Raw genomic sequence first — 143,103 nt, forward strand, 5'->3', positions numbered from 1 at the left:
AACTCCTACTGTGTGTGATGTATCCACCCCTGAACCAGTAGAAATCCTTGATCTAGTCAAGCACAGGAGGCCAAGCAGAAGGTCGGAGGAAATAGAAGTTTGAAGGCTAAATATCTACCGAGCAGATGCAGACGTTGGCCACTAGCTGCTCATAAAGCAATCGTAAGGGTGGCGTGGGACAGCATCTGTGCGAGGCTCCGAGCAAGGCCAGCCGCTGCTGGTTGAGGCACTTTTGCCCTGGAAGGGCAAGGGTTGGGGATGGGTGAGGGCTCTGGGAAACCACGAAGTCCTGTTCTGCAGCTTCACACCATGAGGTAAGTGCCAGCTCCGGGGCAGCAGAAACAGCTCCAGAAGAGCCTTCCCTGCCTAAGGCCACTGCCCACACCATGGCATCAGGTGACGGGTGACGCAGGCAACCCCAAACCTCTGTGGAAGGCTCTAGCACTGTGCTGTCGACCTGATGGAGACGGCTGGGATGGCTTCTCTTTCTCCCCTGAGGTTTTCTGATTCTCCTAGGAAGTGACTGGCTGTCTTTCTGGGATCCCTGTGTTTACTGAGATAAATTAATCCTTGCATGATCTGCTTAAGAGGAGGTAACTCCAGAGTGTGTGCAAAGCCTCTGAGAAGAAAAGCAGAGCGTTTCAAAGCAGCCGCAGGGAGACTGAAGTGTAAATGTGGTGGCCCTTCGCCTGCTGGAAGGTTAAGCCCTGTGGTGTTTTATAGGCAGAGTCATAAATAGTCATAATCCCTCTTTTGGGTCGACTTAAAAGCCTCAGGGACAGACAAAACTCAGAATGAAACACGGAATTGGAGCTTCAAACATGTCTAGGGAAATCCTCCTCGGATGGCACAATACCTACGGATCACCCTGCATCCTCAACCTCAAATTCTCCTTTTCTATAATGTAAATGCAACAAATCCACAGACGTTGCATGTCAGTTATTTCCATAACCTGATCCACAGTCACAGAGCTTTTTTGATCTGGGTCTAGTCTAGCTGCTTCACTGAATAACTCTAGATGACAAATATGTTCCCTGGTCTTTGCCCTTGTAAAGTGATTTGTTGTTGTAAAAGGTATCTTACTGTGGATCCTTAGTTGTGGGGGCAGGAACTGGGGCACATCCTTGAAGCCGTGGGCCCCGCTCTAAACCCCAGTTTCTCATCTGTGAAATACTTGACTTTGGATGTCTGGCCCCCGGGAACTGTGAGAGAATATTTTCTTTTGTTTTAAACCACCAAGTTGGCGGGAATTTGTCTCAGCAGCCCCAGGATACGAATCCAGCCCTGACGTGGGGGAGATGTGGGTTTGCTCAAAGAACCGAGGGAGGACCTGTGAGCAAGGGTAGCCTAAGATGAGTGTGGGAGTCGGGGTCCAGGCCACAGGAGGTCTCAGAGACCCTAGGGGGACGTTTGGGTTGTTTAAGTACAATGAGAAGCCACGGAAACATTGGAAGCAGGAATGATAGTGACGTACATTTTAAAAAGAGACCATTTCAGGGAGGAGAGGGAAGAGACGAAGGGAAGCTGATGCCAAAGCAGGAGTGAGAGGTATTAGCAGCCTGGACGAGGCTGGTGGAGGCGATGAGGGGAAGCCCATTAGATCAAGATGCATGGGGGGGGAGAGAAAGTTGACAGGGCTTGCTGACGGATTGGATACAGTGGTAGAAAAAAGGAAGAAACCAAGGGTGATTCCTAGGTGTCTGGTTCAAGTTGAAGGAGTGAATTGTGATGAAGCCTAGAGGGAAAACAGGTTTGGAGCCAGGGATGGGATCAAGAGTTCTTGACATACATACACTATTGATACTATGTATGGAATGGATAACTAATGAGAACCTACTGTGTAGCTCAGGGAACTCTACTTGGTGCTCTGTGGTGACCTAAATGGGAAGGAAATCCAAAAAGGAGGGGGTATGTGTATATGTATGGCTGACTCACTTTGCTGTACGGTAGAAACTAATACAATATTATAAAGCAATTATACTCCAATATAAATTTAAAAAAAATTTCAGCTTGGAACATGTGAAGTCTGAGATGGCTGTGGATTGTCCAGAGAGAAACGTCAGACAAGTGTCCGAATATACAAAGCCGCAGCTCAGGAAAGACAAAGGCTAGAGACATAGTAATTAAGGAATCACTCTAGCGTATATAAAGCTTGGGTCCCCAAGGGGGACACAGAGAAGACAGCTCAGAACTGAACCTTGAGAAATACCAAGAATTAGAGATTGGGAAGAAGATGATCCAATAAAGGAGACAGAGGAAGGCCAGTGAGATGGAGGGAAAACTCGGAAAGGATGCTGTCCCAGAGGCCAAGAGAGGGACGTGTTCACAGTAGGAGGTATGCTCAACTTCTACACATGCTGCTGAGAAGTTACATAAAACAAGGCCACAGAACTGTCTTTTTGATTCAGCAACACAGAGGTCCCTAGAGACCTTGCCCAAAGCAATATCAGGTGAGTGGTGAGGGTGGACACCAGATTGGAGGGTGGAAGAATGCATGACTCACAATAAATTCCAGATGAAATGAAAGGGAAAACATAATAACAAAACTATGAAAATATTGTAAGCCAATATAGGAGAATTTTTTTTATAATCTTGGGGTAGGAAGGCTTTGAAAGAAACAAAATCAAAACACATAAAAATGAATACATTTGACTGCACCATCAATAATTAAAAACTTCTATATGATAAAAAAATACACAAATTTTAGGGGAAAAATGAGCTATGGATTTTGATATGCAAATATTGTATATTTACAACATATAACTGAAATGGGATTTGTATTCAGAATTAATAAAGAATTTCTATGAGTCTATAAAAAATGATAAATAATCCAATAGCAAAATTGGCAAAAGAAACAAAAAGGCATTTCACAGAAGAGGAAAACCAAGTGGGAAATAAACATATGAAAAGATGTTCCAATTTGTTAGTGATCAATCAGTAAAGTGATTGCAGCTCACTTTATTAGTCCCCATATTCATATTGTACTGGGGACTGGGCATTCTCAAACATGGCTGGTCATGGTGGGAGTGTAAATTGGTACAGCCATGGAGGGCGATTTGGCAACATCCATTTACAAAATCCGCTTTGTCTAATGTGCCCTCAGAAACGCTTACATGTGTTTAGAAGGTGGTTTACTGCTCTCCTTGTAATAGACAGATGCAGCCAGGGAGTCAGCTCTCCATTCTGGAGCTCTGGGCCCTCTTGCAAACTCACACAGAATTCAATTCCTTGCGGTTGTAGGACTGAGGCCCCTGTTTTTTGCTGGCTGTCAGCTGGGGGCTGCTGTCAGTCCTGGAAGCTGCCCACAGTCCCTGGCCACATGGCCCCCTGTCAACATGGCAGCTCACCTCTTCAAGGTCAGCAGGAGACTCCCTCTCTTCAGGAGCCCTTGGAGTCTTAAATGACATGGTGTATTCAAGGGAGTGACCCTCCCATCAGGCAAGAGTGGACCCCCTTCAAGGAAATTATTAATAAAATCATGGAACTTATTCTGGTCTGGTGTGAAGTAAATAAGCACCTTTGATGATTTTGGTTGTTCATTTTATTTCGTAAGAGATCAGAAGATACTCAGTTGTGTGGTATCAGTACTCAGTGTCTTTTATCTTCAACTTCTAAAAAAGATCAACTTATAGATCCCAATGCTGTACCTTTTTATCAGACCAAGGGGCAATCAAAATGAACTATACTGAGCTACGAGAAAACACAATCCCCGAAACACGAAGCTTTCTGCTAGCTCGCTGCCCTGCGGCCGCTTGTACAAACATTTCCGAAGCTTCCTATCTCCCGCAGAGCCCAGGGAAATGCTGTCAAAAGCAAGTTGTGCAGGGGTTTGCAACCGGGGTTTTGTTTTTCTTCTTTTCCGATGTGGATAAGCTCATGGATGATGTAGGCCTTGATTAGGACTGAATAGGACCAGCAGTAGAAATGTATATATATAGGCCCGGGATTTCCTGCAGAGTTTGTCCTCTTTGGAACTTTCACAGTGGAAAATAAAGGTATCCCTCTTCCCGCTGTTCCCTGTGGTTACAATAACACAAAGCTGTGTTCTTTGGACACTTTTTGCTTCCCCAGCAGTCCATAAGAGATTTCCGCTTTGTCATTAAGCCACCATCACCAGCAAATTGTTTTGTCAGTTGGCCAGAACCTCTAGATATGCCAGCATCACGTTAGCAGGAAACTCCAGCTGTGCGTGTGGAGGTGGGGTGGCCGTGCCTTAAGGAAAGTTTCATTTTTGTTTCAAGTTCTCGTCATCTTATATTGTGTCCAACAACATCAGATGAAAACATATCCAAGGGTGTTTCTACATCTGGAACTTAGTCATCCTGCTGAGGATAGTCAAGGTGACTCCAGGGAATAACCATGGAAAAGGAAATCTTTCTGAGAGCCAGAGAAGGAACTCTTCATTGGACCAAGATGCTCAAAGGCTCCTGTGCCAACCCCACGCCTGCCCTGGGAATAATCAGACTCCATGGTGGGCCCAGTACTCTTCACCTTTTCCAGCTGTAGTTCATGCACTGTTCCTTTCTGTAGACCTGGGCCCTGCCCGGCATCTGCTCTGGCAGGAAGTGTATATGAAGTCTAACCAAGACCTGCTGATCTGCTGTACTCAGGTCATTGGTGCCTGCCTGTGGTTTAACTTGCTTAACTCTCTGGACCCCGCTGTGTTCTTGGCCAATGCTCTCCTCCTACTCTTTGATTTTCCTTCAACTGTCGAAACTCTGGCTCAACTACACTCAAGATCAGCTATTCTCTGACACTCTGGATCTTGGTTCAATCACCTCTACTCTAGCTTGGTTTTTTTGTTTGTATGTTTTTTAATTTAAGCTTAGGGTCTGAGTTATGCACTGCTTATGATTGTCTATGGTACTGAGATTGTGATTTCTTTTTTTTAATTTGTATTTTATTAAAAAGTTTTTTTTATACAGCAGATTCTTATTAGTCATCAATTTTACGCACATCAGTGTATACATGTCAATCCCAATCGCCCAATTCATCACACCACCACCTCACCCCCTGCCACTTTCCCCCCTTGGTGTCCATACGTTTGTTCTCTACCTCTGTGTCTCAATTTCTGCCCTGCAAACCTGTTCATCTGTACCATTTTTCTAGGTTCTACATATATGTGTTAATATACAATATTTGTTTTTCTGTTTCTGACTTACTTCACTCTCTATGACAGTCTCTAGATCCAGCTACGTCTCAACAAATGACCCAGTTTCGTTCCTTTTTATGGCTGAGTAATATTCCATTGTATATATGTACCACAACTTCTTTATCCTTTCATCTGTTGATGGGCACTTAGGTTGCTTCCATGACCTGGCTATTGTAAATAGTGCTGCAATGAACATTAGGGTGCAAGTGTCTTTTTGAATTATGGTTTTCTCTGGGTATATGCCCAGTAGTGGGATTGCTGGATCATATGGTAATTCTATTTTTAGTTTTTTAAGGAACCTCCATACTGTTCTCCACAGTGGCTGTATCAATTTACATTCCCACCAACAGTGCAAGAGGGTTCCCTTTTCTCCACACCCTCTCCAGCATTTATTGTTTGTAGATTTTTTGATGATGGCCATTCTGACCGGTGTGAGATGATATCTCATTTGTAGTTTTTTTTTTTATTGGAGTACAATTGCTTTACAATGGTGTGTTAGTTTCTGCTTTATAACAAAGTGAATCAGTTATACATATACAAATGTTCCCATATCTCTTCCCTCTTGCATCTCCCTCCCTCCTACCCTCCCTATCCCACTCCTCTAGGCGGTCACAAAGCACCGAGCTGATCTCCCTGTGCTATGTGGCTGCTTCCCACTAGCTGTCTATTTTACATTTGGTAGTGTATATATCTCATTGTAGTTTTGATTTGCATTTCTCTAATGATTAATGATGTTGAGCATTCTTTCATGTGTTTGTTGGCTGTCTGTATATCTTCTTTGGAGAAATGTCTATTTAGGTCTTCTGCCCATTTTTGGATTGGGTTGTTAGTTTGTGTTTTTTTTTTGATATTGAGCTGCATGAGCTGCTTATAAATTTTGGAGATTAATCCTTTGTCAGTTGCTTAATATTGTCCCAGAAGTCTCTTAGGCTGTCTTCATTTCTTTTCATTCTTTTTTCTTTCTTCTGTTCCATGGCAGTGAATTCCACCATTCTGTCTTCCAGGTCACTTATCCATTCTTCTGCCTCAGTTATTCTGCTATTGATTCCTTCTAGTGTATTTTTCATTTCATTTATTGTATTGTTCATCTCTGTTTGTTTGTTCTTTAATTCTTCCAGGTCTTTGTTAAACATTTCTTGCATATTCTTGATCTTTGCCTCCATTCATTTTCTGAGGTCCTGGATCATCTTCGCTATCATTATTCTGAATTCTTTTTCTGGAAGGTTGCCTATCTCCACTTCATTCAGTTGTTTTTCTGGGGTTTTATCTTGTTCCTTCATCTGATACATAGCCCTCTGCCTTTTCATCTTGTCTCTCTTTCTGTGAATGTGTACTCCAGCTTGTTTTTTGACCTTTGGTTGTCACACTCTTCCTCACCCTAAACTTTCCCTTTTAGAGCCAGACTGTGGTCCTCTCCCAGTCCCAGTGCCCACTGACACACAAAGCCCACCTGCTCGTTGCTGTCAGCTTTTCAAATCAAGACACCCTTACCCCATCCTTGACTGTCACCCCACCTTCACCTAGGTGAAACACAAGCTCAGGGAGGGAGTGGAGTGAAGGATATGGTTAGACTCCAGAAAGGGATGAAAAATAGGATGGAGATGCAAGAAGGTGAGTGTCCATTAGCTACATTTCCTAGTAATGTACAAACCTGGATGTTTAATGGTGTGATGAGAGCTATGAAATAAGTATGGATGTCAAAATACACGCATCAAAAAGAGAGAGTCAAAACAAACTTGTGGTTACCAAAGGGGAAAGCTTGGGGGGAGGGATACAGTAGGAGTTTGGGCTTAACATATACACACTACTATATATAAAATAGATAACCAACAAGGACCTACTGTATTGCACAGGGAACTATACTCAATACTCCGTAATGACCTATGTGGGAAAAGAATCTGAAAAAGAATAAATATATGTATATGTATAACTGATTCACTTTGCTGTACACCTGAAACTAACACAACATTTTAAATCAACTATACTGCAATATAAAATAAAAATTAAACTAAATTTTAAAAAAGACAGAGTCAAGATAGCACCATAAAAACATGTAGTCCTGTTGGCCACATCTTGTGTGACCATAACTGTTACAATAACTGTTATTTTGCGCATTTCTGAGTCTAAAGAGCACCTTTAAAAGTTTTTTTTAAACAGTAATCAGAATTAATTAATTAATTAATTTGTTTGTTTATTTTTTGGCTACACGGCTTGTGGGATCTTAGTTACCTGACCAGGGATTGAACCTGTGCCCCTGCAGTAGAAGTGGGAATCCTAATTACTGGACCACCAGGGAATTCCCCCTAAAGAGCATCTTCACATCTCATATTTAATTAATTCCAAAATGGTAAGATATGTTTTTAACGTATATTGTAACACTTCTGAAATCTCTGTGCATCTTGCAGTCAGTATTTTGCAGTCACTATGGGCTAGGTGTCAGTTGTTACCTGTTGTCATTGCTTCAGCTTTGAAAATGCCACATCAAAGTCGACAGCATTGGCGGCAGCAGCCTGGAACAGTCCCAGGGATAGTTCTCTCGTAGTCCCTGGGGGCCAAATTCCTTGGTAAGGGTGGAGGGGTTGGAAAGATGATGCATCAAATGGGTTTGCCAATTCTTAAAAGAGAATTCAGAAGAAGGCAAGCTCTAAATAACTGTGGAGCCACCTTAGGAAGTCAGTACCACTGGCTTTCAGGTCTTTGATGGATTCTTTTAAGCTGCACTGTAACATTAAACTCTTCATGGCACAGAGGAGAGTTTATGTAGTGAAACACAGTTTTTAGCGACTCTGAGTTAAAAAGCCATTTGGAAGAGTATGAATGTGAAGATGTTTCTAATTTATTTCTCTTGGGATTTCCTTTTTATAGTTGCATGTGTATTATAAAACCAGTATCTAAATAAGACTAAAACAGCTCTTTTAAGACATATAAAATAAAAATTCTACATGAAGGGCTTCCCTGGTTGCACAGTGGTTAAGAATCCACTTGCCAATGCAGGGGACAGAGGTTTGATCCCTAGTCCGGGAAGATTCCACATGCCACGGAGCAACTAAGCCCATGCACCGAAACTGCTGAGCCTGCGCTCTGGAGCCCATGAGCCACAACTACTGAGCCCACGTACCACAACTACTAAAGCCCACATGCCTAGAGCTGGTGCTCCACAACAGGAGAGGCCACTGCAATGAGAAGCCTGCGCACCGCAACGAAGAGTAGACCCCGCTCACCGCAACTAGAGAAAGCCCGCATGCAACAAAGAAGACCCAACACAGCCAAAAATAAATAAATTAATTAATTTTAAAAAATCTTTAACTCCTGCTCTAAAATTGGCAGGAGAAATTAGGGCAAAGTGCAAGGTTCACTTGCCCAGTTATGAATATTTCTATTAGTTATATATAAGCTAAAGAGAGGTTAAAGATGAATACTTCCAAAAAGAGGGAAAAAAAACATAGAAGAACTGGGACTTCATGGAAAGCATCATAGATAAAGAGCAAGGCTAAGGTAGTCAGTCTCCAGGCAGCACTTGGAAGTTTCACATCAAAGGATTTCTTTTGAAATCCCACCCGCTGAGCTGGGTTCGGCCACTCCCAACTGAGAGAGAGATCAAAGGGCAGCTTCTGAGTCCCACTCTTTCGACTCCAAGGTGACAGCCACTTCAGCACCACATCCTACATGATCCTATACCCTTGTCTTCCCCTGACGTGGAGGCTTGGACCCCTCATCTTGACTCCTCGCCCTACAGACCTCCGACTTGCCTTGGAGTAGAAGTTTTTCTATGAAGCATCCCCAGGTCTGACTTGGCTTTTCTGGCTTCTATACTCTTTTCTCACCCCTCTCCCCACATAAGCCTAGTCCCTGCTCTTCGACTTGAATTGAGACGCAGTGCTTCCTTGGTTTTGGCTGGACCAAACTTGTTTCGGTTAGGGTAGAATACATCCAACAACAAGCCTCCGGGGTCAAAGGGATCCCTCTGGAGCCTCCAGTTAGCCAGAGAGCAAGTTTGTGGTGCACGTGTGGCCATGATGCTTAATGCATTGCAGTGCGGGATGACAAGAGATGCTTTTAAAAAATCTCTTCTCCGAGAGTGTCTTGGCACTGTTGATACGTAGAACAAAGGAAAGTTGGGACATCCAGGGGCCCATCAACTCCACCCCAATCCAACCAGAAATGGCCGTGGGGATTCTTTCTGAGGATTAAATTCAGAGTTTGATCCTTTGGGCAGGGACTGAAGTGAGCGGAAGTCAATAGCCAAGGGAAGCTTTTGTAGAAACATCAAAATTATCATGACAGAAGCACAGACCCCCCTGTGACTTGTGAAGGAACCCCGGGGATCCCCGAATGTAGCTCCACGGTGGAAGAGGCATTGTTTGTCCACCCTTTCGTCTTTGGAGCCCATCCAAATGTCTAGCACGTAGTAAGTGCTCCATAAAGATCTGATGATTGAAAGAATGAATTCATGGATCACCTGCACGAGAGCAAGGGGACCTTGGACATGAGGGAGAGCGAACTTCTGTCTTTCCAGATCTTTCTCCCATGAGTTTGGATTTTGAGGTCCCTAAACACCATCCATGATGTTTCCAAGCAATGAAGATGGCCCTTTGGGGACAGGTGGGGAGCAGCTCAAAGAAGCAGGCATCCTGGGGAGGAGAAGATGATGGTATTTTGATGCTAGATGGTCTGGTTGTATGTTAGTTTCTTTGTTTATTTCTCTTTTGTTGTCCATAAACCTTTAGTTTAACATTCCAGCACTCTCAGCCATGTTGTATGGAGTAAATGGAGAGAGTTTATATCCACGTTCGGGTCAGAGCTTTAAAGAACAGCAGGTCCTTGTGGGCTGGCCTAAAACAGCCCTACAAGGAAGTTGATTTCCAGGGAAAGAGGTGTCAGGATTACAGGGGCCCAGCTGTCCTTCCTTGGAGATTCTTACTTCATTGATTTAATTTTTAAGGAAATCAGAGTCTGGTCTCACCATGATGTCTTTGGCCCACGCTGCCCTGTTACTTTCTGCAGCTGAATGTGAACTGAGGGCCTGTGTGAAGCAGGGTCTAGAAAACACGCACATGGCATTCGCCTGAGACTACATCTGGCCTCTGATTGTCAGAGCTGTCCCCAGCAGGTCACCAGCCTCCAGATGATGGAGGAGATGGAGGCGCGAGGTGACAGAGCAGATGTGACCACGGCCGCCTTGGAACCACGTCACAGGAGTGTGTCCGGTGGGCGTCAGATCGTGGGGTGACCACACCCCAGCACAGAGAATCTAGTAAGGGCAAGATATTTTCATGGGCAGCTTTCTGATACCCATGGGTTTAAGTTGTTAAGACTTAAGGGCCTTCCCTAATGGTCCAGTGGTGGAAACTCTGTGCTTCCACTGCTGGGGCATGGTTTCGATCCCTGATTGGGGAACGAAGATCCCCCATGCCATGCGGTGTGGCCAAAATTTAAAATTAAAAAAAAAAAAAAGACTTAAAAACCATGCAGTTGACCTTCCAACAAGAGGCTATGTTTTAGACACGTGGCCTCCACTAGGGGAAGGAGAGCCCTCCCTGCTCCCTGAGTGAAGGAGCAGTGAGGACCCCAGGGTGAGTTCAGCTCTGTACTTGGGTTTTCACATTTACATACAAAGGCAGCTTGCTGCTATAAAGCTCTGAGAAATTGGTGATGGTGCCTGGCATTTGGAAACATTTTTTTGTTTTGCAACTCAATATACGGATTACCTATTTTTTTTTTTTTTTTTGCGGTATGCGGGCCTCTCACTGTTGTGGCCTCCCCCGTTGCGGAGCACAGGCTCCGGATGCGCAGGCCCAGCGGCCATGGCTCACGGGCCCAGCCGCTCCGCGGCATATGGGATCCTCCCAGACCGGGGCACGAACCCGTATCCCCTGCATTGGCAGGCGGACTCTCAACCACTGCGCCACCAGGGAGGCCCGGATTACCTATTTTAAACGTTAGTATCAGATTGAATTGCAAACAAATTTTATACCACGTGCATCGCCCAGACCTCACCCCTTAGACCCCACTGGTCCATACTGTCCGGGATCTTTTTCTCAAGGGCAATTACGTCTCCCAACACCATAGCAATGTGGTTCAGGGGCGGAGCGCTTGGGCTCTGGAGTCAGACACACCTGTCCGAGCCCTGCTTTTGCTGCCTGTGGACCTCCGAGGCACCCCGCGCCTCCTTCCTCTGTCACCAAAGTGACGATGGCGGAGCCCACTCACCAAGGGGTCAGAGGATGAGGGGCATCTCTGCACCACACCCGCCAGGGGCCTGGCCCACGTCGGGGTCCACAGATAACAAAGATGACATTTGAAATAAATATTCGCCCTATGTGTCCTCCGTCCCCTAGGGCCCTCAACGTCACGTGCTCTGTTCCCGTATCAGCCCAGGTGACAGACGTGTGCGCAGGGCGCCTGGTCACTGCCCGCTGTCCCCGCCCGCCCCCGTCCCTTCACACGGCTCCGTTCTGGGCCCTGGGGGACCTCCTGTGAAACTGCACCCTCTGCAGGGCCCGTGTGGCTGGTCCCCGGGGCAGGCCCTGCAGGGAGCCAGCCAGGACCGGGGTCTGGCTGTGTGCGTGTCCGTGTGTAGTGTGTGTGTGTGTCTGTGCACGTTGTGTGTGTGTGTGTGATATATGTGTGCCTGTGGTAGAGTGTGTGTGGTGTGGGTGTGTGCAGTGCGTGTACACATGTGTGTGCGCTGTGTCCTCGCGTTTACCGAGCAGGGGCACTTCCTCAGTCCCTCAGCTCCCCCGCCCCGTTGGCGTCCCGCCGGCCTTGCTGGAGGGCTCCAGCCCCGGCACCTGTGCCTCCCGGGTCCCAGACCCGCGTCTTGGACAGCAGTCAGCCTCTGCCCCGAGAAGGGAAGGCGCCGGCTGCTTTCCTGGCTTCAAAGAGGAGCGGCCTTTCCTGAGCTCCACGAGGAGGCCCCCCCTTTTCCTGGCCCGAGGGCGTCCAGGGGCCTCGGCGGAGCCTCTTTGCAGCAGCCTGGTGTGGAGTGGCATCCAGCTCCGTGGCCCCCAGACGATGGGAGGGTCTGCTGTCCGACTGAGGCGGGGTCTGAGGAGGAGCTTGGCCCTGTTCCTCTTGTCCCCAGATTCATCCCCCCAGGTCTGCTTAGGGTCAGCTGAGCCTTTGGTAGATGGTTTACCCACAGAATGGCATTCGCACACCAACCTCTGGGCTAGTCAGTCACCTTTCCTCAAGTTCCCTCTTGGGACCCGCTGTGACAATACTGCAGAGTGACTTCGTCAGCACGGGGACAGGGGTCTGTGGTTAGACTCGGGCAGCACTGAGCGGCCTCTTTTCTCCCTCCCTGGCTGGCTTTGTCCCACGGTTATTTTCAAGGCCAGACAATAGATTGCACAGAGCAGCTTTAGAACCAAGGCTCCAGAACGAAATGTGTGTTTCTGCTGAATGACTCCCCCACTCCTCCATGAAGTGTGAGCCGTCTGCCACCTGCGTCTCCCGAGGGACCTGCATGTGCCGCCAGCTGTAAGCACCTGCCCGAGCCCAGATACTGGCACCAGCCAGGGCTCAGCCTCATCCTATTGCCGCGGGCAGCACGGAGGAACGATCTTGCTCCCTAGAAGACAGATGAGTTTGGTCCAGCCTGGAACTGGCTCATAGGGATGGGTAGTCCAAGGGCGTCACTGCCGAATGTGCACCTAGAAAACAAGAAACACAAAGCCGTAACTACCCCTACGCTTAGGAAGTGAACAGTCTACACCCAAAGCGCCAGGTGTGAAGGATGCTCTGTCTTTCTTCCTTCTTGGTCCCTCCACACCCCAACCTACACCTCTCTCCTCCATCTTCTCCCCCCATCACTGCCCTCAGCACCCTGACATGCGACTGTCTGACAAACAGAGAGGATGGGAGACACGTGGCTGGTTTTTTTTTTAATTAATTTATTTTATTTTATTTATTTTTGGCTGCATTGGGTCTTCGTTGCTGCACGCGGGCTTTCTCTAGTTGCGGCGAGCGGGGGCTACTCTTCGTTGCGGTGCGCAGGCTTCTCATTGCGGTGGCTTCTCTTGTTGTGGAGCACGGGCTCTAGGCGCATGGTCTTCAGCAGTCGTGGCTCACGGGCTCAGTAGTTGTGGCTTGCAGGCTCCAGAGCGCAGACTCAGTAGTTGTGGCACACGGGCTTAGTTGCTCCGCAGCATGTGGGATCTTCCCGGACCAGGGCTCGAACACGTGTCCCCTGCATTGGCAGGCGGATTCTTAACCACTGCGCCACCAGGGAAGCCCCACGTGGCTGGTTTTGACGGATGCTGTCAAGGACATATTTTTTAATGGAATGCAATGGCCTGTGCCTGAGGAAAAGGCCTTCATGGCTTAATCTGGGTGACTGAGGTTTCATGGTGGTCCCTCTGGAGCTGCGGCAGTGCATTGTGGGACTCGGGATGCGGCCACCAAGTGCTGGGAGGAACCTCTCTTTCTCATCTGCTCTCCGGCAAACTGCAGCAAGGTTCTCGGGTATTTCTACGTGTTGGTGTATACTATTGGTCAGACAGCTGAGTTTCGTGTTATTTGCATAACCTTTCACTTCCCTAAAGCTGCCCCAGAGTTTAAGGTTCCCTTGCACACCCCATCTCAGGCTCACCTTCTCTGCCACTTCACAGGACAGCAGCGCTGGGAACCTGGGATGGATGGATAGACGCCTGCCCCAGAGTCAGCCCTGTGCCTCCTGTCACCTCTGGGGGCCGCCACAGACAGTGTCTCTTCCTCCCAAGCCCTGACCATGTGTGGATGGCATGACTTTTGACAGGGACTGCACCTGGCTAATATATTCTGGGCACTTAGTGTGCTAAGCACTGTACCAAGCGGGTGTGTGTGTGTGTGCACGTGCACTTTCTTATTTAAACTTCAGATGATCCCACACGGGAGACACTGCTGTAATCCCCATTTTTCAGATGAGGAGACTGAGGCTCAGAGAGGTTAAGTCTCTTGGGTAAAGTCACACAGCTAATTAACTGCAAGCTGGAACCCAAGATAGGTCTGTTCACCAGAACCAGAGTATTCTATTCCCCCCAGGACGGCAAGACTTAAAAGCAACAAGCATCTGGGGAAGGAGGCTGACAGGGCAGCCCCAGCCCTTTGCCTGCCTTCATGGGAACAGTGTGTCTGGCCATACAGGGTAAAGGCAGGGATTCTTCGTGGGGCTTTTGTCCACGTCCAAAGCTGGGCTTCAGGGCACCCGTGAAAACCCCTTGAAACTGTATGCAAGGTGTTGTGGGTATGCGTGGTGTGGTTTTTTTTTTTTTTTTGAAGAAAGGATGCAAAATTTCACTGATTCTCAAAACGCTGGTGTTCCCCAAACTGTTAAGAACACTGTGACAGAGGGTCACATCAGTTTACCACACCATGTGCCCCTCTTCTCGGCTTTCTCTTGCCTCCCACTATTTCTGTGGTCCACCCCCTTTTGTTCAATTATTAGGAGTTGATCCCGGGGCTTATGATGGTGACACAAGGTGAAAGGCAGTGACGGTCACCGTCCCCGCAGACCTGCCCAGCTGCCACCTTCCTCTGACGTGACGCCCAGAGTCAGTGGATTCTGGACCGTCTCCGAGCGGGGAGCTGGGGAGGGCCCTTGCTGGCCCGCTGTGAGGTGATTTACAAGAGGGTGTGAGGGGCTGGATTTACTGGTGTGAAGTGTAGGTGGGCCCGCGTGTCAGCTGAGCCAAGGGGCCTTGCCCCCCTGTGCTGGAGGCTTCATTTGGAATCACAGGTGCTCTTGCTCACCTTTTAGACAGGGTCTTGAACTTGAGGGGCCTCCAGTGACAAGACTAATACTGCCCTGCTGAGCAGAGATGGGGGAGCTGGGCCCTGGTCTTTCTCACTCATTTTGCTGAAGTAAGAGCTGAACGTTGAATTCCCACAAGGAACAAACCTAATCAGGGTGAAGGTAGAGAGATAAAAACCCCAAACACCAAATGTTTCCAAGTGGCTAACAATTTTCTCCAGAATAGAGGTTGCGTAAGAAATAAAAGCCTCTGAACTGTGGACAGTCCAGCACACTGCCCCCAGATTATTGTGGTCCAAGGTAAGAGGAGGCTTGACAAAAATCTGGACACTCACATCTCAAGATCTCTCTTTCCAGAACTATCCAGAAAGCCATGGAACCTACCGTCAACTTTTCCACTTTGCTTTGGTGGAAGAAAATTGGCCTTGATAGTTGGGGGACAAAGTTCTTTTTCATCATTTCTTCCTTCTTTCCCATCCTGTCTCCAACCTGAAAATAGCCTCCCTTTGGTGGTTAAGGGCCAACCCTCACACCTCTGAAATAATACCAAAATGAAGGTATTTTGTTCTTTTGCTTAACTTGTCTGGTTATACCTGAAACTGGATGAGGGCTGGGTTCTCCACAGCATCTGGTTCACAATGGGTGAATAGACTCAGAAATCCTTTGGTGGCCTGGAGCGGCAGGGGTACTGGTTTGCTTGAGTCTAAGAACTGATTTTAACCTTGAGCTTCCATAAATAATTTTTGGAATAAGGCACGTGGAGGTAAATTAATAAAGGATTTGGACCCTGGTTCATAACCGGAAGTGGATTCTGAGCTGAGCCAGGAGGTGACCCAGCCAAGAGTCCTGGGGCTGCCTGTTTACTACGTGCAGAGAAGACGGAGATCCTGGGAGAAGGCAGGTCTTAGAAGACTTCCTTCTCTCAACCACAAGCTTTAAACTTTACAAAGGCTAGACTATAGTTCAAATAGAGCTCTTCTTCTTCTTGCCTTCTAGAAGGACAGTGAGTCAGGGATGGGAAAGGGATGGATCAGAACCACAAGGGAGATGCAGGTCCTCAGGGTGGAGAAGAGTGAGACGTTCAGAACCCAGGTCCTTACCAATGTGTCACCTTGAACCAGGAACTGAACCTGTGTGTGCCTCGCTTTCCTTACCTGTAATATGCAGATACAGACGGTCCCAGACTCACCATGGTTCGACTTAGGATCTGCTGACCTTACAATGGTGTGGAAGCCAACAGGCAGGCAGTGGGAACCACACTTGTAATTGTGAATTCTGCTCTTCTCCCAGGCGAGCGACATGCAGTAGGACAAGCCTTCAGGATCGGAGCTCCCAGTCAGCCACGTGACCAGAAGGCAAACCACCCCTACACTTAGAGCCATTCTGCTTTTCACCCTCAGTACAGCAGTCAGTAAGTTACGCGCGACATTCAACACTTTACTGTAAAGCAGGCTTTGTGTTAGATGATTTTCCCCAACTTGGCAGGCTCATGTAAGGGTTCTGAGCACATTTAAGGTAGGTTAGGTGTATTAAATGCATGTTCAACTTACAATATCTTCAACTTAAGATGGGTTTATTCAGACGTAAGCTCATCTTAAGTTGAGGAAGATCTGTAGTCACTTGCCCCACTTGTCGTGAGGATTAGAGTTAATATATATCATGGCTAGGGTTGAAATTGGCTCATGGCAAGGACGAGGGAGGTGAAGGCTATAGCTATGATTACTGCTGCTGTTATCTTAAAAACCACCTTCTTTGTTCTGTAGGATGCCAGAGCCCGAACTGCTGGAAATTTACGAGTGCCCTCCACCCACCTCTTCTTTCCCCTGCCAGAATTCTGTATTCCAGACACAAGTCTGTTTCTCCTCATCTTAAAGAAAGGAGAGCCCACCAGTTCTTCCGTTATCTGATCTGTAACAGTCCTTTACGCCAGAAACTTTTCCTTGTAAGTTCACTAACCTCTCTTCTTGAAATTAAAGCCATTTCCTCTCACCGAAGCCCCTTTAAGATAGAGAAGTGCTTTTCTCCTTAAAATAACTCTCTAGTGTTTAAACGCTCTATTAAATCCCTTTTCTGGCTTTGCTTTTCTTGCAGAGAATTAGAATCATTTAACTTTTCTCTAGGGCTCCTTTCAATTACCTACTGGAACTGTTCTTTCTCTTGCCTTCTTGTTCTCTGCACATCACTCTTAGAAACCAAAGCCACCATGAAATGGGCAAGTGACGACAATTCTTGCTGATGCCACAGGTGAGGGAGAGGTTAATTCCGAGCTCCTGTCCATTCTCTGCCTATTCCGTCTTGGTGCCATACTTATCCTCGTGGCCACAGTCAAAGATACTCATGGATGACCCCTACCTGTCAACGGAGGGGACCCTTCTGAAACTCTTCAGTGTCTCATCCTTTTCTTCTATCTGTCATTCACCTTTCTGGGCTCTTACGGTCTTTTTGAGCCTGTCCAAGGTGCTATACTCACATCCAAATTTGGACTCATCCTTCAATCTAATGGGCAAGGTGAGCTCCTTGAGGTAAGACATTGAACTCTACCTCCTGGTGCTCAGCATGATGCCTGGTTCACAGGAGATCTTCTGTGATACACTGGTAGATACATTTCCTGGCAACATGGGGTGTTAGGTCCTGTTAGGACAAAGGTAGGCCCTGAGGTGACATTTCCTGAAAGGTTTCCTCTCTCATATTCCCACCTGGACATGGCTGTGAAGTGTGTAGGGATGTGACTTCTCTCAAGCACTGCATGCCCAAGTGGAAATGTGCTTCTTAGATTTTTTTTACCCAAGTGTTATTTTATCTTCGAGTTGGAAATTCTCAAGAATCATTTGCAAAGCCTCCCAAAGGGAAAACTTGATGTGCTTAGGGCCCGGAGGCCATTCTGATGAACTCTTTGGAGAGATAGGGAGGGGAAAGTGGGACTTTGTGAAATCAGGCAGATAATTACAATGTCCTCTGACTGTGTCGGGAATTATTGGTTCAAGTCACGGTCTCCACTGGGTCACTGTTTCTGAGTGCCGTTCTTCAGAGAGAGTTGCATAACCCCTTGTTAAACATCCACACGTCAGAGTTATTTCCATCACCTCCAGTGTGTGTCTCGTCCACCCCAGGCAGCTGGTCCCACCCCCTGTCCCTGGTGAGTCTTATTTCTGTGGCTTTGCTAACACTGTTTTCTTGCCAGGGGCGCCCTGCCTTCTCCAGTCTCGGGCCGCCTTATACAGCGCTTACATGAGCCCCGAGCCTTCCTTCCTCACTGTCATTATTCTCTGCTTGTTCATACCTGCAAGTTTTGTCTTCCCAATAACTCATCATTGAGCAGCACACAGGGGCAACCAGGAGCTACACGTCTTTTCCAGCCCTCGTTCCCAGCCAGCAGAGCACAGTGCAGAAGAAAGAGATCTAGACCAGTGGACCAAAACATGGCCAGTTTCCAGAATTACCTGGAAAGTTTTGCTAAAGACCTGCTGAATCAAAATCTATGGAGATGAGGCCCAAGAATCTGCTTTAAAAAAAAAAAGGTTCAGGATGTGAATCTGATGATCGATCAAGTCTGAGAATTGCCAAGATGTGAGAGGAAGTTATGTCAGGTTCTTGGTGCTTAGAGGATAGAGCTGCTGAGACTTGGGGTTGGTCCCACGAAACCGAAACAGCCTCCTAGGAGGCAGCGGTCTGTGCGTCTTGCGTTGGGGTCCAGGGAGCACTGGGCTGCTGTGACACTACACACATTGACATACTGGCTTTCCATTCCCTGGAGAGATTTATGAAATTAGTTATTTTTATATCCTGCATCACATTCACCTTCAAACTAAATACCATGGCTCTTACAAGTTAACCGATTCTGCATTGAGATAAACAAGGCTTGGCTGGGTAACTATTGTTTTCCGTCCATTCTGCTTTGCAAGATGGCTCTTCTTTGGCCAACGTACAGGATCGATTCTATTCAGCTTAGTGCTTAGTAATGATTTTGTTCACGACGTGCTTGTCCATTCTCAGGAGGGACACCGCAGCCCCTCCCATGGCCGTGTTCGTCATACTTTTTGAGGCAATGCCCGTTGAGCTGTGGTGTCGGGCTGGGTGACCACTTGCCCATTCAGGCAGGGCCGAGGTGGCAGGCTCTAGCATTCAGGCTCACACAGCCAGCTTGGCTCAGGTGTTTGCCGGCATCCTTGCTAGTCTGTGGCTTGGACTGTCCCATAAGCCTCTAGTCTTAAACCTTGGATATGCTTTCATATGTTCACAACAGAAAGTTTTCTGAGCTTGGAGGCATTAAATTTCACTTTCCATGTAATATCCACTTATGTTGAATTACCAGGATGACATAATATCAATATTAATAAAACCATTTATTGAGAACCTAATACATGTAGGGCAATGTACGGGGTAGATACTGAGGCTTCAAAGATTAATAGTATAAGGTCCTTGCTCTAGAGAGGATCATAGTCTGATGGGAGATACAGAATGCCATTCATAAGAAAGCAATTTACAAGGCCAGACAGCAGATACCAAATACCAAATGAATGGCTCAGGCACTAATCACCCTCAGGCTTTGGAGGAAGCCTTGACCATGAAAAAATGGAGAATCGGAGAACTTAATTTAACACAGGGCCTGGCATGTAGCAAGTACTCAATAAAACCTGTCAAATGGATAAATGAATAACTGGGTGATGGTAGGGTTTGAGCTATGCCTTGGCATGTAGGTACAGCATGCTCGAGAGAGAAAACACACACACACACATACACACACACAAGGCTTATCATCAATGAAATTATGAACCTATTTTATCAGGAAGTTACATGAGTGAGAAATTTAGGAGAGCATGCCTTCTTGCTAAGGTTAATCTGTGTATTATTTGTGGCCATCATTTATTAAGCAGTAACTAAATGAATGGCACACACTAAATATTGTTTATTTGCAGTAAATAGATGAAACATTTGCTGTGTAAATTCATTGATTCACAGTATAACAAGGAAACAAGAGAGATGCCTATTCGATCAGCTAAGCTACATACAGTAAATACCTGGCTTATTTTGTAATCAACTAATTTATATCCAGCACAGATTTGATACCAAACAATGTATAAGACCCAAGATAGGAACAAGATATAAAGAGGGTGAGGAATGGGGCAGAAAAAAACTAAAAGAAGCTGGACTAAAAGAAGTGAGATTTCTTGCAGTTTGGGCTAAAAAGAAAGCACATGAGTTCCCTAGAACTAGGAATTAAGTAAATTTGTGGGAGAAGAAAGAAGAAACCTTTCTTCTTGCTCCTAATTCCTGAAGGAAGTTTTTTCGTGGGGCTCTTTCTAACCCCAAGCCCTTAGTTAATTGCTGCTACTCCGAGTTTTACTACTAGGGGGACCATGACCACCAGCTAGCCAGCTTCTTACATGCCTGGCACTGCACTAAATCCCATACACACATTAAAAAAATGTAATTCTCCAACTGCCCTGTGAGCAGGTCCTATAATCCACCCCTTCCTGAAAGCAGCAGGTCTTCTCCAGCCCGGAATCGACATACAGAGCGTTAGATGCAGTCAACGGGAAGCCTGCGCAAGGGGAGATAAGAAGACCCCACTTCAGAGACAGCTTTGATCTAGAGGGCGGGGCAGAGGCACACGGGGCTGTGAGCCGCCAGAGCAGCCCCAGGGGACTCAGGACCAGGTCTCAGGAATGGACAAGGAAGAACCATCTGTGGTCACTGCGGACCCTGGTTTGTTTGTTTGCTTGTGTTTACAATACATCGTTTTTTTCGGATGAACAGGTTAGGTCATATGATAATTGGTATTAACTTCAAAGTCATCAGGTAGAAGACAAAGTGAGTATATAGATGAAATAAAATGGAATCAGAGTTAAACGTTGTTGAAAGGACCCTGGTTTTGATCAGCCACATGTTAATTGTTTAGAAGCAACCATGGGGCAGAGATCAACGTGCCGGACTCGGAATCAAAGAAGACGTCTCCAGCCGTGTGAATCTGAGTAAGTCCCTTCTCACCTCTCCGCTCCAGCTTCCGCGTCTTTTAATGGTGGCAGGGAGGGAGCTTCCCCAGCCCCTTTGCCGATGCCATGGGACTGAGCGTGAAAGTGAAAGCTGCAGGCCATTACTCAAGCCCAGTCAAATCCTATGTGTGCCTGTTTCTACATAGGTCCTAAAGAGCACCAAAATTCAATATTCCTCAGTACAGAGTATTTTATTCCTTTTAATATTCTTCACTACTTCTAGGCCCCTTCAGTGTGTCCCAAGTCCTGCTAGTGGCTGCCTCTCGGCCCTGCCTGTCCTCTTCCTGTTGTCACTTAGCATCGCATGAGCTTAGATAGGAAGGGAAAGAATATTCATCGTTGTACAAACATCCTATTTTTGTTTATTTTTTATTTTATTTATTTATTTATTGGCTGAAATTTTTAAAAATTTATTTATGATTTAATTTATTTGTTTATTGAATTGTTAAATCGAAGTATAGTTGATTTACAATGATTCAGGTGTACAACAAAGTGATTCAGTTATACATACACACACACACACACACGTGCACACATATATCTATTCTTTTTCAGATTCTTTTCCATTATAGGTTAACACAAGACATTGAATATAGTTCCCTGTGCTCTACAGTAGGACCTTGCTGTCCAACATCCTTATTTTTTAAGAATGGCAATTTTATAAAGAATAATCCACTTATCATGGTATCACCTTAGCACACTGACTCCCACACTTCTAGTTTGTCTCTATGCATTTATGATTTTCACATGGCTGTGATCACAGAGTAGGTACATTATCTGCTTCTGTTAATTCTACTTATTTAACAGCACTCTAAACATTTCCCGAGTTGCTACATCACCTTCATAATTGTTTTGGCTACTGGTTGAAAACTATTCCATGTGGTAAAATGCCTCATGACGAAACATAATTTTATTACTGTTGGACATTTAGATTGATTTTAATAAATAATGCCAGAATGAATACCTTGGGTTTATAGCCATTTTCTCCCTTATGAATTGGAAGGAAAAGCCTTTATACTTTCTTTTTTTCTAAATCCCCTGTGTAGTTATCAGCCTTCGCTGACCCATCTCTGCCTCATCTTGTTTTATCCTCCTGGGATGTTCTGGTCTGTGGGGCGAGGATTTAGCTGCTGCTTCTGATCATGATTTTTTTCCATCAACAAGTCTCTCCGGAGGCTGTTTCTTGTTCTCTGAAAGGCCAGAAGTGTTAGGTATGTGGCCTGACAACACTTGCCTCGTGGTCGTCCACTTTGGAGAAGTGACTTCTTCCAACGCAAGAGGAAAAGTTCTACCCCACAGGGCGGAGGTGCCTCCCGGAGAGTTCCACTCCAGCCCACGGGGGTGGTGGCTCTTTGACCGGAAGTGGAAGTGGCATGGGTAGCTGTATCCATCAGGCTCTGCCCAGGAACATGAGACCCGCTCTCAGCATTAAAACGGAGGACGTGGGCTTCCCTGGTGGCGCAGTGGTTGAGAGTCCGCCTGCCGATGCAGGGAATACGGGTTCGTGCCCCTGTCCGGGAAGATCCCACATGTCACGGAGCGGCTGGGCCCGTAAGCCATGGCCGCTGAGCCTGTGCGTCCGGAGCCTGTGCTCCACAACGGGAGAGGCCACAGCAGTGAGAGGCCTGAGTACCGCAAAAAAAAAAACCAAAAAACAAAAACAACAAACAACGGAGGACGTGTAAATGCAGTGAGGTGGTGATACGGCCAATGGAAAAGTCGAGAAGCCCAACAGGGAAGTGAGGCTATCAGAAGTAGCAGGAGGTCACAGCTTCCCGGGGCTGAAGCCCAGAGCCAGAGTCACCTGACGGGAGCTGGGCCTGGGGCCCGGTCCCCGCAGAGCTGAAGTCCGAGGGAGAAACGCAGCCCTGCTGGAGAGGCTACCCAAGGCGGAGAGATGGGGAGAGGCACCCCGGCTGCTCCCTCTCTCGGGCTGCCCAGTCCCCCGCCGGTACCTCTCCTGGGTTGAACCCAGGTGTCACAAGAGCCTGCAACACACAACTTGCAGGGCTGAACCGCCACCCCCCACCACCACACACCGCCTATGATACAAAGTGAAGTAGGAAAAGGATGAGGAATGAGCCTAAAGCAAACAAGCCAAGAATCGGTACAACGTCACATTCCAAAGACTCACTCTAAAGAGCACTGGGGCAAGAGAAAAAAATCCTCTGGAGAAGCCAGCCAAGAAAGCAAGCAAAAGGAACTAAGCGGTTTAAAAAATTTAAGCACCCACATCAGTCACACACATCTGTGTTCTTTGTTGCACCTGGTACCTCTAGCTAGCTTGAGCCAAAAGATGATTTACTGAAAATTATCAGTAGGTCACAGCATCTACAGGAGACCAGGGTCAGACATAGACGCTGCACCGCCAGGAGCACAAGTTATGTGGGTGGGGAGCTGGCTGTCCCTGCAGAGGCGGGGCTGGGACCCTGGACTCACCCAGCAGAAAATCTGTACCAGACACATGACCGGCCCTCCCCAGGGCTGCCTCTGAGAGCCGATGTCTCCCTGCCAAGTGGCACTGACCTCCTGTAAAGTGGATTCAACCCCATTCCTGGTTTTTACTGAGTTGAAGGCATCTGACTGCCCAGCCTGTGATAAATGCCTGCACCCCAGCTGCAGAGAAGGCTGGAGGAGAGAGTTAGGCTTCCACTTTGGGGAAGAGCCACTGCTACAAACTGAGTTGTGTTCCCCCCACCAGGTTCATATGTTGAAGCCCTAATGCCCGATATGACTGTATTTGAACAAGGGCGTTTAGGGGGTAATTACGGTTAAGTGAGGTCATAAGGGTGGGGTCTGAATCTGATAGGATCGGTGCCCTTGTAGGGGAGGAAGAGAGAGAGCGATCTGTCCTCACACAAGCAGCAAGGAAAGGCCCGGCGAGGACAAAGCGAGAGGTGACCAGGCAGCCTGCAAGCCAGGAAGAGCACTGTCACCAGAGCCTGGCCACGCTGGCACCCTGACCTCAGACTTGTGGCCACCAGAACCGTGAGAAAATACACTTCTGTTGCTTAAGTCCCCCAGTCTGTGGTGTTTTGTTATGCAGCCCGAGCACTGAGACAAGAACTCAGTGTGGAGTCCACGATAATCCCAGGACTTCTGCTCACAAGATGTGGGGTGGCCACGCATTTAATAAACGTCCTGTACACCCAGGTCACCACCTTTTGTTCACCACAAAATGTTACCAGGTCTTGCCACACTTGTGGCCATTCAGCAGGATACAGATGAGTTCAGTGGTGGCCCGGCTTGCACCACTGGTACAGCGCCAATGCCACTTGTCACATGAGAGGGCTGGTTCCCGTCAGCTCCAGGCCTGACGGGGCACGTCTGCATCCCTTGGCCACGTGACAGATGGGGCCACACCGCAGAAGCTGAGCTATCCCCTTAGCGTGAGGAGGGACACTTCCCACCCCGTGCTGAACCCGACCAATCCTTCTGACAGCCCTGGTTGTCACAAAGGCCATCTTTTTGTACCTCCTGCTGGTATCTATTCCTGCAAGGCGGATCTTCCCACACAGATTCCAGATGAGATGGTCTACTAACAAAGAACGTGGGAAGGTCAGCCCCACTGAGGCACCAGGGTTAGAAGGACGAGGCCAAGGTCATCCCTGAGGAAGACGGTGTTAAGAAAGCCGGGTCCTCGGAGGGTATCCGACACCCTTGCGTTCACTTCCTTTAAGATTCTGCTCCGGTGGGGTAAGACCGATTGAGCCCTTTCTGTAATAAGAACACCCATTACTAGGGTGTCCCCTTGTGTGTCTCTTGTTGTGTTGGATCCTGGGGATAAAACGCTGAATAAGATATTGCTCTCGCTCTCGGGAAGCCCGTAGTCCAGAGATCATTAGATATACTTGTATATATAATGCCTTATGAAGAGTATTAGTCTTTATTCTGTAGGTCATCTGGAGCCATTGAGTACGAATGGGCATGTGATAGTCATTTACAGTTTTTATTGATCATTGGGATATAATGACAAGAACTACCAGACAGAAGAATGAACAAAATATGATGAGAGCCTGGAGGAGGGAGTCACCAGAAAGGGTCGCAAAGACAAGGACGTGGAGGGCCCTCCCAGAGCTTCTATTTGAGAGAGCGCCTGGCTGCAGCCACGGTCATTTCTTGGGGATGAAGCTGGTGAGCTGGGGCATGGGGCTGAGCAGGCAGGGAGGGGACATGGGTGAAGAGTTTCTCTGATGAAGGGTTACTAAGAGGGGAGGCTCAGGGCCCGAGTATAGGGTGGGTGATATGAGTCAGTGTTTCCTCTGCTGGGGAGCCTGAGGGAGAACTGCGAGAGCCTCCTCGCTCCTTTCTTCTACTTTCAAAAACTTAAACAAGGCAAAACGAAACAATAGTCGACATACAGTCTCTGCCACCTTCGCGCCACCCCTCTGTCGCGGAACAAGAGGCAGCCCCTGCGTGCACGAGCGTGGCTATGACCAATACAGCTTAATTAAAGACAACAGGCAGCGGTCTGGGTTTGCCAACCCCTGGTCTACATGATCCAGTTGGAAGACGCAGTCACCGTTTTCCTCCTAGTTGATGATTTCGAGGTCCCTTAGGAGGTCGTGTGTGTAGGTAGGAAGGGAAAAAGACACGGGGGGAGTCAAGAAGGAACGCGCACAGAGGAGGGGCTCCTTCTAGCTCCAGGAGGAAAGGGCAGCATTAGCACCACAGGTCCCTCTTGTTCTTTCTTTTTGTTTTTTGCGGTACGCGGGCCTCTCACCGTTGTGGCCTCTCCCGTTGCGGAGCACAGGCTCCGGACGCGCAGGCTCAGCGGCCATGGCTCACGGGCCCAGCCGCTCCGCAGCATGTGGGATCTTCCCGGACCGGGGCACGAACCCGTGTCCCCTGCATCGGCAGGCGGACTCTCAACCACTGCGCCACCAGGGAAGCCCCCTCTTGTTCTTTCTTACAGGCCCTCCTGGCCCCATCCCGCTGTCCACCTGCGGTTCCAAACTGACTGGCCGTGTCCTGGCCCGTGGCTGCTGGGCCATTTTTTTTGTCCCCGAGATGACTGTGCCCAGGATAACTTATATTTTGGTGTAAACACACCTCAAGCTCCTTTGAGATGAAAGACTATATAAACATGAGTTACGGCCCTGCTGCAGGGAAGCACTGCTGAGTTTTTCCAAAAGCGGAGTTAACCCCCTTTGGCCTCTGCGAAGGGCTGGCAGTAAAGGACCGCTGGCCGCTCCAGGGGCCCTGGTTTTAGCTGTTGATTCTGTGATGCGATAAATCCTCCTCCTCCTCCAAGTGCAAAGGTGGCGTTTGCCTTTTGCCAAGATGCTGAGGACGAGGGGGAGCTCTAACCGAGGTCCAAGCTGAGGCGGGATCTTTGCTTTTGAAGTTGTTTGGGAAGAGAGGGACACGCACACACTCACACACTCACACGTTCATCTCCCCTAATGACATAAAATCCAGAAGAGCTCCTCCCTTACCCTATAACTGCCTGTGGGTTCTCAGGATGCTGGTTTTGCTTCTACACGGAAGGTCGCATGTGGTCCCGCTCCTCGGTCCCTCTGTCCCTGAGCCCCCAGAAGGCTCCCTGCTGCGTGGAGCGCAGCTGTCTGCAGGCGTGACTTGCTCCTGTCCAGGCCCAGGGCTCCCCGGGCCAGCTCCGAGCGGGTCTTCCCTGCACACGGTATCAGACAGGGCGGACCAATGTGTCTTTTTTTAGAAAAGACCGTAAGTGTCTTATCTTACTCCTCTGGAATGTTCCGCAGTTACTTCACCTCTCGTTTAGGAAGCGTTGGTTTGAGGGTTCTTCGAACGTCCCCGAGCTGTTCCATCAGCTCTGCGGGCTCGTTTCACTTGAGGTGGCCGTGCCTCTGCTTCTGCCAAGCTCATTTCCATCTCTCCTCCTCCCGGCTAGAAAACCTTGTGGTTAAAATAACACACAGCCTCTATTCAGAGCTCAAACTCAGAGCTGCTCTCAGAGGCAGATTTGGGATTTAAACCACTCTGGGAAGAGGCATCGGGCTGCTTTGTAATGATTCCATTTTAGACGTTCACGAGGAAAGCGAGAACCTCAGGTAAATATTTTCTTTCCTTTGTCATTGATTTGCTGAAAAGATGATTGGGACAACTGTGCCAGTGGGCGCTGGGAGAAGCCAGCTGCCTCCTAGCTTTTGACTGTTGCACAGGGCTTGTGTCTGTTTCTCTGGAAGAGGATAAAGTGGGGAAACAGGATCTTAGGGAGAGAAAATTGCAGGGGCGACTCTCTCTGTGCAGAAAGGGCTGGAGGTTTGAGGAATACTTGTGCCTTGGTGGAGCCACCCAAATGCCTTTGGGTGCGTGCGGGTCAGAAAGGTGGGAAACTAGGGTCCGTTGGTCTTATTCGTCCTCTGGTGCAGCTGCTTGGTCATGTGACCACCTCACACAGGCACGGGTGCAAGCCCTCTCTTGACATCTTCTCATCAAATGAAACTGAACCGGTTCTCTTTCCCTAACTGCTTCCTCCTCAAGCAGGTGGGTACCATTACATCCATTGATCTATGGAATATCTATCTATGTGTCTATCTATGATCTATCTATCTTTCTATCTATCTATCTATCTCTCCATCCATCTATATCCTACTTCTAAATTGTTGTGAAATGTTAGCCTACTATCTCATGTTTTCATATTTTCTAATTTATACCTTTCTCTGGTGATAGGACATTAAAGATTTGCCTTCCATCTCTTTGTAAAACATGTTAACAATTTCTTTGAACACCGATAACTACAGTCTCTGGAGACAAAAGACGAATTTATGTGCAGAAGCCAGTTTTGGGCAAAACTTACCACCACTCCTCCAGATCTTTCTTTGCACAACTTGTTTTATTTTTTATTTTTGCAAAAATTTTTGCCTATGAAGTCTTTCAATATAGCTCCCCTTGGCAGGACCAGGTGTTTATTTGCCAATTCTCCACCTCTCTCTCTCTCTCTCTCTCTCTCTCCCCTCCCTCCCTCCACCTCTCTCTGTTTCTCTCTTTCTCTCTCTCTCTCTGTTCCCCCTCCTCCCAGAGGTCATTGTTTCCTCTAAAGTTTTAGTTTGAAGAAAATTCCACTCCGATTTGATGATGGAGCCAAAGCAATCAATCAATAGCCAATCAATCATTGGTCAGTCGAACACTGACTCAAGTGCATTCTCTATGCTTTGTATCGGAAGAGCCACCAGGCTTGGGGGAAGGTTATCCCAATACATATAAATACCCTCATGGGTGTTGATCATGTATTTTGACTCCTACCTATATTCATTAAATAATTACCAAACATTATCAGATAGTGCAAAATGAAGTGCTCAGTTTCAAGCTTCAGATTGCAGGTGAGGTTGAAGACATAACACGACCCCTATTCCTGAGAGCTCACCACCTGCCAGGTACTAAGTTAAGCACCTGGCAAGCATCTTCTCTTACTGTCTAGGCAGCACTCAGTTCACACGTGAGGGAGGGCTAAGTGCCCATCTCCCTCAGCTGATGTGCGAGTGCAGCGCTCAGAGTATGGCAGGCGTCAGGACATGCATCCATCACGTCCTGTTGCTTTGCGGCCTCCAGCCCAGAAGGCTTTCTGCCCTTGTCACTATACACCCTCCAGCTTCAGGTATTGGCCTAAATCACCCCTCAGCTGAGAGGCTTCCTTGACCCTTTTATTCAAGGAGCAACCCTGGACCACCCCATTCACTTGTTTTTATTGTGGTAAAATTCACCTTTTTAACCATTTTAAAAGTGTACAGGGCTTCCCTGGTGGCGCAGTGGTTGAGAGTCTGCCTGCCGATGCAGGGGACATGGGTTCGTGCCCCGGTCCGGGAAGATCCCACATGCCGCAGAGCGGCTGGGCCCGTGAGCCATGGCCGCTGAGGCTGTGCGTCCGGAGCCTGTGCTCCACGATGGGAGAGGCCACAACAGTGAGAGGCCCGCATACCGCAAAAAAAAAAAAAAAAAAAAGTGTACAATTACGCGGTATTTAGTACGTTCACAAAGCTGTGCAACCATCACGACCGTCTAGTCCCTGAACATTCCCATCATCCCCAAAGGAAATCCCTTGCCCACCAAGCAGTCCTTCCCCATGTCCCCCAGGCCCCTAGCCTCTGACGACCACTGATCTGCTCTCTGTCTCGATGGATTTGCCTGCTCTGGATGTTTCCTATAAATGGAATCATGCAATATGTGGCCTTTGTGTCTGGCTTCTTTCACTGCGCATGATGTTGTTAAGGGTCTGCCATGACGTCCATCCTTTTTGCGGCTGAGTGAGATTCCACTGAATGCATAGAACCCATTCTGTCTATCCGTTCATCACTTGATGGCCATTGGAGTCGTCCCCACCCTTTGACTATTGTGAATAGTGCAGCTGTGAACAGTCATGTACAAGTTTTTGTTTGAACACGTGTTTTCAATTCTCTTGGGTGACTCTGTAGAAGTGAAATCGCTGGGTCATGTGGTGACTCGACGGTTAACTTTCTGAGGAGCTGCCAGACTCCTCTCCACAGCAGCTGCCCATTTTACACTCCCATCAGCAAGGGATGAAATCCTCAATTTCTTCACCTCCTGGCCAGCATTTGCTACTTTCTATGTTTGTTATTATAGCCATCTTAGGGGGTGTGATGTGGTTGGTCATTATGGCTTTGATTACCATTTCCCCCATAACATTGAGTAGCTTTTAATGTTTATTGGTCGTTTGGTCCCATTCACTTTTTTTTTTTTTTTTTTTTTTGCGGTACGCGGGCCTCTCACTGCTGTGGCCTCTCCCGTTGCGGAGCACAGGCTCTGGACACGCAGGCTCAGCAGCCATGGCTCACGGGCCCAGCCGCTCCGCGGCATGTGGGATCTTCCCGGACCGGGGCATGAGCCCGTGTCCCCTGCATCGGCAGGCGGTCTCCCAACCACTGTGCCACCAGGGAAGCCCCCATTCACTTTTTACTCCCTTTATTTGGCTCTGATTTCTTTATACGTAAGTCCTACGACTTATCATTCCCTATCACGTTCCCTCTTTATTTACTATCTATCTCCTCCTGTGACTAAGTAAAGCTCCACGAGGACAGGAACTCTGTTTTGTTCGCTATTGTATCTCTGTGCCTAAGACAGGATCCAGTATTGTGGGGACTCAATATATATCTGCAGAATAACTGAAGATGAAATTATGGTTATTCCCCCAGCCCTGCACCTAGAGCCTCCCTTTCCTGCAGGTGGCTCAGCAGTGGGGCAGCACAAAAGCTGGTCTGCACACCAGTCCCTGACATCATTCCCCACCCTCCTTACCCCTGGCTGACGTTGCTAAGGCCAAAGCATTGTTTTTTTGTTTTTTAAAAAGAACAGTGCTTTGGCCTTAGCAATAGAGTGCCCTCTGCATTCCACGCCCCCCCGCCTTGGCTTGTGGGGCGAGAGGTCAGAGCAGCAGGTGCTCAGAGAGATAATCAAGGTTTGCGGTGAAGAGACCCTGAGCCCAGGCAGTGGCGAGGAGGGCAGAGTGGGAGGAGGAGATGTGAGGTGGAAATTTCAGGAAAAATCGGCAAGACTCTGTGACTGGCTGGGGTGTCAATCAAGGTCACTTCAGATTTTGAACTGGGAAGGTTGAGAAAGTGGTGGCACCATGAACTATAAAAGGAAGTTGGGGGAAAGTCTATTTGGGAGCAGGGGAAAGGGGAGGCTTATTTTATATTGACTTTGAGACAAGAACTGGAGATCTGAGTGTACAAAGCCGGGGTGCAGTGGCAGGTACAGCCCTGGAGCTTCATGGGAAAGCACAGGGCGTGAGGGGCGAGGGTGGAGAGCCTGCCTGGGAAGGCCAGAGTGAAGCAGCAAAGGAATCAGTGAAATTCAGAGAACGGGCAAAGTGTCTGAGAGAGAGAGAGATGCCAAACACAGAAACATTTCTCTGGTGAGGGGGTGGGCAGAAGAAGACTGAGTACAGTCGAGAGGGGGAGGGGACCAGGACATGGGGGGAAACCCATAACAGGGAGGGGATGGAGCAGAGGAAGGATGGAGGTGAAGTAGGACACAGATGAGAGAGAAGTAAGAAGGAAAGAGGAGAGGGGCTGGTACCCCAGGACACGTCCCACCCGCCCAGAGGAGAGAAAGACAGGAGGGAAGGAGGGTGGGCGGGAGGGAGGGGCGTGCGGGCTGCAGTGTGAGGTTATGAATAAGGTGCTTGGTACCCAGCCTGGAAAACTTGGACCTGAGCAAGAGTGTCCGGTGGCGGAAATCTCCCCCAGTCATAATGCTGGAAGCTTACACTCCTCCAGCTCTGAGCCTGAATAAAGAGAACAGCTCTGGGCCAAGTTCACTGTGCTGGCTCCACAGCAGCTCCCCGGCCCTCTCCCCCGATACGGTCACTCTTATCTCGAGACAGGGCTCTCGACATATTTCTGGAACAGAAAGTACTGGCTACGGTGTCCTACGCGGCTGCAGGGCGCACCAGGATGGGGTGGGTATTGTCTTAAGTGCTACGGCCAAACACAAACACAAAAAAGCTGTCAGGAAATTGTCCCTTAAGCAATTAAAAAGCAGATAAGAGTTTCGTCTTCATTCTGAAACGATGGGGATTCAGGACTGACTTCCTTGGATGAAGTGTTTTCTGATTTCATTCGATCACTGATTAAATTATATACATATTCTTCTAACACATCTTCACGTAAACTCGCTGTAAGCCCATTGACAGTCCCACTGGGAGGGACACACGAGACCTGTCCCCATTCTCCAGTCTTAATAAAGGGTCAGGTCTGACTTCTGAGGGCTACAGGCCTCCGTGTTCAACCGAATGAACCTAGCATACTCCTGCAGCGTTCACAGTGACAAAATCCTACTGAGTGTGCATTTGCTTTTTCCAGATGCACCTTTTCCTGTTGTAAAACATCCCTTTAAAATGATAGAGGATGTTTAAAGCATCATCTGTAATCATGGTCCTATTGTTCTGGAATTGGGGTGAAACACAAATAAAGAATTGGAGTTTTAGTGCCATAAGATGTTTTGTCCTGAAGGGAGTGGTGTGTTTTTTCCTACATGTTGCCACCAGGAAATAAACGATTAGAAAGTTTAGCATAAGGTTAACGCTGGGGCTGAACCAATGCAGGACACAGGAATGATATAAAATCACCGTTCTGATTTGTGCACGTAAATTGTAAAATCGCCCTTTGATCTTTTACATTTATGTAGAGCAGTCTTGGCTATGAATGTCAAGGCTAATTTATAAGAGCAGGTGACACAAATAAAACCACGACCCTACTGGCATTAGGCTTTGAAAAATATTACGTGGGATTATTTTATAATAGCCTTGCTTTCCTGATTCTTAATTTTCTTAAATTAATATGAAAATTATGCTGAGGATTTCAGTGCAGACAAACAGAAGGTAAGGAATGGGGCCAGGAAATTGGCAGGCGGAGACCCTCAGGGGTTACATGTCCCCCGCAGTGCAGGTCCACTGTTGTCCCCTAACCATCTTTCTCGACACCAGCCAGAGTAGGGGTGCCTGACAGTTCTTTCCACCTCTCCCCTCTGTACCCCCTTCACAAAATCATCGCCAACTGCAGTTGGCATTGCAGGGCAACATAGCATCGCAGTTGAGAGAGTGGATTTAGGAATGGAATGGACCTGGTTGGGTCCCCAATCTGCCTCTTTCTAGCATGTAACTTCTCAAAGCCTCAGCTTCCCCCATCCTAAAATCAAAATAATAAAAGCTCCCAGCCCAGAGGAGTGTTCTGACAATTAAGTGAGCTAATGTATGCAAAGCTCTCCACACACTCAGTCAACATGAACTATTATTTTTTTTAATATCTTTATTGGAGTATAACTGCTTTACAATGGTGTGTCAGTTTCTGCTGTGTAACAAAGTGAATCAACTATATGTATACATATATCCCCATATCCCCTCCCTCTTGCATCTCCTTCCCACCCCTCTAGGTGGTCACAAATCACAGAACTGATCTCCCTGTGCTATGCGGCTGCTTCCCACTAGCTATCTATTTTACGTTTGGTACTGTATATATGTCCATGCCACTCTCTCACTTCGTCCCAGCTTACCCCTCCCCCTCCCCATGTCCTTAAGTCCACTCTCTAACATCTGCGTGGTTACTCCTGTCCTGCCCCTAGGTTCATCAGTACCATTTTTCTTTTAGATTCCATATATATGTATTAGCATATGGTATTTGTTTTTCTCTTTCTGGCTTACATCAATCACTCTGTAGGACAGACTCTAGGTCCATCCACCTCACTACAGATAACTCAATTTCGGTGCTTTTTATGGCTGAGTAATATTCCATTGTATATATGTGCCACATCTTCTTTATCCATTCATCTGTTGATGGACACTGAGGTTGCTTCCATGTCCTGGCTATTGTAAATAGTGCTGCAATGAACATTCAAAGTGAACTATCATTATCATGGGGAACATGTGAATCACAGAATCGAGCTACCATTTTCCAGACAAACGAATGCCAACCTGCCTCTCCTGTCTCCTGGAAGTTGCATCCTAAGGCACGGTTGTGATGAAGTTACTCCTCCACTCAAAACCTTGACTGAATCAAGTTCAAACTCCCTTTGTGTGGCCTGGGAAGCCCCTCGTGAAGGCACTTCACTCTCTCTTCCACCTACCACTCTCTCCAGCCTTGTGAACCCTGCACCCCAGGACCACCTCTGGGAACCAGCTTCTGACCCCTCATTCCTCATGTGGGCTAGTTCCCTGCAGGACGATTTAAGCTGGAGTTTATCTCCTTTGGTGCATGTCCATGCTACTTGTTCTGTGTTGTTACGTATCACTTACCAGTGTGAATGATATCTCCCGTGTTATGGAGCAAACTCCTTGAACATGGAAACAAGCCCTTGTTCATTTTTACATCTCCTATTGTGCTTTGCAAGTAATTCTACACGTAACCAAACAGAAAAGGTTGGTTGAAGTGAATTGAAAAGTTGACTCTCGGAATGTTTTTGCCCAGAAGGTCATTACAAACTTATGGTTACCAAAGGGGAAAGGTTGGGGGGGTGGATAAATTAGAAGGTTGGGATTAGCATATGCATAGTACTTTATATAAAATAGATAATTAACAAGGACCTGCTGTAGAGCACAGGGAACTCTACTAAGTATATTGTAATAACCTATAATGGAAAAGGATCTAAAAGAATATATATATATATATATATCTGAATCACTTTGCTGTACCCCTGAAACTAACACAACATTGTAAATCAACTATGCCCCAATATAAAATAAAAATTTAAAAAAAAGAAGGTCATTAAAGTAACAGTAGAGAAAGGGATTGTTTAGGATCAAAACAACGGATATGTATGTGTATATATATGTGTTTATGTGTGTGTATATGTTTTTACATATATTTTCTCATCTGTGAAATAGACAAATGGCACATGAAGTTGCTTCCAACTCTCAGCCCGTCAACCTGACTTATTGGCCTTGCCGTCCTTACAAAGCACCTTTCAACACTACAGCAAAAGAACAGCCAGGGCTCTGCCACCGCGAGCCATGGGGAGTGGGCTGGGTGGGAGGTGAGTCTCCCAGCGTAGTCTGAGGGTAATGCATCAGCTCACCCTCTGCCCCCAGTGGCCTTCCTCGGGCAAAGGCCACCGTGAGTCTGCTTGTTATTTCAGTGCTGCTTTCAAAGGCAGAATGTCACAGATTTTCTCTTCTTCGTGGCAACACTTGGCATGTATGTTAGTACCTCAGACACAGAAGACACCCCATAAAAATCTCTTGAGTGAATAATCTTCCCTTTCATTAAAAAAATAATGACAAGATTTTTAATACATTTGTGGCAGGACTCTGTGCTTAAAAAGCAGTCACGACTTCCATCAAGAATAATGAAGTCTCTCCTTACTTGCTGCAGGTGACAAATCCTTTCTTCTCTGAAAAAAAAAAAAAGAATAATGAACCTTCCTCTATACATTACGTATACATTAGCTCACATGTGATTAGCTCACAACAGTCCTGTAGGCTAGGAGTTATGAATTCAGATTCTTTTGTTATAGATGGCATTTATTATATAGCATTATTTGTAGAGTTTACCGCTATCAAAAATTATATATGTCATTATGCTTATTATAACTCTCCCCGTAAAATGTAATCTCCACAAGGATAAGGATTTTTCTTTCATCATATACATTACTGTTTCCTTAGGACAGTGCCTGGTACATAATAGTGGATCAAAATACTTGCTAAAGGGCTTCCCTGGTGGCTCAGTGGTTGAGAGTCCGCCTGCCGATTCAGGGGACACGGGTTCGTGCCCCGGTCTGGGAGGATCCCACATGCCGCGGAGCGGCTGGGCCCGTGAGCCATGGCCGCTGGGCCTGCGCGTCCGGAGGCTGTGCTCCGCAACACGAGAGGCCACAACAGTGAGAGGTCCGTGTACGGCAAAAAAAAAAAAAAAAAAAAAAAAAAAATACTTGCTAAAGAGAATTGAAATTTATATCAAGAATATGGCACTAAATAAGGTCTACTAGAAAGGGAAAATCATTTAAGCAAAGAAGAAAGCGCATTCTACAAAAGAGAATGAAGCCTGAGGCATAACTGAGGTTTAGGGAGGGGGGCATAGGGTTAATGGGAGATTTTTACTCCTGATTTGTTTAGAAAAAACATGGAATCAGACAGAAAATGAGAAGGTGGGAAACTCTAAAGGTTTTAGAAATTTTGTAATGTTTTATGTTTCAGAGGTAAGAAGAGTTGGGAATAAGTGTAGGTTTCATTTCCCCCACTTTTGAATACTTTTCTTTAAAAGGGAAAGCATAAGGAATAGAAAGCTGGCAAATTTAGAGGAAGTCCATAGAAGAGATGATAGAAAAAGATTTCATGGAGCATAAATTTAAAATCTCAAAAGACAATGCAGCTATCCTGCCGGAGAGAAGGTAAGCTAGGAGTTCAAAGGCTATCAGGGAAATCAAGTGAAAGAAACAGTGAAAAAACAAAATCAAGAAAATTGCGTTGCTGACGAAAGAGCCGCGGATGGCAAGAACCGCCCAGCTTTGCCAACAGGAGAATGAATGGCTTAAAGGAAACAGGAAGCTTGGGGGTGATTGTAGTCAGTGGAGCAAATAAGGGTGAAGTGGGTGGAATTTTAAGGCTGAAGATTTCATGACAAAAAGTTATGGGATGGTAAGAACTTTGAAATGGCTCTTACAGAGGAGATGAGTCATCCCAGAGACTAAGAGACTTTATAAAAAGATGTGAAAGTGTTAGGAATTGGAGGACACTTGGCATCCTGAAAATTGTCTTAGAAACACACCAGAACTCATTCATTCCCTCATTTAGCATTTCTCGAATATCAAGCAGGCACTGAAGACACAAAGGCGAAAGAATCAGGCCAAACACAAACCCTGCTTTCTTGGAGTTTACAGATGAATAAAGCAGATAATCTCACTGAGGAATATATATATAGATGTATATTCAAGTAGGTGTTGGCCCAAGGAGTTCATGTGGAAGAGTGAATAACAAAGGAACCAGGTCCAGATGGGGTGAGAAGGAGTGGACGGGTAAACAGGCTTTCCACGCAGGGGCATTTGAGCTGGGATCCGAAGGGGGAGGGGGGAGGCCGGGTGGAAGGATCCTTCTAGAGAGGGGGACAGCACACAAAGTCCTCTGGAGGAAGGATCATGGCTCCTTCTAGAAACACAAGGAAGATCAGCACCGCTGGAGAGCAGAGACTCAGGAGAAACGGGGTCAACTGAGGCTGGGGTGGTGGCAAAAGCTCCATCAGGCAGGCCAGGGGGTCATGGTAGTTATTTGGTTTCAGCCCAAGAGCAGTAGGACATCACAGGACATCTCTTGCTTGTCGGAGGGACGGGATGTGACCAAGAGCTGGACTCTCCAGATAACCAGTACTGTACTCACCAACTTATGTGCCAAAACCGTTCATATTTTCACCACCTTTGATGGACAAAGGTCTGGATGAGGGTTGCTCTTATTCTCTCTTGTCCTTTCTTATGTGCCTGAACTCTTAACATTTTCTCGATGGTCCAAGGCACCAAATACCATACTCTTGAGGTATAAAGCCTGCTTGTCCTATGTTCAGTCATCGTAGACTATTTTTCTCTTTTCTCTTTTGAAAAGGATTTCAACTTTTCCTTTCCATCATGTCTGCCTCTCTGTTTCACTGGATGCTTCCAATCTGTTGTGGGATAAGAAACCAGAGAACCCAATCGAGAGGCTTCAGCTGAGCTGAAGTTCATGGGCTTTGTGGCTCCGCGGGTGCCCTGTGGGTTTCCTCCTCTGCCCCAGTGGTGCTCCAAATGGCAGGGCGGCTACAGGGAGCTCCAACTGGTGCCTTCGAGCTGCACTATCCAATATGGTGGTCACTGGTCATGAGTGCTATTTAAATCTCAATTCGTTTAAATGAAATAAAGTTAAAAAATCAAGCCTTAGGGCTTCCCTGGTGGCGCAGTGGTTGAGAGTCCGCCTGCCGATGCAGGGGACACGGGTTCGTGCCCCGGTCCGGGAAGATCCCACATGCCGCGGAGCGGCTGGGCCCGTGAGCCATGGCCGCTGAGCCTGCGTGTCCGGAGCCTGTGCTCCGCAACGGGAGTGGCCACAACAGTGAGAGGTCCGCGTACCGCAAAAAAAAAAAAAAAAAAAAAAATCAGGCCTTAGTCACACTGACCACATTTCAAGGGCCTGATGGCCGTGTGTGGCCAGTGGCCACTATATGAGACAGCACAGATCTGAACGCTGGTATTATCCCAGGAAGTTCAACTGCACAGCGCCGTCCCAGAGTGCTGGTGGAGACCACGAGCCAGATGGTGTACACTATTGTCATTCATATTTTTTAAACGTCTCTCTGACAGTAACTCCAGGCATGTACCAGCCTTTCTCGTTCCTCTAAGCATACAAAAATACATTGTGTAAATTATTCCTTTCGGAATTGTTATAATTACCAGAAGGCTATTGGAAAAGTACTCAGGGATCTGCTATTTCCAGCAGAGAAATGGACTCAAAGCTAAGTAAAATTCAACAGTTGCTTCCTGGAAAATCTGAGCTTGATTCACCTTCCCACGGTGACTCCAAATAGATACCTGTCGCATACATGTCATGCAGCCTTAATAATCTAGTTGAGAAATTCCAAGACACCACCTGAGCCTTCCTCAGTCCATACCTCAACCTCAGAAAACCAAGTATTTCAGGAACCTGAGACCTTGGTACAAACAGATGTTCATTTTCTGAGAAAAAAAAAAATCAGCTTATTGAACTGGTGAGCTAGTTATCCTGTGTTCTGGGCTCAGAACCACAAATGAAACAAGAAACAGATCGAAGATATTCTGGCTGAATGTTATATGAAAATCATGTCAAGGTGTGATGAATAATGCATGAGCGATTCGTTGATTTTCATGATGTGCCAGCTTGAGAATGTCATCTGAGCCTAGAGGCTTCCATAATCGTCACAATAATAATAGCACTTAGACATCACTCATCCTTGTAACGACTCTGTAAGGTGGGTGGCATCTCCCACATCTTACAGATGAAGAAACTGAGGCTCAGGAGGTGGAGCACAGCAGGAGTACAGCTCTATGTCCTGTGACGTTGCATCCCCCAGGTCCGGCCCCAGCCCTCTGCTCTCAGATGCACAGACCTCTGTCTCCTGGCACTTCTGGAGGTAAGGAAGCCTGGCGAGATGGGTCAGGAAGACACAACAAAGCAGAGTGATGGGGAGAGGAGGCTTTAACGGTCCAAGATGATTGCGTCTTTCTGGAAGCTTCTATGCCCTCTCATTCCTCTGGTGATGGTATGGTTTGTGTGCTTTGAACCTTGGCTTTTACTGACAATGAAAAAAAAAGTGGAATGCAGCAAATTCTTTTCTGCCTGTTGTGGTCAGCTGACTCAACGTGACCTGAGTTTCAGAGAGAATCCACTCTGTTTAAAAAGGAACAAATAAGCAAATAGAAACAGACAAATAGAACTACAGAAAGTCTCTGGGGTGAATGGGAACAGCCTGTCTCTTGCTAATTCAGTCATTTGTTCTTTTTAAAAATTCTTTCCCATTATGGTTTATCACAGGATACTGAATATAGTTCCCTGTGCTACACAGTAGGACCTTATTGTTTATCCATCCTATATATGATAGTTTGCATCTGTTAATCCCAAACTCCACCTGCACCGACCCTCCTCTCTCTTGGCCACCACAAGTCTGTTCTCTATGTCTGTAAGTCTGTTTTTATTTCATAGATACATTCATCTGTGTATATTAGATTCCACATATAAGTGATATTATATGGTATTTGTCTTTTTCTTTCTGACTTATTTCACTTAGTATGATAATCTCTAGGTCCATCCATATTGCAGCAAATGGCATTATTTCCTTCTTTTTTATGGCTGAGTAATATTCCATTGTATATATACATGACATCTTCTTTATCTGTCAATGGACATTTAGGTTGTTTCCATGTCTTGGCTCTTGTGAATAGTGCTGCTATGAATATAGGGGTCATATGTATCTTTTTGAATTATATTTTTGTCCAGATACATGCCCAGGTGTGGGATTACCAAATCATATGGCAACTCTACTTTTAGTTTTTTAGGAACCTCCATACTGTTTTCCATAGTGGCTGCACCAATTTACATTCCCACCAATAGTGTAGGAGGGTTCCCTTTTCTGCACACCCTCTCCAGCATTTGTTATCAGTCATTTTTTCTTACCACTGCTTCCAGGATAAAGTGCTGTCTGCAGTGAGGCTGAGGTTGGAGGATTCTGTAAGGTCTCTCCCCTTGAGAACCTCAGCTGCTAACCCCAATGGTTTGTAAGTATTTTCTGAGCACCTGTCTTGTCATCCAAAGATGAGTGAGATGCAGTTCTTGCCCAAGAGGAGCTTGTAGTCTGGCCTAGGAGACCAACGGGTAAGCAAATACAGGCATACTTTGTTGTATTGTCCTTCACAGATATTGCATGTTTTACAAATTGAAGGTCTGTGGCAACCCTGCACTGAGCAAGTCTATCGGCGCCATTTTTCTAACAACATTTGCTCACTTCATGTCTCTGTGTCACATTTTGATAATTGTCACAGTATTTGAAACCCTCCACCAGCAAAAAGATGGCAACTCGCTGAAGGCTCAGATGATGGTTAGCATTTTTTAGCACTATTTTTAAATTAAGGTATGTACGTTGTTTTTTTAAAGACATAATGTTATTGCACACTTAATAGACTGCAGTGTAGTGTAAACATAACTTTTACATGCACTGGGAAACCAAAAAATTCCTGAGACTTGCTTTAGAATGATATTCACTTTATTGTGGTGGTCTGGAACCGAAACCACAATATCTCTGAGGTCTGCCTGTACTTAAAACACAGCAGGATAAATGCTATGAAATCAGGACAGGTGAAGTGTAAATGTGTGGAGAACTACATGCACACACTTCCAAGCAAAAATTCTAAGTTACGGTGGGTGAAACGAGGATGTAAGCTTAGAAATGGGGTAAAATGGGGGGGCAGGCTATAGGCTCTGGTTAGAGGTGAGGCAATGCAGACAAGGCACCCAGGACACTGGCACCCATTATTGAGGTCACGGGGCCACTGGTAAGGCTGGGCCAGGACTTAATTTAGAGCAATAGTCATGATTCACCTAGGAATAGGATCAGCTTTAATCATTGACCAGTAAGTATCTATCAGCAATACTAGAAGTAAAGAAATTAGTCAGGCATCAGAAACTAACTTCAAGAGATGAGAGCCATGGATTATCCCTCAGGGGCAAAATTGGGAACTGCAAGTTCAAGGCAGGGGAGAAAAAATGGGAGTGTGTACCACGGCGAGAGCTGGAGCTGCAGGGCGCGGAGGATGGACATATGTTTGGCCCTGGGCCACAGGCAATACTAGGGAAAAGGATAAAGGGGGGGGAAAGGACTCAGCCAGACCAGTCTGAGCCCACCCCAGACTGAGATCTGCATCCCTGGGTCAAACATCCTGCTCAGATCATTTGAATGTAACTGGTTAATTTCTGGTGAGAACAGGATGTTCTTTTTTGCTCTCCCGAAGGAGGGTACTCAGTATGCTTGTTGCAGAGAGAGTGTGGGAGGAGGAAAAGATGGGAAACAATGCCACGCCTCAGGGAGATCGGGGCGGGGAGAGAAAGCCAGGCAGGAGATGGGGGTGATGAGGATGACAGAGAACCAGCGGGCTGAGTCCGTGGGGTGCGTGGGCAAGAAGAAAAACGGTGGCAGTGGGTGGTCGCCCTTTACAAAGGCAGGTACGGTGCTTGTTAATTCTGAGAAGTAGGAGAAGAGATTTCTTTCCATAAGAGCACCATCCACCTCCCCGAGGGCTACACAGGGGAGCGCAGGCAGTGGTAAAGGTCCTCTGCCTTCGATGCGAAGGTGACTATTCTACATGGCCCCTCACACAGTGACAGTGACCCCACGGCCGTATTTCACAGTAGTCCCCAGGACACAGTTCCTGAAACTTCATCTTGACTTCAGTACAAGAAATGACAAAGCAGGGAGGCGAGTTCCCTACGACTTCCTAGAGCATTCCCGAAAGAAATATCACACTCCTTCCTTTCGTGTGGCGGAAGCCATCACACACTCAGCAAGTCCTCAGGGGTCTAGCAAAGTGCTGGGCAAGAAAGACAGAACCCTGTGGAGTCCCCAGCTCTTTCTAACAAGATGCCCAAGCTCTCAGGTGAGGGCTTCATTACAGCAAGAGATATCAAATAAACCAATATTCTACAAAACCAAAGAGTTTAGAGTTTACTTTGGAGATGCTTACTAATGAAACGACCTCCAGAAACCTGCTGAATCTCTAAGCTACACTCTGTCCCTGGGGTTCCCTTGACTTCGGTGCTGCCAACTAGAGTTAGGGTGCTGTCCGGATAATACAAGGGTCTGGAGTTCAGGACACATTTGCAGTGGCTCAGGGACACAAGCACCAAGCCATCCTATCAGCAGGTCCTCGTGGTTGGCTCAGGAAACCCTCAGTCTCTCTCTGTCTGTTCTGCTGTCCCGAAGGGGGCCAGCTCGGGGCCTCCGCCTCACCCAGCTCTCCAAGGCAGCTTGAATGCACCGCCGATGTCACTGACATGCCAGTTCCAAAGTGTCCAAACTGACGTGGGTGCCCAGATGTGGGAAACAATGAGCTTGTAAACGACTCTCAGTACGTGGACACCAGAAACGTGTCACAGAAAGAGTATATGCCATTGGGATCCACATGGGAAAACTAGAAGATGGGGTTTTATCAAAATTTAAACCACGCCCAGCTTGAGTGATACTTAGTTTTGGCTGGACCCTGGCGCATCTGTAGATTTTGAATTCCGTCTATAGTATATCCTTTCTGCTATTTTCTAATTTATCCAAAATTTCTATTTTCTGGCTAAAACCCGTGGCTTATTTGGAGGCTTTGGCATCCTTTTCTCTTTCAAAATCCACGTATGTAGTTATCTCTCTTATGAACACTTGCCCACAACAGAACATTTTCTGTTTCTAGCAACTCACAGAGGTGCTGAGCAGAGAAACGGCAAAACCTGCATTGAGATGTAGACGCTAAGCCATAAGCTGAGCTCACTTCACCAGCCACGTGGCTCCTTCTCGCCCCAAACCCGGCTCTCAGGCTAATTCCACTCTGCGCCTTAGCGGGAGAACAAGTGATCACGGGTCACAGGCTTTGGGGGTTGTTCACAAATGGTCGAACCAGGAGCCTTCAAGCATCAAATGCCTGGCAGCCAACACCCTGGCTCAGGTGCCACTGTTAATGCTGCCCAAGGAAGGGAAGTTCTTTCTCGAAGCTTCTAAGCCGCTTCGGGGACCGTGTGGCATACGGCGCTGGGCTGCGTGCTCGGAGGGGCGGCTTCTGCCTGGGATGCTGTCCGTGAGCGCAGGCGTCCCTGCGAGCCCTCGGGGGCTTCCTGCCCCAGGTGTGGTAAGCTGGGACCTTTCAGCCTGCTGGCTCTCGTTTGGGTGGATGGGAGAGGGTCCGGTGGCTGGGATGACTTTGACAGCTGTGGAAGGCCCCAGCCGCCCTGCTTGGCCTGCCGCTGTGTGCCAGGAGCTGCAGCTGGGCCCTGCCACGTAAATGCTTGGCCCCCCCACTGCCCCGGGCCTACTTAGATCCCCACAGACAACAACCCAGGGCACACCTCCTCCCCTCACCGCCCCCCCATTCCCATGCTCCACTCTTTCTTTTTCTAGGCGATCCCTATGTGTCGGAGAAAACATAGGGTTTAGCCCTAAAGTAGACTGACGTTAAAGAACTTGAAGAGCGTTTAAAATATAGTAACGGCCACCCCGAGGAAATTCAATAGCTGCTAAAGTCATCTTTTCACGACTTTCCCCTCCCTAAATCCTACGCCCCCCCCCCCGAGAAGTTCTGACGTCAGTCACCACGTGTGCGTGCTGCCAGCTTTAACCGTCCTCGAAGGCCGGCTCTGACAGGAGCTCCCTTTAAAGATAAATTTAAACAGAAAGCCCATTATGCCATTAGAATCTCATCCAGAATCACATCTATTTTTGAGACGTTTTTTCTTAGCTTTGTTTAGTGATCCTTTAATTATGCCAGACAACTGTCGGAAATCATATTGCAGACAGAGCTTCTCACAAATGGACCAGTCAGTTGCCTTTAAGTTACCCTACTGTTCATCCTCCAGGGCTTTAAGGGGTTTGTTTAGCCGTGAGGATGGAGAGATGCCTCTGCCCCTGTGGTCCAGGGAAGTCAGACCCCGAAGGAGATTAGTGAGCGGGGCCCAGCCTGGCTGTGAGGCCAGGGCTCCGGTTTTCTGAGGCTGGGTCTGCATCAGGCCATTTCTAATCCTGCCGTGAGCTTGTATACCGTTCCCTGCCTCGACCTCGATAAATCAATAGCATGAGAATTAGAGCAGACCATACTCCGCCCTGGGAGGACAGCCCTGCCTGGAGGCCTGGATGCACCACCTTCCCTGCAATGCCTCGACCTTGACTTTCAGTTTCTGGCTTCCTGCTGCTCATGGTTTGATGGGACCTTTGGCTGAGTATGGAAAGGCGTTTAGGAGTGGGTAAGGGAAAAATCTAGAAGGTTCACATCTTTCTTCTCTTAACCACCTCTTTTTATCCACCCCCCACCCCCCCACCCCCTGTGGCTGTCTGCCACCTGGGCAAATATTTCTCCTAAAAGTGACTCAAGCTATCAGCAAGGAAGTAGGTGGTGTCCACGATGAGCTTGGGACCTTGAAGTACTCGGAGTATTTTTAGTTAAATTATTGGCACACAAAGGAATATACAGAACTCCTTTATCCCGTGGCTGGGCTCTCCAGCTTTTTGGGTGATACCCCCTCAATGAAGGATGATAAACACTTAGTTAGATAAGCACCCATCAGGGTGAGAAGGTGAGAGTAACCAGGTATAGAGCATTGATGTTTGCTAGTGCGACACAGATATTCTTTGGACCATTTTCATAAACATAATTGGCACAAAACGCATTTTGAATTTATTCTGACACAATCACATTTTTATGAATTGTGAATAGCTTTTATACAGCAGAGTTGATAAGATGTGTGTGAGTGTGTGTGTATACTTTAAAAGCCTCAAAATACAGAAGAGCCTTGCTGTTCGCTAGACAGCTGACATCTGCCGTTCTCTTCCGTGTGACGAAATCACCTACAGTGACTCTTCACCCCCTTGGATAAATCAAACGGCATCACTGGCTACAAAAATGGCGGTGGCCATCCTGTATCCTAGGAAACAACCGTCCAGTGAACGCTGGATAGTTTTATGTATTTCTGAAGGGACTGCCAAAAAGATCCCCCAACGTTTCTGTCCCTGGACAGCCATTAGCAGCAACTAAACTAATATGGAAGGAGCATCCACATTTCACAGCCCTCATCCCTGATATTTCACGAAGGTTCCCCAGCCAGATGAGGCAGGAGCAGAGAGGTGCCTACCATTCAAGGTTCTAGGAGACAGATGCTCGTCTCTGAGACCCGCTCTCTCTCAGGTAGCCATGCTCTGACCAACACCTCCGCAGTTCGGTTCCATGGCCAGGTAGAGGTCTACCCTTACCATCAATGGCTTCTCAAAATTTTCCCCAAAGAGCAAAAACACAAGTCTCCATTTTGGTTAATGAGCCATATTTTTTGTACATCGCCTTCCTTCTTGGGATAGAGATTAATGGTCTGTGCCGTGTCTTTTCTTCCTACATCAAGGCCTGGAAACCAGATGGACTTCATCCAGCCCCTGCTTTGGGGTCACTGTGTTTCTGAACCTTATTATTTTTAAAAGAGAAAGAAACTGAAATGGAATCAGGCCCTTTATCTTGCTATCTCCCAAACTCTTTGATTTAAAACCTGAACACCGAGCTGGCAGACCTCTCCATTTGTTCTAAGTCAACAAATGCACCGGGGATGGGGGTAGGGGTGGAGGCTGCTTTGAGGATTCCTCCAGCATTGGCTGAGACCCATGGACTCAGACCAGCGGTGTGTTCTGGAACTCCTAAGGATGAACATTCTCTCCTGAACTTCCCACAGGGAGAAAGACTGCTGTTTTCTATTCGAATGTTAATGATCTATCCTGGGGAGTTGGAAGCCACATCAACTGCTTCCATCGCCTATTTATAATCTTCACACTCAACCTACTTGGCTTTTTTCTACTAGATCCACTCTCTCTACTTTCATTACTTTTAAGCAAAAATTGACTAAAGTCCAGTGAGGTTCCAGGGACCATGCTAGGTCTTTTTGAATAAGGATAGAGAAATAACCTCCTCCCCTTTTTCCCATCCCACACAGGGAACCAGTTAAGTCCGGCAATTGTATTACTGGTAAAGTAATGTTGGAGAATGCTCCTCCCTAACTTGACAATCGGATACTACTTGGCCTCCCACCTGGGGTAGAGAGTATGCAGGAGTGGAGAGGCGGGTTGTGGCGACATCACCGGTGGGGAACAGCACCGTCTCCATCATGCAGGTGCCCCTAACTCAGAAGAGCCGGGATTCCCACCCAAGGCTCCAGTCCCCAAGTCGGGGGTTCATCCTCCCATACCTATCCTGCTGACCTGACAGGTAACAGCAGGAGTTCTTTAGCAAGAAATAAAAATCTACCAAAACTAAGAAATGTATTCCATACTTTCAAAACAGAGAGAAATCTATCAGTATGCCTTTTAGAAAACTATTTCTGACTTATCAGGAAGCTCTAGTTTCTTTGTTTATAAGAAGTAGGTGAACATTTTCAAATCATATGCCTCAGATTGCAAAGAGTTCAGATCTACTGGTTGGAAAAAGCTAGGTGGACATCTCCACATCTCTTGATCTGTGGGAAAGACCAGGGTGACAAAAGTGAGGATGGCTTGTGTCAGTTGGAACAAAGCACTGAATGACTTTTCTTTTCTAATAGTGGGATTGCATTTCCACCCAACCTAGGTAGTAATTAATGATCTGGATTTGTGACGTGGCCCTCAGCACGCAGAATTCACTGTTGAAAGTCCAAAGCTAAGGCAACTGGTGAGGTCCAAACACAGACAGAACGTCTGACACCATCCTGCAGGCAAACAAAAAGAAGTGAGCTCTCCATCGGGTGGTAGAATGCGGCTCATTTCAAATTCGGTGGTAGACTCTATTTTCTGCCCTGTCAGTAAAATGCACAACTGACTTGTCTGCCAAAGGGACAAACCAGTTCTTTGTGGAGAGAAGAAGTTCAATATCCAAGAAGAGGCAGACAATAAGTAAGTTTTGTTTTGAATTGTTTTTCTGGGCAGTTAATCTTTAGTGTGCTTTGTACATGTTCATTTTTCCTTGAGAAAAATCCCTTTTTATAAAATTCAATGTACAGTTTTAATTTTGGTGACAGTTTAATGCTTAAAAGATTCTAAATTGCCCATTTTCAAAAGAGTTAGTAGAGATACAGAGTTTTGCAAATTTTGTCTATAAAATCCTATCCAATTTGTCATGTAATTTCAATTTTGAATGTTTTAAATGAGTTCATTTAAATAAATAGACTTTCCAGAAGGAGCACTGGATTGGTGTTAGAATTTGACTAAACAAAATTCTATTTGATGCCACAGATTCTCGCTGTGCCAATGAGAACTTAGAACCTCATGGATTGGACATCACCTTAAGTCCATGGGCACTCTTAGATAGAACAGGTAAACCGAGTCATGGGTGATGCTGGAGATTAGGGCTCTTGGCCTAGCTGCAAAGTGACCAAAGAGCATCTTCAGGGTCAGTGCATCGTTCCTCACTCACACACACACTTTCCAACACACATCTTTGGTTCTTGAAACTAGTTCTCACAACTTTGGCTTGTAACTCGTATTGTCCATTACTTGGAAGCCCTTCCTTCTTCCCATCCTGTAAGGGCATCTCATCCCCTTCAAGTACCCTTTTGTGATTGCACAGCTCTGACTGTCCTCTGTTTTCTCAGATTTTTGCAAAAGCTGTGTCCCATATTGCAATCCAGCACATCTTTGCTCTAACTTGACAGTAAATTTATTGAAAGCAAGAACTATGACTGTGATTTATTACAGAAATCTTGAGCTAGAGGGAATCTTATGGTAAAGACTAAAGGACAAAGGTTGAGATACTATTGAAATGTAAAGACCAATACAAGGTCACATAAAAAGAATGGCAAATAAGCACCATTTACAATAGCCAAGACATAGAAACAACCTAAATGTCCATCAACAGATGAATGGATAAAGAAGATGTGGTATCTATGTACAATGGAATATTACTCAGCCATTTAAAAGAAAGAAATAATGTCATTCACAGCAACATGGATGGACCCAGAGATTATCATACTAAGCAAAGTTAAATCAGAAAGAGAAAGACAAATACCATATGATATCACTTATATGTGGAATCTAATATAGACAGGTGAATGTATCTATGAAACAAAAATAGACTTACAGACATAGAGAACAGACTTGTGGTTGTCAAGGGTAGGGGGTGGGGGAGGGATGGACTGGGAGTTTGGGTTTAGCAGATGCAAACCATCATATATAGGATGGATAAACAATAAGGTCCTACTGTATAGCACAGGGAACTATATTCAATATCCTGTGATAAACCATAATGGAAAAGAATATGAAAAAGAATATAACTTTGCTGTTCAGCAGAAATTAAACACAATATTATAAATTTTCTTTAAAAGGGGTCACAAATAAAGCAGATGGTTCACATCGAACAGGGCCTCAAAATGTGTTTGTGGCGGATCATTTTAGTTCAGCCTTGCTTTTCTCCTCAATTTTACAATTTGAGGGACTCCCTCTTTAACACCAAGTATGTAAGCCATACCAAAAAGACATTACTCCTCTGAAAGAGTAAACACATAAAAACTGAACTTGAGTTCATAAAGAAACCAAAAGATTAAAAAGAAACAAATTATGTAACGGGAAGAAAAGACACCAGTGATAGCAGAATACCTGCTAGTATTTTAGGATCAGGATTCTAGTTCCTCTAGGTCTAATATCAGGATTGTTATTTTATTTTGTGGGAAGGATATGAGGACAGACTAATCTGAAAACTGTATAAAAGTAGAGAACAGAACAAACATGGATTGGGTAACTGTGATGAGTTCCAGAGTGCAAATAATTGCGATTTTTATTAAATTAATTTAACTTACTCTCCCACCTCATGAATAATAAACGTTTTCAGATTCTTTAAATCTGCTTTGCTCATTCGCATGTTTTCTTTTTCTTATGATTTCGATGCCTGTATTTCTGTTCTGATTCTTGACTGACCTGTATTAGGGCTAATAGACAGTTTAATTCATCCTCATGTAAAATCATGGATTCAGTTATTTAAACGCAGATTTGATGGCTTAGTAAATAGGCATTTAAGCTTTAGCTATTAAATTAAACCTCTTCCAGTTATCTGTATACCCCATATTCTGGACTGTACAAAGAACCCTGCTATATCTATCGAGTACAGCAGGACACCCATAAATATATTTATCTTGAAAACTGTTTGTGGTCATGTAAAATGTTCTCCAAAAATCTTTTATCGAATCATTTAGTAGATCCACATGAATATACATATAAGAAAATCTGATATGAGTGACTATTCATAGAAACAGTCCTTTAGGAAGTAACTTCTTAGCAGTGAAGGGAGGTAGTGGAAAGATGCTGGAGAAGGCGCTTGTTTTCTGGTGCCTGCTCTGACTCTGAACTGCTGTCTGACCTCAGACAAGTCATTTGCTTCATCTGTAATGACTTCTAAGGTTTCTTCAGTTCTAGAAAACTCTGCTATTTTTTAGTGGTATTTTTCTTTTCTTTTTTTAATTGAAGTATAGTTGATGCACAATATTATATAAGTTACAAGTGTATAATACAATGATTTGCAATTTTTAAAGATTATACTCCATTTATAGTTATTGTAAAATATTGGCTATATTCGTGTGTTGTACAATATATCCTCGTAGCTTATTTTATACCTAATAGTTTGTACCTCTTAATCACCTTCCCTATCTCCACTGGTAACCACTAGTTTGTTCTCTGTATCTGTGAAGAAAACTCCTCTTTTTAAAATAGGAGATTAGCTCTTCCTCCTTCTTATGGTTAACAAGAAGATAAAGAGATAAAATGTTTCTGCAAATGGGGACAGGAAAATAATGCATATTTGGAAAACCTTAGAAATTTGCACCATTTGGTCTGGAATCAGTGACATCAGTTTGAATTAGGTTTTATATCATTTGATAAGGGAAGCCTTTTTTTTCTTCCAGTTTGTGACTTTCAATAACAGTGAGCTGTCATAGTTCCTCCCATGGCAAAATTTTTACAAAAGAATTCATATCTTAAGGTATTAGAATAAGTGGGAGCTTTTCTTAGCACTATCTGAGAACTGACTCTGTTTTTGATCCTACGGGTAGCTGGATTTGACAGCTAATTGGTCTGTTTTGTTCTAAAACTACCATCTGTTCCAAGGCACTTTTAAAGGTTTTCATCATCACCATTATGTGTGAGATGTAAAACATATATTCATAATTGTTCATTTCTAAGAAAAAGGTAAAAAATAATTACACTTGGGCTTCAAAGATATAACATTTATACAAATGCAGCTGTTTAAATTGCAGCAAAGAAAGAAATTTGATATACCCATAGACCTTCTAGTTATGTACACATTTGACTGACATCTCTAAAAACTAAAGGAACATATTTTTGCACCAGAATTGTAGTCAATGCTGGAGGTGATAGTACTACATACAACTTCTACATGGGTGTCTCCTAATTCCCGGAGCTGCTCTGCAGCAGCTGTGTGCTGTCCTCATGGGTGTGTCTCAGTGACACTGACTTCTCTTCTCGTCAGAGCCCTGCTAGGACCATGGTTCTACCTGCTGCCATTTGGATTCCAGGTTCTGATTCAACTCCATGCCTTTACTTACCCAATTTGTTTGTTCAACCCTTTCTTCAATTCCGTGATCCAATTAAAGCTCCCTCTATGACCAAGCTAGTTCTAACTGGGTTTTTGTCATTTTACACCACCCCCACCTAAAAAAAAAAACACCAAGAATAAAAGAAAACCCTGACTGATATTTCAAATATCAAACTATAGTGGCCCTTTGTTTTAGTCTTTTCTTCCTTATTCTCTAGCTAATCTGGTTAACTAGTCCATGGTGTGAGTTCACTATGTGCCTATATCTTATCCCTCCCAGGTAACATAGATGCCTCTTAAACTTGACCTCTGGGGGAATTTGCCTTCATCTGGGGCATGACAGATGGTCAGCAGGAAGGAACTTTGGGCCAGAGTAAGGATGTGTCCCATTCTTCAGTGAATTTACAATACAAACATCACCTGGTATAACTCTACAATAGAGCTGCCCTGGTGAAAAGAGAATCGGCTTTCCTCTTTCTGGAAGCCAAGAGCAAGTCTTGGTAGACTCCCACGTGGGAGAGGAGCTTAATGGAACCAACAGGACAGCAGGCATCATGGACAAGAAGACACAGATTGAGCTGTAAGGAGGACAGTTAAATGAAGGCATGGGTGTATCGGGTCTGTGGTACAAGCTGGGGGCTTGCTGTTGGGCTTGGGATTGCATGGGGCCCTGGGGGTGATGATGCAGGGGAGCATTCCAGAGAGGCGATGGCCTGTAGAAAGGATGAGAAGGGGAGTGTTCAGAGGTGGGGCCATCCTACAGAATGGGGGTGGAATTGAGATAGTCTGGGACCTGGGACCCTTTGCTGTAATGCTGGCACCTGGACAAACATCTCCTTGAGCAACAAATACAAAGGAACTATAAGGGACTAAAAATAACTGCATGCATGCACAGTTGGGGCAAATTATGGACAAGAAGACACAAAAAGACCAAAAAGACCAACTGCCATTTCTGAAGAGCCGGGAGCAGAAGCAGGGTGTTGGGAGCAAAAGCAGGGCACTGTGCACACCCCCTGCACACAGCACCACCAAAGGGGTGGGCAAACCACCTAAGCCACCCCTTCGGCCTGACCCCTGGACCCACCCCTACCCTTACCCCATATAAGGAAGCAGCTTGCCCCACTCGGGGAGCGAGCAGGCAAGGGAACCTCTTACTTGATCTTGCTCTCCTCAGCTGTAGCAGGGGCCCCAATAAAGCCCTGCCTGAATTTCTTGTCTGGCCTCTGATCAAATTCTGTTGATCAAGGAGGCCAAGAACTCTGGTCGGTAACAGGTTGACAATCCATGAAGCACGTGATTAGGAACTTTAATGTAGAAAGTGTGCAAAGTAGCATTTGAATTTGACAGAGGCTGTACCATAGGTTTGCAAAGAGGGGGGTGGGCTGATCCCAGTGAGCTTTAAGCTTTGTGTAGGAGGTCTGAGGGAGTGGAGGAGGGCCACAGGCAGAGCCTCAGACAGGACACTTGCCAAATTGGCAGGAATGTATTGGAAGGGATAGGTTGAAGGATATGAAGACAGGACTCACTGAGGACTTCTGTTGGGGGAAGAGAGGAGAGAAGGGAAGGACTAAGCTGACTCAAAGCTGGGAGCCCCAGGAACCAAGAGGAGAGTGCCATGAACGTAGCTATTTGAAGGTGGGGAGGAGAGAACAGGGGCAAAGGAAAAACAACCGAACCTTGAAGAAGGAAGATGCAAGTGAGGCTTCAAAACTGGGTGGTTCTTCCAAGATGAGAATTCCAAAAGGAGAGAAGAAGTTTTGCTTTCACTCAATCACTGTTAAATCAAACTACTGGACAGTAGGAGAATTAATTCCATCTGGACTTACTCTGGGAAACATCTAAACTACTCAACTCAGACAACTCATTCAGGAAACCCTCTTACAGATTTTTTTTCTGCCAAGAGATTTATATGAAAATTCATTTTTATTCCTGTTCTCTCTTTGGGAGGGAGGGGTTGTTTGAAAAATTAAATAAGTGATGAATAATGATAGGAATAATTGTGCAAGTAAGACTTGAGCTGTATATTTTTTATAACTTATTCTCATAATCTGCAGAAACTGTTCTGTGAAAACCTAGTATCTGGTTTCTGTAAGTGCAGACTTAGGTGTGAATGTATTAGACCCACCAACCATGGATGCATTTCAAGATCCCCAACTCGTGAAACTCTCTTGCCCACTGCCTTTCAGTATCTGAATGGGAGCAGCCATGTGGTGTGTCATGTGACCCAGGCCCCCAGACACAGCTGATTGGAGCCTGGTCAAGAAACTGACACAAGGTCAGCCAATCCATGGCCAGAAATCCTAGCAGAGGTTTTGTGGGGAGAGAAAAAAAAAAAAAAAGCTTTGCTCAGAGATAATGGTGATTAAATGCACTAATCAATTTCTGCCTCTTGGAAATTTTGCTCCTTAAAAACTCAAAAAGCCCATCTAGAGTAGTAATAGCTCCATCACTAAGAAGTTCAGTTGTACCCTTCTGCACTCTGCTGCCATAGGCCAGAAGCTCCTATAATCACTACTCTTCTTAGCCTACAAGCAAACAAAGTCACATCCCTGGAACAGCAACAGTAGTGGAGGTGAGTTTCATTGGCGTTGACTGGAATAGCCTCACCAGTGTCTGACAACTGGAGCCCAGAACCAGATTTGTGGAGCCCTTCCCTCTATTCCCACAACATCAAATAAACTTTCCAGCTTCAAGGGCACACAAAAGAGGATGACTATGACCTCTGACCATCCATTACCAAGGTGTGTTTAAGAATACTGACTGCACCGCTTCCCTCCTGAATGCCGCCAGCATCCCTATTCCAGCGCACCATCCTCCTAAGTGTCACCAAGGAGGAATGCCTGGGGCAGCTCTGATACCTCTAATTCTGAAGAGCAATGCATTATTGTCCTGTGGACTTTCCAAGTAGTAGTATAAAAGGGCCTGCTGCCGTCAGCCAATCACTAGAGAAGAGATTTCTCTGATTGATTCTTCCAGATCCAGCTCTTTCCAATCATCACAGGTATAATTTATGGACCTTGCTGTTGCATTAGAGTAATCGGCTCTTCCCTCCAAAAGAGTAAGCCTTGCACTGCTCACCGCTGTCTAGCCTGTCAGCCATTAGAGCAGCTAGTTCAACCATCTTCACAGGCTTGATGGGTGGAGTGCCTGGTTTGCACTAAATGGCAGATCTCTGATGCTGCTACATTAAAAGGAAAAGGGAGGAAAGAAGGAAGGAAGGAAGGAAGGAAGGGAGGGAGGGAGGGAGAAAGAAAAAGAAAGAGAAAGACCGCCATCTGGCCCAGGAGCACAGAGTGCCTTTCCTGATCCAGTCTGCCTTCCTACAATTGCCATCAGCTCTGTGTGCTATGCAGTTGTGAGGGTTACAAGGTGAAACCCCTCCAAAGCAGCTGTGAGACTTGTCAGGAAATAGGCTTCATACACACCCTGTTTGGTTGACCAGGGTGAGCTACTGGAATTTCAAAGGATAAGCCATATCTGTCCTTAGTGACTAAATTATTAAGAACATGGAATGCAAATCAAAACTACAATGAGATACCACATCACACCCCCGTTAGGATGGTTATTTTTAAAAAAGAAAATAAAAAGTTACATGGGCTTTCCAGTGGTCAAGAATCCACCTGTCAATGCAGGGGACACGGGTTCAAGCCCTGGTCTGGGAAAAACCCACATGCCGCAGAGCAACTAAGCCCGTGCGCCAGAGCTACTGATCTTGCACTCTAGAGCCCACGAGCCACAACTACTGAGGCTGTGTGCCACAACTACTGAAGCCCGCAGACCTAGAGCCCATGCTCTGCAACAAGAGAGGCCGTGGCGATGAGAAGCCCGCGCACCGCAACGAAGAGTAGCCCCGCTCGCCTCAACTAAAGAAAGCCCGCGCGCAGCAACGAAGACCCAGCATAGCCATAAATAAATAAATAAATAAATAAATAAAATTTATTTTTAAAAAAGACCAATAATAAAAAAAAATAACAAGTGTTGGCAAGGATGTGTAGAAATTGGAACCATCATCTATTGCTAGTGGGACGTAAAATGGAGCAGCCAGTGTAAAAAATAGTTTGGCAGTTCCTCAAAAAGTTAAACATAGAGTTACTGTCTGATCTTTAATTCCACTCCTAGGCACATACTCAAAAGAATTGAAAGCAGGGTCTCAAACAGATATTTCTTCACCAATGTTCACAGCAGCATTATTCACAATTGCCAAAAGGTGGAAACAACACAAGCATCCATTGATCAACAGACAAATGGATAAACAAGATGTGATATACACGTACAATGGAATATTATTCACCCATAGAAAGGAAGGATATTGTGACTCATGCTGCAACATGGATGAACCTTGAGGACATTATGCTACGTGAAATAAGCCAGACACAAAATGAGAAATAGTATATGATTCCACTTCTATGAGGTACGCAGAATAGGGAAATTTATAGACAGAAAATCGAAGAGTGGTTACCAGGGGCTGAAGGGAGGAGGAAGGAGGACTGACTGTTTAATAGGTAGAATTTCTATTAGCTTTGATGAAAAAGTTCTGGAAATGGATAGTGGTGATGGTTGTACAACATGGTGAATGTACTGATACTTAGTGCCACTGAATTGTATATTTAAAAATGGTAAAAAAAAAAAAAAGTATGGAAAAGTACATTTCTTTGTTCAATTCCTTGCCAAGGGTGTAGACACCTCAGTTCCAGGTACCCCCTTCCGCCCACACCTGTGTGTCACCTTGCCGCAGACAACACCGGGAGCTCTCACTCTGAAGGCAGGTGGTGCTGGACCAGTCCAGGTGCCTTGCAGCAGTGTGGTTAATATTCTGCAGTTCCAAATGTCTTCTTCCATTTTCCCAAATTCAGTCACATACATGTCCATTTTTCTGCCTGCCTTTCTGGGCAAGTGAATTCTGCTGGGGAATGTCCCTTCTCTCCCCGAGAAACCCTTCTCAAATGAATAATACATGGGCCCGAGCAATTCAGCCTTCGCAGCTGGTCTCGCCAGCTTATAGTGCATCTTTTGTTTCCTTCCATCCTCGACAAGCATGATGGCTTTGCTCTCAGGCTGACTTTGATTCCTGGGAAGTTGAGGCTGGCAGGCGCCTGTAGGTCCCATCACACCCGAGTTCAATCTAGACTAATGATTAGCAAGGCCACGCTCCCCAGGGTTACACGTGTGTCCTTCTGTTGTCCTAACCCCCCAGAGATGGCCCTTCACAGTCCCACTGCATAATTAGAGAAGGGATGACCGGGCAGTGCTGGGATGCTGTCCCTTGCTGAAACCGGCAGCCCTGCTTCTCTGTCTGGCGGAGTGAGCTCCACAGTCTTGGAGGACCTGACTTTGAAACTCGGCCCCAGCTGTGGTTTCTGCCATCAAGGACCGCCTGGGCAGTGTAGCTATTCTGATAAAACGCAAACACAGGCGTGCGAACTCTAGAAAGAAATCACTCTGTCAGATTTCGGGGTGGGTACCAAATGCTCAAAAAGTGCCTGCGTGAACCATATTGCTAAATTAGAAGTGAAAACACGTTTGCCCCAGGAAGCATAAGGCTAACTCCAATTGTCATCTCAGTGGAGAAGATTCAGAACAAATGACAGCTCTGGGAAGTGCGTGTTCTCATGAAATGAGGATGCAGGATTGGCAGGCTGGGCAAACGGAGGCATGACAGCTCTTTGCTTTTTCCTCTAATTCTTCCAAGGGATGTCTTCCCCCTTTAGCAGATACTAGAGAAACAAAGACAAACTGCCCTCATTTCGAGTGCACTTTTCCCTTCCCACTCACTCTGGCTTTTTCCACTGTGCCGCTCCATAATCTGATGGCATGGTTCTGGCAGGTTGGCATCTGCCAGTGTTTGGTGTTTCTGATGTGACATTGGCTTCATTGGATGCAAGAATTTTTCTCTGGAATAAATGTAAGTTTCTAGAGTGGGTTAAGGGGACAGCTTTGCTTCGAAATCCACCAAAGTCAGAGCCAACCCTGGGCACCTTCCCTCCTTAGTCACTTATTATATAACAATTGCCCAGTGTCACTGCTGCTGACAGGAAGATTAGATCAATGAGGCCATTCCCTGGAGCTGGGATAAAACTGTGTGAAATGTCACCAGGCTAATGGGTTTAATGAGGAGAGGACATTATTCCCAAGGAATCCTCCTAAAAGCAGATTGAAAGCAGCATGTAACAGTCTGTTTTGTGGGCTTTTTCTTGGTATCGGTGGGAACTATAATTGCACTGGATCCTCCATCCCCAAAGCCCATTTATTTCCTTCAGAGAGGAGGGCCACGTTGACCCGGTCCAGTCTGGATTCCAGGGCCTTTTGCCCCATGGAAGAAGATGGCTCCTAGAAGTCTATAGAGATTTCCTGCTTGTGAAATCCAGATTTAAATAAAAGAAGTAAAGCCTTTAAAAATTAGTTGGATGTGGGAAATGGAAGAAAGGGAGTCAGCCTCCTAAGACTCAGCAGGTATTGAAAGCATGGTGTGTTGGGATGGGATGGATACAGGACAGGGACCGGGGGGGTCGGCAGAGCTAACAGTTGCCCTGTCACCTTCCACCACAACCCTGTTCTGAGGATTGCAAGGATTGTCATGGCTTCTGCCCTTCCTGGATTCCTGTCCCCTGTGGGGATCATGGCAGCTGCAGATCTCCGGAAATCACTGCCGTTGTGTGTCCGAGTGGATGCGGAGCTGTGCCCATCAGTGCTACCCCTGCTATGACACACTCACATGTGAGGTGAGACACGATCCACCTGGGAACGTTTAAAAGCCAGGCCACATAGCCAGGCTGGCTCTTCTGAATGTCCAGGCCAGAGAATCTGGCTCAAGACACACAAAGAGGACTTGAACTTGAAATTGCCGAAACTTTCAGTGAGTTTTTTCTTTTCCTTGTTTTTGGCCGCGCTGAGCGGCTTCTGGGACCTTAGTTCCCCGACCAGGGATTGAACCCGGGCCCTCGGCAGTGACAGAGTGGAGTCCTAACCACTGGACAGCCAGGGAATTCCCTCAGTGAGTTTATAATATGGTCACATTAGGTTCATCTTGGCCAGTTGCCTGCTTGGTGCCCTCCCACTGAATTTGGAAGAAAAGGGTGAAAGGTCAGTGCAGTAATGTCCTAGCCACAGGTACACTATGTGGTAATGTCCAAAAGAAAAGTCATGCAGATTGACCCCCATCAGGGATGCTTCAGAGTACACTTGATTTAGACTCAGATAGCTATTTTGTCCACAGTACTTTTGTCAAGATTTCTAACACGTTTCTCCATTCTGTCGTCATTGGGTTAAAACTACTTTTCTAAATCCTGAAAGCTAGTTCTTTTACTGCCCTCTTCTCTCCCTCTCTCTCTTTCTCTGTCTCTCTGTCTCTCTCTCTCACACACACACACACACACGGAGCCACATGCTCAGATTAAGCTCTGAGCCTTCCTTTACATTTTACAGTAGGTAAGAGTCCTCTCATTAAAGTGTTCTCTTGGGATCTTGTGGTATCTGGGACCCCTGGCAGAATCAAGGTAGCTCTAAGTATCCTGCCTTGCACAGTCTTTTAACTAAATTCATTATGATATTTCAGTAGCTTTAGTTAAAACCTTTGTTTTAACTTAAAAGTGCAATGCTCTTTGAGATACCATTCTCTTCTCTGCAGAGCAGGAAGGAAGGAAGGAAATCACAGTCTTGCCTTTCAATTAAGAGGCTAAGTGGAACAGTCCCTACAATCTGCTAATCACCTAATATCTCTGTAACGTTTTTCCTACCACAAGCAAATGAATCCCGGCAGGCCTCAGAGATCTTGTAGGTTCAGTTCCAGACCACCTCAGTAAACTGAAGATAGAAACAAAACAAGTCACACAAATTGTTTTGTTTCCCAACGCATATATAAGTCATGTTTACACGTCTCTTAAGAGTGCAATAGCATTACGTGTAAAAAAAGTACATACATTAATTAAACATTTTATTATTAAAAATACTAACCATCATCTGAGCCTCCAGTGAGTTGTAATAACAAAGATCACTGATCACAGATCGCCATCACAAATATAATAATGAAAAATTTAGAAATATTGTGAGAATTATCAAAATGTGACACAGAGACACGAAGTCAGCAAATGCTGTTGGGAAAATGGCACCGATAGACTTGCTCAATGCAGGGTTGCCACAAACCTTCCATTTGTAAAAAACACAATATTTGGGAAACACATTAAAGCAAAATGCACTAAAATGACGGCTGCCTGAAGAGAAAGAAGTTTCTCCCTTGGTTCTCAACAAATGAGGGGCTGTGCTCAGCAGTTACATTTAGTCCCCAGAACTTGAAGACACTGGGAGCTCTTGTTGAGACTGTGTAATGGCCAGGAGTTTCCATCTCTCTCACTCACCCTCACGGGAGCCCCAGGAAAGGCGCAGCCTTCAACATTTATAACAGCTAACATTTACGGAACGTTGACTCTGTCCTGAATGCTTTCATAAAAGATCTCATTTGGTCCGTGTAACCACAGTGTGGTTTGTTATCCTGTAAGGAAACTGAGGCTCAGAGAACAAAGTGATTTCCCTAAAGACACCCAATCAATAACTGGCAGTCTGAAGACCCAACCCAAACCCTCAGGTTATGTCACTGCCTGACAAGCAGGGGAATTGGGACGCGTGTCACTGTGGACGCATCCGCTCCCCACACCGGGCAGCCAGTGGCTTTGTAAGTAAAGAGATCTACAGGGCAAGTGAAGAAGCATTACTAAGAGGACCTGTCAGTAGCAAGTTAATTCCAGGATATGTTGCAAACCGTGGCTCTTAAACTTTGCTGCTCATTTGAACCAAGGAACTTATGTAAAACGCAGATTTCTGAGCCCCAACTCTGGATTCCTAGCCAATGACAGCTACTCACTTCTTTTTTTTCAAACGGCCCATTACTTTAATAAAATCAGATGGTGACATTTTCAGCCTTAATGGTTTCTGTTGTGAATGGTAGTTGTCATCAGGTATCTTGTCATTTAGAAGCTTACAATCTGGTGTGATGAAGGAGGCCTTTGTGTGTGTAGGTTCTGCAGGAAGCATGTGCTTATTTTGAGATATTAGTAAAAATAGTGTCTCTACTATAGCGTGGAATACAAAGTGTAGCACACAACCTAGAAAATGGGAATGCTCAATAAATATACTTTACTAAGTAGCAGTGGGAGTTAACTGTGCACTAAAGATGTTTCATGGCCTTTAATTTAAATGTCATGTAAGTTTTTATGATACTAACCTCTGGTCAGCCAACTCTATTAGAAAGAAGAGAGCATTTTATTTTCCCAAAGCACTGAGGTACTGGCATCTGTGGGGCTCCTTCTTATTTTCTTTATATTAAAGTTTCAAACCTACATCTAAGAAAACCTATCTGTCTTTTAACTTTTTTTTTTTGCGGTATGTGGGTCTCTCACTGCTGTGGCTTCTCCCGTTGCGGAGCACAGGCTCCGGACATGCAGGCTCAGCGGCCATGGCTCACGGGCCCAGCCGCTCCGCGGCACGTGGGATCTTCCCAGACCGGGGCACGAACCCGTGTCCCCCGCATCGGCAGGCGGACTCTCAACCACTGCGCCACCAGGGAAGCCCTGTCTTTTAACTTTTAAATATATTCCCTTAAACATAGGTATTAAGACCTTAAAATCTAGAGATGATCATAGTAAGTGAAGTTAGCCAGACAAAGGCAAATATCATATGATGACGCCTATATGTGGACTCTTACAAAAAACAAAAGCAACACAAATGAACTTACTTACAAAACAGAAATAGACCCATGGACATAGAAAACAAACTTACAGTTATCAAAGGGTAAAGCGGGGGGATAAATTAAGAGTTTTGGATTAACATATACACACTACTATATATAAAATAGATAAACAACAAGGACCTAGTATACAGCACAGGGAACTATATTCAATATCTTATAATAACCTATAATGGAAAAGAATCTGAAAAAGAATATATATATATACACATATATGTATATGTATTACATAACTGAATAACTGTGCCGTATACCTGAAACTAACACAACATTGTAAATCAACTCGACTTCAATTTAAAAACACCTTAAAATTGTACATCAAATGGCTGAAAGTCAGATTCGCCCTCCAGCAGTTGCTTCAACATTAGACTATTTAGTCCTCATATTCCTCACTCTGTTACCATCTCTGTTTCCATGTGCTGGTGCCCTGTTCATGCTACAGTTCATTAGGAAAGCTGGGGAAAGTAAAAGTAAAAGTAAATTAATAATTATAATGGAACAACTTATTGTGAGTTCGCAGCAGAGAATCAGTAACTAGGAAATGTTCTACATTTTAAATTAACCCTTCCACATATAAAATCCATCATAACCTCATATGTAGATTTGCCCACTGATAAGCAGGTGGGCCCTGACCACAAATCAGGCAGTGTTCTCTGGAAAAGATATTAGTTTTGCTTATGAATAGCATCTGTTCCAAGAATGTATAATATTATGGCTCCAGCGTATGCTGTGTAGAGAGGAGAAAAAATAGGGGTGGATTTAATACTACATCTGTGACTAGTTAGTTATGGTAACCTTCAGGTATTTGGTGGTTTCAGCAAAAGTTCTAATACACATTCCAGGCATCAAGAACTATAGCGAAGACTGTAAAAATATTGAGACAAAGAATTAATGCATTCACTAGTTTGAGAAAACTAGAAAGTACATACAGCTCCCTGTTGACTTGAAGATTTCACTCAATTCATCCTCTCCAAGGGAGGTTTGCTGTGGGCTCCCACGCGGGGACAGAGGCTGTGGCCCAGGCAGATGCTGAGATTAGGGGCGACTTCTCAGTGGTGACCTCGAGCAATGGACTAAGTTTCCATTTATCCAGGGGACAGTGGGTGACAAAGGAAATATTGCAAGAGTTAAGGTGTTTCCCAGGAGCTCACTAACTATCGTCCCAGCCAAATGAGACACTGGGTTTGGACTCTTATTGTTATTTTTAAACCACTGCTGATGAAAAGCTGACTTTCACTAATGATTGATTTTCTTTTCTCAGACTTATGCTTCATGTCTATTAGATGCTTTCTACAAACCACTAATTATTCTCCTTGACTCTCTTATTTGCATGTTTTACATTATTTGCTTTTAGAAAATTTAATTTTTGTGGGATGACACCAAATGGCACGCAATGTGATATATCTATATCTATATTTATTGATATAGTGGATCAATCAATCACCTGGGTACTTAAGAGACTAATAAACAAAGGAGCAGTAGGCTGGGTTTAAGACAGAACACGGAAATAGCAGAAGTAAAACTCAAAACAAACTGAAAACCAATAGACCAAAAATTTGAGAAAACCTAGGCACTTTCTGAAAGTGTTGGTCATTTTTCCTTCAGTGACGCTCAGCCCTCTGCTCATTGATTTTACCCTGTTCATATGGTGAGGAATTATAACTCAGGATTTGCACAATGTGAGTTTAGGTGGCCATTTTCAGAGATATTCAGAGATATTCAACAATTCAGTTCAACCCTATGGAGCTGGGTGTGGTAAACAGAGGGATTGATTTGGGTCTTAATTTATAAAGGTGAGTGAGTGACAACTCAGAGAGGTCAGTGCCTTTGACAGAAAAGTTTAATGTCCCTCACAGATCACCTAGAAAGGAGAGGCATGCCACGGCATGCAGGGCCATGGGGGGAAGCACCAGTGTCCACCGGGGTCCAGAAAGGAGTGATGGGAAAGCAGAGGCCACAGCTTTTACTGGGGTCTCTGTGGGTAAGGCAAGACAGGGCTGGGAGACAGCTTGGGATTGGCTGGTTTGAATGACTCTGGTGGGCTCTGGGACATCAGGGCTGTCCCTTGTTGTCTGGGTTGATTTAGGGCATGGAAAGCATTGGCTTGGCGTGTGAGGGTTAGATAAGGAGGCTGTTTACAGCCTGGACTCCAGATCACGGAAGAGTTATAAACAACGGAGGCCAGTGCTTTGGCCCTGTGATTAATGGATGACAAACAGATAAATATGGGACCTAAGAAAACACAGTTAGGACAGGGTTGAGCCTATCCCTTCCATCAGGAACTCAGAATCCAGTAGCTGAACTAAATATGTAGGCTACACAGCAAATCCAGGTATATCATGATAAATGCTATCCTAGCAGCTTATGCCAAATGCTGTGGGAGTTTTATGAAGGCAAACAAGCAAAGATGTGGAAAGATTTCTTATACGGGGGATTTATAGTCTCTTCAGCACTCGACTTGAATCACTCCTTCAGAATCATCCAACCCTGGTAATGAATCCACGGAAGAGCTTAAGTCAAGGCCTAGCCAAGTGCCTGGCACACAACGAACACGAAACGAAAGGAAGGTCTTACCTCTCCCACTTTGGTGTCCTTTTTGCATGCTAGCCATCACCTACTCAATAAAAGCCTGATATCTTATTCTCTCCCCTGATGGGAGCTTTTTTTTTTTTTTTTTTTTGCAATTAGTGTTGATAATCAACTTGTTTCATAGTTGTTCACGTATCTCCCTTTTTTTTTTTTTAAACTTTATTTTATTATTTTGGCCATGCCACCCGGCTTACGGGATAGTAGTTCCCTGACCAGGGATCAAACCCGTGCCCCCTGCAGTGGAAGCACAGAGTCTTAACCACTGTTCTGCCAGGGAAGTCCCTCCCATTTTTTAACTTAAAAGTCACACAGGGTTAAAGAAAATACTTAGTTTTGGTTGCTTCTCAATCAGCTGGTGTGAGATGTCGGCAGAAGAGGCCAGAGTGCCTGTGCCTGTGTCTGGACACTGCGGTGCTGGCCTACGTCACTGTCCTCCTAAAGCCACATCTGTATCTCCCGTGTCCCAGGTGCTCCCAGCCAGCCACTGTCATTCCCCGGAGGACAGGAAAATTGCGTTTTCCTTATGAATCTGGCAAAGACTTGTAGACCGCAGTCCGGGGGATGCTTGGAGTGAACTGCATCTCTGCTCCAGGGGCAGGTGGCAGGGCTCGGGAGGGAGGCCGAGAGGCTTTCCCACAAGTGCGTGGCCTGATGGAGGAGAAAGTGGACAAAGAGAAAACAATGAAAAATAATTTTTCTCGTGCAATAACCATGCAGATTCAATCTCCTTAGAGTGAAGGTTTAGGACTGAAATACATTGGTCATCCTTTTTCTTAATCCCCAGGGTTGTCAAATTTCTGTGGGGGGTGGTGCCCAGTCTTCTAAGTCTGCCGTTAACAGACACCCAATGCACTTTATTCCCCCAGGGCATCCGCCAGCATCATGTAATGATGACGATGGCTGCTGTTCTGTGAATGTTTGTTATGTGCCAATCAGTCCGTTCGGCCCTCGACACACGAGTGCTGTTTCTTGTGCTCTCTCCCTGCTTCTCAAACCTTCTGGTGTATGCGAAGTATCTGGGCATTCACCGAAGGTACAGGTTCCAGGCTTTCAACTGCAGCAACCGGAAATTCGGATTGTGTCCAATGAGGCCCAGGAATCTGGCTTTCAGGCAAACCCCCCAGTTGATCTGGAAGTAAGTGGTCCAGGGAGTACACTTGGGAAAACAGATTTCTAGTTCTTGGTTAAAACTAATAATGCAGCATAGCATCTGAATTAATAGAAACTATGTTGAGGTCTAAAAACAAGTTTTCTTAGCACCTGTCGCCATAAAACCCTTTCTAGTTTTTGTATAACTATTATTGTCTGACTTTCTAGAACAAGCCAACAAGAGGGACTTCAAGATCTTATCGAGAACATTAATCTTTTTAGAAAACGAGAACTGGTAGTGTTTTTACAGACTGAGAAAAACATCAAAAAATAGTAAGTTAAAAGAAACCTTGTGGTAGGTCATCACCGAGGCCCTAAAGCAAGGACGGGGTGGGGTGGGTTTCTAGGTCCTTATAAAAGCAGCAAGTCAAAGGAACAAGGGTTTTGTCCTCTTTTATTATTTTTTTCCTTAAGAAGGCCGTTAAGCATTCTCTCTCTGGTCATCGCACATCTGCCCTGATGACTCAATAATCCAGTTCCTTCCTGAGTCTGTGAAATCTCTTCTCCAGGACTCGGAGAGAGGCGGAGACGCGCGGGCATCCGGGGCTGGATCCTGGCACAGGGTCCCCCTCAAGGTTGCTTTAAACCACATTTTTTGTTTTCTCACAATTGCATAAGCAGTAGACAGATTTTTCCCCCCGTGTTTAAATCTCCCAAAATCAAGTAGATGAGAGAGAGAGGGAGTTAAGTTACACCAAACTGAGAGTGGGAGGTGATGGGGGGAGGGAAAGGGGTTCTCTCTGTGGTCAAAATAAAACCTATGCAGGTGCTTTCTGAGTTACAGAGACCTGCCTTTTTTTCTAAAAACAATAACAAACATACGTATACACGTATACGTGCGTGCGTATATAAAAGGCAGAAGACCACATATACGCACATGGTTACACAGCTGGTTCGCACATCTGTCCACCACCCCTGGTCTATGTACTGGTGACCAGTGTGGGAAATGGGCGCAATGGAATTTCCTCCCCAGCTTTTACCTTCATCTGGGGAAACACCATGCTCCCGCTCACCTCTGTTTTCTTCCGTTTATAATTCAGACACCCGCCCCTCGTACTCATGTGCCTTTTCTATCTTGCCCTCCTCCCTCTTCACAGCGGTGTCCCCACATCTGCAGAAAAGTCTCCCACCTTCTTCCTTGCTTCCCACTGCCCCATCCTCCTTTTTTCATTCTGCTTGTTCTTCTGAAACGGCCTGAGTCATGGCCGTGATTAGAGCAGGGCCAGTGATGTGTCTGTGCTGAAGAAAGAGGGAAAGCAAACATTCTGAATGAGGCTGTCGTGATAAAGAGGCAGTGTCAGGAAACCACAGGCATCTTGGAAATCGTGACGTCATCTTCTCCGGCATCTCCAATATCGCGGTCTCGGTACCTCCCTCTAATGAAAGCTGCCTTTACCCTACCTTTCTGCTCCAACCGTTTCTTTCTGAAGAAGCTTTATGTGGGTTGGTTGAGTTTGTTTCTCCCATTGCTTCAGTGTTGTCTTCTGCTGCAACCTCACAGCATTTCAGCTACATTAGGAAGTTTCCGTGGGGCTGACCCAGAAACCCGACAATATAACGTTGTTCTATGGGGAACCGTGTCCTGATCTCAATGTGCTGGTTGATAAATGATCTTGCGGGAACATTTGGCTTCGTGTGTGTGCATATGTGTACTGCTGGGCACATGTAGATGTTTCCACACCCCAAAAAAGTTATTTCATTGTGTTGACAAATTGGGGACAAATGGGAGTGGTGTGTCATTGAAGCCGTCTATCCCTGAGAGATGCTTTTATAACAAGAAGTAATGTCACTGCTGTATATAACTGCGATTTCCCAGAAAAGCCTCTACATTTTATTTTCTTTGCTTTCTTCTCATCTTATTTTCCCAGCCCGGAGATGATCGCCTTCCTCTTTGCCTAAGTGCAACCTAGCAGGCCTTCAGGGTGCTTCCCGCAAAGCCTTCCCACAGAGCACTATTAAGACAGGTGTTAGTGGTAGGAGCTAACATTTCTGCATTCTTACCATGTGCCAGCTCAGTGCTAAAAAGGCATTATCTCACTTAACTCTCATGGCTTCCCTATGAGGTGAGCACTGTCGTTGTCCCTATCTCAACAGACAAGAAATGGAGGCTCACGGAAGTGAAGTGACACATCTAGAAAGTGGCAGAAGCACCCAAGATCAGGACCCAAGCCGTCTGCCCCTTGAGCCCCTGGTCATGCAGTGTGCTCCCATCTCCCGGTCCTGGTTTCCTCGGATGCACTATGGATAATGCACGATACAGCCCTTGATCATATTCTCTTTCTTTCCCGGCACTGGTGTGCTTGGCGTTTTTTTTTTTTTTTCTCTCGTAGACTGCACACTCCTTGTGATTAGGGTTCAGAATGAGAGTCTTGGGCCAGAGTCTGAGATTTGCTAACTGTGGTGCCTCCCTGAGACCCACCATCTCAGAGGACGATGGTGAGGATTAAAAGCAAATAATGCATTTGAAGGGCTCAGACTGGGGCCGCCCGTGGTGAGAGTACAAACGACTTTAGATATTATTGGTATGATGGCAACGAGCAGAGCCCGAAATCCATAGTGGGGCTGAACGTTTACCTAAAAATTCGTTCTGCAGGGGTCCCAGGCTGCTCCGCCCACCCATCTTTGCCTCAGTGAAATTGACTTAGCCAATACCCTCTCCCTCTCTGTGACTCATCAGCAAAGTTGAACACTTTGTCTTTTCTCTGCCCTCCAAAGTACAAGGACTTTTGCCGCCGCAGAACTGGCAGCAGCCTGATCACTGCTTCAAGAGAGGTGGAGGGGGCTGGAAGCAGGTAAATGCTCATCCCGCTGAGCTCCACCTCCTCCTGGCTTCAGTTTCCTCATCCGTCAGAGACAGGAGACAGGACGGAGCCGCTGACCTGTAAGGGCTCTGGCAGCCTCCAGCGAAGACTCTCAGGGGTCTGCTTTTAAAGAAGCAGATCCCAACACTAAGCTGTGGTCAACTGCTCTTCACGCCTTTCCTGCGTGCCTGTTTTTGTGAAAGTGTGTGTGTATGAGTGTGTTTGTGTGCACTTGTGTGTGGCTGTATGTGTGTGTGTGCATCTGTGTGTGAATATATGTGTGTGCATCTCTGTGTGGCTCTGTGTGTGAGTGGATACGTATTTGTGTGTGTGTGTGAGTGGACATTCGCACAGGGTTGAAGCAGCCCAAACCAAAGGGACAGGAAAGAGAGGGGAGGGTGGCCCGCTCACCTGTGCCTTCGGCGGAGCAGGAGGAGGCCTGAGCCCTCGGCTCTGCGTCCACCGCTCGGGTGCCGCCCTCCGGCCGGAGACCAGAGCCCGGAGGCCGCCAGGCGGGCGGGGCGGGGCGGGGCGGGGCGGGGGGCGGAGCGCGGGGTGGGCGGGGGCGATGGGCGGGGCGGCCGGCGGCTCCGGGCATGCTCGGCCGCGGCGGCAGCGAGCGGGGCGGGTCGCGCTGGTCCCCGGCGGGCCGGAGCGGCGGCGGCGGCGGCGGCGGCGGCGGCGGCGGCGGCGGCGCGGGGCAGCATGAGGGAGCCGCTCGGTAAGTCCCAGTGTCCCTCGCCCCTCCTGACTCCCACCGCCCATCCGGTCTGGTCCCACGGCGCCTCGCCCCCAGCTTCCCGCGCTCGCCCCCCAACTTCTCCAGCCCGGACGCGGCTCGGGTCGGCGCCCTCCCCAGCCCGCCGCGCGGCCTCGGGTGGGGGGCGCCGCTCTGCTGGGAGCGCGAGTCCCCGCCCTCAGGTGCCCAGCCCCGGGCGCGCGCTGCCCGGCCGGCGCCGAGGGCCGCGGCTGGCGTCGGCGCGCGTGTCGCCCCTCGGCGCGGGGGGGCCCGGAGGGCGGGGGTCGCTGCCGGGTCCGGCGCCTTCGCGGGCGTGTCCACCCTCTGAGCTGACAGCCGCTGCGCGGGGTCCCCGAGGTCCCGGTTCCCACGGCCCCCCGGCGCCGCGCCTTATCCGCCCGGCCGCGCGCGCCCGCCGCCGGGGGATCAGGGCCGCCGGTGTTAGGGAGCAGATCGCCGCCAGTGCCCGCGGCGGCTCGGCCCCCGGCTGCCGGCGGTGAAGCGGAGGAGGGAAAGGGAAACCGGGCGGGGGAGAAGGGCAGGGCCCCGCCCGAGAGCGCCGTGCGCCTGGCTGACCAGCTCCCTGTGCGGTCTGCAGCGCGCCCGCCCGCCGGGCCCGGGTCTCCGCGCGCACCCTCCGCGCCCCGCACCCGCGGTCGCCAGCGGCTCGCCCCCGAGGGCCAGGGGTTTCCTGCACGCCCGACCTACGGCTCAGGGCGCCGCTCTCGCCCCCGAAACGGGCCAGAGCAGCCGAGCGCCTGGGATTCTCCTAGGGGTTTGGAAAAGCAGCTGTGATTTCACTACCGAAGGAAAAAATGGAAACGGGAACTTGACGCCCGCGCAACCTGGCCGCGCCCCAGCCCTCGCTCGTACGCGCTCTCCGGGGGCAGAAGGCTTCGGGGATCTAGCTTAGGCGGGTTCCTACCCCCGCCCGTCCCCTGCCGCCCCTGGCCACCCCGTGCTGCGTCTCCCGCCCCGGCTCTAGACGCCTGGCCTGCTGGGGAGAGAGCGGAGCCCTGCGGACCACACAACTCGGAGGTCTTCCTTTCGTCTTTTCAGTTTCGCTAGTGTGTATCCCGGGGATCTGAGATGCGGGTTGGACGATGGGAGGGGATTCGTGGGAGGGGGGGTGGGACAGGGATTCAGGCGGCCAGAAACGCTTGGGCGAAAATCTCAGACGCAGTCGTCTGAGTGGGCAAAACTTTAGGGAAACGTTGCCGTATGTCAGGTAGTTTTAGAATTTAAGATGAATGGATTAAGACCGTCCAGCAGGGCAGGCGAGTGTAAGTTTGTTTGGAAGTTCCACGCAGATTCTATTCGAGGAACTCGTGTTGGTTTTCGTGTGAAGTGGGGAGTTTGGTACCTTCGTTCGGTTTTCCGTAATGCTCTGTGGGTTTGGACTTTATATTTACCTTGATAGTACGTGTCTAATTCTTGGCCACCAGCTGAACAAGCTTCCTGAAGGGCTCCAAGTGTTACTCAGGGCAGGCAGCGTGCAGCAAACGGTTTCCCTCCCGCTAGAGGGGTGAGCAAATATTTGTTGAACAGAGGCCTTCATCTGCTGGGCCTCCCTCCCTCCAGACTTCACCCGCCGTTGCAGAGATGGGAAGGTCAGGCCTTTGGCAGGCCCAAGAGATTTAGGGGGATTGGGTGGGTGGAGGAATCCCGTGCCAGAAAGGAAAAAAAAAAGAATTTTTGTCTTTCCACCTCCTTGGAACATAACTTAAAATGCCCGAGTGTCCACACGCTCTGGAGGGTTTGACAGGCTAATCAGAGTTATCCAGTAACGCATCTGAGTAAGTCACAGATTCCAGAGACATTGGGCCGTAAAATTTTAGCTATAAAAGGTAACTGACGACTGGAGGTACACAAGGAGAATAAATAAGGACCAATTTTTCAGTTAAAAAAAAAAAAACCTTTGAAAAGATCCTTGGACTCTAATCTTTAAAATGCAGTTTAAAACTAAATCTTAGAAATGGTATGAGTAAAGAAAGCCCGGCAGTCTGCAGCCCCTTGCTGGAGAGCCCTCGAGTTTGGGAGGACAGCAAACACTGGCCGGGCTGTTCAGAGTCCAGCGTTTCTCTGTTAATGAGCTTGGCGGGTCTTCTCGCTAATGAATCTAAAGAGAGTTTAGAACGCAGAGCGTTGGATTGAAACAATTGTTCTGTTGTGGGTTTTATTTTGAGAAGCAAGGGCTACGTCTCTGAAATCCTCTAGGCCGGTGGCTGAACCCATTACTGCAGTTTATTTGGTTTTTCAGCAGATGTTGTTGTTCACCTTTTGGATGGGAAGTGTTATCTCAGTCGTTGAAACCTTGCTATTGTGCTTTGTTTCGAGGGCGGGCTGACTTAAGGAATGCAGCCCTCACTAAAGGGGCACTCACTTGCTAAAGCCAGCAGCCCAGAGGGGCTAGAACAGTCTCCAATACTTTGATATAGTCTTTAAACCTTACATGTTATTGAAAAATACCGGAACCGTCCGGATGCTAAAACCTCAATTATCTTGTTTTGAATTTGTGATATTTTGTTTAGTTTGGCTTATTACCTTAACTTTCTTTAACTAAATATATTTTCCAGAAACTTTCTAAAGGTAATATATTGATAGCTGGGAACAGCCTGGCCCAACTGACAGAGCCTTATTCTCAGACCACTAAATATCCTTGTAGTTTGCTGCTTTTTGGTTATCTCTCTAGAGCTTTCTCATTCAGCTTGTTTCTTCTGCATGTAAGTCTAAGAATTTAGATACTATTATAAAGACACACCAAGATACATATGTCAAGGAGGGAAAGAAAAGGGAGAGAGAGAAAGCAACTGTGTATAGGAAGACTAATTGGAGAAACAGAAACCAGATGGTTTTATCTCTTGACACAGTGGGGTTTGGGGGAACTTTTACTTCTTACTTAAATGCTGAATTTTTCAGCGTTTATTTCTAGAATAGCATTATATGACTTTAGTAATTAGAAAATAAATAATGTAAGAATTATATGAAATAATTTAAACTTTAACATTTTTAAATATTAAAATGTTGGCTCTTTTATTCAAAACAAAACGAGTGTGTTATACGTTTAATAGACTACTTTAGGAATCTTTGTATGTGGAGTTTGATGTCTGTGATGATAGTGGAATTTAATTCTAACGTATTATAAGTTTTAACAGTTGTTTTTGCAAATAGCCAACAATTCCAGAAGATTTAGAAAATCTTATCCAATTTCAGTCCTTTTCTTAATGACTGCTAATCTTTTGGAAATATTAATGAGGTACTTAGGGTCTCTTACAAATGGGTGAGGTCTCCAAAGCAATAATTGTGTGACAGAATTTAGAGGTGAAAGAGAAGATGTGTGTGTGTGTGTGTGTGTGTGAATGTGTATGTATGTGTGTTCATACAAGTTGTGGGTGAAGAGACACAGAAGTTAGAAGAGATAATATTTATGAAAAAAATAAAGTCTGTAATATTTGGTACTTTATTTTCTTCTCTTTTTGAATCAGTGCCTTAATACCAACCCAACCCAGCAAGATTAGTGTTCCAGGAACCTTCTGATCTCAGACCCAAGTTTTCCATCTCGTTGTTGTTGTTGTTTGTCACCTTGAAGAAACTTAACTCCGTGATGGTTGCCCTACTAAAAACTGTGACTTCCCAGATTCAATGCGCTTTTTATGTCTAAGGAGATTTTCACCACTTGAGGGTCCTGGCAGAGCTGGTCATCCCTCTGTGGTGTGGTGACGACAGTGTGTGAGAACTTACTGTCCCAGAACTTAAACTGTTGAGCTCTTTATTTAATTATTAAGACTGGAAAGGGAAATGGCAATCCTCTTGCTCATAATAAAATACATGGCTCTACCATCAAAAAAAAAACACCAAAAAAAAAAAAAAAGCTGTAGAGAGCAATAAAAATCCATGCATCAGCTAGCAACATGCCTCAATCTGGTTTGTTTTGTGTCTTGGCTATTCACCTCTTGTTTAAAGAAAGTACTTTGTTATATATTAATCATAACATTTGACCAAAAAATTGTCAGTTGAAGAAATATTTACAGTCAACTGCCAACAATTTGAGGGACTAATTGCATCTTAAGGATGGAATGTCAGCAAATGAAACTGAGAAGGTTTTCTAGAAGAGTAACAATGTCTCATCGAGACCTTTAGAATGCTACTTGTAATCTTACATACAATTCTGTCAGCAGAACGTGATTTTGAGCCTACTATAATCAGGCTAAGTATATCTGTAGCAGATAAGATGCAAATACCATATACTAGACCCTTTGAGCCTTACGTAATTTACTATTCATTTTTTTCTTTTCTTCTGTGTCACTTTTATGCTCATTGAGTCTTCCAAATATGCAGTACGTTTTCAGTGGTACATTTTCCTAATCCTACCTATGTAGCTTTTTGTTTTTAAGGGTGTTTTTTCCCTGATGATGAAATAATAATAAGTTAAAGTATAAGAAAGTGCCAATATTTGACCATTTTTTACCCACAAAACTTCATATGGTTCAATCTAATACATTTCATGACAGAACATCATAAAATACAGTAAAGTATAAATGAGGACTTTTTTTTAAAAACTCAGAATCCAGTACCACTGTTGATATTTTGGTATGTTTCCTCTTCCCCACACTGTGTGTGTGTGTGTGTATGTATATAAATGAAATTGTATTATATGCACTGAATCTAGGCTTTTGTAAACTGTCTATTTAACATGGTACCAGGAGCATTTTCTCCTGTGCCATTATATATCTGAAAACATCATTTTATACACCTGTGTGCATATTATAGTCTACCACGTGGATGCACCAGAATTTTAACCATCCCTTAAATGAACATTTAGTTTAGCTTTTTTTCTGTTATCATAATTCAAACTTGGATGAGTATCCTTATATAAAACTTTGTGTGTATCTTGGATGATTTCATTAGGATGGACCCCTAGAAGTGAGGTTATTAGTCTATAGGGTTTCAGATTTTTAAAGATCTTATAACATTAATCACTTTTAAGAAGGGAAATAGCATTTACCTACAGACCCCTGCACACATTCATACACAAATAGGAGAACCCTTACAGCTCACTCACCATGCCCTCACCAACAATAGCTATTGCTTTCTAGAAGCTTCAGTAATTTGAGAAGTGAATAGTGGCATTTGGGTTTAATTTGCGTATCCTTGATCACAGGTGAGGGCGAACATTTGTTTCATATTTTTAATTGGGTATTTGTCTCTTTCTTAGTTTTCAGTGCTAGGCAATTGTTAAAAAGGCAGAAAAGTGCTGGTTGATTTCATGAGTTTATTAATATTTTGTTTCATTTCACTGTCTAGCGGAGCCTGCTAACCATCAATATGAAAAGACGGAACATTTTTATAAATGGGAAAAGAGGCAGTGGAGTCTGTTTAGGTAAAATGCGTTTGCAAGGCTCGACCTCTAGTGATGAGAATGCCCATGACTGGAGTCACGCCTCCCAGCCTAGGAGCTCCTCAGGCGGGGGTGTCGGCGGGGCTTGTGTGTCTTTGTGTTCTCAGAGCGCGGGGCCTGCCCACCCAGTGCAAAGCAAGTTGCAGTCAGTGGGCATCGCTGTGCTCGGGCTCTTCGGGGAGGGAGGGTGCTGGATGGTAGACCCCCTGGCCTTATCTGCCTCCTCCTCCTCCTCTCAGCGTGTGGCCGCTTAGCTCTGCTCTCTGGGCTGGCCTCTGTATGGGTGCTACTTACGAGGCCAAGGTCAGAGGGTCTATCTTCCTGTGACCCAGTTAGCTTTGTTCTGTGTCAGAGCCACAAGCTGTATTCTCTTCCCCGGGGCCGGCTGACTTAGACATGCACGCTGCCCATCACAGGGGAGAAGAGGCTAGAGAGGGGGGCGATTTCTAGAGCTAGAAGGACCCCGAAGAACCTCTAGTTCAGTCTTCTTAATTTACTTCTTAGGGAGAAGACTGAAACCCCTAGGTTCTCTCCTTTTCTCCTATGCATCGTCTCAGGCTTGGTTCCGCACAGCAGATGGGTACTGAGCAACGTGGAGGAATGGAAATCCGTCCCTACAGCGAGGGGGTGGACAACCCAAGTTCAAGCTCGAATGCTGATGGGCTGTTATCAGTGCTTTCCTAACCTCACCGTCCCTTCAGCCTGAATATAAAGGGTACGGCTGATATTTACAGAACTTAGAAGCCCGCCGCAGAGTAAGGTGGCTTTAAGTGGTCTCACTCGGGTTCTTTGGAAAGGACAAGAACTCTGATGAAAAGCCATTCGAGAATGATTTGGGCACAAAGAAGTTTTGCAGGAATAAGTTGGTTACATTAAAATCGAATGGCCTGTCATCTTCTCCAGCCGAGAGTTGTTTCCGATTTCTGTGTTTCTCCTGATGGAAGGACCATCACCTTAGTCACCAAGACCAAAATCCGTGGTACTCCTTCCCGTCAAAGTCACTCTCGTTAATTCCCCTTTTTCCTTATCCCCTCTGCTACCACCCCTGCACAGTACAAAAGGCGGGGCTTGTGACTGCTTGTCCTCACGTCTGTCCTGTTCTGACCACGTTAGTCCTTAACTTTCCTGCCACGGTCAGTGTAAAGCGCCTTTCCTTTATCTGACCAGACCCTTCTGTGGTTTCGCACTGTCCGCTCATTTAAGTCCGGATCCTATTACCGTTGCAGATAAGGGTGGCTGTTTCTTTTCTTTTTTTAAATAAATTTATTTATTTATTTATATTTGGCTGCGTTGGCTGCATTGGGATGCGCGTGGGCTTCCTCTAGTTGTGGTGAGCGGGGGCTACTCCTCATTGCAGTGCGCGGGCTTCTCATTGTGGTGGCTTCTCTTGTTGCAGAGCACGGGCTCTAGGCACGCAGGCTTCAGCAGTTGTGGCACGAGGCCTCAGTAGTTGTGGTTCACAGGCTCTAGAGCTCAGGCCCAGTAGTTGTGGCTCGTGGGCTCAGTAGTTGTGGCTCGTGGGCTCTAGAGCGCAGGCTCAGCAGTTGTGGCGCACGGGCTTAGTTGCTCCGCGGCATGTGGGATCTTCCTGGAACAGGGCTCGAACGTGTGTCCCCTGCATTGGCAGGTGGATTCTTAACCTCTGCGCCACCAGGGAAGTCCCAAGCATGGCTATTTCTATGTAGATAATTTTTTTCTCTTAGAATTTAGTTTTTTCTGAAAGTTACAAGCTCCCCTCCCATTTCTCATACGTGCAGTTTGTCTGCTTTTCAGCTTCACGTGGCAGCTTTCATGAGAACTCCAGGTCCCCAACCAAGAGCCTGGAACCCAAAATAATTGAAGAGGTCTGCTGAAGGTCAGAGAGCATCGTGCGGCGTATTTGTGAATGAATCGTGTTACTGAGTATTTAGAAGTCAGGGCTAGTATGGCCATCAAGACGTTGCCATCAGCGAGGCATGAGCCCTCGTGTGTGTGTGTGTACATGTGTGTGTGTGTGGTGTGTGTGCTCAGCGTACAAGGGAAGTATCGCCTCGAAGAGCCATCCTAGTCCAAGAGAATAAATAAGAATTTTTTCCTTTTAAATATAGTTTTTCATCTTCATGCCACCATGCCTTCTCTCCTTCCTTGTTTATATTTATGCATTATTTGGTAAATTAGGAAACTTCTGTTGCTTATTAAGGAAGGAAATTTAGAGCCTAAAATAGTAGCACGTGCTTTGAAGCTAGACAGACCTTGGTTTGACCCTTGGATCTGTGCTTACAGGCTGTGTCACCTTGGACTCTCAGCCTTAGTTTTCTTGTCTATAAAATGGAGACATTCACATCCACAGCAGGACATTTACTGGGAGCAGAAAACAAAGTGTGCCAGGCGGCTAGCGAGTAGCTGGCAGGTTGCAGCTGCTCCGGGCATGGATGACGTTAGTATCTTTCATGTGCTGCTCTTCTGAGCTTGTAGAACAGGCTCTTCCTTCTGCTTTGTGCAGAGAGAGTTAATTGCAGCGGTGGCGGGGGGATAAATTCACCACAGATTGGAAGATGTTCGTGATTAATTCGTCCTGCATCTCCTGGAGGGTATTTGAGCATCTTACCACCTAGCCCAGGCATCCTCGAGGGGAAGAAAAGTAATAGAATATAAACCTAGTGATGTCATGAATCAACCCAAAAACCCGACCCGGGAAACCGAGCTGTTCAGCATTGTTATTCCTCTCCCTCCCAGCCCACCCCTCTAAACCACGTAAATCAGAGCCTGTGTGCCGTAAGCATGTCTCTTTGGGCCTCATCTCATGGATTTAATCTAATCTAAACCAGTCCTGTCGAGGTGAACAGGAGAACTGTGGGCTGAACTCAGTCTTCTCACCCCGCTCAGGGTTCCTTGTCTTTTATTTCCTTCACTGTTTCTTCGATTATTTTAGGAGTCTTGATGCTTATAAGTATGCATCTTAATAACAGAACAGAGGGGGGGGAAGCAATAGTTTGCATTTAGTGTAACTAGTTTTTGGTGTGTTGTTGCACACTCAGCACAAAAGTTTTCTTCTGTGAAAAGAGACTTGTTGGGCCTCCCTGGTGGCGCAGTGGTTGGGAGTCCGCCTGCCGATGCAGGGGACGCGGGTTCGTGCCCTGGTCCGGGAAGATCCCATATGCCGCGGAGCGGCTGGGCCCGTGAGCCATGGCCGCTGAGCCTGTGCGTCCAGAGCCTGTGCTCCGCAACGGGAGAGGCCACAACAGTGAGAGGCCCGGGTACCGCAAAAAAAAGAAAAAAAAAAAAAGAGAGACTTGTTATAAATCCGGTTTTCCTTCTTTGTATATACTGTCCCACAAAGTTTGCTTTAATCAAATGGCTTGTGTCGCTCAACTCAAGTTGTATAAACAGGTGAGAAGTTCTCTGAGCCGGGTGGCCAGGTTGGGCCCTGATTTCTCTTTGGTGACATTGAGCAATGCCACCAAGTCCAGTAGAAATTGCTCTCCTGACATCCTAATAGCTACTAGAAGCCACACGCTTTTCTTTGGAATAAGTGGCCGATCCATCAATTTTACAGATTAGAAAACTGAGGCTTGGAAGGTAAGTCACTTGGTAAAGGCCATCCACCAGGCAGAAGCCAGGATGGAAAGCTAGGCCCTTCTGCCAAGAAAGCTCTCTGACCTGCTCCGTTTTCGCTCTGATCAGGTGGAAGTCTGCAGGCAGCTTCCACGTGAGATGAGAAGAAACAGCTGAACATACGCCACCCAGAGAAGGAGACCCACCAGGATACATGGTCCTTTTACCAGGCCATCAGGTTTTTATTGGGGTGATAGAGTTTTTCAACTGGTTTCTCAATTTTGTCTTTGAAATGATGGACTTAACTCTAGCAATTTATGGGGCAGAGAATAGTAGGAAAAGATGAAAAGAGCCATGGTGAACTCAAAAGAGATAAAATGCTGCTTCCTGGCTCTCTCAAACCAAAAAGAATAAAAGTGGCAGCATTGCAGGTCCAATTCACGCTGAGGGTTCCTTGGTGGCCCTCTTAGCTCCTGCTACACTGGGTTTTATCTATCAACCAGTGATGCTGTGTTCCAAGGCCTCAGGTCTCAAGCCCCAGGTAGATCACAGGTAGAGGAAGGAAGCAGGAGACTGTACTTTCCCTTAAGGAGATTTATTTCTTTTCATCTTATGCTCTTAAGAATAGGAAAGTAGCTTCACTTAGTTGCTGTGACTTTTCTTGAAATTTTTGATAGGATAGAAGAGGTGCATTTGTTATTGAGAACAGAACAAGGAACTTGTTAGACTAAGGAATTTCTCATAACTTGATGGGATCATTGAACTTGACAAAATTTCAGGGGTCATCTAGTCCAGCATCCTGACCAGCGCAGGATTGATTTATACATTAGTGCTTTCCAAACGGTAGGTTGTGACCGCTTAGTGTGGCACTGAATTTAGTGGGTGGTGACCAGCATTTTTCAAAAGTGAAAATAGAATAGAAAATATTATAGCACCCGTCAGGATGTGAGGGTAAATATTTTTCCTTTCAAGTTTTGACTAATGTGTGTACACACACCTTCAGTGGATTGCTGTAAAAACAACAGAATTTACAAATCCGTTGCCTTGACCGCCACTGAGGACTCTCCCAGCCACGAACTCCCCACTTTCAGAGGCAGCCAGGCCCTGATGGACTGTCCTGTTAACACGTGTGTCCTTATCTTAAATGTCTTCTCTGCATTAATGGTATTCAGATAGTCATAGAATGAAAAAGATACTGAAAGTGGGCTCCTTTGTCTCTGTCCTTGTGTCCTGGGATTCCTTCCCTGAGAATGTATCTAGGTACCTGCGCTGACTGGACCGCTCTGTATTAGATGTTCCACTATGACTATTTGATACAAGGTGACAAAGTAGCAAAGAAAAAAATTTCTTACATGGACTGGCTGGAAAATCTTACTAACAGGGTGATCTCACAGTGCAGCTCTACCTTGAGGGATTTGTTTGGCTTAGAAGCGATCTTCCAGAGGCCTTCCTGACCCCTTGAGACCCTGGGTGAGGGTCCCGTCTCTCCTCCTGTCCTTGTTCCCGTCGCAGCGCTATGACACTATGGGGAGGGGCAAGCTCCCGTCGGTGTACATGCGTGTGCCATGCTTCAACGACCTGTTTTCCCTCTGTCTCTACAGCAAGCCAGTGAGCTCCTTCTCGAGAGCAAAGAACGTGTCTCATTCATTATTATAGTTTCAGTGTCCAGTGCATCCTAGGCCCTCAGGAATTGTGTTTCCACGTTTGGGACTCTATAAAATAACATTTGCTGTTGTCAGTGACTCGGATGACAATGGAAGTGTCCCTTCCTGGAAGACAGCTGTCTGGGTGATAGAAAGCGGGCGTGACTTTGGAAATCAAGAGTCACATCCCAAGTGATACGAAGGGAATCAGGAACGGTCTAGTGGTCACAGTGAATAAAGAAGGTGAAAGCTTTTCATCGGGCAGGTAACCCTTCAGCCACAAAGGAGCCATCGCTGCACGATAAACGCAGTCTCACACTTGTGTGCGAGTTACGCTTTTCCCTGTACTTATTTGGCCCTCAGAACGGTCTGGTGAGCCAAGAAGAGAGTGGCCTTGTCATTTTGCAGATCAGAAAACTGAGGTTTGGTATGGTTCATGACCTGCCTCCGGGATCATGGCTGGGGCTGGGTGTCAGCATCACCATGGGGATGAAAAAGCTCCTGCCCGGGGACTGTGCTGGTGCCCTTGAACAACACAGGTTTGACCTTCGCGGCGCCGCAGATACACAGATTCTTTTCAGTAAGCGCCTCCTTACAGGGTGTGAGCCTGCACGCCCAGGCTCGGTTGACTCCGCGGATAGGGAACCGAGGATACAGAGGGACCCTGTGTACCGAGGCCTGACTGTAAAGTTAACCCCAGATTTTTGATGACCCGGCGTCAGTGCCCCAAGGGTCCACTGTACACACACATCTCTCCAAGTTGTAAACCCTCATGTTATAATAACTTGCATTTATGTCCAGCTTTGCTGTGTGCTTGTCTGAATAGCAGCCCTTTGGGCTGGTGGGCAAGGGTGGCCTCGGGTACCATCCGTTTAGAAGGCCGCTGTCTCAGGGCTGGGCAGAAAGTTTGAAAGGGCGCATCTCCTCCTCAGCACCTTGGCGTCCCCTCCTGGTGGCCGGGGGATTGATGCGTTAGGGACAGGCCAGTCCTTCTGCAGTAGGTAAGGATGCTACGGGAAGGACACTGAATCCGAGAGGGGTTGGAACCACCGTGTGGCTATTGAGAACTCTGTCTGAGGGGAGGGGTGATGTTTGGTCTGGGGTGGAAAGGAGGTAGAAGACCAGGCTCTGAGTTGGGGTCGAGAAGTGGTGAGTGTCAGCCAGAGAGAGAGGGGTCCTCTGGGGATTGGGTGGGTGCTGGGCATCCCACCCGGGCAGCAGGGCCTGTGGGTCACCCCCTCCCATGGGGCCCCATGGCCTGCCTGCTGAAGCTGCTGTGCTTCATTCTCCTGCTCCCCCAGGCTGCTGGCCTCTAAGGCCGAGCAGGTTAGGATTCCTCCCAGATCAATACACTTTTGACCTCAAAACTCTAAGGTCAAGTACGGCTTGTTTGAGTTTGTATCTTTTTTGAAAGGTATTCACGGCCTGGCCTGATCTGGCTTGCCACTTAAGGGTTTGCTAACTATACTTACAGACAGAGCCAGGATGGACCGGCTCACCTAATCCCAGGAGGACAGTGACCCACGGACATTTTCCTTGAGGGTCATTGCTTCTTACCACTCTCACAGTGGATTCTGTGGTGGACGCTGGCCTGCTCCTCTGCGTACTGGGTGGCCAGTTGGGGTGCAGCACACTTGGCTTTGCTTTTAAAGAGCCTGACGTAGTAACGGAGAGAGAAAAACTGAGTGTCCTCGGACCTAAACTCTAACTTTAGCCGTGGTGCCGACTGGCTGTGTGACCCTGAGCCAGTGAGTCTGGGGACCCTAGTCTAGGCTACCAGGATTCTGTTGCTGTGTCATTTCTTTACTCCTGGTATGACTGTACCCCAAGTCTATTTTAAATGCCAGTTCCCCATCTCATACACATGCATGTGCAGTTTATGGAGTGAACTCCTAATCATGCTTCAAAACCTAGCTCAAATGTCCCTTTCTCCCACTGTGCATTCATTCAACAGTGATTTGTTGAGAGCATACTATGTGCCAGATGCCAGGGGCCTAGCACTGAACAAAACAGACCTTGCCTCCACAATCCCACGGCCCTGGGTTTGTGATGGGATCGCTTTCCTCTGCAGTCCCAGCCCAGGGCCCGGCTCAGTGGAATCGGAACAACCGCTCGCCTCTCTGGTCCTTGCATTTCTCTGGCCATGTTGTACAAGCCCCTTAGAAGACGCGCAGCAGCAGGGTCAGGAGGGGCAGAGTTGCTGTGGAGACGGTTGCTGTACAGCCACGGCAGGAGCTTGTGGATGTTCCATGACGTGTAGGTACCTGACGGAGGATCACAGACTTCCACAGTCTGGTCCCCCCACCCTCTCCGTGCTGACAGCGGAGACTTTGCTGCTGCCGGGCCTAGAGTGTGATGAGGCTGAGGACACGCACAGTCAGCGGGATCCTGTGATGGGCCCCGGGGAGAGGTCCCGTCAGCAGGAAGCACGTGCGCCCCCCTGCGCCCCCTGCGCCCCCCTTTCACCTGCAGGCGGGCGGCAGGCATTTCCTGGCCATTGTTTGCAGGGGCTGCCACGGTGCTCGAGCTATTTCCGTCCACCAGCCAAGCGGGGCTGGAGCTGGCCGGGCTCTTCCAGGCCAGCATCACAGCCCAAGGAGAGGCAGCGGCAGGTCTCACCAAACCGCCTTCCACCCCATTAGCAACGGGAAGATGCAGGAAAGAAGATTCTCTGGTGTAAAAGTCAACATGGCAGTGCCACGTCTGTGCATGCACGTGCTTTCACGTAGGGCTCTGTCCATTTTCATTCTTCTTGGCCGGTACCGTTGTCTTAGGGCAGTGTGTTTGGGGAAGTTGCCACTGTTAAACTAAGGTGCCCGGGCAGGATTCGGACGTGGGCACCCTGGGCTCAGAGGTGCAAACCGTCTCCCCAAGATACGTTGCGGAGCGATTTGATTCTTACAGGTTTCGTGTGGGAAGAAACTTGGGATCGTGTAGCGCGTTGGGTGTGTAGGCTTGGTCAGCGTTTCTCATTCAGGACTGAAGATCTATTTTCAGCGGCTCGTTACCCACCCAGATTGCGTCTGCTGAAGTGCATCCTGGCCCTGGGTGGATTAAAGATCCCGCTCTGCCCTCTTGGAGCAAAAGGTGTGTCTCCGAGATGAAAGCAGAGAAGTACAGTAAGATTAAGCTGGGAATGTCTCTTTTTAGCAGCATGGAGTAGTAACTGCAGCTTCCGAGTCTCTCTTTGTTTTGTCCTCTCTCCGGTGTGTGTTGTCCTCCAATGTCTGGGGTGTGGACGCTGAGGACACCGTCAATCATTTCATGGCTTAAATCGCTAGTCTGACTCTCCCGCCAGGCCAGGCGCGGCCATCCGAGGGCGGGGTCCCCAGCTTCGGCGCCCCGCCCTGGCTCAGCGGAATCAAAGAACAGACGCTGCCTCTCTGGTCCACGAGGGGCCACCTCGCCCAAGCCCGGGCTTGAACGAGCTGCAGGAGCCCCCCTTCCCTTCCTCTGCTGGCACCGCGCCCAGGGTCCAGCCTGGTCGGGGTCGAGGGCGGGCGAGGCGCGGGGCCCCAGCGGGAGTCGGTGACGGCTCACAGATACTCTCCTTCCTTGTCCCGCAGTGTGGGTCCTGCCACCTCGACGGCCCCGGCGGCGGGGCTTGGACGCGGCCCGAGCGCTATGTACAGCGTAGAAGACCTCCTGATCTCCCACGGCTACAAGCTGTCCAGAGAGCTGCCGGCGCCGCGCAAGGATGACGGGGCGGGGCGCCAGCCCGTGAGGCCCCGGGCGCCGGCGGGCCCCGGCCTGCTGAACGGCTGTGACGATGGCGCTGCCGCCTCCGCACGCGGCCAGGCCTCGCTGGGCACCGGCCGCCTGAGCGAGCCCGACAGCCGCGGCCGCGGGCCTCGGGGCCTCGGGGAGTCCCCGAGCGCTGCTGCCGCTGCGCGGATTTCCGAGGCTGGGTAAGCTGCAGCTGAAGCCCCCGTTCCCTGTGCCCCGGGGGTCTTGCAGTGGGTGTGTGAGTCCGTCCCTGGCCGCCTCCGGTGGGGCTGGGGGGCCTGGGAGGCGGGGGCAGAGCGGCGCAGGACGGCGGCGTGCGCGGGGCGCAGGGCTGGTGCAGCGGACGTTGAGCGCAGAGTGGCCAGTAACGGAGTTCCGCCCGCCGGCGCGCGGCGTCTTAACCCTCAGCCGCCTCTTTGTTCCCGTGTAAGCTCTTCGTATCTCCTCAGCCAGGAATCACTTAAAAACGCTGGAGAAGCCAGCTTATGTCAGGCACACATTCCTAACACGTTCTGCTTTCTCATCAACGTTTCAGTACCTTGTACATCACAGAGTTGGGAGACGGATGCGCCTCCTCCACCCGTGCCGAAGCAAACCTTTCTTCTCGCGTATCCGTGTAATTCCACTGGCCTCCACCCATCTTTTCACACACGCGCACACACGGGCCCTAGTGTGGAGATTGCGTCTGAATACAGCTGCGTCTGTGGGTGTTTTCTTAATAACCAAAAAGAGGGTGGACCGGGGAGGTTTGGTGGAGGAGGGGGGAGGTAAATTAGAGGGAATTTCGGCGGCTTTGCCCCAGAGCCTGCGCCGGAGAGGCCTCTGCAGCCCTCACCCGGCCGCTTCAACCTAGGGGAACCCTTTGCCATCACTTCCTAAAGCTGTGTTTGCCTTTAATGCTGCCCGGGGACCAGGCTCAGGCCAGGGGAGGGGCCGTGCCTACAAAGAGCGCGAGGCTGGGTACAGCCGCGCAAAACGGGCCACCCAAACAGGTGGGAGCCGAGGCCTCTGCTTAAGGGAAGCAAACAGACATGCGGACACGAAGAGCAGTGAGTCAAGTCCAGAGGGAATGAACTAGCTTCCACGGTCACAGGGAGGACCTTCCTTGTTGGTCGACAGCCGTCAGGGTAGGGATTTTGCTCTTACAGGTCGGAACGTCCAACACCTGGGTCACTGAGTACAAGCAAGAGCGAGGGCCCTCTTCACACCCAGTGGAGTAGAAGCAGGTTTGTGTTGCCAAGTCAGAGCTGCCTGTCTGTGGAGGGCGCGCGTTGTCACCGATGGGGCGGGTTCGGGAGGGAACCCAGGACGGAGAAGGGCTGGAAGCTGCTTTTATTTAACCTTGCCCTTCAAAACCTGCCCTTACGTCCGCTACTGCCTTTGCAGCCATGTTCCCTGAAAAGCATGCCCACCGTGGGTTTTGGAGGAGGGTGATTGTGGGTATGTTGTCCGAGAGCCAGGCCAGCCTTAGCTGCTGCTGCACAAACGCGTGCTGGGTTTTACCCCCCCTCCTGTGCTCCGGTTCTGTGCTGTGTACACCTGCACCTTCTGCCCTGGATTTCAGGGCACTGAGGCTGTGCCCTGCGCCCCCTTCTGCATTTCCTGCAGAGCTTGCTATGTGCTGGGCACACAGTGTGTCCAGTATAAGCCCAGGGGTTCAGTTCATCCATCCAGCCTCGTAACAGTTGTTGAGAAGCAGAAGGTTTAGTTTCTAACGAAGTGAAGACAATGGCCTTGGAATCCCTGCACACGTGCCACGAGCGGGGTCCATCCCAGTCCAAAGGGCTGAATCAGAGGTCAGAGTTGGGTCCCGCTTGGGAAGCAGTAGAATCCCCTTGAGGATTCCACGTGGGCAGTGAGGCTCCCAGCCCCGTTCACAGCTTGCTCAGGATTCCCTAGCCCTGTGTGATCACAGGGGCCTGGGAACCTCAAGGCCCTCCATCCCAGCCTCCCTCAGACCTGTAGGCGCCTTTCTTTCTGTCTTAAGTGAAGGGCTCAGCTGGGTTGAGAGCAGCGCTGGGACGTCTTTGCCTGTCGACAGAGTTCTGAGAGATCTGGCCGTTCCCCCCCAGTCCTGAGGCTGCCCGGTGGACTTGGAAAGTGTCGAGGCGCTTTTGAATTGAAGGTTGCCTTGCAGGGTAGAAAGAGAAAACGCACTCATGTTTGCAAAGATCCATGCCAGTGCCCTGCGCCTCAGAGACCCACTGCCCAGCTTCCTGGCTTGAAGTGAAAAGACGTTTTCTTTCTTTAGTGGCCAGTAGAGAACTGGAAAGAGGAGGCAGGCGGAAAGGTAGGCTGGAGGGGATTACGTTTCCCTTTCGGGAGAAGCGTGCCTTGAGAGGAAATAAATAGGTGCTAATAGTTAAAGCTTAAAAATGTAAAGAAGAAGGAAACTGCCAAATTCTTTGGCTCCTGGGAATTCTGAGTCTGGATGCATCAGTGGTGCTCAGCCAGATCCCAGCCTTTAGTCACGTGGAGATGCAGCCGTGGTCCTGCACCTGGCCTGGTCCCCACCATGACCCTGCCAGGCTGGTCTCCGGGTCTGGGGGGCCGCTGGGGCCTAGGATGCGCTGTCCAAGCCATCAGGATGACTGGGGAGCATCACAGGGGCCCCTCATCCTGCAGTTCCTCGGTGGGGTGAGGTCTGCCCTTAGGGAGTGCCCACACCACAGGCCGGTCCTCAGCACCCCTGGACCTCCTGGGGACGGGGGACTCAGCGCAGTTTGGAAGGCCACAGGGGCCGAAAGGAGACTGGTTTGTTTTATTCTGTTGGAATGGTGGAGAGGTAGGCATGTTAGCAATGTCGTTATTTTATAGCCAAGAGCCTGAAGCTCAGAGAACATCAGTGACTCTGCAAGGGCCACGCACTCGGTGCTAGCGTGGAGGGAAGCCCGGCTCGGGCCACAGCAGCACCGGGCCTGGCCACACTGTGCCTGGCCTGACCCGTCGCCTGTGCTAGGCCATCCTCACGTCCTCCCCTGCCCTCCCTGCCCGTGGGCGGGGGTATCAGCTCCCACGCGCCGCTGCGCCCCTTTCTGTCTGGGGAGCTGCGTAGGGACGGCATCTGTGCTCCCTGGTCAGAGCCGGGTAATGATGCCGCCCTGTGCACACAGGCCGGGGCCACATTGGGGAGCAGTGTCGCCCGTCATCTGGGCGTGGCTGGAGCATCAGGATTCCCAGGTGAGAATGAAGCATGATAGGACTGATAACTCACATCACCTTAGAGTTTCTCGTGTATGAGCTGGTTATATGCAGCAGAATGTTAAAAAAGAAAAAGGCGGGGAGGAACACAGAACAGATTTGGAGCCTTGACTAGGTTCCCAAATGCAGGATCCACGCTTCCTAAGTGGGCGGAGAGGCTGTGCTCTGAGCTGTCGCTGTTGTTAGATCGAGTGATACCGAGCTCCCGGGGTGGCAGGAGGGGTGCAGGACCGGCTGAACTTGCTGAGAAGCCCTTTGGCTCAAGTGGGGAGACTGTTCTCCTTTGGCACAGTTTATCCAGAATGACAGTTAGAGTCACTGCTTTCCAAAGCTGCGTCCCACGTGTTGCTGAGACCGACCTTCTCAGGGCTGGCGACTTGACAAGCCTGTAAAGCGCAAACCCTGGCTGTGCAGCCCCCGTCACCTGCGCTGTCGACCCCAGCTCTGAGGTCGTGGTCTTGGTGGCTTCGTTTATGCCAACCTTGAGGGACGAGCGGGGAGGGGTGGGGCGGGGGGGAAAGTGACAGTCACAAGCTCAGAAGGACTCCCGCCTGGTCCCTGGCGGGAAAGCTTCTGTCTTTGTGGATTCTCCGGGTGCAGGGACCCAGAGGCACCTGCGTGAAGGGAGAGGTGTGAGGATACCACGGGGTCTTGGCCCGCAGGACACGAAGACTGGCGGCCTCACCCCGTGTGGGATGAACAAGCTGGGCCCAGGACGGGCCATTAGCCCAGGTCTCTCCAGGCTGTGGCTCGTCCCTGCGGGACCCTCTCCGCCCAAGGTGTCGCCTGTCACTGTGTCTCCCTGCACTGCAGCTCCTCCACAGACGTCACCAGCAGTTCCCACTTCCCTCTAACTTGGGCTCCCCGGGACTTCAGTCCCACATGGAGGCAGAGGTGTGGCTCCAGAGCCCCTGCCGACTTGCGCCCTTGGGTCTTAGTTTAAATTTCCGAGAGAAAGTATGTGTAGTTGGGGCAGCCAGAGATGTTTTGGGCTTGGTGAGCGTGCCGGCCCTGTTCTGCCGCGCAGCGAGGGTCTGGCCAGGGGAGGGCGGGCGGACGGTGGTGGGTGTCCGAGCCTCACCTGCTCTGGGCAGAGGGCTTCGGATGAGGGCGCTTTCCAGGCCTGGGTGGGCGCGGGGCTGACCGTGCACCCACGCATATTTTCTTTTCTCTTCCCAGACTGTTGATTTAGGAACCCTAAAGCCCTGGCACGTCCCCCTTGAGTCATTCACTCCGCAGAGAGTTCACCTGGATGCTAAACCACTCCTAGATGGTCTCAGGGATCGGACTGGGGTGATGAAACTGGCTGTGTGAGAGTCACCCACATGGTACAGAAGAAAACTCACAGGTCATGTCAAACGTCACTACAGTATTCCCATAGCAGGAAAACCGAGGATGTCTGTAAAACTGTAGACAGTGTTCTAGATGTCAGACGATTTAATGCTAAGTTTTTGTTGTGTCCTAATCTTGGCCGTATAACCAACAACAGATACTAACTGTGTGCATCTTCTCTGTGGCCTCTCTGTCCTCCCCATGGCAACATGAAAAGGATGCTTCTGAAAGCTGGTATTTACATCTGTGCTCAAAGCTCATAATGAGTAGACTTTCAGTTCATCAGTTTGTACCAAGTTTAACTATTTCTGCACATACTGCCTTGTTGCAGGGTGTGCTTGCCAAAACACACACACACACACACACAAAGATTAAGGGGCAACAGAGGAAATGCGCAAAGGAGAAAAGCTAGCTGTTATCTATATGTGGAGGAAACTGCATGCTTCAATGCAAGTAGCCATCACTGAATAATACTCAGCTACCATTAAACTTGTGAAACACTGTTATCAGGCATTCCCTGTTTCCTTGCTGTGTTTCCTTTGAAATGTTATAATCAGAGGAAGCTGTAAAATAACGTAACGTAGCAGAGGTCTGAATCTGAAAGTTGTACCACAATAAGCTCTTTTCTGCTCAGCCCCAGAAATCCTGAGAATAGCTTGTAATTATGTCCTGTCGTCAGCGCAGTCATAGCTAATTAGAGACTCAGCAGTCTGAGAGGATCTCTGATGTGGGGTGAGGGGCCTCATCTGGGGAGCCTTACATCCGATCAGTGGACATCGTTCTAGGTGGTGCTACTGGGTATGGTAAACAGTCCCTTTTCAGAGGCTTTTTAAGCTTCTCTCCAATCATATCCTGCTTAAAATGGTTTTCCAAAAAAGGAATGCCTCGAGTTTAACATCTGTTTCCATGTATCTCTTTCTCTGTACAGAATTATACTTCCACAAACATCATTTGTCTTGTAGCTGCTGCTTCATCTCCTAAGTGTTAGGCCTTGTTAGTTTGACCTCTTCACGGAGCAAAGTATGGATTGTGTGAGCTGGAGTGCTCATCAGCGCACGTGGAGATTCAGACCTCCGATCTCCCCGTTGTCTTGTTGTAAACCCTTCTTCTGAGGCACTTTGTTCTTGTTCATCAGCAGTGTAAGCTTCCAGAAGCCCGGACACTGGTCCTCTCCCTGCACGTGCTCCCATGTTGCTCTGCCGTCACCATGTTTTCCCAAGAAGAATCAGGTTGGACCCTTTGAACATGAGACTTCAGGGAGAACAGTGGTGAGGAGGTGCTTCTAGAATGAGGGGGAAGACATCAGCAACACAGCCAAGAGCTCCATTTGTCTTGGCAGCCACATTAGCACCGAGAGGAGACTTGTTGGTGATGAGTTCCTTCTTCAGCTAGAGAACTGGGTTAGTTAGCAGGTGAGGAAACACCCATATATATCCATAAGGATATGTCCTTATTATGAGAACATGGGAAAACTCTGGAATAATCTGCCTTACCTAGTGGATTCATGAGAGAGAAAATGGGCCCCAGCTTGCTCTTCCTGCTTTGTTTGAATAGACTAGATATTGGTTGGCTGGACATCATTGTTATGGGCCCTCCCTTAGAGCCTGGCTGGAGGGTCAGGGTCTTGTTACGGCAGTCGGTGCATCCTGACTCCCCACCGTTGTGCAGGCCCATTGATTACAGCTTGGGAGAGGACAGTACGGGTCTAAAATAACCTCACTCGAAGACAGAAACTCACTTGTCTCTTTCCTGCGTGCCCCTCACCCCCTCCATATACCATGTGAGGCAAAGACTTTCGAAATGGATCCACTCTGCTGAGAATTTCTTTTAATGGGGTTCATGATGGTACTAATGGCTAGAAACGGGTTTCGTATGTTAGACACTCTGCCAAACAGTTGAAATGTATTATCTCATTAATCCTCCCAACAAACTTGAAAAGGAAGGCATTTGGACCATCCACTGGACAGGGACGAGGAGTCAGAGGCCAGGGGAGGTGCGGCATGTTGCCGAGGGTACGTGGTCACGAAGCCCTGCTGCAGGCGTCTGGACCCCCCCGCCATCCGGTGCCCCAGGAGATGCCCACACGCTCCGGGCAGCATCCCTACCCCGCTCCCTGGTGGTGCCACTGAGGGTCCCCTCAGTCCCAGGCAGCTGGCACGCGCCTCGGCAGCTCCGTCGCCGGGGAGCCGCCCTCCTTGAGGGTCCGCTGCAGGTTCCCCAGCAACCTGACCGCAGGCCCTGCCTTCTCATCCCACTTATTCCCGCTTCAGCCCTTTCTTCCTGAAGCTGGGAAATCCATCAGAAGGGGCCAGGTCACCCAGAGTAAGTGCAGGGCAGCTGCCCAGCCACTGGGGGGAGGGTCCACATCTGGGAGGGAGGGAACGGCGTCTGCCCCACGTGTATCCCCGAGAACTGCAGCTCCAGGCGCTGGTTTGTAAAAAGCAAGCAACGACCCTAAACGCCCCTCCCCGGAGCAGGGCCTCTTGGGCGGGGCCTCTGACTTAGGTCACTTGGATAAAAGGTCTTCACCAGACCTCGCAGAATTAAAAATCTCTTGAAGTCCTACCCCGAAGATGATGCAGAAAACTGCCGGCTGCCACGAGAGCAAGTTGTGTCCACTGCTGGTCACGCGGTCTGATAGCCGGCCCCACGGTACATCTTCCCCTGCCCAGCGACACTGCCCATGCTGAGCTCATCTCTGTGGACCCTGGACCCGGGCTCAGGCATCCAAACCCCCGGGTGGAGGACCAGACTCAGGGCCTTCCGTCCTCTGCGTCAGCAGATGTGTTTCCCTGGGTGGGTCTGCTTAGTTACCTGTCTGTGTGGATACCTTGAGCGCTTTGGACTGTCTTCCTGCCCCGCCCCTCTCCCATAGGCTAAAGTTAGCATCATTCATCAGTCCTGTCATTTATCATGCTTCCTCTTCCAGACCCATTGTTAAGTGTGTGTATTTAAAAAAAAAAAACCAAACAGTAACCTCCTGAAATAGTCTCCCTGGTCCTTTATTTCAGCTGAATCTATAGTATTTATCATTTGCAGTCACTTGTCGCGACATTGTGAAAAGCAGGCGAAACAGTACATTAGCCGTCTGACCTGACAGTTGTGTGTTTCTTAGTTACCTCTCTGCCAGTGCAACTTGCAGTTCTTGTTCAGCTTGAGCTTGGCTGAATAGTGATCTTTGTCCATTATGTTCCCAGAGCAGCTTTGTCTTTTCTGACTGATCTTAATTTGTGCTAACCTCTAAACCTTAGTCGTGATCTATTCTTGACCTTATAGCTCCCCTTTCCAAAATTAGCTTATCTGTTACCCTGAGTCAGAGGGTTAGTCACACAGTGTAGTATAGTGAATATACCACGGCACGCTGGAAAGTAAAATTGCAGGCTTCCAGGCCCAAAGAGGATTGGGAGGAAATTCTGTAGCACTAGATAGCTGACCGCATCCCAGAAACATGCCAGACACCCAACACTGGGCTGATGACGCTGAGTCACTCTAAAGAGATGCCCCAGTGCCCCTGCCAACTAGAGCTGCTAATGGATGTCATACACTGAAGCCAGTAAATATCCAACTTGATAACTTGTCTGAAGGAGAAATTCACCAGAACTGTCACCGCGTGGGTCCACGTGTGCCTGTGAGAGCCAGGCTCAGACTAGGTACAAACTAGATGTTTGTGAAATAATTGCTTTATAGTTTTCTCTGTCATGTGTACTCTTTAAAATAGATTATTTAAAGTTCTCTGGGTGGATCTGTGTTTTCTTGAAACTGGGATTTCGGTGTATTGTGCAAATAGAAAAAAGTTTTGCCTAGAATGCCCAGCCGTTTTGATTAGTTACAAATGGCAGCTTTGACAAAGTTAAGGTGGTAACGGAACATTTTTGGGTGGGGAAGAAAACTGGCCCCCTTACTGGCGTAGGTAACTACAGCCTGTTCATATCCTTGTCCTGTTTATGTCATTCTTTGTTTGTCTCTGATTATGCTCGTGGTCTGAATGTGGACAAATCGCACCTCAGGATTTCAGTCCCTCCTGACGTTTGCAGAGAAGCCAAAATATCTATTGAGAAAGTGAGCAAAAGCCATGCAGTGTGGTTTCTTCTGTAAAACCAGGCGCCCCAGATGTTTACAGGTCTGTAAGGAAGCCCGCTCACCGTCAGCTAAAGAACAGAGGTGAGAAAGGAGATTCCAATGCTGGGCGTTGACCACCTGCTTCCTAGTGATTTATTTTACTCTCTCTTAATTGGGTCTGTGACAATTGTGACATCTTATTAAGCTGCACTTTTTGAATCTTGCCCTTGGACTTGGCACAGAGTCTAAGACCCTGAAGCCAGTAGGTGCCGAGGACCTTTGCATGGTTCATCGTCTGCATCAGGCTCCAGAGGGGCAGCCATAGGGTATCCCTAAGGGAAGGGACCTCGGCTTCCGGAGCTCGGCTGGGGGTGGGGGGCATGTCCATGAGGCCAGCATGGTGGCTTCCACAGGGACCAGTCCTTGTAGAACCTGACCCGAGGAGGGCTATGCCAGCCTTCAAAACCTAAATGCTCGAATGACCATCTGATGGCAACAGAATCAGCAAAGAAACCGACCGTCAGCTCTGCGCAGGGTTAAGGCAGCTTGCAGCACATGGGCAAAGTACACGCAGGAGTTAGGCGGCTGTGCAGCAAATGCTTTGCCTCAAATTCATTTCAGATATTTTCTACTTTTTCGGCCCATGACTCGCTTTGCTGAAGTGGCTTCTTAAGTCATTGAGGTGTGGGGATGCAGGACCTGAAGAGCTACCCTCACTTCTTAAGGCAAAGAAGTAATTCCAGAATAATGATTAATAACAATAATAATAACAGTAGGTTTTTCCCATTTACTCACCATCTAGGCTGCTGTTGAACCGCCCTTCCTCCTGCCTGTGTGTTGGGAAGGGTGCTCCGGCAGCCCGTCCCCTGCCGTGGCTGGTCCCCAGGCCTTCACCTGCTGTGGCTGCACAGAACGAGTGGCCCGGGGCCCCTCCCCGCTCTCCGTACCGTCCTTGCTCTGCTGTCCTGTCAGCTGAAGAGTGGACTATGGTATAGAAATCGTTCCAAACCACAGAATGTGGTTTAGTGAGACCTAAGCACATTTAAAAAAAAAAAAAAAAAAGAGAACCAGTGGGAGATTACTTTCACTTACCTAGTAAGGAAACACGTCGGCCTGACACGGGAACGGTTCGGCAGGGCCAGCTCTGCCCCACACGCTGCGGGTGGGACGAGCCTAAACGGGCCGGACCGGTCTGAGGTCACATTGCACCACAGGGATAGCATGATCCCCTGATCCGCCGATTCCTTTGCTACGGATTGATTCTAAATAACCTGAGACATGCTTAGTGTTGGTGAATAGCGTTTCTCAAAAGTGTTTTAGAACGTAACCTACACGGATGTCTGATAGCAGTATGATGGTTAAATAAAGCACATACACATGATAGACTACTATTCTCCCATTGAAACTGTGCTCGTGAGGAATTTGTCATCACGCTGGAAGAAGTAAAACATGGTGGCTAAGTGGGCTTTATGGTCACATTTGTTGGGTTTGAATTCTTTTCCCACCACTTACAAGCTGTGTGACTTGGGAGAGTTGTCCAACCTCTCTGTGCCTCAGTGTCCTCCTCTGTAAAATGAGACTGACAGCAGTTCCGACCTCGGAGGGGCGCTGCTGAAGCTTAAGTGGGTTAGGAAAGCACTTGGTGGGGACCTGGCACACTGTCACCCTGTGTAAGTGCTGGCTGTTGTTTGTGCCGCAGATGTTGGGAAATGTTGACGTAAAACCAGAAAGCAGATCAACACTGAGGCTGTTTGAAAATCCACATCCTCACACACACACAGACTAAAAGACATACATCAAAATGACTGTCTCTGGGTGTAAAGACTACGGGGGATTTTGGGGGTTTGTACTTTCCTATATTTTTCCACATTCTCAACAATGAGTGCATATTACTTTTATAATTTAAAAAGCAATCAGGACTTTTAGAGTTGGAGCCTTCTCCTGCTTAGCCCGTGGTTAATCGAGGTAGTGGAACGCCCCAGGCTTCCTTCCGCCTCATGGGTTTTCTGTGTTACAGTCCTGGTCTCTGCCGGTTTGTAGGCAGTAGCTTAATATTTCTGCACAGTTCAGCAGTGTTGTTCAGATCCTTCCTTCAGCTGCAGTAGAGCAGCTCTAAACTCGGGCTGCCAGAGTCATTTGAGGAGGTTTTGAAATAATCTGGGCCTGGGCTCCTGGCGGCACTGATTAGATCCCCCGTCTGGGGGGTGGGCCCTGGGCGGTGGTATGGTTTAAAGGCTCACGGGGAAACCCTGATGCACAGCCGGGCGGTGGGCCACAGCCTGGAGCTGGCCGGCCGCAGGTGCCAGCATCCCTTGCCTGGCAGAGGGCTCTTCTCTGGAGCAGGGCCCCTCAGTCTCAGAAGGTGGTTCGAGCGTGTTTCCCGCGTCCCCTGAAGACAAGATGCCCAGAGAGCTTGGTAACAATAGACACCGGACCCTAACCCAGAGCTACTGAATCTGAGCTTTTAGGGGCAGGGACATTGATAATGTGTATATTTAATGAGCCCACTGGGTGGTTCTTACCTTCGGGGAGGTGTGGGAACTCTGCTAGAGCCTCCGTCTCATCCAGACGCTGGGAAGAGCTGGGGGCCCCGGAGAGACGCGGTGCCTGGCTGCCTGCCTGCCTCGGATACTCTCACGGGGTGGAGCTGGGGTGCTGCCTACGGACGTGGGGAGGCGGGGTCCCCCGACTTCCGTGTGCTCATGGTTGACGCCCGCCGGCAGTGATGGTGCTCGGCAGGGGTGCTGGGACCCACAGCACAGGCAGCACCCAGGGACCTGGCGGGAGTGCCTTTTATGGAGCCCCACCCAGGCCTGCTGAGTCAGCCTCTGGACTGGGACCCAGGGTCCTCACCTGAGCGGCCCCGTCGTGATTCCTGCCCACACTCGAAGCGGGTTCCCAGACCTGCCCCCAGAGAGCAAGCGGCCGTCTGGCCTGAGCTGGGGATGGAGTCTCGGGCCCAGGGCCACACTCTGGAAGCCCGGTCCCCTCGGGCATTTCAGAGCCCTGAGCTTGGCCTCGCTCACGTGCATGCAAAGTCCTGAAGTTCTTGTGCACAGCCTGTCGCTAGGCGCGCAATGGCAGAACAGCTGGCTGCCTTCCAGCCCTTATTCGTGGGCGTGGCTTCTTCCAAGTCGACGAGTGCTGGGGTTAGGAGTGTGTTTTTGTTTTATAGTCCATTGCTTTTTTTTTTTTTTAATTTTATTTATTTATTTATTTTTGGCTGCGTTGGGTCTTCGCTGCTGCATGCGTGCTTTCTCTAGTTGTGGTGAGCAGGGGCTACTCTTCGTTGCAGTGCATGGGCTTCTCACTGCGGTGGCTTCTCTTGTTGCAGAGCACGGGCTCTAGGCGTGCGGGCTTCAGTAGTTGTGGCACACGGGCTCAGTAGTTGTGGCTCGCGGGCTCTAGAGCGCGGGCTCAGTAGTTGTGGTGCACCGGCTCAGTAGTTGTAGCACGCGGGCTCAGTAGTTGTGGCGTGTGGGCTCTAGGGCACAGGCTCAGTAGTTGTGGTGCACGGGCTCAGCAGTTGTAGAACACGGGCTCAGTAGTTGTGGCGTATGGGCTCTAGGGCACAGGCTCAGTAGTTGTGGTACACGGGCTCAGTAGTTGTGGCACGTGGGCTCAGTAGTTGTGGCTCTTGGGCTCTAGAGCACACACTCAGTAGTTGTGGTGCACGGGCTCAGTAGTTGTGGCTCGTGGGCTCTAAAGCGCAGGCTCAATAGTTGTGGCGCACAGGCTTAGTTGCTCCGCGGCATGTGGGATCTTCCCGGACCAGGACTCGCACCCGCGTCCCCCGCACTGGCAGGCAGACTCCTCACCCCTGCGCCGCCAGGGAAGGCCCGGGGTGTGGTTTTCAGCAGTCGCGGCCCAGGCAGGCTCCCCGTGCGCATCCTCCCTGGCGTAACCGCGTGCCTCTCTGTCTCTTAGGCTCCGCCAGCAGCCCTCGGCCGGCCGCAGCCATACCTACCGGAGGAGGGAGCAGGAAGCCCGTGAGGAGCCGGCCCGGGCCCCCAGCTCGCCCACGCACGCCACCCACGGGCCCTGGGAGTCTGGCGGAAGCAGCGAGGACGTGATGAGGAAGGCACTTTGCGAGGAAGGGCTGGGACTGGCGGGTCCCGCCAGATGGCAGAGCGTCCGCGTCGGAGGCCAGGCCCAGCCACAGAACCTGGGGGGGCAGATGCCGGCTGGTGTCGGGGAGAAGCTGTTCCAAGACCTGCACTCATGTGTGCTCGGAGGCCATGGCTTGACCTCCCAGAGCACAGGGAAATCCCAGTCGCTGCAGAGAGTTCTTACCCCCGAGAACCTGAGCTGCGTGGAGATTCCCATCCCGTTGAGCGACGGGCACTTTCCGGGTGTCCCTCAAGTGCCATTTCAGCCTCCAGACGGTGCTCGCGATTCGGAAGCCACCAGGAACCCCGAGAAGGGCGGCTCCTCGGCCCCCTTACCCCGGCCTCGGTTTGGGAGACCCCTCAAGCCTCCATCTTACGGCTCCCACCAACACTGCAGGGCCGGCGCGGAAAACGGCAGCTACGCGGACAGCCGGCAGCCGGACTCGGCTGCTGCCCCCTCGACCAAGGCGAACGACGCCGCCAGGCAGGAGCCGTGCGCGCCCGACGCCGGCCTGGAGCCCCCGGTGTATGTGCCTCCGCCCTCCTACCGGTCGCCGCTCCAGGCGGCCGCACCCGCCTGCCCGGGGGAGGCCCGAGGGTGGAGGCCCGAGGGCGGAGGCCGCCGCGTGCAGAGGCACCTGATGGAGAAGGCTGCCACCGGCGGCCAGCTCCCTTCGGGCCCCTGGGGAGCCGGGGAGGAGCGGAGGCCCGGCCCGTGCTCTCCTGTCGGGGTCCTCCCGCAGCCCCGCCCCGCCACGGCTTGTGACGGCTCCGTCCTGTACATCCCCTTCGATGACCCACGGATACGACACATTAGACTCGCCCGACCCCACGGGTTTTGGGAAGACGTGAAGCTGGACGGCCCTGTCCCTGCCCCGGAGCCGGCGCCTGGAAGCCTGCAGCGGGAGGCTGTTGTTCGGGGCCCTTCGGGGAGCGAGAGCTGGCTGTGGGACCGGGTCCCCGGGGGTGGAGAAGACGGTGGCTTTGCTGAGCACAGAGACGCCTGCGTCGCCACTCGGAGTCAGCCGCCGGACGTGCGCGCAGAAAACCTCGTCTCCTCCCCTAGCCCCCAGGGCGAGAGTACCTGCGAGACGCAAACCCAGCTCAGAAAGTTCGAAGCTGGGCTGCAGACCAAGAAAAGTTCAAAGAAAAAAATGAGCGAGACGATATTTTGTTTGGTTTCCATCCCAGTTAAGTCAGAATCACATCTGCCAGCTACAGATACGAACAACAATGACTTGAAACAGAGCGCGGATGAAAGGCCTGGGCCCGAGAGGAGCGCGGCTCTGCAGCAGCAGAGTCTGCTGAGTTTGTCCTCCACCGACCTGGAGCTGCAGGCGCTCATGGGTGGCATGACCGGGAGGACGGAGCTCCGGAAACCAGACCCGGGGGGCCCCGGAGGAGACCAGCCAACAGACAACCCCAGGTTCCCACACCCTGCGAAACACCGAGCGCTCGCGTATTCTGGCTCGTGGCCCGGGCAGCAGTACAGAGACCAGCAAACGCAGACCAGCTTCACCCAGGAGTCCCGAAGCCCGCGGCCCCTCCCCGGGGAGACACGGGGAGGGTCCCCCGACACCGCGCTGCCTCCAAGATGTTTGGATGCCTTCGAGGCTCAGATGCTCGTGGCGTTGGCGTCCAGTGACCAGAACCAGAGGCCCGGGTCTCCTTCCCCGAAAGGCCAAGGGGGGCCCCTCAGCCCGTGCGGCGGCGGCGCCTTCTCAGGGTCTTCCTCGCCCAGGAGCCAGGCCCCCGCACCAAGGGCTGGCCCGGGTGAGCCACGCGGGGACGGCCGTGTCCGCGGAGGCAGCCCGGTGCCCAGGGCCGAGGTCGTCAAGGGGGCGACCACAGGCCCCTGCAACAGCAGGCAGCCGTTTGGGCAGTTCCTCCTGAAGCCCGTCAGCCGCCGCCCCTGGGACCTGATCAGCCAGTTGGAAAGTTTCAACAAGGAGCTTCAGGAGGAGGAAGGGGGCCGGGACGACGGCAGCGGCGGCAGCCAGGATGGCGAGACAGAACCGCCCTGGGCAGGCCGCCCCCAGCCCGCGTCGGCGCGCCCAGGCCTCCCGGACGGCCGGGCACCTGGGGCCCCGGGGCCCAGGCCGGGGAGCGTCAAGAGCAAGCCCGAGAGCTGGGCCGAGGAGGCGAGGCCTCGGTCCCCCGGGCCCCGGCAGGCAGACGGCAGCGGGCGCGCCGCAGGGCCGTCGCCCCCCTGGAGCCAGATGGCGGAGGAGCGGGACCGGGAGGTCGAGGCCGGGGCGCCCCAGCCGGCCATCAGCCCGAGGCCGGTGAGACGAGCCGCGTCTTCCGGGCCGAGCAATGCCGGAGCAGGGCCCCCGCCCGATGCAGCGGAACCGAGGGCGCCCCCGCCGAGTCGGGAGCTCTGCGGCGGGCTCAGTGCTGCGGAGCTGAGCGCAGCCAGCGCACCCAAGGCGGGCGGTGGGGGGCGGGGGACCACGGGGGCCCCCCTCTCTGTGGCTGGCAAACCCCGAGGCCTGTCGGCGCCAGACTTGAGGTGTGTGGGGCTAACGCCGAGGCAGGAGCAGAGTGCCGGCCAGTTAGCGGTGTCTCCGGGGGAAGCCAGTGCAGTAGAAATCCCCCCACACGAGTCCCTCCAAGCCAGGGCTGCCAGGATCCTGGGCATTGAGGTGGCCGTGGAGTCCCTGCTGCCAGGCGCCCGAAGGACAGGGCAGAGCCCAGACCCCGAGCCTGGTGGAGGTGCCCGCAGGCTTGAGGCCCGCAGGCACGAGGCAGCGGCCAGCCCAGCCCAGCGGTGTGACCCCGCCGCGTCCGCCGACGCCTTCTACAGCAGGAGGAGGTGTGGCTGGACCGAAAGCCCTCTGTTTGTGGGAGAAGTGGGCAGCGCCCGGCAGGCTCCCCAGGCCTCCGAGCCCGCCTGCGTGGACGGGGCCGTCCCCAGCAAGGCCCCTAAGCCTCAGCCCAGCCCCCAGGAGTGCCAGCCCTTCCATCCCAAGGACGTGGGGACAAAGCCACCCTTCAGGTCCACCTTGTTCCATTTTATAGAAAGGACCCCAAATTTGGCAGCCTCAGAAAAGAGGCTCCGAAGCACGTCCAAAGTGATTGAAAGTTTACAGGAGAAACTGGCGTCCCCCCCGCGGAGGGCAGACCCCGACCGCCTGATGAGGATGAAGGAGGTGAGCTCTGTGTCTCGGTTGAGGCTCCTGACCTCGCGGGGCGCGGACGCTGCGGAGGAGGCAGAGGACCTGAAGGCCGAGAGGGGCCCCGGGGCCCTGGGCGCCAGGCACAAGCTCTCTGACCCCAAGGGTGCCCTCCCGCTGGGAGAAGACGGGCATCCGACAGCACAAAGGGAGGAGAACGGCGGTCAGGACTTCTGGTGCCCAGGTGAGGATCGGGGCAGGCGGGCGGGCGCGTTCAGTGTTCATTTGACGTCCCAAGAGCATCAGAACACAAGGTTGGTGGATGCTGAAACCTGCAGATTCAGAAAAGGTGCAATTGACCCTGTGAATTATGGGCCAAAAGAGTCTTCATTTTACCAAGAATCATCCAGAAGCTTTCCTTAAAAAGCAAGGTCTTATAGTGTATTTTAAATGATCCAGTCTTGATAGAACTTATCTGTGTAAGCAACTAGGTAAAATTCCAGACATAAACAACCTTGGGGGCCCCTAACTGTGAAGAGGTCCATCAGTAAAGTATTCCAGCTTTAGTGCGGGAACCTTGATCACTCTCGTAGGAGACCATGGCGCTTGTTGTATTCTGTATTCTCTTCCCAGATAATAGCCATTCACCCAGATAACCGTCGTTGCTCTATTAACCTAACGGGAAAAGACGTACCAGTCGATTCAGTAAACTCCCTGCCCCGGGATTCTTGCAGAATCCTTTGTCCCCGTTTTTATCTGTCTGCACCACCACACCATTCATAAGACTTGAGAGGTCTAGATAGAATGAGCAGTTTGCTTTTCTCAGTACCCACCTACCCCTGGAAGTTCGCCCACCAGCCCTCTTCCTTCCAGCCCCTGAGCTCTGATGGCTGAGACCCAGGGGAGCTGGCTGTGGCCGCAGCATCCTGCAGGCCCATGAGCCCTGCATCCTCTCACCTTCACATGTCTCCTGAGCCTTCTTCAGCATGCAGAACCACAAGGCAGGTTCCCATGACAGTGACAGTGATGCCCCCAAACACCTGTTCATCCTCTCGGCTCTGACGAGCAGGCGAGAGAGCCCTTGGCATCTCTGTTTCAGGCGCCGGGATGATCGATTATATACCCTAGACATGATTAGAGGAAATTCAAAGTCCACATCATAAACGACCGACTAGAAGGGACCCTTCTGCTGGAAGGGTGAAGCGCGCCCCTTACTCAGCGTTCCGGCACCGTCCCCGGACCCCGACCCCAGCCCAGCCTCGTCAGCCAGACCCTCCCATCTGACTAGCTGCGCCGACCAGGTGGCCCCCAACCCTCGCTGCTCCGCTTCCTGTTTTGAAATCCAAGGGTTTAAAAGGAGACGGAGAAGATCACTGGTTCAGCTAGAAGAGTCCCGAAATTTTGGTTAAACAAAAAAAATCTCCTTGGCACTTTTTCAGTTTTCCCACAAATGCAGAGTGATTCTTATGAGCCAGCATTGCTCCCACCCACACGCAGCATCCATGATCAAAAGGACCCATTTGTCAGGGCCCTCTTGGGTCATCTGAGTCGACAAAGTTGGTCTTTGCTGCGGAAGAGAATACCAGGAACGCAGAGCCTTTGCCATTACGGTGGAAAGTACTCCATGGCCCATTTTGTGAGCCATTGGGATTTGTCAGGCTGCAGCCTGAGACCCTCTCCCCCCACCAAAAATAGGCCCCTTGGCTTTTAAGTGCTGGTTAAAAGGACATCATCACGGGCTTTTAAAGGGCATTTCTTTATCTATAAAATAAGGATGATTTTGTCAGTGCTCCTGAGAATTATAAGGGTTTTGAAGTAAGACACACCCTGTTCTAAGGAAAACACTGGTTTGTAAAGATCGCTATGCCTCTGTCCATGGCCACGTATTTTGGGGAATATGTTGTAACAAAAAATTTCTAGTTCAAGTCAGTACTCCCTCAGTTCGTAGCCTGACCTTTTGACACATGAATGGGTCCAGGTGGGTGTCTGAAATCACCTAGGTAATGTTGATTTTCATTTTAGCCAGCCATTCAAACTCCACCCCACCCCCATGACTTTATTAATATATTTTTTAACCATAGTTTCCAACAGTTTGAGATTTTGATTACTTTTTTGTCTCTCCATCTGGTGCATTTGTTATTGGTACACAATAAGATGACCAGAAATCTGAAGGCAGAGAACTCCTCGTGGTCATAGGTACCTCGAGCTTCCTGAAGTGGCTGCGTAGCATGACCCACAGGGGTGATTTCACACACGTGCAGTGGCTCAGGTGACCCCGTCAGCCTTTCAGGTGATGGTCACCAGGCCTCAGTATTCAAAGCCAGTCCTTCTGAGAGGCCTTTGATTGACATAGTAAAGGCTTGTTGCTCATAAGCTTTTGGACTCTTTCCTTTTGATGTATCTTACCATTTTAGGCACAAGAGTCATCATCTCCGTCCCCGCCCAACCCCTGCCTCTGTCACCCCAGCGTGCCAGACCCCGTTCACTGCCCCTGAACTCACAGGCCACTTAAATTCAGATTTTGTTCTGGAATTTTCCAACAAGATTATACCGTGTATATCTGTAACCACACACACACACACACGCACACACACATACACACACACACCCTTCTAGAACCTTATTATCTGTGTCGTGTACCCATTGTATCATAAAGACTTTCCTTCAGCTTAAAGAGGGTCATTTCAGTGAACATTTTTTAGTGGCTTTTTGGGCTCTAGCTAAGAAGTCAGCAGCTCAAAACTAATTCAGGTCCTAGACTCCATCTCTGCTGAATGGATTACGTTCCGGGTCAGAAGTGTAATCCTGGCACATCAATGTCCGAACCTCCTGGTCCATCAGCCTCTGCTGGCTGCTCTCCTAATAAAGGTTCAGGAGAAGAGTGGGAGGAGCCTGTCTGCTTGGACCCGCGGTGGGGAACCTGGGGCAGTTTAATGATGCCAAATAATGCCGTTAGAAGGCGGGGCGTCAGGACGTCCTCAAGGGCAATAGCTTTTGAGGGTGTTCGTACTCGAAATACCCACGAGGGCGGGCCTTAGTGATTTGTCTTCCCCTGAAATGATGCCCATGGGAACCAGGATTCCAAGTACCGAGGGTGATGACTTCTCTGTTCTCTGTTCTCTGGGCCTCTGCCGGCCGGTGTGGGAGCCCCTGGTCACACATGGCTCCTGAGCACTTGCGATGTGGCCTGTCCACATTGAGGTGCTCTGTAAGTGTAAAACACACGCCAGAGTTCAAAGACATTCACCCCCAAAATCTAGAACTTCTCAATAATCATTATATTGATCACCTATTGAAATGATAACCCTTTGGATTTATCTGGTGAAATAAAATACATCATTGAAATTAATTTCACCTATTTCCTTTTGTTTGCTTTAACACGGCTACTGAAAACTTTAAAATAACATGCTGTGGCTCACGTTATATCTTTATTGGACCTCGACCCCCCCATGATCTGAAGAAGGAGCCCCTTGTTCTACAGAATTCTCTCCGTGGCGCCCTGTCTCTGGGCCCTCAGCTTCCGCAGTGGAGGTCAGAGAGCAGGCACGTTCCATGGAGGCATCTCCGTGCACCTGCCCTCGGGTGGGCTGCTCCGGGCCCCGGGTCTGTATCACTGGAGGCTTAATAGACACACAGCCTCTCCAGGCCTCTCTGCTGCCGGCAGTGAGCCCGCCCGCCTCATTCTCAGCAGCGAAAAGGGCGTCTTTGCTCACAGGGCGTTCCTCCGAATCCACCTAAGGTGAGGCCGATTGAGCACAGAGATGTAGGCTCAGCTGCTACCCCATGCTGCCACGCTGGGTGTGAAGTGTGGACCCTCGGAAGGCGGCTGACTCGCGGGAACTCTGCTTGCTTCCAGCCAGAGAGGCACTTGGTGCGGCAGGTGTTTACAGAGGAGCAGACGCCTTGCCACGAGGAGAGCCTGTCCTGTCTGGCTTGTGACGTGCGGCCCGAGCGCGACAGACGCTGCCTTAGTCATCGCGGTTGCAGTGTCTTGTCGTAAACACATCATGGGACATCGAGAAGGTGTCCGGAGGAGGCGGCAAACCATTTTGCTGCCAGAGGGGTGGGCCTCCGTGTGGCCTCCAGGATGCACGTGGTCCAGAGGCTTTGGGAAGAGGTGGTTCTGCAACAGCTGTAGTAACCGCCGAATTGTACCACCCTTCCAGGTTTCCTACGTGTTTTCTCTTGAGAACTTAGGAACCGTTTGAGCTGCCGTGGCAGGAAATTCTGACCATGGGAGCCACACGCGTAAGCCTCAGGTTTGCCAGGACCCCAGAGATCTGTGGCCCCCGAGGGCCTAGCCGCAGCCCTAATGACGGTCTAGGACTGTTGTTCTTTTGTGTGGTGTCCCGTTTCGGAAACCCAGGCCACCTGGGCCCAGTATGTGTGCCTGTAGAACGGATCATCGTGGCAGCCCAGACTCCCAGGGCCTGCTGCCGGCTGTCGGGTCAGAAACAGGAGCCCTGTCATTGCCAGCCCAGCTCTCAGGGTCTCAGGGTCCTCAGGCCCTTCTGGGACATCACTGATCACAAGGACGGGCATTCTACAGCAAGGTTTCCTTAAGTTGTAATTTACACGCACACACAATATCCTCTTTACCATCAGCTACGAGCGTCACTGCTGCTTTACCAGAGTTGCATTTAAAGTTAATTATGTTCCACTGTGAACAACAGGAAGGGACCATCAAAATACTAAGCAACTCCCATTTTTCCATCCGTGATTAGGTAGTGGCCATACACGTCCCTTTAAAACAGCCTTTAGACTGTTTAGATAGCTTTTTACTCCATAGTGAAAAATACCAATAAGATGGGTGAGATGTCTGAAAATGAACGTTTCTACACGTGTGGACTTGGTTCCCTAAACATATTTATTTCTGGTCTGAGGATTAAACAGACAAGAGACCAACTGAATATACCGCTACTTGTCTTTCGTTTTCTTTTTTGCAGATTCGTACGACCCTAGCAGGGTGGAGAGGGTGTGATGACGTGCCAGTGGAGTACGGGGCTGTGTCATCTGCTAACAGAGTGATCTCCGAGGTGGCCTCAGCCCCGCCGCCTGGGAGGAAGCTGGGACCCTCTCTGTGACATCCTGTCCCCACTGCCACCAGGAAACTCATCAGCCCTAAAGAGTCACTCTGTGGAAGTAAAGCAGTAGTCCGTGGAAACCATCTGTTTTTATAGCACGAAGAGTTAATACCTATATTTAGAAAAGAGTCACAAAGACCCTCCTTAATGATGGGTTTAGCCAAGCTGGTAAAGGGTTTGGTGTTAATCTGGCTGTATGTGAAAACTCAAATGTGGATGATATAATGAATGATTTTAAAAGGACCGTGAATGTCGTAAATCACCCTTCGCTTCCCCGTGGCCTGCGGTCCACGCTCGTGTCACGGAGTTTGGGATGTAGGCCATTGCTAGTGTGTCAGCACTTTGAGTTCTGGGGAAATGTGAACGCATATGTATGATCCATTTCTCATCAGTCTGGCCTTCTGCTGAAGTCACTTTACGTATAAGTAACTTGCCATCAGAGAATAAAGCTGTAGCTTTTAAGTTCCCGAAAGATTAAAACTTGTACCATAATGAACTAAGAGTGTTATTTATCTGGCAATGAGATACTTTGATCGTTTGCAAACATGATGTTGTCTGCTTTGCACTCAGTATTATCTATTTTTATTTCCTGTATGGATGTTTAGAAATTCTTTATATGAAAAATAATTGCTGGTTTAAAATAGACCATTTTAACAAAGTAACTATATTTCTTTTTACAAAAATGCTATTTTTCTATGATGTAAACAATTGTTAGGTGGCAGATTTTTAAGGAAGTTTATTGTATTTAAGACTCTGTATCCCTTTGTGTGAGAGGAACCCAAAGAGGGTTCACATTTGCTTTAAAGCATATAGCCCTTACCCGTTCACAACTCTGCTACTTCTAGTTTATCTTAGAAAGAGATGTCAATATAGGCATTTTTCAGGGTTAATAAAATTAACTTTTCACAAAGATTTTTTTACAAATAGAGCTGTACGGTTATATTTGAAAATAACCCTCTTAAAACCAGCCAACATCCTTATGACAAATTTTTGCTGCCATATCCACTAGAATTACCAAAAAACAGTTTCATCTTTGTACGTCTGTGGGGATCCGCCCTGAGACCATACTTCCCCTCCTCCCACCCCGCCCCTTTAAAGAAATATGTATTTTTACCTAGAATCATCCTTAATTAGTGTCTGCATAGTTTTCAAAAGTGCTAGAGACATTATATGTATGCCATTACAAAAGTATTGCGAGGCCTATGTATTCTACTGTTTACTATTGCATTAACCTGCGCAAAGTTTATGCATTTTTTACGCGTTTGTCCCTTCTTTCTAAGTCGGGTGTTCTTGGGAGCTAACATTTCCTGAATGGTTCCTTGTCTCCTCCCTCCCTCCTTTTCCTCTCCTTTTTTTTTTTTTCTTTCTTCTTTCCTTCTCTCTCGCTCTTTTTCAGAAACCACCTTATCTATTTTTAGGCATTTCAAATTCCTAAAATGTGAACTATTGGGTGGTCTGCAGTTTGGCCCTAAAACGACTCTGGGCTTTCATGGCCTGTTTTTATCTGTACCTTATGATTTTATTTCATCAGAACTTCATGTATTTGGATGGTAATAAACAACACAGAATCCAAGCAGCTCTGAAAAGTCTTTTCAAACACACTTCTCCGCAGCCTTGGTTCTTACCTGTTACTCATAGTTACTCCTTTCCAGATTTTGGTTCCCGTGAAATTAGAAGATTCTCTGCTTCTCACAACACACGGGGATGACGGGCCAGGCCTCTGCCAGGATTGGCTGAAACTGCTTTTCCCAGGAAAGATGTCGTGGGGAAGAGGCCGCTTTACTCTGCTGTAGTGGGTGAACCGCGGGGGTCATCTGGTAGCACTCAGTGAGGGTGGCTCCTGGGGGTCCTCGTGGGGTGTGCATCCCTGTTAAGTGCAGATGAAGGAGGGCATGTGTGTATATACGTATGCATATAGACACATGCATGTATCATCCGTGTACATACATCTTAACGGTTCTGACTTCCCCTTATATATATATATATATATATTTTTTTTTTTTTGCGGTACGCAGGCCTCTCACTGTTGCGGCCTCTCCCGTTGCGGAGCACAGGCTCCGGACACGCAGGCTCAGCGGCCATGGCTCACGGGCCCAGCCGCTCCGCGGCACATGGGATCTTCCCGGACTGGGGCACGAACCCATGTCCCCTGCATTGGCAGGCAGACTCTCAACCACTGCGCCACCAGGGAAGCCCCCCCTTACATTTTGTTGGTCCCATCTAACACTTCTTTTAACCCAAAGAATCCAATTACAGCTTATTCCTCGAGAGAAAGAGAAGGGCCCTAAAGGGAAGAAATTACTGAACCTTATGTATATCACAAACCAACCAAACTGTGACACTCTTCCTTTCTTCTAAATTGTTGTATCATAGCACTCTGAAAGCGTTCTGAAAATGTAGTGGAAATTATCAGTATTTATACTTCTAACCTTAATTTCTGGATTCCAGCCTGTACATAAGTCTTCCGGGGGTGGGGAGGTGTGGGGATGGTAACTTTGAAGATGTGGCTTTTAAACTTGCGGATTCTGGGGTAAATAATACAGTCTCTAATCAAAAAGAGCTTTTCCAGGGGTTTTGGAGTTCAGCTGATTATTCTTCTATTATTTCTGTTTCTTATACACACACAACCCTCCATTATCATTTGTGGCTGGAAAAGAAGTTTTCATATTTTGTGTTTGTCATTCTTTTTCTCATTCAGATGACTTACTATTAGTGTTTAATAATTGGTGGCTTATAAAATTAAAAATTCTAATTTTGACTATTTGGACTAAAAGAATTATATGAGGAATCACATTTGAAATGTATTTGTATTTCTCGATTTGCAAAAGAAGGGGAAAATGTTGTTAATATAGCTGTAATTACCTTTCTTTGAAGAAAATTTCTGAATGATTGAAAACCAAATATCTTTAGTATCGTCTTGAACCTTCCGTTTCTGCAGACCCCAGGAAACACCTAAGGATGCACAGCCCCTGATTGCATCTTCAGAATCCTTTTCCACGTTGTACGTTAACTATTTGGGTTCCTTTTTAAAAACTCCCTTAAAAATGTATGTGCTCTCTGAGACCCTGGCTTCCTTCTGAGAGTTGTAGGTTGAGGTTTGAGTCATGTGGAAATTCTCAGTAGATCTTTCTTTTTCCACGTGACTGTTGGTGAAGGGCTGTCTGTCGTTAATGGAAGTCCGAGTGTTTGAACTCAAATGACTCTGAAACTAGACACCGACCGCTTTTACAGCAGTGAAATGACCTGCTCTGATAGCACCTTGGTTTAGGCCTTCTGGGGAAAAGTGATGAATCTGATCCTCTGTTGACACGACTCCTTCCCAGCTCTGAGCAAAAAGGGCTGATGGAAGATAAGATTAACCCCCATCTCATCCGTGACCCTCCAAGATTTTGTTTGTGTGTTTTGGCTATTCTTTTGTTTAAAATGACTAAATTATACACAACTCAGTGTCAGGTTAACATCTCCTAGTAACTGACCAGTACAGCAGAATCCCTCTCTGAAGATCTGGGCTTAGAGACTTGAACGCAGTTACTTCACTGCTGCGACTGTCTGTTCTGCCAGGTCCGTGTGCGCGCAGGAGGTGGTGCTCCAGGGATGGAGTGAACGGTGGGAGTGTGTTTCTTAAGCTGAGGCGATTGCAGGCCTGGGGGATTTTTGCATTTTCTTCTTCTTTTGTTTTGAACTGCAGATTCTGTACATCTGTGTGTGGGAGGAGAGTTGCTTCTCAGGACAGGATTTAAGAGACAGATTCCAAGTGACCTTTAAGAGTCTGCCTGGTGGGAGGTCCTTTGCCAGGAGCGTGGGTTGGTCCACTTGGGGACCCGCCAAGCCAAGACGGGGGAGGTGATAAAATAACATGAAAGAGAGAATGGTCCCCCAGCCTGCATGTTTTGTTTTAAAAAGAAAAAGGGGGTGTGGGGAGTGGTGAAGACTCTAATTCGGCCTCTGGAAAGGGTGGACGGGGCCCAGCTCACAGCTCCCCGGGAGAGTCTCGGGTCCGCGGGCCGCGGGGTGGGGGGGAGCAGGGCACCTGCAGAGCCCCGCCCGCGTCCCCTGCGAGCCCCATCGCGGCCGTGTTCACTGCACAGGGCAGGGAGGTCCTTGTTCTGTGGCCTCTGCTCAGCGACTGCACTTGAACCTCCGGCAAGTCCAGGTCGTCGAGCAATTCGGCCCAGGGCCTCGACTGGGGGTGAAGAGGGAGCCCCCCGCTCGACGGGAGACCGCTCCGGGGGGCAGCCAGGCCGCTGGGCATCCCACGCACAGCAGGGCCAGTGTCGGGGGGCCCGAGGGACACAGAAGGCCAGTCCAAGTCCACGTGCGTTGGGCAGGGAAGCCAGAGCAGCCCGGGGAGAAGCGTCGCCTGCGCGCGATGGAAGTCAGCCCGGCGCCCGGCCTGCGCGAAGCCACGCCGAAAGCCCTCAAGACACGAAGCGGGACAGCCAAACGCAGGGGATTTGGTGAAGGCGGCGCCCCGTAATCCCATCATTTCTTTCGGCGCCGGTATAATGTATTAACACAGTAAGGCGGGGAGAGAGGGTCCCAGGAAAAGACGCAACGGGTCACGGCCGATTCCCAGCCGCGGTCGTGGCCCCCATCGGGCTGCCCCCGAGACCCTGACTGGGGAGAGGTGAAGCGGGGGAGACGAGTGGCCCCAGCAGAGCTCAGCTGACTGCCTTCAAGGGGCTCTTCTTGTGTTTCTCTGCACCATGTAAATACTGGCTATTTCGGGATGGTTGACCCGCTAGGGGACACGTATTCCAAATAAAGACTTCACTTGAAAGTACCTGCGTCTGTTGTCTTTGGCCTTGGGGGTGAGAGCTGCCCCGTAAGCCTTAAAGGCTGGCCCCTGGAGGGTAGCAGGCTGCAGGGGGGCAGCTCAGATGGGGCCAGTGATGCAGGAACATGGGAGTTGGGGCACCTCTGGTCCCCACCGAGCGCCTCCTGGGTGTTCCAGCTCCTCTCTGCATCTTCCGCAAGGTGGGAAGAGGCCTGGAGTCGATCTGGGGACTGAGTTGGTATTTTGGCTCCACCACTAAACGTGTGGCCTTGCACACGCCCCTTCCCTGACTTCTGTTTCCCCGTCTGCCTCTGTTACCCCTTGAACATAATAATCAGGTGTATGAAAAAGCCCCTGCCTGACCCGTGATGGGTGTTCAGTGCACGGAAATGCATGAAGACCTGGAACTCATGGGAAGCAGGCAGAAAGTTCTCAAGTCCAGGCCTTGGTCCTTCAGGGATTTACTGCCTTGTTTTCAGTATCGCGGGTCTGGAGGTAGATGCAGATTCGGTACCCCATCGGGCTCTCAGTGTGTTTCTAGCAGCCCAGCAAACTGCTAAGCTGTTGTTTCTGAGTTGTAAGAAAATGTGGTTCTTTTTCCCTCTTTCCCATTAGCTTTTCAGACCGTTGTCCTCATTCTTTGCTGGCTCCACGTGTGTGGGCCTCAAAGCTCAAGAGATCCAGTGCCCTCTCGGTAGCCTGAAATTTCAGATCGTGTTAAGATGCGGGTTTAAAAATAAGAGCTATTCCCAGCCAGCTGGCAATTCAAGGCACATATTAGAACATAACTGAAAAAGAAGTCCCTTGACCAAATTAATGCTATGAGATGAAACACGCAAGCCAGGAATCGGGGGCCCCGTCCTGGGCCTGGCTCTGCATAAACCCTCTGTGACTGAGGCCACCTCCTCTACCCACTTGGAAACACTTCACAAGTGGAGAAAAGGGATTGAACTAAATAAGCTGGTTTCTTCCAACTCTAAGATGATATAACTATTTTTTGGCAAAATTGGAAGTCCATAGGGTCTTTTGCCCTGCCAGAACAGTCCAAGAGTAAAATAATTTGAAAATTATGGCTGTGCATGACAGAGGACCGGGTCATAGCTGGGGTAGGGAGCCCTGCCATGACTTATTCTTTCACCGGGGTGGTCCACTTCCCTATTCCAATAACTTATCATGCTTCTCTCTCCGCTGCCATAGTTACGGACCAGCCAAGAGACTGACAACATTGAATTCTCCCAAACATTTTTCTTAGGTTAGAGCAGGGCACCGGGATGTTTATAAGCCTGGCAGTCAGTCCAAGGCATTAATCTGCAGTGTCTGAGTAGCCTTCTTTTCTCACGATCTCAATGCACGCAGGTTGGGAGAAGTTGTGTCTCACCAGCTAAGTCGGCCTTTCTGCTTCTGCCCTGAGCATAAATCTCCCCCCAGATGCTCAGCTTGTATTTCACAGGCTGGTAATGCTGTCGGCCACTCCATCGCTCGGCATCTGGGGGACAACAGCTCCGTGGAAAACTGAGCATTATTCCTCCCAGGCCCAGTAGGTGTTTCGTCTGGATTCAGCGGGAGAGCCCAGCTCCTCTCTGACGCAGAGGAGGTTTGTGCCGGATCACATAGAGGCCCTATTTGCTGTTCCTTCTCGTGGTTCCTCCTTCTGTCCTGGGCTTCCTGCTGCATTAACTGTGGTTGTTTTTTACCTCGCATCACCCCACTGGAGATTCAAAAGCTATCAGAGCAGGGTCAGCTTGTGCAGAAACAAACCCAAATGTGCATTTACCTGGAGTTTCTTCTGAGTATTTAAAATTAAATGCTCAACATGGGGATGGAGGAAAACAAGGAAACCAACATCACTGGGTCCCTACTGTGTGCCAGGTAGGTTATAGCATTAATTTAATATACAATGCTTTACGAAAGACAAACAGGTACAGAGAAGACAAATAGTTGCTTACAGATGCAGCTCGCAGCAGGGGAGGGGTTTAAACCTATTTCTTTACCCCAAAGTGCATGCTGTTCATCTTAGCTTGCTTCATCCCAGGAGGACGAGAGAATGATCCTCCAGTTAGTCAGGAAATTCAAAGGTAACATCTTACCATAATAAATGCATCTGTTAGAATCAGGCTCAGCTGCTTATGTCAGAAAATTGGAAACAACATAGCTTAAATGAGATAAAAGCTTATGTCTCTCACACTTCCACGGAGTTCAGAGGCAGGCAGTCCAGGGCTAGTGTCTCAGCCATGGCAACTGGGGAGCCAGGCTCCTTACGTCTTTCTGTTCCAGCATCCTCACACGGTGGCTTCCATCCTCGAGGTAAACTCATGGTCCAAGACAGCTGCCAGAGAGCCAGCCATCTTGGACACTTTCCAGGTAGCTGACAGGAGGAAGACTTCTCCTCCCAGGTAGGTTAGCCTCCTTTAAAGAGACTTCCAGGAAGTCCTACACCCTTCTGCTTTTATTCCATTTGCTGGAACTTAGTCACATGGTCAAACTAGCTGCAAGGGAGGCTGGGAAATGTAATCCTTTGAATTGGACACCATTATGAATCTGAATATAATCAGAGTTCTGTTACAAGTGAAAGCAAAAGGGGAACTTATGATGGCTATTGGGGAAAGAACAAGAAATGTAAGATGGGTCCTGGGAGGATTCATTTTGAGAGTTTTGTAATTTTACCACAAGCTTTTTTTGTATACAAGCTGTCAGGAGAGTTACTTTGCTTTGGGAAGCCCTACATGGATGAACTTGGACAGAACTCTGTGTTTGAGTCACACCAATATTGTGCCGCACAGGTTATACCAATATTTTTAAATGACTCTCTTTATTATAAGTGTCTGTTACTCTCGGAGGGTCCCCTGTCGAAGTTATAATCATGCCCATATCATATCTGGTTCAGGTACAATCCACATACATGAGATTGTACTATGAAGGATAACAAGCTAAAGTTTGCAGAATTTACTTAATTTACAATAGATCATCTTTATTAAGTTTGGGTACCTCCGATGGATGGTGTCTGTGAAGGAGTTCATTTTTTTCTTTATCCAGAGACGTTTCAAGTCACAGAATCATTGCCTAGATCCTGCCATCACATGCAATAGAGAGAAAACATCTTCTTATGAAAATAACAGGTGGTTGTCTGGGGCAGGTTTCTTCAATATGCCTTGCTCGTGGCTTATCGAAGAATCTCCACTGGGCCACCTGCTTCGAGTGAGCTCTGGGATCAGAACCAGGATTCCCACAGAGCGGCCATCTCCACAGGCAACCCCACAACGACAATAGTGAGCGCCTGCCTGGGTGGAGACTCCCAGTCCTAAGAAATTGGGCCACTCCTCAGCCTTTGCCAATTTGGTTACACAGTTTCGTCTGTTCTTGAGTGATATTTATGAAAAGTGGCAACTGGTCATTTTTTTGAGGCTGCACATAAATCCTCCGGTTTGAAGCTGGTGGATCTCAGTACATCATTGACTAGGGAGCCAGCCCAGCATGGGCCTCCACACAGCTCTGTGTGTTCCACCCACCAATTAGTTCAAAGGCACATTGGGGTCCACAGGGTGTGATGTTTGGATTACTCCCATTGCCATGAAAATACACCCCAGAAGCCCCTCGTTCTGGAAGAATGAATGGCATTCTCACCCCAGTCAATCCAAAGACCTGTAGCTTGAAATAGGGTCATCTCAGCTGACCCACGGGAGTGTGAGTGAGAAACCAATGCTTACCGTGTATGTTCTTGAAATGTTCTTGGTTGCTTGTTAACACAGCATGACAGTGACAAAGCTGCTGACTGGGACACGGGCAAATTCCATTGTTCATTATATGCTGCTGCATTTACAGGGAGAATCGTGTGCTCTCAAGGCATCCACAAATTTTTATAACTTGCAAATGCCTGAGGTCAGGGCCTTCAGGGATATGAAGAATCACCCAGAGAGGGTGTGTGCTCAAGAGATTGGCCCTCTGCCCTTTGACCCTATGCCTGCCTGGCAACCATCAGGGCTAGACTGACCTGGGCTGGTTGCCTTGGGATATCTCACCTCTCACCCACCCAGTTTATACCTGAGAGTCAAGTTGACCTCAGAGCCTTCCTCTGACACTTCTTCAAAGGCTAAAAATCATTAGAGGCACCTCTGCTTTTTGTGCATTCTCCAAAAGCCTCACCCAAGGAGCTGCTGTGTTTCTTAGTGCTCAGATTCATGTCTTTGGAAATATCCTTGGTTTCTAAAGGGATGGTCACTTGGGAGAGACTAGGAAATACAGAACACTTGAGGGTCATGGAATCCGAGTTGGCATTCCAGCCAAATATCAACACTGGCCCTTGGCCATTGGGATAAACGCCTTCAGGGATGACCAACTGTGGCAAAGGGTGTCCCAAAATCCCCACCAGACAAAAAAGCCCTTCTGAAGAGCAGAGCCTGCTGGAGAGTGCTGGCAGCCCCGCTCAGGCCAGGCATGCTTGGGATTTGCAGGCAGCGCCTGGCTGTCTGTGTGGACAGACGCTGGGAAGTGGCCCACTGCTCAGGGCTCGGAGGTGTGGGCTCTGTTCTGTGGTTCCAGGGATGAGGGGGGCCGCCGTCCAGAGCATCCTTAGATGAGGTGTCCCACCGGTGTTCAGACACTAGAGGGCAGCGTCGGCTCATGCCGAGGAGCGAGCTGGTCCAGAGCATCTGATCCCTCGGGGCTGCGGGGAGGGCTGGCAGCTTTTCCCGCAAACAGAACCCCCAGACCTACTCATCTAAGATCTGGGTTGAGGTACTTTGCTGCAATGGGCCGGCACGAAAGAAAGGCTCTTAAGGGATTCTGCTGCTGGACCCAAACTTGATTTGTGAAAATATGCAGATAACCACAAACCTTTTGTTAAAAGCATATACGGGCCTTAGAGCCAGCGGGGCCTTGGACGAATAGGCGTCTTGTCACTTACTGTGTGACTCTAGCATGTTGTCATAGAGAGGGTTTCACGAGGATCAGATAAAATAACGCGCGCGGAGAGCTTCGCAAAGCCCTATTCAATCAAAGTTCATCAGCAGTCATGCTGCGGCCTGGAGAAGAGGCCAGGCCGAGCACAAGCCCCAGAGGAGACGGGGCAGGAACTGGGGCTCCTGCAGGCACCCCGCTCCCAGCAGGGGCGCAGCCAGAGCCCTTCCCGGGCAAGAGCCCCTTGCCGACACCTGTTGAAGCACGAAGCCAGACCTCAGGCCAGACCACTCGACCTCTCGAGCCTGGCCACCTTCACTGCAGAGCAATTGCCCCTCGGGTACGGCTCTCTGGGGGACAGAGCAGCACCGGCATGTAGGCGTGAGTGCGGCTGGCTGACCACCAGCCCCCCGTCCCGCAGCCGGGCTCAGCCCCGTCGCCCGGGCGGCTCCAGGTCCGGGTTGCTTCTGGGCGTCCTGAGCGCCCTTGTAGCCCTCTGCCACCCCTGCAAGCACGATAACCGGGACGCGGCCCAGTTATTCAGCACACCTCTCACCTGTTTTCAAAGGTGCTCAGTCTTGGAAGCTTCCGAAGTTTCTAAGGGCAGTGACTGCTGAGTGCTCCCGGCGCTGTAATTTGTAGGTTGTCGTGGGGATGAAAGGGGCTCGAGTGACATCAGAGATCATCCTGCCAGGGGCCCCGGAGGCCAGATTTCTCAGGGTTAGACTCGGCGATTCACCAAGTAGCCAGGTGGCCTGGGGCAACTACTTCACCTCTTCCTGCCCCAACTCCCCATCCGCATAAGCAACGCAGTGGGGTCGTCTCGGCCCCACCCCTCACAGGGGACAATTGTCAGCATCCGTGCAGCAAGAACACCAGATGGACGCCCAGTACTTACACTTCACATGGCGCTTTTCTCGGGGGACAGCTCTCTGTGGGTCCCCTGCCCGTCTGTTGACTGCTCTTGGTCTAGATTTTGCTCTCGACCAGCTTTCCAAGGTTGTTTACAGAATGAGCAGTCTGAATATTTATCTATCTATCTATCTATCTATTTATTTCTTTCTTTATTACAGTCTCTTCCTCCATTCATCCATCTATGGGCCCTTAGGTTGTTTCCATATCTTGGCTATTGTAAAGAATGTTGCAATGAACATGGGTGCAGATATCTTTTCAAGTTACTGTGTTTGTTTCCCAGGTTATTACAGGATATTGAATACAGTTCCCTGTGCTGTCCAGTACATCCTTGTTGTTTGTTTTACATATAGTCGTGTGTATCTGTTAATCCCATAGTCTTAATTTATCCCTCCTCCCTTCCCTTTTGGTAACCCAAAGTTTCTTTTCTATGTCTGTGAGTCTGTTTCTGTTTTGTAAATAAGTTCATTTGGACTATTTTTTAGATTCCACGTATAAGTGTTATCATATAATATCTGTCTTTCTCTGTCTGGCGTACATCACTTAGTATGATCACCTCTAGGTCCATCCATGTTGCTGCAGATGGCATTGCTTCATTTGTGTTTTATGGTGGAGTCCTGTTCCGTGGTATGTCTGCACCACCTCTTCTTCATCCATTCCTCTCTCAGTGGACACTCAGTTGCTTCCATGTCTTGGCTATTGTGAATAGTGCTGCTATGAGCACTCGGGTGCAGGTATCTTTTCAAATTAGAGTTTTCATCTTTTCTGGATATACAATGGGGAGTGGGATTGCTGGGTCGCATGGTAGTTCTAGTTTTAGTTTTTAACGGAACCTCCATCCTGTTCTGCACAGTGGCCACCCTCCCGTCCCCTTGTTGTGTATTTTTTAATAAAAGAGACCTCGGACTGCAGGTTCCAAACATTTTGTGTGTGTGTCTGTGTGTATTTGTTTGTGTGTGTACCTGTGTGTGTGTGGAGAGGAGGGTAGGGAGCCCACTGGAAAGAGGAAAACATGGCTTTGGCTGGCATTTGGTACTTTGGTGACAAGTCTTGAATGACACCAGATTCCTACTGTGGGGATTGGGCACAGAGCGGCTTCTCGTCCCTCCTCCCAGGCTCGGGGGCTTTGGGCGAGTGCCCAGCGGGTTCCCACGGCCGGCCGGCCGCCAGGCCTGCTCCACACGGAGGAGCCCCTGTGGTGTGCTGTCCTCGCGGGGATGTACACTGTAAAAGCGTAAACTACGCCCCGGCTTTGAAGGCTTCAAAAAACAAATGCAAAATAGCTCGGTATTTGTATATTACACATGGAAATACTACTTTAGTATATTGGGTTAAATAGAACACAGTACTAAATTAGTTTCACCTGCTTCTCCTTTTTGAAAGTCACCAATGAGGCTGGCCTATGTGGCTCACATTACAGTTCTACTGGGTGGTGCTGCCCTGTCGGCCACGACGTGTTCCAGGAAAGGGGCAGGGATGACGTGCTCGCCCAGCATCACAAACCTAGCGTCTGCATCTAAGGCAGCAACTCCCCTACCTTTCCTGCCTCAGCCAGGCGGTCACATGCTGGCTCTGGATGAAGCCCACTCTGGAGAGGTTTGGCAGGAAGGTGAGGTGTTCCCGTTTTCTTCATCGCGGGCTCCGCAGCACCCAGCGCAGGGCCTGGCACATACGCACTGGACGCAGGCTGTCCGGTTAATTAATCCTCCCTCTCCGCTCGTCGCCTCTGACGCCAAGTCCTGGTCCTCCAGCCTTCGCAATGCTGCCCCCTGCTGGCCAGTTGTAGGAAGAGCCCAGCCGGGTCTCGGAAGCCCTGGGGTGTGGGCGGTGCGCCGTGTGCCCGTGTGACGTGAGCGCGTTCCTCGTGCGCGCACTGTGTGTGCGTGTGGGGGCGTGATGGTGTGTGCGCGCAACACGTGCCACTGTTTAACGCTCCGCAGCTGACAGGGGTCCTCAGCGACCCTCTCCGCCCCATTCCCGGAGCAGCAGTTGTTGGGTCCAAACATCCTCAAGGGGTTGAGCAAAGAGTCCCCGTTTACAAATCGGGGTCCCCCTGGTGTTTGCCCAGCACAGAATTATTCCCGAATAGCGGTCCTTTGCGGGGCCACCAGAAGTCTCAAGGAGGAAATTCTAGCTCGAGTCTGTTGTAGTTCAGGTGTTCCCTGCTCTGTGCTAAACCGCTTGCTTCCAGGCTGAGGGGTGAACTTGCGCGGGGAAGGTGGCAGTGAGGGATTGAGAGGGGCTGTGGGAGGGCTGGATTCTCCACGGTGGGGACAGACAAGAACAGAAAGCGGCATGACGTCTGATGGCTGAGCTTCCCGGAGATCCCAAAACATGTGGTGCAGACATTCATGTGTCGGAAACACCTGTAAGCCGGTGACTGCGTGTCCTCACCCCACGGCAGGCGGGCTCAGCCGAGCATGGCAGGTGGAGAAAGCAGTAGGGCCCAGGTACTGGGAGGCCTAAAATCCCTCCCTTCTGATTAAATCCCATTTTTTTCAGGTCTCTGCTCTGTGCCAGGTGGCAGCCAGCTAAACTGATAAGCTAGTGGATTAATGCTTTGTTCCTTTCTATGTCCCAGCTCTGCAATTCCACGTGGCCTTCTGGATGTACATGGTGATTTACTGTTCGTTCATTCAACAACTACCTTCTGCCAAACACACAGTTAGTCCCCAGGCCAGAGATACTCAATGTCTTCTGAGAAAGAGACAGAGACGGAGAGACAGAGAGAGGGATGGAGAGAATTTCAGTGCAGTGAGCAGATTCTAAGCAGCAGAGTAGAGGTATCTATAAATAAATGGATTTGGAATCAGGGGAGATAACACAATCCAATGCTTGGCGAGGCCCACGGAGCCTTCCCAGAGGAGCAGAGAGTTTGGGATGCATTTTGAACAGGGAGCAAGTGATCTCTAGGGGGAGAAGTGAGGAAAGAACTTTCTACAGGAAGGAACAGTGTCCAGGAAAGCACAGAGCGTGGGTTGTCTTGACTTATAGCCGGGTGGGAATTTCAAGTCCCCCAAAGTGAAGCAGGACATTTGGCATTCTTCAACTATGGGCTTTTCTAAAGGAATTCTTCCAACTCTTGCTTCCAACGAGGACACCACATTGGTGATGCGTGCCATTCCCGCTGCATTGTCTCAGGATCTGCATGGGGTCAGTTTGTGAAGGGTGTAGACTTCCATGAGTTATGTGCTTGAAATTGTCCCAGATGGGGGATAACCCTGAATAGTTTAACCTGCTCAGCCCAGATGTGGTGAGTGAGACACCTGAGAGGTCTACCTCGGTCCAGTTCTTTATTAATAAACATAGGGACACAAAGGAAAAAGACAAGACTGTTCTTTGGGGGATCCCAGGAGGGATGGAAAGGGATTCACCTCTCTTCGTTCCCTTAGGCTCCTGATTTGAGGTGACTAATATGTTAATCACCCTTTTGCTGCCTCACTAGCTCGTAGGAATGAAATATTCCCCCAGCACACAGCTCTTCCTACACAAATGCTGGCCAGGGTTCTCTCTACCCCCTGGAGAGCCGTTTGCTTCCTTACACATGTGGAGCTGAACTGTTCTTCTCCCCCTCCATTCTGCTGAGTAAGCAGACCCTGAATGACGACACCTGCATCCTATTCAGTCTGCAACGGGGGCCAACGGGGAGGGAAGCTGGTGTGTGAGGGACCAAGGGCGGCGAGGGCTGGGTGCAGCAGGGCCTTGTCTCCTGTTTCTTATCAAAAGAGGCCGTGGGGACATTTCAGAGGCAGGATTGCAGGCCGATAGACAGTGACACTTCTTGTTTATTGAGTGACACACACATTGAAGCCATTGCCCACGGATGGTCAGCCTGTCGGTAGCCCCTGTTTCCTGGCTATTCCCTTTTAGTTGAACAGAAATTTAACTCTTTACTAGGACCCTAATAAGGCAGACTTTGGAACGAAGGAGAAAGCAAAAGTACACTGTTTCCTTCCCCAGTGATTTAGCACTTTGAACATTTCCATCCTAAAAGCGTTTATACACCACTTAGAAAGACGGTAGCTCTTCTGAAATAAACACAGTACTAATTTGAAAATAGAATCATCAACACTGACACTAAATATCACCGTCATCACTATTAGTGGACGCAGGCTCAGTGTATGCATGTAAACCTTTGCCAGATAAGTGCATACCACGGTGCCATTATTTCTGGTATTTCAAAAAGCTGTTGCTGGGAGCTTCTTGACAGAAAAGCTGACATCACCATTCACATTACCCTGATCATATCTGTTTTTATACGAATGGACATTTAGGTCACATTTTTTCCATCGCATCTCAAGCCAGCCGTGAGCAGTGACATCTGGGATGAGCTTGCCCGCTGACTCACCGCCTGGGGTAATGACTCCCTTCCAGCTATGTAAAGTGTGTTACAGACGCCTCATTTATTTTCCACCTTTCCACGTAGTTAGCATGTAGGAGACTGAAAGTCAAAATACTGTCCATCGATAGATGCATGCATACACAAAATGTGGTATAGACATACAACAGAATATTTCCCAGCCTTAAGAAGGAAGGAATTTTGACACACACTACAACCTGGATGCACTTGAAGACATTATGCTAACTGAAATAAGCCAGTCACAAAAGATAAATACTGTATGATTCCTCTTATATGAAGTACCTAGACTAGTCAAATTCTTGTCAAATTCATAGAGACAAAATAGAATGGTGGTTGTCAGGGGCTGGGGGAGAGTTAATATTGAGTGGGTACAGATTTCAGCTGGAGAAGATGAAAAAGTTCTGAAGGTGGATGGTGGTGATAGTTGCACAATAATGCGAATGTACTTATTGCCACAGAACTATATGCTTAGAATGGTTAAAATGGTGACATTTAGGGACTTCCCTGGCGGCACAGGGGTTAAGAATCCGCCTGCCAATGCAGGGGACACGGGTTTGAGCCCTGGCCCGGGAAGATCCCACATGGCACGGAGCAACTAAGCCCGTGCGCCACAACTACTGAGCCTGTACTCTAGAGCCCGCAAGTCACAACTACTGAGCCCATGTGCCACAACTACTGAAGCCCGCGTGCCTAGAGCCCATGCTCCGCAACAAGATAAGCCACCGCAATGAGAAGCCCACGCACCGTAACGAAGAGTAGCCCCTGCTCGCCACAACTAGAGAAAGCCCGTGTGCAGCAACGAAGACCCAATGCAGCCAAAAAAAAAAAAAAAAAAAAAAGCACACAGACAAGTGTGTTTATGAAAAAAAATGGCAAATTTTCTATATATTTTGCCACAATAAAAAAGTAAAAATACTGTCATGTGAGAAATTGAGATTACAAACAGACTATTTGATCAGTTCGAGAATTTCTATCCTAAAATTCCTCTTTTTTCATACTCCACTGTGCCTGTAGATGTAACACCCTGGTTTTAGTGGTGGGGTGGTCTTCTGTGGCCCATCTGTGTAATCTTCTCCCCAGTGTCTCATAAAAAGCAAGCTCCTCTCTTCTATTCACTATTGTACATGTAACTTGCCTCTAAGGTGATAGGGTAACTTTCCTAAGCCTTTCTGGATGTTTCTCTCCTGAGTTTATTACCCTCCCTCCTCAGGAACTGAAGAAAAATATTCCAGCCTGTATGGCTGGGCACCCACCCCCACTGGGCCTGCGCATCTGAAGATGTGGAATCCCGTCAACTCAGGGGCTGCTGAGCCCCTTGAACCAGCCCTGCTGAGGATGCGTGGTGGGTTTTACCATGATGTGGGTGTTTAAAGTATGGTCTTGTGTGGGAGGCACCTCTGGGACGTCTTCTCTGATGAGGACCTCTCCTGAAATAGAACGCCCTAGTCATTGCCAAAAGTTGCTGTTTTAAGCTGTATGCTTTGCATTGGTGATAGTTGTTATTTTTTTAATTGAAGTATAGTTGATTTACAACATTGCGTTAGTTTCAGGCATACAGCAAGGTGATTCAGTTATATATATATGTGTATTTTTTTCAGATTCTTTTCCATTATAAGTTATTACAAGATATTGAATATAGTTCCCTGTGCTATACAGTAAGTCCTTGTTGTTTATTTTATATATAGTAGATTGTATCTGCTAATCCTAAACTCCTAATTTACCCTCCCCCCCCCCCGCTTTTCCCCTTTGGAAACCATAAGTTTGTTTTCTATGTCTGCGAGTCTGTTTCTGTTTTGTAAATAAGTCCATTAATTTTTGATTCCACATATAACTGATATCATATGATATTTGTCTTTCTCAGTATGATGATCTCTAGGTCCATCCATGTTGCTGCAAATGGCATTATTTCATTCTTTTTTATGGCTGAGTCATATTCCATTGTAGACATACCACATCTTCTTTATGGTGATAATTTGTTGATGTCCTTAGTATCTATCAGGTGCTTTGATTAGCTTCCTGGATCCCCATAACTTAAAGGGGTGGGCCGTGACACGCACCCTTCCCCACTGTGGGCGCTGAGGGAAATAAGGCCAAAGGGATCAAGAGATGTGCCTGAGGCCATGTTCTCGCATGTGAGTGCGTTTCAGGACCACTTGGAAGGCTTGTTCACACCGTCTTCTGGGCCCCCTCCTGGAGCTTCTGACTCCACAGGGCAGTGGTGGGGCCTGAGAACCGGCATTTCTCACGAGCTCGCATGGTGATGGTGATGCCGGCGGTGCCACCTGTCAGGGGCCACACTGTGAGAGGCACCAGCCTGAAGTCACAGAGTTGGCAGAACCAAGCCCAGTGCCCTTCCACTCCGAGTTCTGTCTCTACCAATCAATGACAGTGTGTGTAGAAGGGGTCATGCCGATTCAAAAAACTGATTCCACAGACCGCTCCCCAAACAGTGTCATTATTTCACAATCAATTATCCTGTTAGTTATCGATGATCCAATTAGCCCCCGGAAGGCAAGAATCACGTCATCCATCCCTTTCACCGAAAGCTCCCAGGAGAGTAAACCACAAGTGGCTGTGATGAACATGTGATGAACAGGTAATTTTCCGAGATGAATAGCCCACCCCAACCGTCTACTGATTTCTAAGGTGCACTTTTCGATCGCTGGGAAGGCAGACAAGCCGAGTCTTCCCTCCCGCCCCCTCACCTGCTGGACCATCCTTCATCATCATGGGGCTCCTCTTGGACGTGATGTATCGAACTTTCTCCCGCCTGCAACAAAGAAGGCCTCGCGCCTGGAAACAAAACCTATAGCAAAGTGCTGGACACCTACCATCCCCTTCTGGTGAACTGGGTCCGCAGGCCAGGTTACTCAGAAGCCGGGCCACGCCCAGGCTGTTCCCAATGTCAGCATCCACGTGGGGCTGCTCCCCTGGCATCGGGGCAGCCACAAGGGGCTCGGCCCTGAACCCCACGTCTGCACCGCAGTAGCCACCGGATGACATCATCAGGGTCCTCAGTGCTCTTGGGAGGATTTTCTCTCTCTCACACACATACACACGCACACACAATTTACTTGTTCAGTCTTCTGCATTAATACATATACTCAATGTGACACAAATCATTTCAACTTTTGTTGTTTTAACTCCCTAAAAGGGTGAGTTTCAATTTTCTGGCAAACACAAATAATTAAATAGCCAACATGGATGTGTGTGTGTGTGAATGTCTTATGTGTGTGTGTGCCTGTGTGTGTGTTTGTGTGTCTGTGTGTGTGTGTCTGTCTCTGTGTGAGTGTGAGTGTGTCTGTGTGTGAGTGTGTGACTGTGTGTGTATCTGTGTGTGTCTGTGTCTGTGTGTGAATGTGTATGAGTGTCTGTGTGTGAGAGTGTATGTGTGTATGAGAATGTGTGTGTGTGTCTGTGTGTGTGTGTGCGTGTGCGTGTGAGTGTGTGTGTGTTACAGACAAGGAGACTCACAGGATGCCCGGGAACCTGAGAGGAGAAGGCTCTTCTCCTTCAGGCCTCAAGGCTGGGTTCTTTCCCACCCGACTGTGAGGCCTGCACGTTCCCCCCTGCCTGGCCTGTAGGCCTCTGAGGCTGCGTCTCTAGATTGATGGGGTGCCATTTAAATTATTTATATGTTTTTACTTTCCTAGGCCAAGCCAATAACGATTGGAAGTTCTCTGGTTTATGTTCTGGCAAATGTCGACAAAGCAAAACAAAACACAGCAAAACTCCATTTCCGAGGCATCCAAAGAGGGGAAAGGGAAAGAGAGTTTCAGAACATGGAACGCTCAGCCATCGGAGTTCCATCTAATGCTTATGCTTCACAAAGAAGTGAGGACACGTGCCTGCAGCCCAGGACAGGGTCGTGCGTACCCAAGAGCACAACAATGCACTTGGACTTGTGGCTGTGAGTCTGTGCAGCTGCGGCCAAGCCATCTTGGACCCTGAGGCAAAAGGAAAATTCAGCAAAGGTGATTCCATCTTTATTTAAAATTTTGATGGTTTGTTCCTCGTGGATTCTTTTGCATTAATTATTTTTTAACATTTTTATTGGAGTATAATTGCTTTACAGTGTTGTGTTAGTTTCTGCTATATAACAAAGTGAATCAGCTATACGTATACATATATCCCCATATCCCCTCCCACTTGTGTCTCCCTCTCTCCCACCCTATCCCACCCCTCTAGGTGGTCACAAAGCACCAAGCTGCTCTCCCTGTGCTATGCGGCTGCTTCCCACTAGCTATCAATTTTATATTTGGTAGTGTATATAAGTCCATGCCACTCTCTCTCATGTCCTTTAGTTGGAGCATTTAATCCACTTACATTTAAGGTAATTATCGATATGTATGTTCCTATTAACATTTTCTTAATTGTTTGGGGTTTGTTATTGTAAGTCTTTTCCTTCTCTTGTGCTTCCTGCCTAGGGAAGTTCCTTTAGGATTTGTTGTAAAGCTGGTTTGGTTGTGCTGACTTCTCTGAGCTTTTGCTTATCTGTAAAGGTTTTAATTTCTCCATCGAATTTGAATGAGATTTTGGCTGGGTAGATTAATCTTGGTTGTAGGTTTTCCCCTTTCATCACTTTAAATATGTCCTGCCACTCCCTTCTGGCTTACAGAGTTTCTGCTGAAAAATCAGCTGCTAACTTTATGGGTATTCTCTTGTATGTTATTTGTTGCTTTTCCCTTGCTGCTTTCAATAATTTTTCTTTGTATTTAATTTTTGATAGTTTGATTAATATGTGTCTTGGCATGTTTCTCTTTGGGTTTATCCTTTATGGTACTCTCTGTGCTTCCTGGACTTGATTGACTATTTCCTTTCCCATGTTAGGGAAGTTTTCAACTCTAGTTTCTTCAAATATTTTCTCAGTCCCTTTCTTTTCCTCTTCTTATTCTGGGACCCCTATAAATCAAATGTTGGTGCATTTCATGTTGTCCCAGAGGTCTCTGAGACTGTCCTCAATTCTCTTCATTCTTTTTTGCTTATTCTGCTCCCTGGCAGTTATTTCCACCATTTTATCTTCCAGCTCACTTATGTGTTCTTCTGCCTACATTATTCTGCTATTGATTCCTTCTAGAGTATTTTTAATTTCAGTAATTGTGTTGTTCTTCACTGTTTGTTTTGCTCTTTGTTTCTTCTAGATCCTTGTTAAATCCTTGTTTCTTGTATTTTCTCCATTCTGTTTCTGAGATTTTTGATCATCTTTACTATCATTACTCTGAATTCTTTTGAAGGTAGGTTGCCTATTCCATCTTCATTTATTTGATCTTGTAGGTTTTTACCTTGCTCCTTTGTCTGTAATGTATTTTTTTGTGGTTTCTTTCTTTCTTTTTTTTTTTTTTTTTTGATGTGTGGTGATGTATTCCTGTCTTACTGGTTGCTTGGCCTGAGATGTCCAGCACTGAAGTTTGCAGGCAGTTAGATAGAGCTGGGTCTTGGTGTTGAGATGAGGACCTCTAGGAGGCCTTACACTGAATGATATTCCCTGGGGTCTGAGTTTCTCTGTTAGTCCAGTGGTTTGGACTCACAGTTCCCACCACAGGAGCTAAGGCCTGACCTTTGCCCTGGGAACCAAGATTCTGCAAGCTTCATGTTGTGGTTAAAAAAAAAAAAAAAAAGGAAGAAAGAAAAAGAGCAGTACAATACCAAAGAATGAAAAACAAAATAAAATTAGAAAGATAAAAAATATATTAGGAAAAATAAAACTATAATTGAAACAACTGCAATAAGGTAAAATAAAACCACAGCAGAAAAAAGAAAAAACAAAGGGTTGGGGGGTCGGGGGGCAACAAGCCAAAAGGAGAGATCACTATCAAAGTATAAAGAATAAAATAAAAGTAGAAAAATAAAAGATATATTAGGGGGCTTCCCTGGTGGCGCAGTGGTTGAGAGTCCACTTGCTGATGCAGGGGACACGGGTTCGTGCCTCGGTCCGGGAGGATCCCACATGCCGCGGAGTGACTGGGCCCATGAGCCACAGCCGCTGGGCCTGCGTGTCCGGAGCCTGTGCTCCGCAACGGGGGAGGCCACAGCAGTGAGAGGCTTGCGTACCGCAAAAAAAAAAAAGATATATTAGGAAAAATAAAAATATAAAAGAACTAACAACAATGAATCAGCAAGGTAAAACAGAATCCCAATCTAAAAGAGGAAGAAAGAAAAAAAAAAAGCCTTGGCTATGGGGGCGGAGTTTAGGCAGGGTGGAACTTAGGCAGGGGTGGGGTTTAAGGTGGGGCGGGACCTAGGCAGGTGGGGGGTGACGTTTGAGCGTGGGGCGGGGCCTCTGCTTAGGACCTTCCCGAAGGGGAGCAGCAGCCCATGGAAAGGAAGGTCTCTGGAGGGTGGAGTTCCGGAGCTTGGAGGCGGGGCCCTGAGTGCGGGGGTGTGGGTGGGGTTCAGGGCCAGCGCGATGGAGGAGGTCTCAGACGGGGTCTCCGAGTGTAGAGGTAGGGCCCTGGGTGGGGCGTAGGGGCGGGGCTTGGGCTCTGCACACGGCAGGAGGGAGGCTCCGAGGGCAGAGGATTAGGCCCGGAAGCCCAACAGGCTCCCCGGTGCCTAAGTGGACAGGGAAAGCGCTGGCCCCTTTCCCTTTCCATTCCTTCACGCCCCTCCCCCAGGGTCTCCCCCTTCCCCGCTGGACCCCCTAACCGTGGGTGGGTCCCGCTGGGTGTAGGAACTCCTCCCCTCCCCCAGCCGCCCCTCAGGGGCGCCGGTCCCTTCCCCCTCCACTTCTCCTCCCCCTCCACTCCCCCCACACCCTACGTCCTACCCGGTTGCTGGGGGTTCTTCCCATCCCCTTAGGTGTCCATGGTCCCCCACCGGTGCCTGGTAGGTGCCCTCATTGTGCGAAGACATGAATTCCACGCCCTCCTAGTACGCCCTCTTGACTTTGCCCCCTGCGTTAATTTTTATTTTGATGATGTCTCATTAATTGGGGTTTTTTGGGGTCGCCTTAAAGTTTGCACCTGAGATGGTTGCCTCTCCCTCACCCTAGTCCGGCTTTGGGTTGGTGTACGATTCTCAGATGGCAAGAAGCCTGGAAGCTTGGGTTACTACCAAGGTCCAGGTGATGACGGGTAATGATGTGGTGGGCTGGGTGATCCTTCACGACTGTACCAGCTTCATTTACACAGCGTGTGTCCCTGCTGGGTACTGCTGATGCCTCTTCTCCCCCTGGGAGCTCCAGGAGCATGGACATTATCTGATTTATTCACTCTGTAGTCGCCAAACAAGGACAGTCCCTAGTACCTTGTAGGTATTCAATAAATATCTGTTGAAACAACCCTATGAGGTTAGTGCTGTCCTTATCCTCATTTTACAAGTGGCGAAACTAAGGTTTCGGAGGAATTCGCTGATGGCCCCAATTCATGCAGCCAGTGAGTGGTGAAGCCTGCTCTGTCCCCTCTCAGTCCTGTACTGTCCCCAGGCCACCGCTCTGGTTCCTTCTGTGGTCACATAAGGCTGAGGAGTCTGCCCTTCAAGGTTTCCCTCTGACCATAGGTGCCGATGGTCATTGCTTCTTGGAAAATCAAATAAAATGCCTCTGTGATTGGATGCATTTGTATACATTTTTTTGTTCGTTTAAGCCTCATGGAACAGGGACATTTAAAACTCTCTGGTAGCTACCCATCCTCCCATTTTCTTTTTGAGAAATGTTTTCAGACCTGAGCTATTCAACCTGCCTGTTATTAGGGGCAAAGATGTTAAAACACTTCGTGAGACACAGGTGTGCTACTGCTTGCCACCTGTTGGATAACCAGGAGCTTCTGAGAGCAGCCATGGGGCAGACCCTCTGTTCAAGTGCCTACCAGCAACTTGGACTTTTGTAGGGTCTGGTCAAAATATTCTAAGTATGTTTACCCATAGCATCAACCTAAAATAAAATGCCAGGGCCAGTGGCCTTCCTACTATATTTTTACTTATTCTGTAAAACAAGAAGACATATAATTATAACTCATGTATGCACTTATCTACAGCTCTCCTTTTACCCGGGAAGATTGGCAATTGCCTTCACCTCAAGGGCAGAAGTGAGAGAGGAGCCCATAGCTCTCAGGACTGGCAAAGCCAGAGAGAAAGTATTAAGAAATCCAGCTCTCATCAACAAGAAGCATAAAGATCTAGAACAGGGACTAGCAAACTTTTCTGTAAAATTGTAAGTAGTTTAAGCTTTGCAGGCCATGTGGTCTCTGTTACAACTGCTCAACTCGCCAGGTGAAAGCAGCCATAAGCAATAGGGAAAGAAGTGGGCATGGCTGTGTGCCAATAAAACTTTATTTACAAAAGCAGGCAGTGGGCCAGCTTTGGCCCACAAGATGGGCTGTGGTTTTGCCAACTCTTGATCTGGAATGTTCTTTCCCTTAATGAGGTTATGTTACTTTATGTATTTCCAAACCAAATACGTGGACCAATAACAACCATGATGATGGTTGACATTTGTAAAACATTTATAATTGACCGAGAATATATGCAAAAACCCTCTCTTGAGCCTGTAGAAACTAACATCCCTCCAGTCCCCTCCATCTCATCTGACACCCCTCATCAAGCCCACCCTCTCTCACTGGAAGGCTACAGTGGAGTCCTGCTCAGGCATCCCTTTCCCCCGCCCTGTGCAACTGATTTCTACATAGAAGCCAGGGTGATTGTCTAAAAATGTAAATCAGATGCTATCACCCTCCTACCTAAAACCTTTTGATGACTTGTCGCTGTTTTTAGGCTTAAAACCCAAGTCTGCCCTATGACCCCCAGAACGCTGCAGGGCCTGGCCCAGCCCCTCTTCGCTCTCCCACTGCCTCTCCCTCCCTGGCTTCAAGCCACACTAACCTTTGTAAAGGCCCCCTGGCTCCCTGGCTCCCGCCTACCTCAGGCCTTGCCTCTTCCCGGAATGCCCCCCACCCCGCCCCTCTTTCCTCTCGGTCGGCTCCACAGCATCCTCCTCAAACGCCGTCTCGAGAGAGCCTTTCCTGGCCCCCGGATGAGGTCAGGGCCTCCTGCTCTTGGCTCTCTTGCTCCCTGGACTCTCTTCATCCATAGGGCGCGTTTCCCCTGATACATGAGTGCTCATGCACGCGTGGGATGCTTGGCTCCATGAGACCAGGAGCTCCATGAAGGCCGTGACAACACTGCCTTATTCACGCCATGGCCCCAGCACCCAGCAAGGAGCCCAGCACAGAGTGGGTACTCCGGAAACACTCCATTAAAGACACATGGAAACAAACCCAGGCACGAGATGCCCGATGGAATCAGCTCCGCCCCCCGGGCACCATCGTTAGGTGAGGTGAACAGAAGAGAAGGAAGTGAGGGTGACTGGGACCTTGAGAGTCATTCAGCCCAGAGAGAGGTGGGCAAAGGGTGACAGCTCTGTGCAGAACGGAAGAGGACCAATAGAAAGCCCAGGCCCAGGGACAAGCAGGACAGCTCTGGGGACAAACAGAGCAGGCAGCCTGCTCGGGACCGGGGAGCAGGCACACATTGTACCGAGGGCCAGTTCGAAGCTTTCTTCTTACCGTTTCCTGACCCAGCAAGTTAAGATCAAAAGTCTACTGCTCAACTCCCTGTCACCCCTGGTATGTGATGTACCAAGGGCCACTTAGGGTTTTTTGCCCTTTGCATCAACATTCTTAAATAACCTTGGACAGCCTAACAATCGAATACAAACCTAGAGTTGAGGTGCTGACAAGCTTATTGTATATAGAATATTGAAGCTTAAAAACTTGAGTTTTCTTTCTCTATCATATGGAGGCATCATGGTGCAGGGTTGCTGGTATGAGGCCTGAAGGCTGACTGCCAGCAAATGGATCCCAACTCCACGGCCTATAGCTGTTGACCTTGGAAAGTTACTTAACCACACGGTCTCCATCTGAAAAATGGGGACAATCAGAGTGCCTGCCTCAAAGAGTAGTTGTGTGGATTAAATGGCTAATCCAAATGAAGAGTGACATGGGCCTAGCCCATTATAGGCTCTCAGTAAATAGAATCACTATTTTTTTTCGTTTTTATTTTATATTGGAGTATCAATATTTTATATTGATTAACAATATTGTGTTAGTTTCAGGTGTACAGCCAAGTGATTCAGTTCTACATATACCTGTATCTATTCTTTTTCAAATTCTTTTCCTGTTTAGGTTATTACAGAATATTGAGCAGAGTTCCCTGTGCTATACAGTAGGTCCTTGTTGGTTATGTGTTTTAAATATAGCCGTGTGTACATGTCAATCCCAAACTCTCAATCTATCCTTCCCACCCCTACCTGCCTCCAGAATCACTATTATGACATCGGATTCAAGCTGTACGGCCCATCCTGGCCCAAGGAGATTGGAGTGAGGTAGAAGCCATATCAGGAGCTGAAATTTCTTCCCTCTTTTGGGTGTCAGGTGGTCCTTGGGACCCTGGTGGGGAATGTATCTCCTGGCCCACCCTGGTTCTAGGACCATGGCCACACGGGGTTAGGGAAGTGGGATTTGGTGAAAAACAAGTACAACCTTTCTTCCTGCCTTTGAATTGCCAGCTTCCACGGCCAGAAGAAACCACCCCCCAGGGCAGAATCACAAGCTTCCTTTTAGGCTCCAAGGGACACTTAACAAAGCCTCGGGGGTGGAGGGCTGTTTCTTTGATCTCTATCCCACCCATTCTTCTTAAAATCATATGCCCAGGACCTCCCGCCAATTTCTGATCTTTTGTTCCGCGTCAATTCATGAACGCTCATAAATTGCTTTGAAGATGAAAGCGCCACATCAGTGCACCGTGATACCATTATTATTTTAACAAGTGGAGTCTGCACATGTCTCCTTGACATATAAGCTGTTCAAATATTGGTCTTGTTTTTCAATTCAGCTGCGTGGGAAAAGAACTTGCATCATCTCTTGTGTATACTCCCACATCTACCGCTACATGGAGTGAGCACTGTTCTCATAAAAATATTTGCCTTTTCTCCAACAAAAGAAATTGATGCTTCTCTTGGGGATACCTCTCCGTTAGCCAAAACTCCAGTAATTATTTTCAGAGATGTGTATTGTTTTAAATGTCTAATTTATTGCAATGCTTACAAATGCCAATAAAATGTACTATAATATTCACAAGGCCAACAAAGTTCAGTGCACACTGAAAAAAGTTTGGTGCACACTGAGAAAAAAATGCATACACGGACATAATAATGGACTCATAAATAAACACAAGGATGGATTCCGCTTGGAAAGGAGGAAGAGAATAAAGCATTTTATTCTCTAGATCCACTCTAAATGGCTATTCTCTACCCAGGCTCCAAAGAGCCTTTTCAGAGAATTTCTCTGGAAGCATATCTGACTATATCATGGCACATTGCTTTGGCCACCTTCGCTAACTCTGCTGCAAGTCTCACCAACATCTAATGCTTCCATTTGCTCAGGCTCACTGGCAGATCACCTGTCAGGCACTAGAATTGGCCTGTGTGCTGACAGCTGGGAACAGGCAGAGACGGCTGTTGGAGGGGGTTGAAGAGGGGCCACTGGATGGGGCTTAGAAGCACAGAGTCATTTCACAAACCCCCAACCTTGCAACTGGTACCTGGGAGCATCCCTCACACCTGCCACAGGCTACAGGCTTCATCCTCTGGTTTCCACTCCAAGTCTGAGCATGACATTCTGTGGCCTGGTTTCTCCTCTCAGCCGTGATGGAGGGAGTCCATGGTGTGGTCCATCAGCCAAGCTTCAGGGACTTATGCTCCACAGAGGAAACGGGCCTGTCCTGTGAGAGGAAGTCAGCACCTTCCCAGCAGCCAGAGCTTCTCCTATCCTGGGCTGAAATCCTAGGGGTTCTGGCTGGAATCATTTTCCTGATTCCTGCTTCTTTTAAAGGTTTCCTCAGAAGTCAGTCTGGCTTTCCACAGACCTGGCTCTCTGCAGTTAGCCAGGGGGCCTAACCTGTCTCTATCAACTGCCCTTGAACCCCAGAAACCCCATTGACCACTAACCCCACCGCAGCCCTCCCCTCTCCTCGAGTCCCCAATCCGCACTGCCTCTGGATCCCCCTCTCTGGGACCTGCCCACTGCCTTGTGGCATCTTTGATGTTGTTTGGTTGGTATTGTAATTAAACTTTCCACCAGTGCCTTGTTTTCTTGTCTAATTAGTACAGAGCAGGGAAGGAGCAATCTGATTAGATCCACCCCTTGGAATTCCTATCCCAGGATGTCTGCCCAGGACGGCCACCCACTCCAAGTCATCCAGTGCCCCACTGGGCTCGGTTTCTCTGCCATATGGCAGACCAGACACATCCTGGAAGAGTTTCCCACCCCTAGGAGGCAAGAATATGTTCCAGAACCCTCCCTCCCATACCCTGTCGGGGAGATCGGCTCTACTCATAGCAAAATAAACGAAAGCACTCAGATGTCCTTATCTCTTGCAAGATCAAGGAGTTCCTGGCTGTCACAAGGGTGTCCCCCTCCTGCCTCACCCCCCTCATGTGCAGTGCGGGCAGAAAGCTAGAGCCCTTACTTCAGGACGTGGGCACTTGTGGACTCCATTTGGGCTGTGGCATCTCAAAGTGCCAGAGAGCATCAGAAACTTCCCTCCCCAGAACCAAAGGAGCGCTGTCTTACTGATGATTTCCAAAACGTGCCCATCTCACTCTGGTAGTGCACCCAAAGTGCGAAATGGGACAGTTCACGCCCTCTTCAGAGGGACATCAAAATGCTGACAATTATATTTGAGTAAAATTTTAGATGATTCTTTCTTCTTTTTCTTTTTCTTTTTTTTTGTGGGGGAGCGGCACATCTTCATCTTCTCAATTTTTTATAATGAACATAAATTACTTATATGATGAAAAGCTGCTTAAACTATTATTTTATTACTATTTTTTATTCTAATTTGTTTTTTAGTTCAAGACATGATCCCTGCTCCAACGGAGCTTAGTTGGATTATGAAACTAGAGTGAAGCACCTAAGCCCACGTGTGACCCAGTTCTGAGGGTGTGCTGCACGGCCTGTGCTTCCGGGGGTCACAGGGTGGGACACAGGGTGCCGCCACCGAGCGGTCTTCTCAGAGGACCCCCCGCCCCTCTGACTCCTGGGTCAGTATTCTGTACAGGCAGGTGATGGATAGGTCCCCGCCCAATCGGAAGTTGAGTTTGACTAGCTGACGAGGAGGAGGGCAGACTCCAGCAGGCAGAGGCAGGGCGGGAGCAGTGTGGGGGTGGGGGGGGAGAGGGTTGCGGTGGTACCCGCAGCCCCCGGCCCCGCCCTGCTCCGTGCCCCGCCCCTCGCCCCACCCCACCCCGCCATTGTGTCTGGCCGCTTCTTCCCACGTGGGAGGAGGAATCTCAGGGCTGAATTCAGAGTGGCTCAGGTGATGCAGCCTTCTTTAAGCCGGGCAAACCACCAACCTCGGGATTCAGAGACTTCCCAAGGGGTGTGCCGGCTCCAGATGGAAGGGAATCAGTTTCCAGATTCTCACGTAGGGGAACAAAATTTGCTACTTCAAAATGTCCCTTTGGCATATGGATTACTCTGAGCTGAAAACAATCAAGGCCCAAAAGACTCAGGAAGAGCTTCCACCCGCTCCCTTAGCCTCCTAAAGAGTGTAGACAAGGGGCCTGATCCATCAAGGGAGCTTCGCCAGAGGTAGCTACAGTAGAAACCAGGTGTGTAGGCAGGGGAGGAACCCAGCGAAGTCTGTTTGTTAAATTCCTCTCTGCGCCCCCTTGTCTCTGCTGGCTCAGGAAACATTTGCTTACCAAACATTTGCTTTTCTGTCTCCATGTCAATTGTCCCCTCCCCTGTGAAGTCCCAAACCACTAGCCCAACATCCTGTTTCATCTTTAAGTGAAGATGGTATTTGAGGCGAGGGCTTCAGTCATTTGACGAGTTACTCGGTTTTCCTGGGTCTCTCCTATATATGCATGTTATTAAACTTTTCTTTGATTCTCTCCTGTTGATCTGTCACATGTCCGTTTAATTCTTAGACCAGCAGGAAGAACCTAGAAGGGTAGAGGAACATTTCTTCCTCCCTGACATCAGCCTCCAAATGTATCCCTTTCTAAAATATTTGCAGAACACGCTCCTAGGGGAAACATCAAGCCAGTTCTAATTTTTACCTCCTTTTCACACTCTTTATGAGCGCAGGTCACGTCCTATCCCATCCCAACTCTTACTACAGGGCTATTCTGGGGTATATTTGTCATTGCTTGTTGCATAAAGTATTGCCCCAGACTTAGTGGCTTAACACATACGTATATGATCTCACGGTGTCTGTGGGTCAGGAGTCCCCGTGTGGCTTAGCTAGGTCCTCTGCTCAGGGCTGCACTCAGGTGTCTTCTGGAGCTGTGGTCTCATCGGAGGCTCAGCTGGGGAAGGATCCACTTCCAAGCTCCTGAGGGTTTTGGCAGGTTCGGTTCCTTGCGAGTTGTTGGATTGGGGGCCTCAGAGCCCGGCTGGCTGTCGCCTGCAGGCTGCGCTGTGTTCCCTGCCACGTGGGCTTCATTAAAGCCAGTGAGGGAGGGAGTCTGCTGGGAAGTTGGAAGTTGCAAGCTTATGTAACAAAACTGACACCCCAAAACCCTTCCCATATTTCACGGGTTAGGAGCAAGTCACAGGTCCCACCCACATTCAGGGAGGGGATTACGCAGTGTGTGGACACCAGGAAGTGGGGTAAGTGGAGGCCACCCTAGGGTCTGTCTGCCGTACTGGGTACCAAAGGAAGGGACAGTTAGGAACACTGGCATCAGCAAGATGTCTTTTTTTTTTTTTTTTTTTTTTTTTTGCGGTACGCCGGCCTCTCACTGTTGTGGCCTCTCCCGTTGCGGAGCACAGGCTCTGGACGCACAGGCCCAGCGGCCATGGCTCACGGGCCTAGCTGCTCCGCAGCATGTGGGATCTTCCCGGACCGGGTCACAGACCCGTGTCCCCTGCATCTGCAGGTGGACTCCCAACCACTGCACCACCAGGGAAGCCCTCACGCCTTTTATGTGAACTTCAGTGGTACTATCGAGGCCAAGGCAATTTAATTTAGGTTAACCAGGATTGGTTTCAGTTGGTAAGAGAAACATCTTGCAACAGGTTTATTCAATTCTCTTTTAAAATGGTGGCATTCCTTTACTTTCCGCCTTTTGGAGGCAGCCGTTGCATATATGGAATAGCAGATGAAGTCTAAAAATGTGGGCCCTAGTCAGCTTTATTTTTCTGCATATGATCATGATAAAGGATCACGACACCCTTCACATTTCCCAGGAAAACCCAAGTGAAAGTTTGTCCTTGCCAAACTCCATAAAACAGCCACTTTGGAGTAAACCAGCAGAGCATTGCATCACCCCAGTAGAGCTGTAGGTTTCATCCCATGCACCAACAAATCTACATGGCTAGTTTCTGCACTCCTCTTTTCCAGAATTTTACGCCTATTGTACCAAACAGCATTTTAAACACGGACATATCAACTCCCTAATAAAGCAAAAACAAAGGCATTTCCCTTATTAGGAACAAGATACCCCATCACTTAAAGTCTTCAAACATTATTGCACTTTCAGAACTTGACGATGCATTCAGTGAAACAATCTGCAGACAGCTAGTTTTAACAGACAGATTAGAAAACACTTTTAAGCAGACACGGATGTCCTAAACTGGTTATTAGGTAAGGATTTTATACGCATTACTTGTGTTAGTCATAGCGGTGGAGCTGGAGAGTACTGCGCCTTCTCCAGGCTGCGGGGCGAGAACCACCGGTCGTGCGGAGGATCCTGTGGCCTTCGCTGAGGCCGTGGCCTTCCCTGCCTGCAGGCGCCAGCCCTGTGCTTATGGACTGGTGTGGTGATCCACTCGGTGTCAGGGTTTCTTCTCTTAGCTTTATGGAATGGATCAATGAGGACGACCTCCAAAGATCCGTACGTAGAATCTTCACCAACCCAGTAAGGCTTCAGGACCCTCCGGGCCCCAGAGCAGCGCCCAGCTGGCTCCTCCGCGGCAGAGGGGAGGCTTCGAGCGAACCTGAGCGGGTTGACGCCATGGTGGACAGGCGTGCCGTAGGTGACGCCATGGTGGACATGCGTGCTGTAGGTGGCAGGCACACTTAGGGACCAGGCGTTTGCGGCCACCGCGCCGCACGCTAGCCGATGCGTGACGTAGCCTTGCTTGGCCTCACAGCACAGCCGCGCCTTGTCGGGCCGGCGGGGCGCGGGGCGGCGCCAAGAGCTGGGGTGCTGCCTGCGGTGCCCCCTGAGCAGAAGCGCATCGCGTCCGATGGCTGCTTCGGCCCCAGCTCCCGGGTGTACGCGCAGGCGCCCATCGTGGCTCACCAGACGGCCGCCGCCGGACGGAAAGGGAGCCCCCAGCTTTCTGATCTCCTTCTGCTGTTTGGGGTGTAGGCCAAGGTGGGCGCTGATAAATTCAACAACAACTGAATATAAATATATGTATATATTTACATATACACACCATACCCCACTGAATATAACATATGCCTATTTATTAAAATATACATTTCTACATTTATATTTAGAAATTATTTATATTATTTGTATTCTAATTTATTATGATTATAAATATATAATTATTATATGTTTTATTACTATAATTTAATTTATGTCAAGTCTATAATTATATATTTTATTATTATGCTTTATTATGATTATGACATATTTTATTATTTATTGTTACAATTATAAATTTATAAATATATTAAAATAATTATTATATTAAAGACAAGTGTTTGGCTGTCCCCTCTAGAAATATTTATTATAACCTTGATGACCCTGAAAGGAATCATGACAGATTTTCTAGTTACCTGGTTTTTCAGGAATCTGGTGGGCTGCTGACACATAGCAGTGTGTGGTGTGATGTGAGACCAGGGCTGGATGGCCTGCCCATGCCCTGCTTGTGTTTTAAATAAAGTGGACAAAGGTTTATAAAAAAAGGAATCTGGAGGCTCTGGTTTCTCCTTGGCCACCACACCTCATTCCCAGGATCCCAATAAAGCAAAGAGACAAAGAGGCCCGAGGGACAGAGCCCAGGCCCTCGGCTGCCCGCTGCCCCTCCAGCTGCACCCTGTTTGTCACCTGAGAGCGGCCACAGCTGCTGGTCCAGGACTTGTCCACACGCACCAAGGGCAGGGGATGCAGCCTTGGTCTGGACTGGGCTCTGATCTGCTCCCAGCATACGGAGTCACAGCCCAATTAATACCCTGTTTACACCAAGGGCTATGGAAGGCAAGTCTTTGCCCCTGCGTGGCAAACTGCAACTTCAGGGATCAGAAAAGCCCACCCAGTTCTAAGCCTTCTGCATCTTACATGCTCATCCTTTTACTATACTGAGTGGTTGCGGTCAAGTTACTTTGTCCTCATCACCTTTCAATATATTCATCTGCTAGTAGTCCTCAGTAAAGGATGGTGTCAGGCCCACGTTTCTAAGAGAAAGAAGGAAAAGTAAAGGAAATCACGTTATATACCAACCAGGAAAAATGCTGGCAAAAATTTCAGTGTATGAACCTAAGAGAATAGAGGTCTCTTCTCCAGAAGACAAACCAACAAAATCCACAGAACCTTGGTTTACTTATCTCTACAATGGGAAGATACTCCCTAACCCCTCAGGGATGAAATCTGTAACAATTTCATAGCTCGGGGATGAATTAGACAGACATTTGGAAGGTGCAGAGAGTTTAGATGTAGTATTAAGATGTAGTGAAATGGTACCATTAAAATCAATCTTGCACAGAGCTTTCAAACATCTTGTGCTATGGTGACTCTATTTCGCCTTAAAAGTGGGTAACAGCTTCTCTCAAATTCTCAAATTCTTCTCCCACTCCCAACTACTCTAATGCCCCTCATCATTGCTCCATATCTGGGAGAATAATTCTGGGAATTTATCCACCAAAAACGTGTTTAAATTCCTTCTTTCCCTCCACTCAGCCTCCCAAGAAAGTATGTGTGTATGATTCACTCCTACCACAGTGAATCTAATTTTTGATTCTTCTGTCAACTAAAAACAAAACAAAACAAAATGCACAACCTAAAAGTTGAGAATTATGTTTTGTTTGGGGACCTTACTGAGAACTATAGCCCAGGAAGGCAGCCTCTCAGATCACTCCGAGGGACTGTTCCAAAGAGGTCAGGGAGGAATCAGGTTATATAGGAGATTTTGCTGGGGGAAAAAATGTAGTTGAACATCAAAACATCACTGCTACTCATAAAAAAGTAGACATCTTAAGTTAAGGATTTTAGTGCTTTTCTGTGTATGGGGAGATGCAAGAATCTGGGCTCATTGAAATCATTCCTTGGATAAGCATCTTAGCTATCTAGGGCCAGTATCTTGTTTTTCTCCATCCTGAGTTCCCCTCAGGGAGTACCATCAGGGGGGCTTCCATGGATGATGGCTTGATGGCCTGAACACCCTTTGTTTACTGAAATGGCAGGTGACATTCTTTGTCCACACTTCCTAAAAGGGTCCTGGTCTCTGTAAAAATGGGGGAGAACATTGCTGACTGCCACAACTGGCCAGGATTTCTGCATGTTACATGATGCCTCTCTTCCTGGCCTTTCTTTCATGGGGTTAAGGTGACCTCCTAGGCACTCTCTCCTTTCCCTGATGAAGTCACAGAGCCCCATGGACCTCCATTGGACAAAGGCATGGACTGTATTTGGACTGAGTAGTTTTCATCTAGGGGGTATTGGCGGGGTTATAAGAGTTTGTCCCATTGTGTTACAGGCAGGTCCCAACCACGGGGAGAGTGGAACACCAAACCCCAAAAGGGATTTTGGTTTGGCTCAGTTGCTCTGCTTAATTGGGAAGGTCTGGTCACCGAAATTTCACAAGAAAAGGAAACCATGTATCATGTCGAATGTATCGTCTTGGGCACATTTATCTTAAACTGAACATAAACCTGATACCTCAGCCAAGTTTTTCTATACAACCACAATGTTTCATGGGAAGAAAACAAAAGTACATTTTTTGAGTGGGGCATAGGCCTAATAGTATGGTTTCTAATAAAGGTCAAAGGTCTGGGGGAGATTTTGGTGAAATCAGCTAAAGTGCTTTGCTTGGCTTGAACCCAGAGCTAACTGAGGTTTCAGGTTTCATGAAGAAATTTGCCCAGCAACAAGGTTTATAACGTGTCATTTAGTAGCTGGTCTTCATAGTCCGAGACCTCTTCACTATGGCTGTGGCTTGAAAATGCTCTAAAAACCGCAGGAAACATTTTCCCAATGAATCATAAACCTTCTGGGAAGTCAGAGAAATCAGTCAAATGTGCCTCCATTTTTCCTTGGGCCACTTGGACAATTCAGATAACAGTGCACAGAGACCACAGCCCACATTTTTTCAGATCTAAAGATGAACTTGTTATTTGAATGGGATGGAGGCAGGGAGTGAACTTCTGTGAAGGTACATGAAAAGGGGGCTGATCGCAGCTAACAGACCTAGGACGCATTTTCTAAGTGATTTTTTCTAAATTTGCTGATCCCATGTCCAAATCCTACTCAGTTAAGAAACGTCCAAATTCTTTTGCCCCACGGTGCCTGGATTCGTTCTATAAGTGCCAGAGGAAGAGTTCATTAGCCCAAGAGTACCTCTCAGACTGAGAATCTGAACAGCCAGGGGCGAAGAATTGTAACACTGCAATTGGAAGGCCCATTCTTGAAGCCACATTGTGGCCAGTGGAATTATGTTCCTCACACCTCATCAAAGCCAGACCAACCCTAGCGGCCATCCAGACACAGCCTGGTGTTCCCAGAGCCTAACTGGGCTGGTTTCCTTTGGCCCAACCCAAGAAACCTAAACAGTAGTTCTGTACTTAGAATTTCCCATGCGGGAAAAGCTACTGTCTTCCAACTAGAGAGAAATCAGTGCACGGAAACCACACTAGTGATAGTTCGGGGTAACAGCTGGACTCAATTCACCTTGCTGCTACGACACAACGAATTACCAGGCATGTTCAGAATATGAGCACAATTGGAGGACTAAGTATCCTTACTTTTTTTAAAATTTTTAAATTGTATTTTATTTATTTTTATTGAGGTCTAATTGACATATAACATTATTAGTTTCAGGTGTATCACATAATGTTTTGATATTTGTATGTATTGTGAAATCATCACCACAATAAATCTACTTAACATCTCTCTTCACATATAGTTTACAAATCTTTTTTTTTCTTGTGATGAGAGCTTTTAAGAACTTCTGCCTTAGCAACTTCCAAATATACAAGACAGTATGATTAACTACAGTCATCGTGCCGTATGTTGCATCCGCAGGACTTATTTATAGCTGGAAGTTTGTACCTTTTGACCCCCTGTCACCCATTTTGCTTCCCAGCACCCCACATTCCTTGTCTCTGGCAACCACCAATCTGTTCTCTGTATCTGTGAGCTTGTTTTTTGTTTATTATTATCATATATTATTATTATTATTTTAGAGTCCACATGTAAGTGAGACCATATGGTATTTGTCTTTCTCTGTCTGACTTATTTCACTTAGCAAAATGCCCTAAAGTGCCATCCATGTTGCAAATGGCAGGATTTCCCTCTTTTCCATGGCTGAATAAGATTTCATTGCATATATGTACACAACATTTTCTAGCATTCATTTGTTCATTGATGGACCCTTAAGATCTTTCTTAAGCTCAGGCATTTTATGTTGCTGCTGGTGTTGATGGCAGAGCCGCGTGGCTTGTGGGATCTTAGTTCCCCGACCAGGGACTGGACCTGGGCCCTTGGCAGTGAAAGTGCCGAGTCCTAACCACTGGACCACCAGGGACTTCCCAAGCTTGGCATTTTTGAAAATAGCTCTGTATGTAGCAAGAAACACTGAAAGAAAAGTGATTCTTCTCCATATGCCCGATAAGGTGGAGTGGCTGGGCCCATGAGCCATGGCTGCTGAGCCTGTGCGTCCGGAGCCTGTGCTCCGCAACAGGAGAGGCCACAACAGTGAGAGGCCCGTGTACCACAAAAAAAAAAAAAAAAAAAAAAAAAAGAAGGGCCTGGACAGCTAGGAAAGATTTCCTGCGAGAGGGACTAACAATGTGCAGGTCTTTCAAATAGACCATCCAAAAAAGGACGTACAATGTACAATAAGTATTAAAATAAGCCAAAGGGAAACTACAGAGAAAAAGGCTGGCAGGAGAAAGATAACACACTAAAGACATCACATGACCCTGCACGTGTATGTTCCGGAGATGCAGCAACTAACCACGCTCACTGCAAAGAAGAGCCTACAATCCGTTCCATTAAAGAAGCCAGAAGGCGAAGGAGAGCTCAACAGCACAGGAAAGGCAGGAAAGGCCTAATGATTTGAGAAACCCAGGGGGCTTTGAAGGGGAGACCCATCATCCTCACTTGCCTAGGACTAAGGGGCTTCCCACGATAAGAACTTTGGGCAAATCTGCAAAAAATTCATATGGGTTAGACCCATCCCACCATGGCAGGAAGCACTCTGCCTAACCCGAACCCTAACCCGAACCCTAAACCTAACCCTAACCCTAACCCTAACCCTAGCCCTAGCCCTAACCATAACCCTAACCCTACCCCTAGCCCTAACCCTAATCCTACCCCTAACCCTACCCCTAGCCCTAACCCTAATCCTACCCTTACCCTAACCCTAACCAGGACCACCTCTGGACCTCACGTTTATTCTCAGACCCACAGCCGCAGGTGAGGGCAGTTCCCACAGGCTCTGACCTTGGCATGCTGGCAAGCTGCTGGCCCGTGTTCGTGAAACACAGTCAAAACCAGAGGGGGCAGGAGCCCGAAGGGACGGCAGAGGGAAAGGAGGATGCTTTCTGGGGAAGCCTCAGTGGCGGCTGTGGCCTGACTTTGCTCAGGATGAAGCTGCACGAGGAAGCAGTGAGGGCAAACTATCCATCAAGAACCTCGTGACACCCGGGCTCAGGTCACCTCCCTCAAATAGGCCCAGTGAAGCATGCCGATGCCTCCAAGGCGGGGGTGAGGTGACAACAGCTGGTGTCTCCTCTGCGGGGCAGGAGCCAGGCTTCTGTCCAGGGCAGCCTGCCTTGTCTCCATCAGCCCTGGACTTTCCTGGTTCACTCACAGGGAAATTCCTCAGACTCGTGGCATCCGTGACAGCTGGGGTGTGGAACCCCAGACTCAATAAGGCAGCTTCATGGTAGCCTTTTACCTAGTGTTGTAGGTAACAGTGAGCCATTCCCCATAGAAGACACTCTCCTCTTTCATAACCTGTGCTCCGACATAGCTATCCCTGTGCTGGAACATTCTGTCCTGGGCCAGCAGGCTCCTTCAGCTCAGCATGGTGACTTTTGCTCAACAGAGGGACTTTTGCTGCCCTATTCTAGGAACATGACGTAATTCTACCCACTCCTACAGTGTCATCCTCCTTGGAAGGTTGACAGTCACTAAGGCTTCCCAGGCAAACGAATGTTGCCTCTGCGTTTGCCCCAGCTTTCGTGGTTTTAGCACAGAAAGACGTTTCTATTTCTGACCCTTGGCGGGGGTCCCCAGCCTTCCTTCCCCCATATTGCTAAGGAGGCTGAAAGATCATACTCCACGTTGACTTGTTCATTTTTTCTTGCATCTATCCATCTAAGATAATTTTCTGGGCATCCTTAGAGAAGGTGAAAGACTTCACAACACTGCGTTGCTTCATCGGTCACGTACCTGAGGCTGTGAGGGAGACTGGGCCGCATCTCTCTCTTTTTTTTTTTTTTTTTTGCAGTACGCGGGCCTCTCACTGTTGTGGCCCCTCCCGTTGCGGAGCACAGGCTCCGGACGTGCAGGCCCAGCGGCCATGGCTCACGGGCCCAGCCGCTCCGTGGCATGTGGGATCTTCCCAGACCGGGGCACGAACCTGCGTCCCCTGCCTTGGCAGGCAGACTCTCAACCACTGTGCCACCAGGGAAGCCCTGGGGTGCATCTCTTTTAAAAACAGTCTTTGGGCCTTTTTTATATACAAGCTCTTTTTTTTTTTTTTGAAGTATAGTTAGTTTACAATATATAAGCCTTTAAAAACAAAAATGTTGACTTATAGCTGTCTCAAAGTAAACCACTTGCCGAATTAAGAAATATATATTTTGGGGTTGTCTTCAAATGTCTGACGGTGTCCCAGTCAACATTTCCATGCATATTTCTGAATAAGTAAGTGCTTTAATCTGAATATTTCCACAATGTGCCCTGGACACAGGAGGTATTCACCATTTATTAGAAGAAGACAGATGGTCACAGTGACTGTGATCAGTGCTATGAGAGACCCAGAGCAGAGCACAGTCCTGGCTGAGGGCAGACGGGTACAGTCCTGGCTGAGGGCAGATGGGTACAGTCCTGGCTGAGGGCAGATGGGTACAGTCCTGGCTGAGGGCAGATGGGTACAGTCCTGGCTGAGGGCAGACGGGTACAGTGAGGGAGACTTCTCAGAAAATGCAGGCTGGAAACCATCTCGGAGGACGAGTGAAACTGACTACCTGGACCATTTGAGACCGGTGATTTGTGCTTCAGACGACAGGACGGAAGATTGCAAAGGTAAAGCAAGGCCAGATCTTAGAGGGCCCCGTGTGCCAGGTCAAGGAACTTAGGCTTTATCCTGTGCACTTTCCGATTTGTTGTAAAGGATTTCGAACAGGAAAGTAACATGACGGAATTTGCATCTGGAGTCTCTTAAAGAAAGGGGTGGGGAGAGAAGAGTCTAGAGGCAAAAAACCCAGCTAAGAGCCTTGGCAATGGTCCAGAGGAGAGGTGAGGAGGGCTGGAAGTGAGGGGGAGTCATGGGGAGCAAGTAGAGGGAACGCAGTCAAATCCCCTCTACTTCGGAGGTGAAACTAACAGGATTTCATGAGGATTGGGTACTGGAGGTAACAAGGCAGGGGCATCAAGGAGAACATCCTTCTAAGAGAAGGCAGCCTATCCTGAAGCATGCGTCAGACTCTGTCAGGCAGTAACTCCTGGAAGAAGATTTATCCTCTCCTAAGAAATGAGATTTACTTTCTTGCTGTGTGTCTGGAGGATGAGGAGGGCCCTGCTGAGGCGGTGGAGAGGGGCTGACAGGTCGGTGAGGGTGGGGCTGGGAGCACGGGGCTTGCGTGTCCAGACTGGAATACCGCTGGGGTCCTTTGCACGTGGGATGAGGAAGTGGACCTGTGGAGGTTCAGGACATACTCAGGTTCAGGGCTTCCCTGGGGATGCAGTGGTTAAGAATCCGCCTGCCAACGCAGGGGACACGGGTTTGAGCCCTGGTCCGGGAAGATCCCACAGGCCGCGGAGCAACTAAGCTTGTGCACCACAACTAATGAGCCTGCACGCTAGAGCCCGTGAACCACAACTACTGAGCCCAAGAGCCACAACTACTGAAGCCCGTGCTCTAGAGCCCGCATGCCATAACTACTGAGCCCACGTGCCACAAATACTGAAGCTGCATGCCTAGAGCCCGTGCTCCGCAACAAGAGAAGCCACCACAATGAGAAGCCCACGCACCACAATGAAGAGTAGCCCCCGCTCGCCGCAACTAGAGAAAGCCCGTGCACAGCAACAAAGACCCAATGCAGGCAAAAATAAATCAATAAATTTATTTAAAAAAAAAAAAAAAAAAGAACATACTCAGGTTCAAACCAAAACCAAGATAATCCCGGGCTGCCTCTCCACCCAGCTTTGACCAGGAAAAATGCTGGATAAGAAAACTATACTAGCGTCACTCCAGAAAATTCTGTCCCGTCCCAATGGGTTTCCTTCCAAAGAGCAAAGTGAGGAGGTGGGATCTAAGTCCAGGGATGGGAGGGGCACGCGGAAGTATGCTGGTCACAGCCGGGGGTCACCAAGGCCATGTCACCAAGGAGAGTGGTTTTCCTGGGATCATCAACACCCCTGTCTCACTGGAAAACTTGCTTCATGGAAATGGTTTCATAATAGCCTGATGTGCAGCTTGGGCGACTTGGCAGGAAAGGAATCTCCAGCTGTGTGTCGACTGTTTGCCTGCACGCTGGACCAGAAACCCTCCTTCTGCACTCTCCTTTTTCACTACTTCTTTTACAGATCTGCCACTACAGTGGAAGCCCTCTTTACCAGGCTCCCCCTAAAACTGCTAGATATCCCCTAATCTCCCTTTTTCAGGAAAACACACTGACTAAAGCTCTGAGCATGCAGGACGGTTTGCCTGGGGGCTTCTCATGCTAACTCCTGAGAAGTGGCCCAGGTAGGCGGATCCAGGAAGGAGAAGGTGTCCGCCTACCAGGGGACCAGAGAGACAGGACAAGCTGGAGCCCCGTGTGTAGGAGCCAATTAAATACAGCAAACACTGTCGCAAGCCTGTGAGACACATGCCAGTGCCTGGCCAGACTCTGAAGAGTGCAAGGTGTGAGACTGTCCCTGCCTGGTAGAGGCTGAAACCAGTGCTTGCAATCCAGACCCTTCTAGAGGCCTGGTAGGGAATGGGCCAAGCCGAGGGGGGGCAGATGCGGTGGTGAGTGCTGGGGTCCCCCCACTCTTGTCAAGTGTCCCTAAGTGATAGGGCTGGCTCATGGGCTAGCCACCACCAGTACAGATGTCCAGGGCCCTGTGCTCAGAAGGGCCTGACATTTGGGGTTTAATGCCCTTTATATAATGAATTTGATTATTAAATTTTAGTTTTGAATGTGTATTTTGTAAATGAAGTCTGATGGGACAACAGAGTAGGCCCCGGGAAGCCTCAGCCCAAGGAGGGGCTGTCTGTCACCAGCTCCCCAGGACAAGTTCTTTGTCCCAGCTCCCCAGCCCGGGAGAAGAAAGCTGATGTTTCCCCCATTACCTGGTGGCATCTTAGGCTCCTAGAAAAGACTCAAGTACAAACTCCAGGGCCCTGTGGAAGCCAGGTGAGCTTGAACTCTGGAAACCCTTGTCGCCAAAGCTCGTGGGATTAACCCACATCTTTCCAAATAAACATGGCACCAAGCTGTGAAAATATTTGCTAAATTAA

The 143,103-nt window shown here is 48.4% G+C and overlaps 2 protein-coding genes and 1 long non-coding RNA gene across 15 annotated transcripts; 1 reads left to right on the top strand and 2 right to left on the bottom strand.

Moving 5' to 3' along the window:
* Positions 1 to 20,784: 20,784 nt before the first annotated feature.
* JCAD (junctional cadherin 5 associated) lies at positions 20,785 to 103,905 on the top strand. 12 transcript variants are annotated; one of them, XM_082618210.1, is made up of 4 exons: positions 66,948 to 67,088; positions 81,248 to 81,589; positions 93,927 to 97,538; positions 102,171 to 103,905. In XM_082618210.1, exons 1-4 carry the CDS (start codon positions 66,964 to 66,966, stop codon positions 102,184 to 102,186), a joined length of 4,095 nt encoding a protein of 1,364 aa, XP_082474336.1. In that variant the 5' UTR covers positions 66,948 to 66,963; the 3' UTR covers positions 102,187 to 103,905. The 12 variants fall into 12 exon arrangements, with proteins under 12 accessions (XP_082474342.1, XP_082474336.1, XP_082474337.1 ...); XM_082618211.1 differs by having other exon boundaries at positions 93,927 to 97,468; positions 102,171 to 103,428; XM_082618206.1 differs by lacking the exon at positions 102,171 to 103,905 and having other exon boundaries at positions 93,927 to 102,158.
* On the bottom strand, positions 57,444 to 66,864 carry LOC309802572. 2 transcript variants are annotated; one of them, XR_014293832.1, is made up of 5 exons: positions 66,779 to 66,864; positions 64,697 to 64,805; positions 62,745 to 63,065; positions 60,133 to 60,283; positions 57,444 to 57,892 (listed from the first exon to the last, which is right to left on the bottom strand). It is a non-coding gene; the product is annotated as an uncharacterized lncRNA (long non-coding RNA). The 2 variants fall into 2 exon arrangements; XR_014293833.1 differs by lacking the exon at positions 57,444 to 57,892 and having other exon boundaries at positions 60,070 to 60,283.
* Positions 103,906 to 132,865: 28,960 nt separating the features above from the next.
* Positions 132,866 to 134,023, bottom strand: LOC309802286 (large ribosomal subunit protein eL15-like; the record flags this gene model as incomplete). Its single annotated transcript, XM_082617705.1, is given in 5 exon segments — positions 132,866 to 132,995; positions 132,997 to 133,238; positions 133,240 to 133,310; positions 133,313 to 133,553; positions 133,988 to 134,023. Coding segments are annotated over 5 exon segments (720 nt in total).
* Positions 134,024 to 143,103: the final 9,080 nt, after the last annotated feature.

This window comes from Mesoplodon mirus (genome assembly GCF_964341445.2).
Source record: "Mesoplodon mirus genome assembly, chromosome: 4".
Lineage (NCBI taxonomy): Eukaryota > Metazoa > Chordata > Mammalia > Artiodactyla > Ziphiidae > Mesoplodon > Mesoplodon mirus.

Coding starts and splice junctions, on each gene's coding strand:
- JCAD (XM_082618206.1), top strand. CDS start 66,964: ATGCTCGGCCGCGGCGGCAGCGAGCGGGGCGGGTCGCGCTGGTCCCCG. Junction 67,089..81,247: donor CAGCATGAGGGAGCCGCTCG/GTAAGTCCCAGT, acceptor CTTGTCCCGCAG/TGTGGGTCCTGCCACCTCGA. Junction 81,590..93,926: donor GCGCGGATTTCCGAGGCTGG/GTAAGCTGCAGC, acceptor TCTGTCTCTTAG/GCTCCGCCAGCAGCCCTCGG.